Source organism: Paramormyrops kingsleyae, chromosome 21, assembly GCF_048594095.1.
Source record: "Paramormyrops kingsleyae isolate MSU_618 chromosome 21, PKINGS_0.4, whole genome shotgun sequence".
Taxonomy (NCBI): domain Eukaryota; kingdom Metazoa; phylum Chordata; class Actinopteri; order Osteoglossiformes; family Mormyridae; genus Paramormyrops; species Paramormyrops kingsleyae.
Genome location: NC_132817.1, coordinates 11,281,453 through 11,394,527, shown reverse-complemented (window position 1 = coordinate 11,394,527; position 113,075 = coordinate 11,281,453). Strand labels below are relative to the sequence as shown.

General features: G+C 44.3%; 7 protein-coding genes and 1 pseudogene across 16 annotated transcripts; 6 read left to right on the top strand and 2 right to left on the bottom strand.

Moving 5' to 3' along the window:
- Positions 1-36,340: 36,340 nt before the first annotated feature.
- LOC111847550 (transcription factor Jun-like) lies at positions 36,341-38,399 on the top strand. Its single transcript, XM_023818825.2, has 2 exons — positions 36,341-36,611; positions 36,719-38,399. The coding sequence occupies exon 2, from the start codon at positions 36,816-36,818 to the stop codon at positions 37,785-37,787; it is 972 nt and encodes a 323-aa protein (XP_023674593.1). The 5' UTR covers positions 36,341-36,611; positions 36,719-36,815; the 3' UTR covers positions 37,788-38,399.
- A 6,344-nt stretch (positions 38,400-44,743) lies between these two features.
- ipp (intracisternal A particle-promoted polypeptide) lies at positions 44,744-51,905 on the top strand. Of its 2 annotated transcripts, none has more exons than XM_023818734.2 (10): positions 44,744-44,841; positions 45,205-45,608; positions 45,721-45,932; positions 46,209-46,428; positions 47,207-47,362; positions 47,601-47,768; positions 48,034-48,171; positions 48,282-48,404; positions 48,503-48,723; positions 50,344-51,905. In XM_023818734.2, the coding sequence occupies exons 2-10, from the start codon at positions 45,278-45,280 to the stop codon at positions 50,566-50,568; spliced, it is 1,794 nt and encodes a 597-aa protein (XP_023674502.1). In that variant the 5' UTR covers positions 44,744-44,841; positions 45,205-45,277; the 3' UTR covers positions 50,569-51,905. The 2 variants fall into 2 exon arrangements, with proteins under 2 accessions (XP_023674502.1, XP_023674503.1); XM_023818735.2 differs by having other exon boundaries at positions 44,755-44,841; positions 45,233-45,608.
- Positions 51,906-52,075: 170 nt separating this feature from the next.
- On the bottom strand, positions 52,076-54,939 carry tmem69 (transmembrane protein 69). Of its 5 annotated transcripts, none has more exons than XM_023818747.2 (2): positions 54,701-54,939; positions 52,076-52,941 (listed from the first exon to the last, which is right to left on the bottom strand). In XM_023818747.2, exons 1-2 carry the CDS (start codon positions 54,722-54,724, stop codon positions 52,264-52,266), a joined length of 702 nt encoding a protein of 233 aa, XP_023674515.1. In that variant the 5' UTR covers positions 54,725-54,939; the 3' UTR covers positions 52,076-52,263. The 5 variants fall into 5 exon arrangements, with proteins under 5 accessions (XP_023674515.1, XP_023674514.1, XP_072560552.1 ...); XM_023818746.2 differs by having other exon boundaries at positions 52,076-52,959; positions 54,701-54,938; XM_072704451.1 differs by lacking the exon at positions 54,701-54,939 and adding an exon at positions 54,240-54,373.
- LOC111847508 (vasculin-like protein 1) lies at positions 53,882-64,079 on the top strand. 2 transcript variants are annotated; one of them, XM_072704450.1, is made up of 12 exons: positions 53,882-54,139; positions 56,615-57,668; positions 58,472-58,586; positions 59,427-59,556; positions 59,849-60,180; positions 60,934-61,009; positions 61,089-61,282; positions 61,636-61,776; positions 62,223-62,378; positions 62,460-62,590; positions 63,019-63,121; positions 63,466-64,079. In XM_072704450.1, the coding sequence occupies exons 3-12, from the start codon at positions 58,527-58,529 to the stop codon at positions 63,616-63,618; spliced, it is 1,476 nt and encodes a 491-aa protein (XP_072560551.1). In that variant the 5' UTR covers positions 53,882-54,139; positions 56,615-57,668; positions 58,472-58,526; the 3' UTR covers positions 63,619-64,079. The 2 variants fall into 2 exon arrangements, with proteins under 2 accessions (XP_072560551.1, XP_023674510.1); XM_023818742.2 differs by having other exon boundaries at positions 56,598-57,668.
- A 1,230-nt stretch (positions 64,080-65,309) lies between these two features.
- On the bottom strand, positions 65,310-71,605 carry LOC111847507 (histone-binding protein N1/N2-like). Of its 3 annotated transcripts, XM_023818736.2 has the most exons (16): positions 71,399-71,605; positions 70,607-70,648; positions 70,222-70,335; positions 69,936-70,016; positions 69,467-69,576; positions 69,057-69,083; positions 68,617-68,952; positions 67,472-67,536; positions 67,293-67,384; positions 67,108-67,181; positions 66,688-66,876; positions 66,282-66,454; positions 66,108-66,161; positions 65,918-65,983; positions 65,571-65,693; positions 65,310-65,497 (listed from the first exon to the last, which is right to left on the bottom strand). In XM_023818736.2, the coding sequence occupies exons 1-16, from the start codon at positions 71,434-71,436 to the stop codon at positions 65,459-65,461; spliced, it is 1,623 nt and encodes a 540-aa protein (XP_023674504.1). In that variant the 5' UTR covers positions 71,437-71,605; the 3' UTR covers positions 65,310-65,458. The 3 variants fall into 3 exon arrangements, with proteins under 3 accessions (XP_023674504.1, XP_023674505.1, XP_023674508.1); XM_023818737.2 differs by lacking the exon at positions 69,057-69,083; XM_023818740.2 differs by lacking the exons at positions 68,617-68,952; positions 69,057-69,083 and having other exon boundaries at positions 71,399-71,604.
- Positions 71,606-82,869: 11,264 nt separating this feature from the next.
- LOC111847679 (mitochondrial nicotinamide adenine dinucleotide transporter SLC25A51-like) lies at positions 82,870-83,727 on the top strand (annotated as a pseudogene).
- Positions 83,728-90,245: 6,518 nt separating this feature from the next.
- On the top strand, positions 90,246-93,037 carry LOC140581484 (mitochondrial nicotinamide adenine dinucleotide transporter SLC25A51-like). Of its 2 annotated transcripts, none has more exons than XM_072704316.1 (4): positions 90,246-90,344; positions 90,984-91,687; positions 92,064-92,197; positions 92,896-93,037. In XM_072704316.1, exons 2-3 carry the CDS (start codon positions 91,025-91,027, stop codon positions 92,109-92,111), a joined length of 711 nt encoding a protein of 236 aa, XP_072560417.1. In that variant the 5' UTR covers positions 90,246-90,344; positions 90,984-91,024; the 3' UTR covers positions 92,112-92,197; positions 92,896-93,037. The 2 variants fall into 2 exon arrangements, with proteins under 2 accessions (XP_072560417.1, XP_072560416.1); XM_072704315.1 differs by having other exon boundaries at positions 90,984-91,945.
- A 3,331-nt stretch (positions 93,038-96,368) lies between these two features.
- Positions 96,369-99,420, top strand: LOC111847675 (mitochondrial nicotinamide adenine dinucleotide transporter SLC25A51-like). Its single transcript, XM_072704338.1, has 4 exons — positions 96,369-96,507; positions 97,372-98,333; positions 98,452-98,585; positions 99,279-99,420. Exon 2 carries the CDS (start codon positions 97,413-97,415, stop codon positions 98,268-98,270), a length of 858 nt encoding a protein of 285 aa, XP_072560439.1. The 5' UTR covers positions 96,369-96,507; positions 97,372-97,412; the 3' UTR covers positions 98,271-98,333; positions 98,452-98,585; positions 99,279-99,420.
- The last annotated feature ends 13,655 nt before the right edge of the window (positions 99,421-113,075 follow it).

Below are 113,075 nucleotides of genomic sequence, written 5' to 3'. Positions count from 1 at the left end.
GCCTCCAATTTTAAATTACTCATTCAAGTATTAATCCACTGCTGCTTTTCATTAAGGAAAAAGCAAGGCGCTTACCATCTCTCATTACAATAATGTCATCCATTTCATTCAGGTCTGCAGCTGTTTGCATCAGCATCAAATGTACGTTTATAGATACACAAATACATATTATATATTATGTATTATAAATATGTAATCTTTGTAACACCCTTTAAAAAGCACCGAAAGTGCCTTAAGTATTAGTAAGTAGGTCAGTTTAACAAAGTAACAGTATTACATATACAGTATGTTTTGTATATATGTTTGTCTTGCTCTCTACTGGATGTAGTTAACTGCTTATACTGTATATACTGCATATATCCAGCTCTCCATCTTCTAACCATTTATCCTGGTCAGAGTCACCAGGGGGTGTGCAGACGTCACAAAGTGGTTGTACACCCTGCATGGGATACTAATTACTGGGCACCTACACACACAGGTAATTATAATTATATCCTTGTGGGGACTCTCCATTCATTTCTATGGGGATAACTCTAATCACAACATGACGACCTTAACCATAAGTACCTAACCATAAATATAATAGAGACTTTTGCCATCTTTAGATTTTTGATTGCATTCACAGAGCTTTTTGGAGATCTGATAAATGGTCCCCATTTTATTACATTGTGGGGAACATAATCCACACACATACACACACACACACCCTATGGGCCATTTAGAGCTGCCTTTTCACCTAATATTTGGAGGAACCGGAATTCATTGAGGAAAGCCACTTTACAGAGAGAGAGCCTGCAAACTTCAAAGGTGGGATTCAAACCCACACCCCTCCAGGTGTGAGTCAAAAGTCACCATGGCTTTTAATGTATTTTAATGAGCTAAATGAGATGAAAAACAAATACATGAACCTGGTGTTTAAAGGAAACAGATTTGACTGCAAAAAAAAAACAAGTTAATACCAAACACAAAATATATCAGTCCAACTTTTTGATCAAACTTTTATTTGAGGTATTTTTAATTGTTATCACATGAGATGTTTTGCTTCCAAAACAATGGTAATATATTACTATCCACTTTGGCAAACTGAAGGGAAGATCAGGGATATCAAGGCAAAGGGATTAGTTGTCATTGTTGACACACCATGCATAACAACAACAAAATGTGTCCTCTGTATTTAACCCATATATGACATTGTGACATAGCAGGGGCAGCTAATTCAGCACCCAGGGAGCAGTACCTCAGTGGTTCCTTGCTGGGTGGGGATTTAAACCAGCAATCTTTCAATGACAAGAGCACATCCCTAACCACTAGGTCACCACTGCCAAACAGAGAAAACTTGAACCACAATCTTAATACAATGTACATTTTGCATATCTGTAGTATATCTTATTTTACTGTTTCGCTGCTGAACAAAGGAAAAATGGTGAGATACATTTAAATGATAAAGTTTCAAAGTTGCAACAATTGAGAAATGAGATAAACATTAAGACGTTCATCAAAGCAAGTAAATATATTATCATACAGATTCAAATATGAATATATCTGTTCCCCACAATGTCGGGAACCTCTTTCAGGCACTTAAAAATGATGGATGGCAACCTTAACATCAAAAGTACCTTCAGGTACAACATTAAATCTTGTTAGGTAAGCCAGTTGATGGGGAGAAGAAGGACAATGTGTACACTATGCAGTTAATATTCCAAAGGCATTCCTCTGTATAGTAATGAATCAAATTCTTAATGTTACTGTCATTTATACCAGTACAGGACAATGAGAGTGGAAGTGCTGGTCCAGAGTACTGGCTGGGTTACTTGTTAGTGGAAGACTCAAGTTTCAAGAAGGACCGGTTACTGGCTTTTTTTTTTTAACTCCAGAAAAAATGTAATAATCGCACAATTATGAGAGATAAATATTGCAGCAAGAACATTCTGTTCCCAGAACCTCCCTGGTAACCCACGAGAGTCAGCTTTCACAAAGGTGTGCCCTGTGGTAACATCCAAGCCTTAAGTGCCAGTCCTGCCCAGGCAGACCGCGTGGCCAGGTATGCGGGTGGGGCCACATCTTAGGGAGCAGGAGCCCCCTAGCAGAGAGCTCAGTCTTGCTGGGCTTTCATACACACTTCTCCATCCCTTTCTTTCGTAGCTTTGAAGTGTACGACAGGGGTCCAGGCAGATCTACAGGCACCCCCCCCCCAACTGACATTTGTCAGTGCCCCTTCCCCACCCCTTACAGATCATCGTGGAGTCCATTCACACTTGGTGATGTGTATCTTTAAAAAGCAGATTCATCTTTCCCAGGGCAAGTGGGTTCCTGGGGAGTCCATCTTGACCTGTGAAGCCCAACAGAGCTTGTAGTGCTTCCTGATTATTTTTTGGTGTTTGCTCTCTAAACACTTCCCTCATAAATCACTCGAGTTCCTACTGAGCTCCATCCAACTCTACCCAAATCTCACGGCATTATTGGATAGCAAACGATGGCAGGTCTTCGCCTGCATGGATCCCGCACATAACTAAACAAACGGTTGGTTTCTTCCTTTCTCCTGCTACCGTGGCAAGGGTGTCTGGTCGCCTGTGTCTTTTGGACAGTTGTGCAGTTTGATTGCATTTGTTGAGGGATTTTGGAGTGCAGTCAAAAAAAAAAAAAAAAAAGTTCTGGATTTAGGTTTCCGAGCACGTAAAAGGTGCACCTGACCCCTCCGGTAGTATTTCCAGCCTCCCCCCACCCGTCCTTGGTTCGCTTCACCAATCGAGGGGATGGCTCAGCTGGCCACACCGCCGCCGGCTCCATTAGTTTAATGCGTCGTGCCCAAAATGATCCAAGCGGTGAAATTAAAGAGCAGATCCGTCTGACCCTCTGACAGCTCAGACGAACAAGGTCTTAATTGCGCCGTTCGGATGGCTGGCTGGAAGGTTTTTTTTTTTTTCTAACGTTCTGCCCCAGACATGATGGCCGGGCCCAGGGGCCGGTCCAGGACAGGTGCCCCCCCGCCTCTCCCCCCTCCCCACCACACCCTCAGAGCTTAATGTCCTCTCTGTTCCAGAAAATACACGTAGCTGTTGCGTTCGGCAGTTTATTTGCATAGCCTGTGATCCATTTACAGAGCCTGTATTCTACACGAGCAGTTCAGGAAAATCACAAGTACAGTCAGGAATTTTTTGATTCAGGTACCTGGAACCTACCATTAACACCTCAAAGTCCAAGACTGTTCCACGTTGACTGTTTCCCCAACAGCACCCGGGTTTGCGAGGGGTCCTGTCAAGCTTCTGCCTCATCGCCCAAGGTCAGAGCCATCCATCTGAAAGGCATTCTGGGCCAAGCACAGAAACGGGACTGGGCTTTCATTTTGCCTGGCTTCTCCCTCCTCTGCATTTCCAGGGAGATGGTGCCTGAGCAGTGAAAATGGCAAGCGTGGACAGGTTTACCATACTAATGACAGGGCTTTCGCTAAGCGCCTCCGGTTTCTGACTATCTGCCCCATTGCAGAAAGCGGAAACCACAGCTGAACTTCATGGAGAGAGTTTTTAGGACACAGCATGGCCACACAAATCACCTGTGATTATTCATCAGTGAGACTCTGAGGTCAGCATTTAGCCACGCGCTAATATTGCACAATTAGGAAACTCTTCCTGTTTCAAATGTGTGAGTACATGTGACCACCTCTAAAGGTAGGGTAAGGTGACAGCAATTATCTGGGTCAGCGCCCCCCACCTGCTCCTTGTTTACAGTGCATGTATAAATCGCCGTGCTCTGTTTTGTTTAGTCCCCCTGGTAACTTGGACCGAATTGTTGGCGCCCATCCCAAGACCTGGAGCCTCAACGTGTTCACCCCACCCCCGCGCCCCCCCGGCAAACGGCAACACATTTTTTCCGTTTATATCTTTCTTGTCAAACCAGCAAAATTATTTTGACCACCCCCACCTTTCGATACACGGTTGCTATCGTGCCACCCCCTACCCTGATCTGGTAAATTCCCTCAGCAATCTTCGGGTTTGTGGTCAAGCCACCGAGTCACATGGCTCTGTTCACTCTTGCACAAACAGACCTATTCGCCAACATGGGCCACCGCCACCGCATGCACCGTTGACGCACCTGTGCATGCCAAAGCAACTCATCGCACGACGGCTTCAACGGGAAACATCGCATCCCCCTGAATGTCCCTAGGCAATGCTTTCATATGGGTGTATTTCCTGCTGCTTCAGGTTTCTGGTCGTTGCGATCGCAGGTAAATAAAGCAGCCAAATGCCCAGCTAATACGAAGAGGGTTTGTCAACTGACTTTTCGTGTTTTAGACGCGGAAACAGGGAAAAAATGGGTCGGTAAGGAAAGACACCACAGGGTGCAGCGTGTTTAATACCATCACAAGCAGACCTTGTCATGCAGCATTAATCTAAATGAGGGTAAATAGATCACAGACCAGAGCACTCCCCTGAGGGTTCCAGAACGGTGAACTGGCGCTGGACCCAACCTCAACAAGAGGTCACATTGGCTTCTGAGAGCGGCACCCTTGGCCTGGAGGGGACTCACTGAGTGTGAATTCCCAGTGCCAAAGAGGCCAGTGAATTATTCATAGGGGAACGGTGTGGCTTTCTCAAGGCAGCTTCTACAGACCACTACCCCCTCCCAAGGTAAACATCACTGCAGGCCTCGGGCTCTGCTAGGCCCCCTCAACTGCCCTGATGCCATGGACGACTTTCTTCTGAAGCCGAATATAGCCAAACACGGTCGACAAACACACCCCTTTACCTCTTAGACGGACACAGCTTCCCCATTCTCTGTCCCAACGACAGATGGCTTCACATACAGAGACTTTTGAGTCTGGACAAACTGCCAAACTAGCCTTATAATAACACTGTTATAATGGCTAACTTGTTAGCATGCCACTAGCTCATCACTCTGACGTGACAGCTGCGACTATGAGTACATTACGTTAAAACCTTTCAAAGAGCAGCGAGTAATTTTGGATTCGTGGAAGATAAAACAAGAAGTGAGTAACTGAAAGGGAGCAGACGGCTGACATGGAGGAAAACACCAAGCCTCCCTTACTGCCCTAAAAGGCGACCAACACCAGTGCCTGCCATCAAGAAAATAGTCAACGCTCAAAACGACAGACTTGTGCTCATCGATGTGCTGGTTATACACGGTGGGAAACAGGTTTGGTAATTTGGTTCTGTAAGAAACGCTTTAAACAGGAAGTGAACTGTAAAAGTTCGTTTACGTTTTAGTGATAGGCTGTAAAAACAGACCCTGCTCTAGGGTGTGTTTGGAACAAGCTACCGGTACATGGGGGCACTTCTCATCAGTCATGTGACCCCAGTCCAGTCCCCCAGGATCTCCCCAGGGCCATGCAACCTTGCATCGATTCAGGGCCCTTGAAGGGACTGCATGTGTGTGTGGTTTGAGGGTGGGGGGGGGGGGTCTTTTTTTCCCCCACAGCTGTTCATTTATCAACCCCCCCAAGGGTGCTATTTCCCTTGCTGGTACCCATTAATTGCAAGTAGAGTCAATAGCCCAGGGTGCCTCATTTGGGAGGTGGTAATCTCAATTGCTTGAGCTGAGTAGTTACAACAAGTCAAAGACGTGCTGACCTTTGACCTCACTGCTTTTGATCATCAGAGGGCAATTCCAGTAAAAGCCCTTTCTTATCATTGTGAGTGTTGTTCCAGAGCAGGCCTGTCCGTGTCCCCCCCCCCCCCTCGCCTAGACCCCTCCATTATCGTGTTGCTCGCTCATGGCTGAAGGCTTGTTCTTACGCCAACTTGCAACAAGTTTCTCTCTGTGCTGGGGGGCATTATGCCAAGCAGTTAAGGAGGCAATTCTAGTTTATGGATCAAATAAAAGGAGTGCAGACTTTTCAGCTGCATGACTCTTAGTATATTAATCTGCAGCCAGTCATTAGAGGAGGTGATGCCCGTACAATCTACACTCTTTTTCAGTTGGGAGGCAGCACTGCTGCAGAAAAAGCTTCCAAGCTGGGTGTCTGAATGCTGTCCTGCTTCTTTATAGAGGCTGCATGCTGTGCCGGTTTGTAGAAGCTTCTTCCCACAGACCAAAAACATGTGTTTAGGTGTTTCCGAAATGGCCTTGGCTAATGACCGTGAGTAGGTCTACCCTCCGACCACCATCCCAGCCAAGCTGTCTCGGGCTCCTGGATCACGGTGGCCCTATACTTGGTGGACGAAGGTTGTGACCAGTGGGGTGCTGCGGACGCATTTCTGACACTGTCTGTTAAAGCGGTACCAACCCGCCACGTCACATCCTTCCCGCCAGTGCTGCCATCTGAGCCAGAGATGAATTTTAATTAATTCAATTCACTGGTCCAAGTTTTTGCTCCCTCCCAACTCCCAGTAGGAGAGCAAAATACATGGACCCTCTGGGGTCCCTGAGGCCTGGGTTGGAAAACCCTGTTTTACTGGACTCAAGCGAGCCGCTGAGAAACAACCTTAGGGGCTCACAGGGATGCCACCAATGGCTGGGCTGGGGATCGCCACATCCCTCAGCCACACATGAACAGCTATTTCTGTCAGCATGCTGGACCGAGGCTAGCTGGGGGGTGCCGCCTCTCCTCCCCCCCCCCCCCCCCCCCGAACATTTTTGTTTAATAGTACTGGCTAACATATCAATGCGCCTGCCACTTGCCACTAAAAGCTTCAAGGTTCTGGAAGGACTCTCTGGTCGGCGGTTCGAGAGTGCACGGCCCATGCAGCCTCGCCCCTCATTGGCGGCGAGCGGCTCACGTGTCCTGCTTGGGACGTCACGCGAGGCCTGGGAGCAGGGGAAAAACCCACATGCTTTCTGAAAATGCTGAATGAGTAAGCAGCTCTGCTGGGAGCCAGCAACCGAAACTTAAAAAAAAAAAAAAACTTTATTAAAATAGCATATTAGTTTATGAATAATGTTTACAGTATATGACTTGTCAATAATTATTCATCTTCCTCCTTAGAGCTCAGAAGGTTACTTAAGAATGATGCAGCAGTATTAAATTCAATTAGTTTTGAAATTATTACCTGTAACTGCTATAACACAATATCCTCCGTTAAGGTGTGTCCCTGCAGTCATTTAAACTACTTAAGCCATTACTATGGAATTCTGAGCAATACTTTGTGACATTCTCTGCATTCTTGCTGTTTATTATCGTCTAAATGTATTGTGGTGCGATTTCCTTCAGGATTAATAAAGTCAATCTGTCTGTCTATATGTATGTCTGATCAATCAAACAGTCTTCATAGACGTAGGACTGTCATTTGCTGTGTATTTCTTCGTGGTGACAATCACGGATTTGAAAAAAGGTGACATAAGGAAGGATCACTAGGAAATGAAAACAAAAGCTGAAAAAACCAAGTTAACTAATCTAGAGGCCATATATCGCAGGATGATGGCTAAACTAAAATAAAAGAGAAATTGGGACCTTGGAACGAGAGGAAAAGCTATTGCAGACAGGCCATACAGGCTGCTGCCTGAAACATAGCGTGATGGGGTGACAGAAGGCTCCCGCAGGCCGGCCTGAGCCGTAATGATATTTACTCTCAGGATAAGACAAATTGTTCTCAGTGAAAATCTGAAAAGGTTTAACTTCGTCTAGGGTGTCCCTGGGACTGGTTCCAGGTTCACCACGATCCTACACTTAGGGAAGATGGATGAATAGAGGAGCCCAGCTCAGCACATGGGGCAGTGAACAGTTTCCTTATTGACCTCATAGCTGACATCAGATATTTCTGTACAGCAGCTCTATAGACACTTATCTAATACTGAACACATTCTTCTTGTGTTTGCTGAAAGATGCTGTCAAATAGTGGTTATAGGTTACAGGTATGCCCTTGGGCTCTGGCGAGGGGAGATTCCAGTTCGCCTCGGCAAAACCCTGAAAGAGAGGCCTGGCGCACCACTTTCAGTCCGCTACAGATCAACAAACATGACGGGAAGGGTCAGCCACATTCTCACACGTCAAGTGACACAGGCAATTCCTCTCCCTAGTGCCATTCTTAAGATGAATACTTCCAGCAGATTAACAGTATCGTGGAAGTTTTGTGGTGCTCTTTTGCTTAGGAAAATCATCTTTAAAGATGGCGTTTTTTAAGATCAACTGACCGCTGGTCCAGGGTGTGCCTGCCTTGTGTCCTGTGATTCCTGAGTTAGGCTCAAGAGGTGCTTTCACACTGAAGTTCTGGAACCTGGTCCCAGTTTACAACTCCCTGGACTCTCGACCTGGAACTTTTGTAGCTCCTGGGCACTTTTGTGTGTCGCTATCACACCACTGGGACCTTTATGCTAAATAAGCACGGGAGACGCAAAACGTTCATAGGTTAAACGTCACACATAATTTCATGGCACCGTTGATGTTAGTGATCAAATTTTCTGATACAGAAATATGAAGACGCAAGCAAAAAATGTATTAATTGATGCATTAAATGTAATTGGGGTACAATTATTTGTTACATTTTTGCTGTGTTTTTCTGCACTTCTGCTTGAAAGTTAGCACTGGTGTTTGTGGTCAACCAGTTAGCAAGCTATCGCTGTAAGCGCCTCCCCAGTAATTTGTGTTTGAACAAGAAGTACCTGGTCTGGCGTAGAGACTAAAAAAATGTTCTGGAACTGCCTCTGAGGAACTACAATTAGGGTGCGAGATAAGTCCCTGGTTCCGAAAAAATGTTCTGGTTCCGGCAGTGTAAAAGCACCTAAGAGTCGCCCTAACCCTGTGCTGGATAAGCACTTTGAAGATGAGTGCATTTTTGTGGCATGGTGAACCAGTGGTGAGCGCTGCAGGGCCCTGGGTTCAACTCTTGGCTTCGGTTCTGTGAGCGTGGAGTTTGTATCGTCTCTCTATGTCCACGTGGGTTTCCTCCTATAGTGGAAAGACATATGGTTTAGATGAACTGTGGATGCACATGTCTGCATTACTTCTCCGAACTTCCTACAATATAGAAACTGCTGTCCTGAAAATCACATTTGTCTCATTGTGAGCAGGAAATTCAATTATAACTTATTTATTTAGCAGATGCTTTTCACCAATGTTGATGGTCCCTGGAGCAATTGGGATCATGGGCCTTGCTCAAGGGCGCAAATAGTGAAATTATCTAATACTTTGAACTGGTGACCTTCTGATCACAGGCACTGTGTCCTGACCTGCTGAGCTAGACGTGGCCCCCTTCAACTTTACTTGAACTAGCCCAACTTGTTTGATCTTAGCTCCTCCCCAAGTGCCCAGCAGAGACACCAGATTTATACTCATGTGCTGTTTGTATATATACATTTGTGGGATGTCAGCTTTCTAACAGCTGACTGACGGAAAGCCTGGGGAGCAATTCTGGAACCTATTGTCACAACGTGGCATTGACTCTGGTTTGGTCTTAAAGAGACCTGCATCAGCATCCCTGGTCTGGAGGGACTCAACAAAGAGACAAGAGACAGTCAACAGTGCAACTGTGGACTCGGTATCGGGAGCAGAAGTGAGCAATGGAGCTGGAATTAACGCTAACATTTTTTTGGGGGGAGGGGCTAAATGCATCAACATATCCAGCTGGGCCCGCATGATCCCGTGGGGGCCTCACAGCTGTGACACCCACTAAACATGCATCCTGTAACAAAAGAAACGAGTCACTTAAATACCCCCCTTTCACCAAAAATTGTTTATAATGTGGATTTTGTCACACCCTTACTATGAAAACATCTATACAGTCGTTTCAATAATCAGATATAATCCATGGTCCCCTCAAAGCACTGGGCGTAGAGTAGGACACGCCCTGGACTGGCACCAGGCCATCACACCACCACAACATCAATGACAGGAATTTAAGTATGCATTACACAGATTAAAATTAATTTCGAGGCAGAATGAAAGCAGTAACAGTCCATACAGGTGTCATAACACATCATAATAGTACTGCTGTAGGCTCTGCGCATAATTTACCGTGTGACTGTAATTACGTGCCGTGATGTGAAATTCCGGTCCTCGCGGACGTGCCTGAGAACCCGTCTCTGAACGGGTCGGGGCAGCACCGCCCCATTGCTCGGGGGGGTTGGGGGACCCGCACCCTGATGGGTGTGGAACCAGCTTCTAGGTCAGAGCGTTGGGTTACAGGGTGGCCCCCGGGGGCCAGCGGACGTGCGGGCGCGCCGTGTTCGGCCTTCAGCCGAAGCTGCAGACCGTGAAGCTGCGCTCCCCGTCGGCACCTCCACCAAGACCAAGCCCAAGCTGCTTCACTCCCCCACCGGACCCTGGGAGCAAAGAAATCAAACCAACCCCCAAGAAAGTTACATGGAGATCTGCAGCTTAAGGAGGCTTTGCCATCATCTTCTCCCTTCCAGGGATCAATCTTCAGATGTTGGGCACCTCTGCCTGCACAAGGCTCATGTCTGGATGAATTACAAAGCACTTATTAGTTTTTGACTAATTTCATAAGCGCTGACAGCTCCCTCATTTGTCCTTCTGTGCACAGACATACCACGGCGGGGGGTGGAGGGTGAGGGGGAGAAATTCCGACATCCCGAAATGCGTCGGCGTCCCCCCAGTATCCCAGCTCCCCAGTGGCCAGATAAACGGGGCATGGTGGAGGCTGATTCTACCTATAAATAACACGGCGGTGGCTGAGAGGAGCCCCTCACACCCGGCTGTGCGCTCGGCACAGGACGCATCCCCCTTATGCCAGGGTGGCATGGGCAGGGGGGGACACCGCTGGGAAAAGGGGGGATACGGAAACCTCATGTATACCGTATGTATGAGGCCGCAGTTAATCACCTCTGCGAGTACGGTGAGATTGCCATGTCGTCTGGCACTGGGCCAGCAATGCAAACTGCCACTTTATTGTTAAGGGAGGGAGCTGGGGGTTAATTGCAAAGGTCATGGATTCACAGGGGGCGTGATTCTGTTTGTTTTGACTGGGAGACAAAGCCAGGCTCAATGTACGACTGCGAAAGCCACAGATGGAGGCTTGCCTACTTAATCAAAGTCATAGTTTGCTACCTGCATTGGGATAAACTATTAGACCTTACAAACAGCCACCCACCAGGTCAATCTGGGGGTCAAAAAGTTGAGTTTCTTTTAAAGCCGAGCATGTAAATTATTAATCTGTGGGACGGGAATCTGGCCCAGGCCTCCGATTTTGGCGCCCGATGGCCGAATGCCGAGAGACTGCTCAGCTCCCAAGTGCTGCAGACGTGGGTGCGGCCCTCGGGACCGGAGACGACCGGACTTGTTTTCAAACCCGTTCCAGGCAGCCGGAGCACTCAGAGGCCGACATGGACGCCGGCTGTTTCCAGTTTAACAGAAACCGACTCCGTTTGCCCGCTGGTGATTTATAAGCCTCGTGTTATGATTTTTGGAAATCATTTACCTCTTTATCTGCTCCACTTTATCTTGCCTTGCAAAAAAAGAAAAATATATTGACTCATGTCAGAAAGGAGACCGTCTCGGTCAGCCCAGATGTGCTTGCCACAGTGAGCTTGAAGCGGTCGTAATTCATGCACAGCTAATTGCGTTGATTATATCTTTAAGGATTTTGCTTGTTTTTCTCCCCCGTCTCTTTCTCATCAGACATCGAGAGGCAGAATGTTTTCACACACAGACAAACTTCTGTCTTATTATGCTACACGTTCCTCGTTTCTTGGATGAAAGGCTCACACATTCCATAGGTCCATTATCGATCGCAGCTGCAAATCTGCATACAAAAAACAGCCAAACAGAAACACGGACCTCATCCCCTTGCTACAGCGACACCAATGCCAAAGACCGGAGAGTTCATTCCTTAGTTAGCAGGATTCAGAACATTTGAAGTAAAGTCTACATTGCTAATATCTATACAGTGTGGCAGATCTATAGTAGGTAACCACTGACATTATGCATTGGCATAACTTTGAGTTAGTCTGTGGATCTATGTGAGGGAGATATACAACTAATTTGTAAATGTGCTAAATGTATAACTAATGTAGTAAAACTATTGTCATTTAGGATGTGGCAGCCTGTATTTCCCTCCCAACGTGGAGAAGCTTGTGGAGCTCCTTCTATGTGTGAATGACTCCTGGGACAGGCAGGGGCCAGTACAGTGTTTGGTCTGACCTCTCTAAGCACTGAACCCGGAGCGTTCCTGGATCCGGGCGTGCCCGCAGGTCCCAACAGGTCCGCGTGTTGGATCGATCGAGCCACAATTTCCATTCAGAGGAATTTCAAAATTGCAATCTGGGATTAACCAAAACTTTTTCTCAACCCGATGTTGTTTCCCTCGGTTGTTTACTAGGAAAAAAAATCCTTCAGTCAGTTAGTCCATAGTTTCTTTTGTTATTGCGTTGCTAGGCAACAGAGCTGTTTCTGCTTACCCCTCTGCCCCCCACCCCCACCCGCTCCACAGCCACCCTCAGGCAGTTTCAACACTTTTGTGTTCCTCAGTGGGTTACCCTCACACATCTGCTACAGATTGTGGAGTGCAAGCGCAAGGCCTGTCTCCCTCGTAAGGCGCGGGGGGGGGGGGGTGCAATGGAAAGAAAACAAAACGCCACAGAAGCGTTTTTTCAGCACCGCGGAGCCGCGCTAAGAGCGCCGTGCGTGTGGCAGACATGTGTCTGCCTTTTTTTTTTTTAAAACTGAAACGAAGAAAAGACGCACATTCTGTCGTTTTACGGCTCAGAAACAAACGCCCTCGCGACTTTTCTTGTTTTTAATGGTGCGGGTTCCTCAGCTGCTACAGGCCCCCGGCCAGCGAAGACCCCGCAGGACTGAGCGAGATCTAGCCCTTCCCAGAGTTCAGCGGGTTTGCCAGGCCTGCTCTGCAGCTGTAGGGTGACGGCTCTTTAATACCCATTTTAATGCTCCCTCCACAGCGCTCATTACAAACGTTTGTTTTCAGTTACTATCTCACTGGAAACCCTTTCGTTTCTACTTTTTTCATTCAAAGCACATTCTGTCTTCCTCTAATGGATGAAAATGACCGAGAGTGCTGGATGAAAATGATTCACCAGTTGTTTATCTTTTGTTTTACAGTTGTTAGTTTTAGCTATCTATTTACAAACCACAACTGCTTAAGCACGATAGCTTAGGTATAATAATGATCTCATTGTGTGCATAGCCAGGCGTGTAGAGAACTACTACGGAAATGTTACGTGGATAAATTAATAAAGATGTCTTTATTTCCAACAGTACAGCTACCCGAGAAAGTGATGAACATTTAACTAAAAATGAGGTTTGTTGTTGTGCTTAATTCTTTGAAAGATCAAGGCCTGGTGTAGAAAAGATTGCATGCAATGAATTTATTTTTTTTGCTCCTGCTAGTTTTTATAAGCCTTCATTCTCCCATAGCCATGATTTTAGGGAGATTCCTGAGTGGAGACCCAGGTTGTGGCACTGGTGCAGCAGGAGTTATGCAGGACACTTCCTAAGGCTCACTCCACATACAGTCAGATGAAGATGTACTATCCAAAACTGGAGCATCTGAAGTGGTTTCAGTGTTTGCGGACAGCCGTGCCTGTACCCACAGTCGAGCGTGCCCCGTGCATTTGCGGACAGCCGTGCCTGTACCCGCAGTCGAGCGTGCCCCGTGCATTTGCGGACAGCCGTGCCTGTACCCGCAGTCGAGCGCGCCCCGTGCATTTGCGGACAGCCGTGCCTGTACCCGCTGTCGAGCGCGCCCCGTGCATTTGCGGACAGCCGTGCCTGTACCCGCTGTCGAGCGCGCCCCGTGCATTTGCGGACAGCCGTGCCTGTACCCGCAGTCGAGCGCGCCCCGTGCATTTGCGGACAGCCGTGCCTGTACCCGCAGTCGAGCGCGCCCCGTGCATTTGCGGACAGCCGTGCCTGTACCCGCAGTCGAGCGCGCCCCGTGCATTTGCGGACAGCCGTGCCTGTACCCGCTGTCGAGCGCGCCCCGTGCATTTGCGGACAGCCGTGCCTGTACCCGCTGTCGAGCGCGCCCCGTGCATTTGCGGACAGCCGTGCCTGTACCCGCTGTCGAGCGCGCCCCGTGCATTTGCGGACAGCCGTGCCTGTACCCGCTGTCGAGCGCGCCCCGTGCATTTGCGGACAGCCGTGCCTGTACCCGCTGTCGAGCGCGCCCCGTGCATTTGTGGACAGCCGTAGCTGTACCCGCAGTCGAGCGTGCCCCTTTGCGCTTGCAGGTGGCCGTACCTCTACCCACTGTCATGTATGCCCTGGGTGTTTGCAGATGGTTGTGCATCTACCCACCATCAACCCCAACCGTGTGTGAATGGAGATGATGGCACCTTCATGAACACAAGCGTTGGCCCATAGTGCCAGAAACGAACCCTGCCAATCAGCTCATGCTCCAAAGGTCAAGGAAGGGGCATGGGCTAAAACGGCACTTCATTCAGGTGTGAAACAGATGTGAAAAGCCTGACAGTTATATATTTATCTCTCACACACACAAACCAAATGTAGAGACATGCATATATTTAAACTGTACAGAGTTTCCATGGTCAGTAAGAAAAAAGAATTGGCTGAATGTTTATATGGGAATGCTTCGCGGTGTCGTCGAGCCCCCCCCCCCCCCCAAAGTACCTGCGGCTGTTAGTTCAGCTGATAATTGTTCTGTCAATATCACTCTACATTGCCGTGTCTTAACTATATAAACATCCCATGCTACAGAAACACACATACAGCTCAAGCTACTTTTACCTATTAACCCAGAGCGGCACCCCTCAGCTCAGACTCGGGGGGGGGGGGGTTAATGTGGGCTCCAGAAAGTCATCTCCATTCAGCCCACCTACTGCAGTCCACAGTCACTCACACAGGCCATCATGCAGGAGAGATCTGTGCTGGAGACCACTAGCTCTGCATCACTGTGGGGATTAAACCGGAGCCCTGTGAGAATTTCACTGGATCGACGATGCCTATCTGGCTCTATTTAAGTGAAAGGAGCTTTTTAAAAGCCAGCTGGGCCACAGTTTTCATTCCTGTCAGTTTATTTTGTATGTAACTCTAGGTGAATGATTTCTTTCATTTTTTAGCTGTGCTAGTTTTACATGTGACAAAGACAGGAACGTGACATCACGTGTGTCTCGACGATTTGTCAATTTGTCCATCTAACATGACGGCCACAGCGGGCAAAGTCAGGAGAAGGAGTCCCAATTGGGATTACTTACAACATGACTGTGTACTGCACACATGCATGCATATACAAATACACCGACTGACACATCTTTTATAGTTGTTTTTTGTGGATGGTTGTTCATCTGTCCTAAGTAAATACATTTTTGAAAATAGTTTTGTTGAGTTTTTATTACACAATACTTTTTCTGACCTATTTGAATCGTGCCTCTGACAAAAACTTCGCATTACAAAAAACTAATACTAAAACTAATAAAAACTAAAGTTGAAAACAAAAAATGAAACACAAATATAAATTAATGAAAAATGCAAAACTATTATAACCTTGATGAACAAATCCCTAACAATCTTTAGACCATGTGAACTCATGTGACACTAGGTATGACATTTGGGTTATTTACTAAATACATTTATGATGCAACAAAAAATACATGTTTCACATACTTGGAAATTTAATGAATCAGTGACCCAAGTCCCATGATCTACTACAGCTTGTAGGTCCCGCCTTTGCTATCCAATGTCCTTATTCTGTGACTCCTGGCTGCTCCAACTTGCAAACAGGTTCTGTCAAAATAAAATCTGAGCAACCGTGACCCTACACCTTGTTTTCCAACACCTCCACAACAACACTGCTTAAGAGCCAAAACAAATACTTTTGCTCCCGCGTTACGTCCTGTGCGTACCCCACAGCCTCCACCTGCGCAGGCTGAGATTTGGTCACCTTTGCATTATTGGCTCATCCTTCATGTGAACACAGCTAGTTAATAATAGTGTCTGCCTCTTCCTGGGTCTGGGTGACCATGCAGGACGATGCTGACATCACACTCCCAAAGTCCTGTGACTCCCACCTGATCTGCTCCTCCTGAACAGCAATGTTCATCTTGTGCCTGAGACTGCCAGTCATCACTGCCGGGCCTGAAAGGAGCACATGGCTGCCCTCGCAGCAACCGGCCAATGCATCATGAATGGCCGGGATCAGAGAAACCAGGTTGCCAAGTGCTGGGTATGTTATTTATTGGGGCTGTCCAGGTCACGAGAGGACAGAGATACTGGCAAGGCGTCAGGCAGGGCAGGGAACGGGGTGCAGGGGACACGAGCAGCATTTAAACACGCCCCCCCCCCCCCCCAAAGTTCTGTGGCCGGCAGGCACATAATCCTCACTTGACGACCGCGTAAACACTGGCTCCCAATGGAGCCGGTCGCCATGGTGACGGGGCCCGAGCATTGCAGACAGGAGCCAATACAGGGGGTATTGTCACAGAGAGTCGCAGAAAACGAAGGCATCCTTGGACCGCTAGGCCATGCCTCCGGGGGAGAGGGGGGGAGGGGGGGCAGCTTACTGGAATCTGGCTCTTTCACAGCTCGCCGCTACATACTGGTGTCTAGACCCGGGTATCACCCAGGTTACCATCCCTAACTGCCTGCCGTCTTTTCCGGCATATTTGTTGAATTCTCCCAAGCCCTGGTGGCCATGATCAGTCCACGCACGAGTACAAACAACCATTTATGTGAGCGTGCCTTGGTGGCATGGGCACAAAGCCAGCAGCACAATCAAAACAGACTGGAGGAGTTGCCTGATCCCACGATTACACTTCTTACAGTAACACCGCTTGTGATTCATGCCCACTGTGACCACTGAATTTCTCCGTTCAGCTATTTGATCTCGATAAAACGAAGCAGCAGCGCCGTTCTTAAAACCCAGGCCGGGTAATTCCTGGAACAAAACCGTAAGTTTAGACAAATACTTCCCCCGTCGGCACATTGCAGTCCCAGCTCAGGATCTCCTACCTACATAAGAGACAGTAGAAAGTACAAACGGCTGTTCTCACCCAAAAACACTGGTGCTTTCAGTTAATGCCATGCCATGCCATGCCATTCTTAGGTTTATTTTCTCTAACTTATCCCCCATTTGCTGAGTAACAATAAATAGGTTATGGAAGTGAAGGATCACAGTGATATGGGCAGAGTGTTAGTATGCAGACGAGGAGTTCTCAAACTTTTTGATTAAAGGTCCACATCAGAGTCAGAGGTCCATGAACATAGTAATAATAATAATAATAATAATAATCAATACTTTATTGATCCGCATGGGGAAATTGTCTTTACGCCTCCCTCAACTTGCTCTTTGTAGAGTAATTTGTCCAGGAAGGGCAGCCACCTGTAGTGGTGCCCAGGGAGCTGGGAGTTAAGGGTTAGAGTAACTTTCTATATAGACATCAATATATAACAAAAAATGGGACCTTTTTAATGCTCGCTGATCGGTTTGACTCGCTGTCATTCATTGATTCATAAGGTGCGAGATCGTTTGCGTCAGGATTAACTTTGAGAACCCTTGATATAGACCCTATGTTGCAGTCTGGGAAAAGCAGCTGATTAAAACTGTGTTAAAGAAATACATTTAAAATCAAAGGGAAAGACGACTTTGACCTGTGGGAACACAGCACTATGTCCCATCCCGGGCTTCATGAGTGCAGACCCAGGTCAGGTTAGGGCAGGGACTGAAGGCTCCTCCGCTCCAGCACCACAGGTCCTTCTGCTTTTTACTCCACCTTAATCCTTAATTACAATGACCAAAGTTAACTCATCTGGTCATTCAGGTAGTTATTAAAGTTTTTAACTCAGGAAGTAATTAAAATACATTCTGAAACTCATTGTACTACATTTTTTCTGATACTCAAATATTGTGCTATAGTTTTGTTTTCAATAAGCTTGTTTTTGCACTTAGCGGGCAATTTAGAAAAAGAGTAATGCACAGCCTTTCTTTCTTCTGGATGTCTCGCGGAGGCTGCCCAACTCCCAACCCCCACCCCAGAAGCAGATGGGGCAGCTCTGGGACCCCCCCCCCCTTTTGAAACGGTGTAATGTACACTGCAATGAGCTGGTACCCAGTACCCCACTACGCACACTGGCTAAGGCAAAGGGAGAATCCCAGCACATCTACAGACGCAGACATAGCATTCGACATCGCAGTTCCTCTCAAAAACTTAAATTCGCAACCTGGCTCCACATGGCTGACATTCTGTTGAAACCCTAATGCCCGGATTTCTTCTCTCCAGCTGGGGGTTGACTGAAGATGGAAACGTCTTCCTTCCATAAGTAAAAGGCTGTTTTCTAATACGCTGTCAGAACAAAGGGTACAGCCCTGTACAGTTTTGTTCTCCAAGGTACAATAATGTTCCTCAATAATGTTCCTTAAAAGGTACATTTACCTGCAGCTAGGGTACAATCGAGAGAGCCTTGGGGATACAGCCCCAGTGATAAGTAACTGTATCCTCAAAGGTACTTTTTTTCTGACAGTGTATTGATACAGCAACCTCAAGAGCATCACCCATAGTACCCAAACTTTCACCTATATAGATGTAGGATGCCATCGTTGCCTCGAGGTGACGGCATCGTTCTCTTTTTCACTAATCCCCAAACTACTGTCATTCGTGGTCTCAGTGACACACCTTTGCCCACCATGAAATTACAGGTGAAACCAGCAACTGGACCCACGTCTCTTTCAAGGTTGGGGAGGAACATTGGAACGTCACTTTAGAATGTACACTACCCCCCCCCCCCCCCCCCCACTGACGTCTGAAAGTGGGGTAGTGGGCGCGTCGCGGAGAGAAGACCATGCGTCAGAACCGCAATCCGAAACCCAACATGAGCACATTGCAACCTTCACAAAGTGTCTTCAATTAAGACTAACAAAATGACAGCTAACAGCAAAGCACTTTCATTTGAAGATGTAACAGAATGTCCACATTCCTGGCACCCGAACAGTCGGGCGGTTAGCTTAAATCTAACTGACAGCATTGCTACACTCTCCAACTGGGGCGTGTGCCCCAAATTTATGATTATAATTGTTCGCTACAAATTCCGTGTGATTTATTGTGGGGATTTCAAAACCATGGGATCCTCCCAGCAAGAAGGACCGGCCCGTGTTAGATTTCCGAGCCTCAGGACTTCCTCTTCGAATGACCCGTCTTCAGATGGAACCAGTGTCTCCCAATAAACTCCACATGCTGCGATCAGGATTAACAGCGGCAGATCTTATACCGCTGGCCTGGCTAGGCGGAAACGAGTACTAACGCCTCTCTGACTTCATTGGGGGGGGGGGGGGGATTGTTTGGGAATCACTTTACTAAATCTTCCACATTACAAAGAAAAAAAATATCATGAAGTTGGAATGAGGCTGTAAATGATGACATCCAGTGCATCAGGAGCGGTTGCCAGGTTATTGCATTAAATGCCCCACTGGCGTGACAGATTTCCCAGCAGCAGCATAGTGTGTAAAAGCGTTTGCAAAGACCAAAGCGTAAACCATATCTTTGTTAAACATCTCCAAACCATAAACCCATGTGCTCTCGTTTCTGGTATCTCAGGTGCCCCACTGCAGGAGAACAGGGGAGTTACTGTCATGTTACAGCCCACTTTCTGCCAGTCAGGGTTGCAGACACAAACAGGGGACCTTCAGAGCACCGCTCGTCCGCGAGCCTCACCCCCAGCCGGAAGCCAGAGATCACGCAGGGTGTTTCGCCTTCCCACTACCAGACACCATCCTTCCTGTACTGAAAAACACCGAGGACAAGGAGGCTGGTATCTCGCCTCCACAGGGAGATTCGCGGAAAGGTGCAGAGAGCGGAGTTTGGGGTTTGGGTTGTGGGTTGTGGCTGGTGTCACGCGAGACAGTAAGCCGCCTGGAGCGCGATGATTTACTGAGGACGGTACGATGGTGACCGTGAGGTGACGAATGCCAGCGCTTCTGGGCTCTGGTAGAGATGCGGCTCTGGGTGCCCCAGACGTAGCCCGTGAGCTCTCTAGGAGATCACGCTGGTTTCATTTCTCCCCACAGCCGAGCGCAGGCCCCGCCCACTCCATGAGAGCGTCGGTGTTCTGACGGCTGCATGCCGGAATGCCTGGCCCCTGTGACGGCATTGATGACGGGCTGCATGTCCGTGGGCCACCTTGCCCTGTCTCTGACGTCTACCTCCCTGCTCCGAAAGCCTCCGCGCTCACCCTGAGGAACAGCCTGAAGATGTCTCCCCCTCACTCAAAAAGAAACCCAACAGAGCTGATCACCAAGAGAGTGGGGGTCAGTCGAGGGAGGGGGTTGATTTCCTCTACTGCTTGTGTCAGCCTGAAATTTCCCTCCTAAGTGAAATTTGCTCAACCCTTACAGCCAGTCTGTGCTTGGAACGGCTTGAAAATGCCTATGTTTACCATAATCGCCTCCACAGAAACATTGCTGACAGACAGCCCAACTCTCACAGTGTCCCTGGTGTCACACGGTAATTCATCACCTCAAACCAAACCCTTGGGGACCTATACAAACACACCTGTGCATTTTAATGATACAGATTAAATCCATCTCACAGTGACCCGATTGGCTCATATCCCATAATGATTTTATTTGTATAAATTTTAAATATACAGTGGAACCTGCTTATAGTGATCATGGTTATAGTGATCAACCGCCTATATTGATCAAATACCAGGGACAGAATCATTCCTATACAAATACTGTTTAAATAATTTGCTTATAGTAATCAAATAGTCTGCTTACAGTGTTCATTTAAGGTCATATTATACATAACAACATACGGAAAAATTAAAACTACGCTAGTTCCTATTTTATTATTATTTTACTTTGATCGGCCTACTATTCCTTGCGGTAATTTGTCTGCTTCTGGCTACCTACCTGAGGCTAATGCTGTGTGCACAGAGAACATGACGAGAAAATAAAGTTATTTTCTCTCAAAGACAAATATAGATTCATGGAAGCTTATGACAAACCACCAAAAACTAGCCACCGAGATGCAACGGCAAAACTACAATAAGCTGTATTTTATGTACAATGTTGTACTGTATTGAAGCACCGAGCAGACCGAGGAATCGCAACAGTGTCAAATGAAAACGACGAGAGGCGGACTGACACAAAGTTGTTCTTTTTTGTTATTCCTTAAAGGGACCGCACAACGAGCAACAATAACATGAAAGCCATGAATGAGAGGGAAACACGGGGAAGTTAATTACACTAAGGATGGTAATAAGGCACGCATGCGGCAGGTAATTACACAATGCCTAAGACTGACGAGAATCAGGCAAGAACTCAGCACAACCACAGTTAAAGGCACACACGACAACCTAACAGCACAAGAAGAACCTAGACTAAAAATAAAAATAGGCTATAAACAAGACATACACGGGGCTATATACACAGAGCTATATACACGCACTCGCAAGGCATGCTGGGACATGCAGATCCTGCCGGCGCTACAGTATTATAGTGTATTTGAGTTATATATAGTTCAGTAATTTAATTTGTACAGTACTCTAATTTGAAAAGTGTTTTAAACAGCTGTACTGTCATGTAATAAATACACAAATGTGAATTAGATGATAATGTTATTGGTTATAATGAACATTTGCTTATAGTGATCAATTTCACCCAGACAGATGTGATCACTATATGCAGATTCCACTGTACCTGCAAATAAGGTGGCAGCCACGCCGGTCTTCTGGTTTTTTTAAAGCCCCACACTGTTACATTTACATATCTTAAATATTAAGTCCAGAAACTTCCCAAAAGACAAGTTGTAAATTTGAAATTACAGTGGTATATGATCCCAAGATCCCAATTAACAAATTTGCTGAATTCATTTTCCCCTTTATCTCTCGCAGGTCCAGTTAACTGAAAACTAATATCAATGTCTGCACTGTAAATCCATCAGTTTTGCACACTTCACATGTAAAGCATTACAAGCATTCCGAGTGTGTTTGTTTAATTTCATCCATGACCAGAGAAATTCCAGGTTCCTTCTTGTTAGTCTTAACCTGCTTGACGTTTGACTTTTTCAGAGGAGCTGGTTTTTGTTTTTCTTTAAAGGAAATAAGGTCAACTTGGATCGACAGCGGAGCTTTAGCAAGTCTCACGATAAGCAGAAACATGATATGGAGTTAGGGTCAGCACACGGTAAAACGGTTTGACTGAGCCAGACTATCAGATCATCCTGCGACTATCTCTGCATCTGCATGGACTTAATGACTTCATGTTTATGACCTGTGGGGATTTCCTCACATGGGGCTTACAGTAATATAGTTTGGAGGTGGAGTGACAGCCACAAAAGACAAACACCGGTCGTGAATCCCCCACGCCCCCCCCGACACACATAGTGTTGTCAAGCAGCCAAAAACCCAGTATTCCCACACACCCAGTAAACCAGAACTGAAAGGCCAGGTGTCAAGCAGCATGTCTGTCCCTAGTGCATTGTAGGTACGTTTCAAAGACATTCGTTCTGCCCTCAGAAACATATGTGTGAAGAAATCTAGAATAACTATAAGTAAATTTCATACTGGCATTAGGGCCTAAAGCCAACCATTAAACTCTCTATCAGATACGAAACATACCACATTTACGAAATTGCCATACTTTAGCCCCACAATCAATTTTGAGTGACTTCTCAACAGAGGAAGAATGCTTATTAATCATATTGCCACCAAAATATTTTGAAATTGTTTGACTGATCACCTTCCCTAATATACACGTCAAATCAAATCGTCAGCTTCAATAAATACGTTACACTCCCAGGGTGGAATTTTGCCACAATTAACTAAAATATTTTTCTTGTAACCAAGAGGAGGCTGGTTTCCAAGGCAACGTCTTGTGTTTCAGCAAAGATTTATAGTCTGAACCACTTACGTTAAAAAGTGTTCTGGTCACATGACAAGACAATGAGTAGAGGAGCAGGCTGTTCTGGTCACTGAACCTGTTTGCCAAGGTGTTATATTAAGGACAATTAAGAAAGGCGGGTATTCTTCTGAACTGTGAGAGGAAACCAGACCATTGCCTTTGAGTTCTGCCTGCAGGGCAAAAGCTCCCCATTAAGTATGTAATGTAACTAATCTCAGCAAAATGAATCCAGAGGTGCTTAGAGTTAGCAGAATACACACGACACAAACAGCACACCTGCAAAATACCACACAAGCATAGAATGCTACTACATTCCGCCCCCTCAAATTGCGAATGGTCACAACCCCGCCTATTCTGTGACATCACGTTTACCTTGCTCTCTCTGATTGGTCAATTACATACACTCCCTCACCTTGTATCCAAATGAGTTTTTGTCCACTGTAAGATAAAGAAGTATTGCCTATTTATAAATAACATATTTACTGCATAATTTAAAAAGGAGAAATACTTTCAGGCCCAAACCTCAGCCTGAATGAAATCTCCTCCATGAAAAGAGGTAGTTATATGTAAGACTGCGCAAATAAAAATCTGAAAACAGTTCTAATGAATAGAAAGAAATACATTTGCTCTGCATTTCCAGATGACATCAACAGCAGAAAGACATGAGAAGTATGGAAAGGAATAACTAATAGGCTTGTTGGTTATGGGAAGAGTTCAGTTAATGAGTTTTTGCAAAGTCACTGAGAAGAAATTCGAAACAACAAAAGTAAATAGATCAGGAAAGTAGATCAGCCAACCCCAGCTAACCTTAGGTGGGCTAAAGCTGGTGATGCTTCCTTCCTCCAGACCACACACCCAGAAGATGCACAATGAAGCTGAAAAAAGCTGACACTTGGTTCTGGTGCCCCGAACTCTGGATAAGCGATTATGAAAGGAGGACCTGATGGAGCAGCTGAAGGGACTCTTTGTGAGTGCATAAAAACCCACAATTCCCAGCAAAGGGATTTGGGCTTTAGTTTAAGCTAATCTCTTACACCTACAGTCCAGGGCTTGTTTACACAAATAAGTCTTTAGCATCTTGTATCGGAACAACACTTGTTTAAATTAAAAACGCAAAGGGTTCACTTATATAATTACCCAGACCCTACCCTGCTGATCACCAGCTATCAAAATCATATTGTGGAATACTTCAAAGCTTTAATGGGACCCTGAACCAGCAGGAAACATGCTTGAACGCAGCCAGGAAACACATACCAGTACAGCCAACTGGTCTGCCATCTACTTTTCCAGTAACAATATTTAATTAACAGATTACCCTGGAAATATCAGTGCAGTTCTCTACTGAATATGAGGTGTATGACTACAACTGCCAGCTCCTGTCAGACACGTTTATTGCCATTATAAACTGTCAGGACACATTCATTTATCAATGACCAGACTGGCGAGCATCAGCTCATTCTCCTGGGGCGAATCGTGCAGCGGAATGGCTCCGTCTCATTGGGCTTCCTCATAAACGGACATAAACATCGCCCGCAGGCACGAATGGCGTGTGCCCTTGTAGTGACCCGAGGCCGCCACTCACAGATGTGCGCACAGACACACGCACAGAGCACAGGAAGTGGTGTCTCTCTATTTCTGTCTTTTTCCCTTCGTTGTGTGTTTGTAAGCATGGGGGGGAGGGGGGGGGCGGGAGGAAACTGTAGCATAATGACTGAAAATTTTCACCATACCGTCAAGTTTTCTTAGGAAACCTGGAATGACCTTAATAATACTGTCCACAGAGTAACTCGGATTGCCAGAACATGGGCGAGTGGAATGCAATATTTTAACGATAAGGGGGAAATCCCTCGTGCAGTCTCTTTTCCGGAGGGTGTTGTAAAGCATTTTTAATAGCAAATAAGGCATAAACAAGCACCAGTGTGTCCGGATAAAAAAATCTGCATAAGCAAATGTCACCCGTGTACAGTAAATAATATAACACAGAGAAGTTTATCATGCTGCTTACAATCCAATTCTCATTGGCTGTTCTCACTGCTCAATAGCCTGGATACTGTTTCAGGAGCCATATTTATTCTGCAACAGCATACAAACAGAGGTCACAGGGACAGTTACCCTCAACAAAATACCAGGAAAAAGTTTGATGACCAGTGTGAGCAACAGAGCACTCCATCCATCCATCCATCCATCCATCCATCCATATCACTGAGTCTCCGGAAATGTCTCTGCGAGTTTCAGAACTGAACAGCGACGCCACAACTTACCTGTGGGAGGCACAGTGGTCCCCTCTCGCTTCCGAAATAGGAGCTGTAAACAAGCGACACAAATCTCCCCCGGGTAGAAATACAAGGCGCTGACCTGGAAAGCAGGGAACAGGCCACCGGCACTCAATTATTTACCATCCTTACGCTGCCTGCCTTACTCAAGCCGCCTGGGCTATGGACAACACAATGGGGGGGGGACGTGTAGCGATTTTATGGGGCCAAAAGGCCTAAAAACAGGAGAGAGAAAATGTGAACAACATGACCATCCAATCTGGAGGTAAGAGTGTCTAAGGATGCTGATAATCTCCAACTGACAACGCAGGAGAAGCAAGATCCACATGGAGCTCCGTTAGAACATTTAGCCCATCAAACAGAGTCTACTTAATATGAGCTGCCAGATGTTTCATGGAACTACATTTTTTCACCAAACAGAGTTTTTTTTTTAATTGCTGGCTATTGATCCTCGGCTAAATTGAATTGGGCAGGATGTGTAATACGTTAATGTGCTGGGAGCTCGGCACATGAGTTATTGTCCATTAATCAGGAGGTTATTTCAAGATTAAGCAGCTGGTCAGTGCAGGAACAGCAACGGATGGAGGCCAGCCGTTCAGATAAATTGTTACAGCGATCAAGTCTAAGAGCTTCACTTATCAATCAACGGAGACTGGACACAGAACCTTCACCTACCCAAATGATCATTTTAGTGAACTCATCTTGGGGGGTGGATTAAGGGAGTGGCTCAAGGTTCAGAGTGGGACTCTGGGGTGCAACCCGATCGCAAATCAATGTGTGGCGCTTTGGGACAGCCAAATCCTGGTGCTGAAAGCTGATTCACTCAGAGTCTCTGAGCAAGGATTGGCTGACATCCGAACGCAGTCCAGCTGAGGATAGAAGCCAAGCATTTGCTGCTTGCTGTGCTCCATCATGGTGTGTCATTCGCCGAAATTTCCTCACAGGCACAATTTACCAGGCAAACACACACACACACACACACGCTCATCAAGTTGTGATATTTTTTTTTTTATAACCACAAGTACATGGGTATTCATTGGTTTTCACATATCCCATCATGCCTTTCCATGAGACACAGACAGTCCAGGGTCACTGTTATATCCCCTTGAGCAGAATCCAGGGGTTTGGTGTCATGATCAATGACGCCATACTGATGTGATCATGGCCACAGGATTCAAACCGGCTAAAAAGAGATTTGCCAAACATTCGTTAATTGTATGTGTTCGAACGCGCATGACGCATAGGGTCAGTCCCCATCTGAGAATGACACGTAAGGTCAATGTCTATCTGGGAATGACGCGAAAGGTCAGTGTCTATCTAGGAATGACACGTAAGGTCAGTGTCTATCTGGGAATGACACGTAAGGTCAGTGTCTATCTGGGAATGACACGTAAGGTCAGTGTCTATCTGGGAATGACACGTAAGGTCAGTGTCTATCTGGGAATGACACGTAAAGTCAGTGTCTATCTGGGAATGACACGTAAAGTCAGTGTCTATCTGGGAATGACACGTAAGGTCAGTGTCTATCTGGGAATGACACGTAAGGTCAGTGTCTGTCTGGGAATGACACGTAAGGTCAGTGTCTGTCTGGGAATGACACGTAAGGTCAGTGTCTGTCTGGGAATGACACGTAAGGTATCTGCCTGTCTGGGAATGACACGTAAGGTCAGTGTCTATCTGGGAATGACACGTAAGGTCAGTGTCTGTCTGGGAATGACACGTAAGGTCAGTGTCTATCTGGGAATGACACGTAAGGTATCTGCCTGTCTGGGAATGACACGTAAGGTCAGTGTCTGTCTGGGAATGACACGTAAGGTCAGTGCCTATCTGGGAATGACACGTAAGGTCAGTGTCTATCTGGGAATGACACGTAAGGTCAGTGCCTATCTGGGAATGACACGTAAGGTCAGTGTCTATCTGGGAATGACACGTAAGGTCAGTGCCTATCTGGGAATGACACGTAAGGTCAGTGCCTATCTGGGAATGACACGTAAGGTATCTGCCTGTCTGGGAATGACACGTAAGGTATCTGCCTGTCTGGGAATGACACGTAAGGTCAGTGTCTGTCTGGGAATGACACGTAAGGTCAGTGTCTATCTGGGAATGACACGTAAGGTCAGTGCCTATCTGGGAATGACACGTAAGGTCAGTGTCTATCTGGGAATGACACGTAAGGTCAGTGCCTATCTGGGAATGACACGTAAGGTATCTGCCTGTCTGGGAGAGCCTTTCAAGATCATGCCTGTACCAGCCAACCCCACGTAGCAGCTGGGTCCCACATGAAGCGTGTAGTACACCAAAGAGCGGTCTTAAGTCACTCAATATTGGCAGTGTGAAGTGGTAGCAAAGTCAGGGCGATGCATTAAAGACCCCCACTTCCAATCCGCCCACCCACACACACACAGATAAACAGCACAATCTCACCCGTTGAGCTAATGGCTAGTGAACACTAACATTCAGGTCGGTGTTCCCAGTTGAACCTGAGAGACACACACTAACGTGTCTCACTGCCACCGAGAGAGCCTGCGGCCTAACCACTGAAACTAAAACCGAAAAGGCGGCAGCCACAGGGCTTTCGGGGGGGTGCCCTGGGACCGCCGGCAGCATGCTAGGGCTGCAAACACAACGCAGCCGAGCACCTGCGCAAACAGGGGGGCGCACCGAGGGCCCAGAGGAGTGAGGAGTACCCCCCACACACACAGAGCCTGGGGGAGATCGAAACCAGTTCCAAAGCAAGAGCCTGATTCAGTCTTTATAATAGTGTGTCTGGGAGCCTTGGGGGTGGGGGGGCTCCAGCTTTTCCAAGCTCGAGCACCTCCTCCACATTGGAAAGGCATGCCTTGCTGGTGGGGGGAGGTGCTAAAGAGGAGTTTCCAGGTTAGAATCTTGCATAGAATCTCCCTCAGCCTAACCCACCTGCCACTGCAAGCCCACCCTTGTCTGAACGGCTCTTACTTTCACTTTTAGAATAAATCGCTAGGATGCTTTTCCACACTTCACCCAAAGCAGGCCCGGCCTTAATCTGCAACAAAAGTGACTCAAAGTGCTGCTTTTGCATGCTTGATAAGTGTAGTTTCTGTACATCAGGACAGCACCCTAGCTTGGCAACGGGTGAAAACACAAACAGAGATGAAAACTATTTAGTTTCCCTTTTTTACTTTCCCATGAACTGAGTCATTTCAGAAGCAGAATTATCATATTCTGAGTAGCTACAATAAAAATTTAAATGTTACCGCCGAAACGACGCCGATACTCCGTAGGCGACCTTTAAACCTGCGAGGCCACTGGGGCATCCATACATCTCCAGAGTTACCAAAACACAGAAATGGTGCATGTTAGTTAAATATACACTCAGTGACAAAAAAAAAAAGGTTAAGCACCCAGATGTAATGGTTCAATTTTGATGTAATTTGGTACACGTGCAGACCAGGGATGGGTATGTAAATGATTCAATCTACAAGGAGCTGGTATGTTTAGTCACCAGACACAGAGTAAGCTTCGTAGATGCATTAGACAGTATTACCAGCACTTGAAGGAGTTTGATAGGGGTTCGCATTGTGGGTTTGCATTAGGCCATGTGGTTGTATCGTGTAACTGCCCGGCATGTGGGGCATGCAGTTGTCACAGTCGCCCAACGTTGGAACCAATGAGTATGTGAGGGCACCCACACACGTCGTGAAGGTTCCAATCACTCCGAGCATTACTCCTGACCTCATGTTGTGGGGAGCCATAGGGTATGACTTCAGGTTATTTCTGGTAGTGAATCGGGGTACCCTGAGGGCACAGCGCTACGTCAGTGACATCCTGGGTCCGCATGTCTTACCCCTCCTTGACAGCAGCCTGGTACAGTCTTTCAACAAGATAACGGCCTTCCACACATGGCACATGTGTCTATGGCAGAGGTCTCCAACTCCGGTCCTGGAGAGCTACTATCCAGTAGGTTTTCTATCCTACTCGGCTTCTGATGAGCCACACCTGTTCCTGGTACTTACCTGAGAACAGGTGTGGCCCATCAGAAGCCAGGTAGGATAGAAAACCTACTGGATAGTAGCTCTCCAGGACCGGAGTTGGAGACCCTTGGTCTATGGACTGCCTGTGTCATGTTGAGGTCCTCCCGTGGCCAGCCAGGTTCCCCAATCTTTCCTCAGTAAAACATGTGTGGGATCAGCTCGGACGACAGACCCAGTGCCAATTTGCAGGATCTTGAGGACCAGTAACAACAGCTATGGGCTAACATGCCGCAACGGGTGTACGACTTCTGCACTGTATCACCGCATGGATCCAAGCCCGGAGGATGGGGGGGTGCCAAACCCTACTGACATGGGACCAGCAGTGTGCCCATACTGCCAACTCTGTTGTCCATTTGAACTGATACTATAATCATCACATGACCTTTCACCATGTGCAGATTCCTTTCATTTCCACCACTCAGACTGGGTGCTTAACTTTTTTTGTCAGTGAGTATATATTCCCTGATTGATCAATACAGATTCCTACATGAAATAACTCCAATCCAGCGGGAGAATTCTGCCAAATTCCTGAGAGCCTCCATCCTTGATTTGAGGGTAAAGGGGGTAACATCAGACACTCCACCTCTCCCAAAAGGTCCTGTAGAGTCATGCAAATTGAAGACAGCTCCCCGACACCCACAAATGATGCACAATGTCCTGGAAATCTGCCCCTACCCCCCCGTTAACAACGTGTAAAATCGACAACCCGCCCCCAGTCAACAGCTTTGATCGTCACCAGACCCACCCCCTCCCCCGATCGACAACTTTCACGGTTGTCACCGCCACCACCTCCAGGGTGGGACGCCTGTAATACGAATGATTTTAGTCAGAAAAAAGCTTTTTCAGTTCTGACATTTTTGTTCAACTCAATTGTTAAATGGTACTTTAAAGTTTTGTATACCTCCAGCTATTCTCAAGTGATTCAAAATGTTCTAATGTAACCCAGACCTGTAAGCCATGCAGGACAATGCGTGAATCCCCAACAAATTTACAGACACTGCCTCTGTATTTTAACGCATGTCGTGGGCAAAAGCCACTGCCATAACTTGAGGCACGGTCTGACCAGTGACAAGCCAGGCGGCAATATCGATCCGTCCAAAGGTTTCCAGTGTGATGTCATGCTGCCCGTTTTAAAGTAAATTAGGGTGCACAGAAGGTCAGAGTCAAACACGAGGTTTTTTTAATCTCTGTGGAATAAATTTCAAACAAATAAATCTTGGTCGTCAGTAATAATGGCAGTCAACGGCACAAATAAAGACCGAGAAGACGACATCAGCTGTGAGAAATTACGCTGCATTTAATGGTTAAATTCATCATAAGGGCTTTTTAAGAACCAACATATCACAATGTAGAGATGGGTGTCAGATGAGAGCACCTCAGAGGTGAGGTCCATTTCATAACTATGGCAACATTAAGCTTTCAGACAACGGAAGCAGATTTTAAATTAACCATCTGTCTGTAAAATAAAAAGTTTCTTGAAAGGTTAGATGCTCGTTGTCGTTAAATCAAGAACTTGGCCAGTGACTCATAGATAAATGATTCTGACGAATCACTGTAGATTACCATCCAATTACGGAGGGGCGTGCTAATTTACGCGTCGACACCGTGACTCACGTCTAGAGCGGGCACCTAACAAATGCTGCACCAGGACGTGCTGATGAAGATTATTGGGGATACGAGAGGACGCCTTGGCTCACTCAAGGTTTCCGACGTGCGCTGGCAGAAAGCTCAGCCAGAAAACAATATATAAAAAGGGCTCTTTTCCCGCCCGCAACCTCCCCCCAAACAGCTGAAACAACAAGTGGCCCGAGGGGAGAGGGCGTTTGTGTAACTGGTGAGATTTCTGACACCAAGCCAAAGAAAAGACCCAGGGCTGTGTGTCATGAGCTCACAGCTTTTCAAACACACATGATGGCTGCTTTTCTTTATCATTTATCTGTGTGTGCGCCCCCCCCCCTCCCCACACCGCCTCTCCTGTTCAGCAGACTGCATATAATGTCACAACCTGTGGGCACGGGGGCCATTAGAAGGGGAAAATGCCACATTTCTTGACTATAGAACCGTGATGAAATACCAGAGGTCAGGGAGACGCAGTGCGAATGCCACGTGTGATTCCATGATGATCGGGGCTCATGTCGCCCTACTGGGTGCAGGATGTGTCCCCCCACCGCTGGCATGGCCACCCGCGGCTGCATGCTATTCTGGATGCAAAGTCGGCTTTAGATGGAGTTTTGGGGGGCAAACAGATGAAGGACACCAGACCTCTGTTTTTCTGTGAGGTGGTCGGGAAGGGTGGGGGGCAGGTGGGCCCCTGTCCCCAGCCTGGGACAAGAAACAGCCACAACGTGGCATAAATGCGAACATAGACGCCAGCTGAAGCAAGGTGAGATGGCGGGGGAATTGGGGCACAGGAGAGAGGCATCAGACACTCGGATCCCCACTATGACCAACATGAGGCGCTGCACAGCGAACAGGAAAGAAGGTGGGGGCTGGGGGAGTAGGGTGGAGACATCCCGACTGCAAAATAAGCCCCGTGCCTGTTCACCAGGCTGCAGGCCGCTCAGGCCACTATGTGGGCGATATCCACGTGTTCCTGACAGCACCACAGTGGAAGCATGGGCGGATTGGACCCCATCCAAAGAGATACTGAAGTCTCATGCACCTGGCTCTACATGAAGTGAAGCAGGAACATCAGCAGCTTCCTGTATCAGTGCAGATATAACAGGCAGGAGCCTCGTTCAGCGCGCACAGGTACACTAGCACGCGAATGTTGAGAGACATGAACCTAAAACACTGGTGCATCTGCATGACAAGAGAGCAGACCTGCATTCCCAGGAGGTCTGAAAATGTGGTAAAACAAATGAAGACCACAAAGCATTCTGTCAAGTTCCCAGGAGATACCTGACATTTTTTTAATCATTGCCGATTTTTGGCACAATTGCACTAGGAGCTTAATTTAAACATATTACATCACCTGAATGGCAGAGTTAAATACCCAGCTGCATGCATAAACATGCAAGAGACGAGGAAGAAGAGTAGGAAGAAGAGGAGCTATGTGACCAATTAGGTCTCATTTTATTTTGCATGGTAGTACTGCAGGGTTTTGTTTTCCAGTGAGGAAAACGTACTGGCCATATACTGGCCAGAATTGTGTCAGCTGAGAGACAAAAACGACAATGGCCATATGAAATGCTCCCAAATTCCTTAGAGACACCTCCTCTCTGTGGCTCCGCTCAGACCCCCAAACACAGGGGCAGGGGATCGACCTTGTGGCCCCTGCAACCAGCGCGTTTCTCGCTTGTGGGAGTTTTACTTATACAAAAATGCTCTTTTTGGACAGATTGAAAAATGACTGATTCAGAGAGATAACCAACCCAGTGGATCAGGTGGATTCAAGCAACTAGAGGAGGCGGGACAAAGACATCTGATTGGTTGGTCCCACCTCCTCTAGGTGCTTGGATCCACCTCTATGATTGGTTATCTGTCCAAACCAATCATTTTTTTGTTCTGCCCTCAGAACATTTTTGTGTAAGTAAAACTTCCATGAAAGCCATTCTCATGGCTGTGTATATGGCAAGATGTGTTCATTTCTCACCAAGTCATCAGGGAGAAAATGAAAGTGTCTCACATCAAGCTAGGCCATGAAAAATCCAGCCATCCATTGTGCCATAACCGCTCATCCAATGAAATATTATGGAGAACCTGTAGGAAGTCCAGGACAATGAAGCCATTGAAACCGTATATGGAATTCCAGTTCATAACAGAGCAACCCTATGAAGTACGATTAATATCTTTAGCATTAGCATGCATTGTGGGTCAAAACAAACTCACAGAAGGCCTACCTGAACACATGATGGCTCAAATCTCAGGTGGGAATATGCTTCAGCAATTACTCCAGTACAATATCCACCTGAATAAACCACACAGAAGTACAAGCAAAGAATCCAGTAACAAAAATTATTTGCTTTAATAATTAAGTGTGCTGGGTTATTTTGAAATAGCAGATCAAACAATACAAAAAGCACATGCAAAAGCATAAGAACATGTCATAGTGAAAACATAAAACAGCCTTCTTAAATGTTTATTGGCCCAAAGGGCCATAGGAAGAGCTAACTTTTAAGTCTCTTTCACCACAACAAAACCAAAATGCTAACAGTAAACAGAAGCAGATTTAAATACTGCCAGCAGGGTTAGAGAAAGTGGGTATCATGAGCGCACAAACCATCTGGCAAAGGTTATACACTGTTCAGGAGTTTAATCAGATTAATCATGAAACTTAAAGAAAAAAGAAAAACCTGTCATTTTCTTATGAGCACACATCTGTATTTTAAATGCCGGTCACTCGCCCCCAGTTGAGCTCAGGGACAGATTTACACATCAGGGGCCAAGGATGGTTATAAACATGTGCAAAGCTTTTCGAACCTCAACAGTATGGTGAAACATAACCATAAGTCAGGAGATTATTCCCCACCCCTACCAGCAGATTCCTAGTGGGATGTTGGACATTAATGAGCCACACTGTTAATCACAAACACTCAGAGCACACTGTTACCAAACTGGGTATTTAGATTCCACAGTACTCTGACTTGGACAGAGAAAAACAAACACCTCAGCAACCTTTCAGATACTAAAAAACTGACATCAATCACTTGATTAGTACTAAAAGAAATCGATTGTCTCATGCTCAAACCAATTTCTGTGGCCTTTATATCTGGTAAATATCTACTTAGCTAAATATGTTTAAAAAGAGCATAATTATCTGCACTAAAACAAAATGTCTGACTATATACAATAAATGCAGAAAACATCTGATATGCATTAAAACTGAGAACACAAACAACACAAACTGTTGTGCTCTCAGGGTCCAAAAACCATAAAGTATACAAAAGTCTACTTAGGAGTTAATAAAAAAAACAACACTGCTTGCATAAAATCACATTAGGACATCCTGTTTTTACCATTTTAGACCCATGGTGATGGGACGATGGCCTCAATAAATGGTGTTATTGGAAACATTTTCCACCAGACCCACCGCAGTTGGGGATCGCCAAGGGTACAATTCCTGCTTTTTTGAGTCATCTTGAAAGAGGCAGGCTAAACAGCCCACAGAAAGATGCTTTGGAGACTCGGGAAGAGGATATCCTGACAGCAGTACCATAAACAGGCTGCCCCAGTCACACCGCCCTACGTGCCTCACCTTTCCATTCAATCCACATAAGCTCTGAGACTATCAGACAGTTTTCTATATGTATTCAGCCTGTACTACGAGAATCAGTGCAAAGGATCCCCAAGGAAATTAAATCAGCCTGGGCACCAACCTTACAAATAGCTCAAAATAAAACACTGAAGTTTTTCTTAACAAATTAAGAAATCCACAGAGATGTAACTCATTTAGCTAAGTTTGGCATTTTTTCAAACCCATCCTTGAAAGTGAACACTTCCCTGACCAGCTGTCTTATAAGATCACAACACACCTGAGGGACAAGATCGCTAGGATGTCAATCTTACCTACAGACTGACACCTGTTAATCCGCCATCTCTTCAAGGCACGAAGGCAAGTTTCCTATAATTGTTCTTTTTTTTCACTGGTGGGAAAAACCCTTTTGTAGGGTGATCAGGAGGGAAGGAATCCAGGCAGCTCATCCTGTTTAATTTTTCCTTTCAGACACAGGCTGGTTCAAGTTAACTTACTGGGGAAATTCAAACATTATAAAGGTATATAACATTCTAATCTCAGACATAATGAGATTTAAAATCTATTACTTCTTCCAATAATTCTGTACACAGTTTACCAATAATAATAATAAATAATAATAATAATAATGAGACGCTTTGTAAAAGGCTAGACCTCGGTTCTTGAGATTATGATTTTTGTCATCAATGAGAATGCTACAGACCTTCAGCAATTGTGAACAATACATCCTTTTAAATTCCATTAATAACTGTATTATCTGAGCCCTGTTCTAAACAGCTATTATTAAACAAATTGTTTTAACTATAGAAACCCTGAATATTATTTTATAAGTAACTAATAAATTCTCTTAAACGTGTAATTCATGCATTAAAGACGTCATGATTGTCCTTGACAATACGGCGGCGGGAGGCCGCCTCGTTTCCCAGCAATCCTGTCACATTAGTGTCCTTCTATTAGCGGACGGCGCTTGGTGTCCCACTCGGGTTTCATGTGGCTCTCTGCGCAGCCCCCTCTCGTCTCCCCCTTCCCCATAAATGGACAACAAGCCGGCTCGCCGCCTTTCTGACAAACAGCCACCCACCCCAGTGACAGTTACTCTTGCTGCATATTACACGAGCCCCTAGTCTGTTAATACGCACACGGTGGCATATGGGGGGAACTTTCCAATATACAAGCAGGGGGGAGTAAAGGAGGAGAGAAATTAAAAATAAAAGACCAAACATTAATGATCAACCTAATATGCACATCGAAAGGTCTAAGCACCTTTTTCAAGCATAGCATTATACTAGTTTCAAATACTGTAGTAGGGAAACGAACCTTAAGTGTGTGACGTTTGGTTCGTGCACCAGACCTCATGCCTGAATACGGATGATCCCCCCCCCCCCCCCAAGTTTTCGGGGAGTTTGCAGTAACAGTATCTCACATAGCCCCGGTGAACTGATCTAACATGCCGAACAGTGGACGTGCAGCGGCCGGGCAATCCTACAATTTACATAACCCGAAAAAAATCATAAGTACCATTCTACTACAATACTATCCTGACTGTACGCTTAATTTTTTTTTGCGTACACTGTACGTAATATTGGACCCATATCGATTATCGCAAAACAAATATTTATGGTCTATTTAGAACCAGGGATCAGTTTATCGGTCAGTTACAATAAATCCAGATATGACGACTGACCGGGATTATCGACCAAACTACGTATGGACGCTAGGAAGGTTTTCATTCGATTATTTTACGCTGGAACGTAACATGAAACAAAACACAGTAGAGATTTCTATTTTAATAGCTGTTTCGCGTCTACATTATGTCATCCTGCCATCGACTACAACTGAAATAAAACAAATATCCTCCGACTAGCATATACACCGGTCGACGAGCTAAGCGGGTAACCAGATATTCAAAAACAATACGTAATCCCACAAGCCACCGCTCTTCAATTTATAGCATTACCTCATCCCATGAGCCACTGCGAGAAGAAGAATCTTCTGGTTGGTCGTCCGGGCAACGCAGGCGTAATCGAACGTAATGAAACGCCCAGCATATCGCTTTTAGCCAATAAGCGACTTCGAATATGACATCATCGCTATTTTTGGGGCGGCAGCAGCAGATAAGGTTTGCTTCCACGGTGTAAGACTTCACAGTATACCGATCATAGCAAAGTAAAAGGTTTATGAGAGTGGTGGGGAGAACAAGACTCACATTTAGCACTTACCGAGTATCTTAAGAAGACTGGTCGAAAGCTCTATCTGACACTGACTACAGGCGTGTTTTAAGTCTTCCTGAAGAAGTAACCGAGACAGCCAACTTTTGTTAACATTGCCGATGACAACTTTGTTGCTGGACTTTTCTAGAGTTGAATCAGCGTCCTGAAGTTTGAAGATCCTCGTGACGGAAGGATACGCACAGGTATCCCAATAAAACAAATGATTAAATATATAAGGTTGATGTCTTCACAAAACTTATTTCTGTAGTTGATGTGTGTTTTTAACTTAGTCCGAACTTTTTCCCCCCAGAATCTGTCGACCAGACTCTACAGACTGAAAACGCAATAGGGGGAAACAACCCCATCCACGTACAACAGACATTTTAAATATTTTTGGTTGCTGTTCTATGTCTACTAAAATGGAAACAACTTTCTACGACGACTCGATGAATGCTGCCTTTTCTCAGCATGACACTGTCGGCTACGGATACAACCGCAAAGCCTTGAAGCAGAACATGACTCTCAACCTCACCGACCCCACTGGGAGTCTAAAGCCTCACCTGCGGGCAAAGGCAAACGAAATCCTCACATCACCGGACGTGGGGCTTCTCAAGCTGGCCTCTCCCGAACTAGAGAGACTCATCATCCAGTCCAGCAATGGTCTGATCACCACAACGCCGACCCCCACTCAGTTCCTCTGCCCTAAGAACGTCACAGATGAACAGGAGGGTTTCGCCGAGGGTTTTGTCAGGGCACTTGCGGAGCTGCATCATCAGCACATGCCGAATGGAGTCAGTGCCACTTCTGCCCCGCAAACAAGCGTGCCCAGCGATATGGCAGCAATATCATCAATGGCGGGGAGCACGCCGTACAGTTGCCCCATTCGCGCCGATCCGCCGGAGTACACAGACCTCAGTACATTCAATCAGGGCATCACTGCCGGGACGGCAGCCACCTACAGTAACGGGAACCCGACTCTGGGCAGCTACGCCGCTGCTCAGCCCCAGCACCATATGAACACACAGCTATCCATTCAGCACCCACGATTACAAGCACTTAAAGAAGAGCCGCAGACTGTCCCAGAAATGCCAGGCGAGACCCCTCCTCTGTCCCCTATCGATATGGAGAGCCAGGAGCGGATCAAAGCCGAGAGGAAGCGCATGAGGAACAGGGTGGCCGCCTCCAAGTGCCGCAAGAGGAAACTGGAGAGGATTTCCAGACTGGAAGATAAAGTGAAAAATCTGAAGTCGCAGAACTCCGAACTGGCATCTACCGCGAACATGCTGCGGGAGCAGGTCGCCCAGCTCAAGCAGAAGGTCATGAATCACGTCAATAGCGGCTGCCAGCTTATGCTGACACAACAGCTGCAGACTTTCTGAAAAGCGAGGCAAATACAGATTATTAGCCTGGAAAAAGACTAAAAGTAAGCTGAAAGTGGGCTGCCAGAAATGCAGTACATGAGTGGCGTGAGCGACCACCTAAAGGCCTGTCTGCCCCTCCCGTGTTCACGGGAGTTTCCGTCTTGCCCGAAGGGGGCGGGGGACATTTAAGGATAGGGTGCGCCGGTGTCAAAAGGGACGAAAAAAAACTTTAGGTTTTGTTTCGCGTTCTTACGATAAGACTTTTGAACATAAGTTTTGCATGGACCTTATTAACTTTGATCTTTCAGTATTACACGAAATAGGCTACGTGCACCGTTGTTGCACCATGAAATGGTCTATGAGGAGAGAATATACTGGTGGGAGGAACTTGCTCGATATCCTCATTTTTTTTGTAAAAATGTATATACACTGTAGTTGTATTGCATTTGTTGTATACGTTACAAAGCTACGCCTTTTTCTAATCGTTCAATGAGGTTTAACTCATTTGTAAATAAGGACCCTGGAGTACTTATGTCTACCATTTGTAATAAAATATTTTTTATGTTTGTTTTCTGAGCACTTCAGAAGTTAATTATATTTAAATTGCAAATAAAACGTCAACAAGCAAAATCGCGCAAGGTTTATTTTCATTTTTGCTCTCTGGGTAGTCCTATGCTAAGGTCTGCATTAGTATATGAAACTGAGCATGTGATATTATTCTGAGACCTACACTGCGTCCCTTGGAAGTATTTCTGTGGGGTGTAAGCCAAGAGCAGCCCTTTATGTTTCTAGGTTGTTATATATAGCCAATTAAATGTGTCGAATTAAATAAAACACAGAACATTAGTTAGGCTCTTCAATTTCAGCAACACGATGCACGCTACAGAACTCAACGTCCAATAAATAAAGACGTTTGTGTTCAGTCGAGTCCTGCGACGGCTATGTTTTTTAAAGTATTAAAGCTTAGTAGCCAATCATTCGTAAACTAATATACAACATCGTATACTGAGATGTACAGAAAAGTTCAGATGAATGCTATTCAAGCGGGACAGTTTATTTTTTTGCCAGAAGAGGGCGTAATCTCTCTTCATGTCACCTAACTCCAAAGCCACGGTTAAAAACACAAGCTGCATTACAGACGAGGTCTCACTTAAAATACGTAGGCTATGAGTATAAAATTAAGAAACGAAAAAAAAGAAATTTCAAATTTGGGCATATTAATAACCGAGTCGGACATGTACTTATAATTTTATTTCGGACCTGATTTGAAGATAAATATTTACACCTGAATAGAAATTGAAGTGTCCAAATAAATCCATAAATAATTCCATAACAATAAATGTATATAGGCCACTCACACGCTTGTACAAATATTTTTAAAAATAGGCCTACATATTTGTATATTTCAGTATACATCCATTTTTTGTTAATTCAATCATAAAATTCAGTTATTAACTTGGACGCACCGATTTAATTACTTAATACAGTATTGCCACAAAGAAGAATTACATCATACCGGAAAATGAGCACCTAACCATATATGGCAAGTGTCGGAAATGTCTTGTCATCCCGCCAGAAAATGGGCGTGTAGAACGGGAAATAGGATCATGCACTTAGGATATATACGGAAAGTTACAATCCCGTTTTCAAGAAAGTTGGGACGCTGTGCAAAATGTCAATAAAAACAGAATGCAATGATTTGCAAACCATATAAACCCGTAAATCGTTGAAAATAGAACAAAGACAACATATAAAATGCTGAAACTGAAAGGTTTGTTTTTTGACAAATATATGCTCAATTTGAAATTGATTCCAGTAACACGTTTCAAAAAGGTTGGGACAAGGGCAACAAAAGACTGGAAAAGTTGTGTAATGCTAAAACACCTGGTTAAATATCTCAAAGCTAATTAGGTTAATTGGTAACAGGTCAGTAAGATGATCAGGTATAAAAAGAGCCTCAGAGAGAGGCAGAGTCTCTGTGCAGTGAAGATGGGGAGAGGTTCATCACTCTGTGAAAGATTGCATGGGCAAATGGTGTGACGATTTAAGAATAATGTTCCTCAATCTAATATTGCAAAGAATTTGGGAATTTCATCTATGGTTCATAATATTATTAGAAGATTCAATGAATCTGAAGAAATCTCTGTAGCAAGGGACAAGGCCGAAGACCAAAATTGGATAGCCGTGACCTTTGGGTCCTCAGCTGGTACTGCATGAAAAACAGACACATTTCTTTAATGGAAATCACTGCATGGCCTCAGGAAGACTTCCTAAAACCATTGTCCGTAAACAGTCCATCACCGCATCCACAATGCAGGATGAAACTCTACATGCATAGAAGAAACCTTATCTAAACTTTATACAGAAATGGCTCAGAGATGGACTGAGGCAAAATTGAAAATGTCCTGTGGTCTGATGAATCAAAACTCGAAATCATGGATGCCGCATCCCTCAGGCTAAAGAGCAAAGGGACCATCCAGCTTGTTATCAGCGGATAGTTCAAAACCAGCATCTGTGATGGTATGAGGGTGCATTAGTGCCCATGGCTTGGGTAGCTTGCACATCAGGGAAGGCACCGTTAATGCTGAATGATATATACAGGTTTTGGAGCAACATATGCTGTCATCCAGACAATGTCTTTTTCAGGGAAGGCCTTGTATATTTTGGTAAGACAACACCAAACCACATTCAATGCATATTAGAACAGCATGGCTCCATATTAGAACAATCCAGGTGCTAGATTGGCCTGTTTGCAGTCCAGACCTGCCACCCACTGGAAACATTTGGTGCATCATGAAACGAAAAATACAATAAAGGAGACCCTGAACTGTTGGGCAGTTGAAATCCTGTATCAGGGGAAAATGGGACAACATTTCACTTTCAAAGCTCTAGCAACTGGTCTCCTCAGTTCCCAAAAGTTTACAGAGTGCTGTTAAAAGAGACAATGCCACACAGTGGTAAACATGCCCTCTTCCAGACTTTTTAAAAAGGTGCTGAGGATATCAAGTTAGAGTTGAGTATCCAGTTTCTGACTACAGGGTCGCAGGGGGTCCTGAGCCTATCCTGGAGTCTATGGGCACAAGGCAGGGAAATAACCCAGAATGGAGTGCCAACCCATTGCAGGGCACACCAAACTGGGCATATATTTGTCATAAAACAATAACATTTCTTGAACATTTCTAACATATGTTCTATTTCTAATTAAATATAGGTTTATATGATTTGTAAATCATTGCATTCTGTTTATATGTACATTTTGCACAGCGTCCCAACTTTTTTGGAAATGGGGTTGTAAATATGGTAACTGCACATAAAATACTATTTAGACTGAATATAAATCAGTAATATTTACAAATAACATCTAAAAGAGTCAATATCTATGGTATCAAAACATATAATAATGAATGATAAACATGTTTCTCTATACTGTTTGTATTGTTTACAGTATGTTTAAGAATAATAAATATTTATGTATAGGCATATATCTACGAACACAATTAATTTGCATTCGAAATATAACACTAGAAGTACATGGTTAAAAATAAAACGCACAAATCAAAACCTTTTAAAAACTTACATTTTAATACAACGAACCCAGTTATATGTGGGAAACACGGGCGTCGTTAGGTCCGATCATTCGGGGCTACAGGCCCATGTATTTTAAGCCTATAGCCCCAAATATTTTAGCCCCGATGCCAATCTCCCTTCGATAATAATAATAATAATAATAATAATAATAATAATAATAATAGCTAGAAACTCCCCTGGTAGGAACACAGTGATAATAATGCTGTTACATTGTTTATAAATATCTTTAGCATATTACCAACCAACCAACCAAAAAAAAAAACATCCATCACTGTGTTCAGAACACAAATACAACAATAACGTTGCTATAAGCACAATCACTTAAAATATTTTCGCAAAGTGCAATGACATTATGGTTTAGAAAAGCGGCATAGAGAGGGGGAGGTGTGTTGATAATGTAATAAAAGTACATGTTTGCCTGTTTCTGTTATGAAGGAAGGAAAGAGCTTCATATCAAATATCGGTGTCTCATTGCCCGACAGAAGATATACTACACTGTCAGGACACACATTCACAGGTGTCGTATTACTCATGAAAACGCCCCCCTTAAAATATTTGATTATTTTGCACTCGTTAGCTTATTAATCTTTGCTGCCCTTTATACGGTTTTGAAGGGCATCAATTTCTTCATAAACATATATTAGTAGTCTCTTGAAAATTACACAAACATCAGCCCAAGTTCTACATTTATTTATATTAATGTAATGTATACAGTAGATAATGAAAATATCAAGCTGCTTCTCTAAATGACATATAGGCCTATTTTTAAAGCAAGAAAGACAATATGAATACTGCAGATTGCAACTTGTTAACGCCGACTTAACACAATAAAGTTTAAATGCCCGCCATTCATAACGTTTCATAAATTGCTGGTAACACAGTTTCATGTTCCGTTTGAAATGTTTCCTAACGATCTTTAATAATTGTTTGAAAAGAGGTATTGTGCGTAATTATCTTATCAGTTTCTTTATCCCAAATATAATTGCGCTAAACTCCGCTGAAGAGACCTTCGAAATATACGTTACAACATTACAGTAGCTCACTAGCCTACCAAGCCATGTAGATTTTTTAAAAACTTGGTGTATGGCTCCATGTCGTGGCCACTGAGCAGAATTAGTTCTTTGTTTCAGACGTCACGATCTTACAATCGCGTGCGCCTTCCGAGGGACTGGCATCCAGTCAGGGGTTATTGGCTGCTTTTACTTTATGTTACCTGAGATAGCTGTCTAGAAGATGAATATGGTTTCATGTGTTTGCCTACATTTTAGTAGGAGAGGACCCAGGTGGAAGCAGTTTGTGATGTATCGAGATACTGATCTATACTGATATGGGTAATCCGCTATACAGGGGTGGTTCTAGGGTTTGACCCTTAGGGGGGTTCAATGCCCTGAAGAAATACGAGAGCCCCCCCCAATTTGCCACTTGGAGGGGAGATGCCCACGGTAAAGTTTGCCTAGCCGCGGGTACAAAATGATTACAAAAATCCAGGACAGATCGCTAAATGGTTTTAGAAAACAGTTTTTTTAGTGGAGCCAAGGACGTAACTTTGGCTGGAACATTGGGGGGGGGTCGAGGTCTCCACCCATTACAGGGGAAACATGATTATTGGGGGGGTTATATTGGCTGGATCTGATTATTGGGGGGTCATGACCCCCCTAACCCCCCTGGAAATTACGCCCATGAGTGGAGCTGACACAAAACATATGGTCTAGAACAATGGTTCTTGACCTTTTTTGCACTGGGACCCAATTTTTACCATGTCAGCTCACTCGCGACCCTATATCAAGTCTAGGTTTAAATTAACACTATGATCAAGCACACAGTACACTCTGCAATTTACATCAATCAATGCCCTTCTTACAAATCTGATTGGATGTGCCAGTGAATTTTAAATTAAGAATATGTGGTTTAGCTTTTTAGATTGGTTGAGTTTTCATTAGTTTTGCGCATTTGCAGACCTGTTTATACAGGTTAATTCCAGGAGTGGGGCTGGGAGACAACCAGAAACAAATAACTTCAACTAACCAACTAACTTGGAGGGAGCAGTGGGTAGGTATATCGCTTCAACCAGGCCTCTTTACCAAATCCAAACCTAACTTTAAATTTAAACCAGTCATAAATTCAAATCTAAGTGTTTTCACAGCTCTCATCTTGTTATGTAGTGTCTGGGAGGAACTTGAGCTTGAGTGGGGTCTTAAGTGCCCAAGGAAGTTCTGGTTAAGTTTGGGGTCATGGATCCACATCAGTGGCACATACACTGCCGTTTCTGTCCTTTTGCTCAATTATTTTTTGTGATTTTGTGAGCCCACTGTTTACGCTTCACCATCACCAGGTGTGACTGGTGAATTAGCCCTAACATGAACTGACCCATAGAGGGAGGGACTATGCATAGCCCTTTGTAGCTGATCTCAGGAGGAGTAAGACATGCGGACACAGGATGTCACTGACTTAGCGCTGTGCCCTCAGGGTCCCACGGATCACTATCAGAGATGACCTGAAGTCATACCCTATGGCTCCCCACACCATGATGCCAGGAGTAACACCGGTGTGTCTCTACGCAACATTGGCAGGATTGACCCTCTCTCCTTGGTGTTGCCATAAGTGCGCACGATGGTCATCTGTGGTAATACAGAACTGAGATTCATCGCTGAACATAGTACAACACCACTCGTCATCAGTCCATGCTTCCCGGTTACTGCACCACTCTAAATGCAGCCGTCTCTGCGAAGGTGTTAACGGCAGCCCAGTGAGTGTATGGCAGTTTCTACCCCAACTGCCAGCAGCAATAAACTGGTGATAAAAAGGTTAAAAAAAAATAGAGAATTATTTTTAAAACCCTGCAATACAGTATTTTCAAACTCAGGGTATCGTAAGTGACATAGTTGATGTATCACATCATTGTACTGAGATTTTTAACAGACGTATGACACTGGCAAAATAGATCGCTGTCAGTATGGCACAACATGCATCCGGGACCTGAGGACACAGAGATGTTATGGAAAACAAAAGAAATTTTTATAGGATTTTAATATTATTTTCACTATTACAGTTGTCTTTCGCCACCATGTGGTCATATAAGTGAGTACTACTGGGTGTTATTTTTCAGAATTTACATTTCCAGTTTTGTTTTCTTTCTTTAACTATCACTTCATCCCAAGACTTGATCTTCTTTTCAACTACTCAGTTGTGTGAGGTAAAAGTAAAATCGATTTACCACTAACTGCTTTGTCTATAAATAGTAAGTTACAACTATACACATAAACCCATTTGATATTATATGGAAATGTGTTTTCCAGGTCCAGATAATTCTGTTTAGTACTTATTTGCATATGATGCCATTAATATCAGCCAGCCTGAATGCCAACTCTGTGACCGTTTGGTTATGCCTTATTACGATGGCAAGGCGTACGGTAGATACACGAGGAAATCGATGGATTCTACATCCTGATACCCCGGTTGTTAAGAAGCTGGGCTAGTGATGCGGGTTAGTGTTTTATTTTATTTGTTAAATCATGTAAAATACAAACTAGTTAGCGCGATATCTGGCAAAATTGTTTAAGTCCAGGCACATTTATCGAGATTAGGTGACAAGTCTGTACAACATATCGGGAATGATGTGGCGTGACGGTCAGTAGGACCTGTATTCATTTTAACTTCACTAATATTTGAACATGCCGCACGATAGTTTAAATAGATTTGAACAAACCTACATTTACAGCCATTTAAGCATGTAATTATGAATAATCCGCGCACAAACAGCAAAGCGGCGGCTTAGAATAACGGTAACCATACAGTAAGTGCAAAACTGGGTAGTGAATTCTGATCGGTGTGTAATGGTGGCGTTCAGCATGCGACGCACCCCCTCTGTGTCCCAGGTTTTCACCATGACTGATGACCGGCCTGACTGTTGCTGAGCCGGTATGGCGTCGGCGGGACAATCCAAGTCCGCCTCGATCACCGGCGCGGCAGCCGCGAGTCCGTCCACCGAGCAGACGCACTACACGTCCGACCGGTATGCACGTCTTATCCTCGCCCAGATTAACAAGATGCGCGTCCGGGCGGATTTCTGCGACGTGCAGCTGCAAGTCGGGGGCCGCCTGTTCAGCGTCCACAGGCTGGTGCTTGCGGCCAGCAGCCCCTACTTCGCGGCGCTCTTCGCCGGGGGCATGAGCGAGGTCGACAAGAAGGAAGTGCGCATCCTGGGAGTGGAAGCGGACGTCTTCGAAATACTGCTTGATTTCATATATACGGGTAAACCGACCAGAGACAGTGAAATTGGCTCTTCATACATGCTTTTGATTAGAACGTGCTTGAAGCATGCTGAGGGTATAGGCGTCTTAAGGTTGCTTTGGACCTCCCACAGGTATGATCGACTTAAACGTGGACAGTGTACAGGAGCTGATTGTGGCTGCGGACATGCTGCAGCTCAGTGAGGTGGTGTCCATCTGCTGCGAGTTCCTCAAGGCCCAAATGGACCCTTCCAACTGCATAGGAATATATCAGTTCCTGGAGCAGATTGCATGTCTGGACATGCTGGAATTCACAGAGAACTACATCTGTGTGCACTTCCTGGAGGTGAGGTCCTACTGCAGGAGCGCAGAGTCCACTCTCCTTACATTTTCTGTATATTTACCTGGCTGATGCTTTCCTCCAGCTATGTGACGATTTAAGCAAGACTATTCAGGATATGCAGCGAAAAATCTCATCAAAATCACTGATCGCAGTCAGAGATATTCTGTTCATTTTAGACCTTGACCTCCCAGATCATACTTAATATGGCTTGTAGATATAATGAGTCTGTGCCTCATCAGAACATCTGAAGATCATCAGAGTGACCCCCTCCCTCAACAGGTCTGTGTGTTGGAGGAGTTTCTGGGCCTGACAAAGGACCAGCTGGTGAAGTTGCTCCGCAGTGAAGAGCTCCGCATCGAGGACGAGTACCAGGTGTTCACGGCTGCCATGGACTGGGTGCTGCAGGACGTGACCAAAAGGAAGAAACACGTGGTTGAGGTTCTGGACCCTGTGCGTTTCCCGCTCCTGTCCCCACAACGTCTCTTCAAGTACATAGAGGGTACGAGGCAGTCCGTCCATTTCAGTCACACATGCAGACCTTCCTGTGACTAACAATTGCTGACTCTGCATCCTTCCCAGAATTTGGCTTCAGTGCTGAACAAAGCTGGGTGTGAATATTATGAGTAGATTAGAAGTCAGACCTAATAACATCAACACTGGACAGTTTAAAAATTCTGAAGGCAACAGGCAGGGCAACAAACATCCTAAGATGGAAGTTTACCCCGCAGCGTTCAGGCAGGGCTGGCTGTCTGGCATCTCTGGACCATGCTTTGTATACAAGAATCACAAAGCTTGAAAGCTTTTGTTATTCAAGGCTATTAGAATTAAATGTTTTGTTTGTAATTACTACTCGGATATTTGATGTAAAACTGCATGATGACCCAGCAGGAGACTTTGTGTTAGGATTTTTCTCCAGAGTCTGCATTTCTCAAGCGCTTGGATGCCGTGGTATCCATGTTATGTAGTTACGTATCTGAGTGTTTGCCCTGTGATGGACTGGCATCCCATCTCGACCGTCACCCTGCCTTGTGCCCTGAGCTCCTGGGATGGGCTTCAGGTTCACCTTTTCTCTGTACTGGATAAGCTGTTGTAAGATCGATGGATGATTATAGAAACATCCGCATCTGTTTAACAGATTATAAAAATAACGATAGGCTTCTCAGACACAGTACCAACAAAACAATTAACAAAACCTTGTTTAAATAATATTTAAGAGAATATTTGTTTATATAAAAAAAACCTTTTGAGGACATTCCTTGTTTATGATTTTACAAAAGGCATTTCTGACTTCAGTCTGCGGGTGGCGCTGCAGACACTGCTCAAAGAGTACACTGAAGTCAGCAAGTCGGTCAAGGAGAGCAAGCTGATTGGCTTGCTGCAGCCTGTCAAAACACGGCCCAGGAGGAAGGCAAGGAAGTATCTCTACGCTATAGGTAACGGCCTCTGCTTGGCTCACAGGTTCGAGAAACTGACCTCTTGTGTAGAATATTCACCTTCAATGTGTGTCATTATTTTAGCAGACCCTGGTTAAGTTTTTTGGTGGCCATCTTGTTAATCCTCTTTTGTTTTATATTTTGTTCTGTGTGTTTCGTAGTGGCCTATGTTGAAGTGATCTGTAGGCTTCCTTGTGTGATCCTTCCATGTCGCCCCCCCCTTTTTTTTTTTTCAAAGGGGGCTACACCCGGCTGCAGGGGGGGCGCTGGAGCGACAGTCGGGCCCTGAGCTGCGTGGAGCGCTTTGACTCTTTTAGCCAGTACTGGACCACTGTGTCGTCCCTGCACCAGGCTCGCAGCGGACTGGGGGTGGCCGTGCTGGAGGGGATGATCTACGTGGTGGGAGGTCCGTCCATCTCTGTGTCCTCAGGTCCCGGAAAACAGATGTCACAGAGATGCTGTAGCAGAACTAATAGCTGTTTGCCCAAAAATACTAAAGTAATAGAACATTGCTTATCAGATAGAACTTTGTGTTGGTGATCATTGAAGTGTTTAGATGTGAGAGTCACTGGATTCTTTGAGAAAGACGCAGCCATGTCAGTCATCGTGAAGGGCGGCGTGTTGCTCTGTAGAGGAGCGCCTGTATGTAATGTCCTCATGCTTTTCCCCAGGTGAGAAAGACTCCATGATTTTCGACTGCACAGAGCGCTACGACCCCGTGACCAAGCAGTGGGCCGCTGTGGCCTCTCTGAATTTCCCGCGTTGTGGGGTGGGCGTGTGTTCCTGCCATGGGGCACTCTACGCCCTGGGTACGCTCTCACCAGGGTGCCTCTCGTTGTGTTTTGCTCAAGAGCGGGCAGAATACTCTGTGACCTTTATGTTTTTGGGTTTTTTTCATGCTTTGCAATTGTGCTGGCAGGAGGTTGGATTGGCTCTGAGATTGGGAAGACGATGGAGCGGTACGACCCCGCCGAAAATAAGTGGGAGATCATCGGAAGCATGTCCGTTCCTCGCTACTACTTTGGATGCTGTGAGCTGCAAGGTGCAGTCTGGAGTTTTGGTGGTAGGAGCGCTATGCTAGTTTTAGCGATAATGTTAGCATTAGCTTTAGCATCGTCCTTCTTGTCTCGCTCCCAATAGGGTTTATCTACGTCATTGGGGGAATCAGTGACGAAGGTATGGAGCTGCGCTCGGCGGAGGTATACGATCCCATCTCCCGCCGATGGAGAGCCCTGCCTGTCATGGTGACACGTCGAGCCTATGTGGGCGTGGCCAGCCTCAACAACTGCATCTATGCTGTTGGGGGCTGGAATGAGGCTCTGGGCTCCTTGGAAACAGTGGAGAAGTACTGTCCAGAAGAGGTGAGGCATCTTTGCCTGCGCTCCACATCTGCCTTCATATTCCAGGTTCCTTCTGCAGCTGTGAAACCTGCCATGCAGCAGAATACACAGCCTCCTCCTCAGAAAAAATTGAGACCACGGCACAAATTTTTGTTTCACTCATATTAGGGGTGCAACGGTACAGGTATCCCACGGTATGGTCCGTACCTCGGTTTTTGGGCCATGGTTTCGGTTCGGTTTCAGTATATGTTTTGTGCGTAAAGAAAACAATGTTTTTTCTCCCAAAATTATACCTTTGTTTTGCTTATCAGAAAAAACTGCATTTCACAGTGAACAAATTCCAGTATCACTGATGTACTGAATAATACAACGTGGGTCGAGCGTTTTAATTAAGTGGCGAAACCCCACATCTTCGACAACAGAAAAGGGCTGCAAATCTTTAGCGATGAACGCTCCCTATTTTCTTGTTTATCTGAAGTGGCACAGTTCAAAATCATTTTCGAAAGACAGTTGTTTTGCTGCGGTTATCTTGTGCTGGCCATGCCTGTTTGTTTTCCTTCTTCCGCGTCTGTGTTGCGAGCTGCACTTCGACCTCAGCTCCAGTTATAACAGCGTGAGAGGGGGTGAGTGGGTGGAGGCACAACAGTGATTGGACATCAACTCGCGTGAAGGGCTTTCGCCTATTGGCGCTTATTGCTTAACAGCAGCCTGTTAAGCAGTCAACACGAATTTCAAAATGAAATGCAAAACTGAAATCCCGCGGTCCATAAGGGCCTATTAGACTGTGCAGGGTGGACTGAACGGTTCAGTATTTTACTGAGTCCCGTTGCATCCCTAACTCATATCTTATTTTTTGGGTGTGTATCTGTGAATAATATATATTTTTTAAACTGTAGCCTGGTTTTTCTGTGTTTCTCATTGATGAAGGGCTTCTTCCTTGTTTTATGGGTCTTCAGTCCTGCTTCTAGGAGCCTGTTATGAATTGTCCTAGCAGTGCAATTCACACCTGCACTTAATGTTTCCTGTTCTTTTTGAAGGTCACTTGATGTCATCCTCCGATTCATGAGAAATTCTCAAAGTTAACAGTCATCTCTGGCATTTAGAAAGTCGCTTCTGCCCTCTACCTGGCTGGCTTTTGGTTACTACCAGTGTCTCCTGCTTCGCCTTGTTCTTGTGTACTACTGTCTTAGAAATTTTGAGCCTGGAAGCAGCCTGCTGCTCAGCATAGCCTTCTGTCAGCAGAACCAGGATTTAAAAATGCAGATTTGTTTAAAAATATAGTGGTCTCATTTTTTTTCTACACCTGTGTATTAGGCAACCATCCATAATTGTAACCTTAATTTTTATTACACATAAATTTTTAAAAAGGAGAATAAACTGTTTGCAAATATTGAGGAAAACTGAAAGAAATGGCTGAAAGATTTGGTTTTAGGGTCAACTCCATTACTCCCCTTTACCGAATCTGGCCCACGAGACAGAAATGTATAATGTTCTGTTTGGACTGATGTGCCACTATCTTTCTTCGGCTTCCTGGCCTAGACTCAGGATCAGCTGGACCCCAGCTTGATTTAAGTTAGCGAGGGTGTCAACTTGACACTCAGACACCCTCTGACCGCCTTATACACCTCCCTCTCTACACAGGAGAAGTGGGTGGAGGTGGCCCCCATGACTGTGGCACGGGCTGGGGTGTCCGTGTCCGCCGTCAACGGACTTCTTTACGCGGTGGGGGGGCGGGCCTCCAGCAGAGACTTCTCCGCCCCTGTGACTGTGGATTCTGTGGAGATCTATGACCCCGATTCGGACACCTGGACTGAAATCGGCAACATGATCACCAGCCGCTGTGATGGGGGCGTGGCTGTGCTGTGAGAGCTGATGGCCCCCCCTGAAGAGGCTCAGATGTTAACCACTCCATCCCCCCCCCCCAAGGCAGTCATGCTGCCATTCACCCACTAGTTAGCTGAGTGCTCAGTCATTACAGATCTTGAGTGACCATATCCACATCTGCACCCAGCATTCTCAGCCACTCGTGGAACACAATACAGATACGACATGGGGGAATGTATCCCGATGCAGAGGATTACATTCTGTCAGCCCTGAATAACACAATTATACATTGATACCAATGGCAAATGTATTGAGTGTGGAAACTGCTATTGCAATGTAATTGATGTATGGCTTGATTTTGAACAAGGAAGCTAATGATTTAATGTTAGATCCGTTGTTTACTTGATACTTTGTATTTCTATACATTGTTTTAATTTCCCCAGCTTGCAGCTGAAAAGGGGAAGTGCTTGTGATGCAACTTTCCTTCAACTGGATCCCTAAGTCTGTTTGCGCCTTAGTTGTGGAGGGTCTGTTTTTTTTTTGGTTTTTTTTAGGAAAATATCTTTCTCTTTTGAAAGAGTTATTTTAGTTGTATATGTGATATTGGATAATGATTGACCACAGTCAGAGGGATGGGTTGGGTCCAGCTAGTATGTGGTCCAGTTATTCTTGTTAATCACACTGTGTTTTTGGTTTGCTGAAAAAAAGTCTCTTTACGCTAATATTTTATGTGAAGTCCGATATGGATGCAGGATGCTTTATGATTGATTTTTCTGGTCTGCTGTTTAGGCGGTATGATAATGTTTGTCACGTAAAATGTTACAGCAAACAGTACATATCCCGTGAATCATTTATGAATGCCAAATTTTTTTAAATAGTCAAAGGAGATAAAATACCATATCAACTGCCTTATGTACAGTTGTATAGATGCACTGTTACAGTGGTTAGAGAATTATGTATTTTGCTACTGGAGGTAACAGTTACTAATTTGCATTTTGATATCTCAAAATGGACAAACCTAAAAATAGATCTAAAACGCCCTCATCTAAAAATTCTTGGGTACAGTGGAACACATACACAACAATTCGAGGACCCGTAATATGAAATGTAAGTGTTTATAAATTATTTTAACCTGCAGCCAATGATTGCAAGGAGTAATTCGGGAGGACTGTAGAGGGGTATAAATCAATGGATACAAATGAGTATTTTTTTACCATAGAGGAGCACTGTAAACTGTGGGATAAGAGCAGTAGGACTTTAGAATGCACGCTGGAACATAAGACAATTGAAGAGAACAGTAAATGTCATCCTACCTGTTTCGTAATTAATATGTTAACCAACGCTGCATTTGAAAATTAAACATCTTGGAAAAGGACCGACTTATTTTCCATTGCCTGAGTTCATTCATCTGCAATACAAAACATTTCATGTAACATCCACCCCGATGCGTTACACATTTCAAGACAAAATTCTTTTGGAGAGTATGCAACCAAAAAAATACAGTTGCACAGAAATAATATGTTTTAAGAACCGACTCACTGCAAGACAGTTTTGCATGTTTTGTTTTATTTTCTCCAGAAAAATATCTGAGGCAGTGTGGAATCCACGGTGTTTCCTCGGACTGTATTGTAGATTGTTCAGTGTTAAGTAACTACACACGTTGTAAGGAAATACCACCACCTCGTAATAACACAGATTCCCTCTGTCTTTTATTACTGAGAATTTTCACGCTGAACACTATTTGTCTGCGAAGAGTTTTCTTTCTGGGTATACTCCTTTCAGGAACAGGGTCGCAACAAGGGAGAAAGTGGCCACGACCGTGATGACTGTCCGCAGGGCTTTGAACCAGCTGGGATAGGTGGGCAGCAGCGCTAGATCATAATGCAGCGAGATCCCTAAGCCCATGATGACCACGAGGCTCGCCTCCGTGATGCTGTCTCTGAACAGGAGAGCGATCCACGCCAGTATGGACGGTACCACAGCGTTTGTCAGGTTCATCCAGTCCGGCTTAGCAGGGCTGCTGTCCGGTAGGGCAAATCCCCAGCGTGCCCCACCCAGGAAAGAAACTATAGAAGCCCCGTATGCAACCTGAGCGTATGCGATCTCTGGAACGTATAGCTCCGACATCGCCATGACTAGAGGAGGGAAAATGAAGGGGATGAGGCCAGAGAAGCCCAAATACAGAGCAGGCTTGGGTGCTTTCATCAGGTCTTTCATGTCATAGCGCACCAGGTCCAGTTCACGCGGCTCAGGATCCTCCGGTTTGCGTCGCCTATGCTGGAGCCATGACGCAGAGGAGTGCAGCGGTCGAACTCCTAACAGGGAACTGCCCATCTGCCTAGGGGGGAGACGCCAAAACAGCCTGGGAGTCCAGGAGGAAGTGGGAATCGGTGGTACCCTGTATATCTGGAAAGACTGCAGTGATGCATAAACCTAGATGTCAGAAAAGTGTATTCAGTTAGTACCGACACTGCAAATGCTATAATCTTCGGTATTTCCTGTTCAGGCTCTTGAGTTCCTGTTAACAGTGATATGCATAAAATTCCTAAGATCAAAATTCACAACCGGTCAGAAAAAAAGTTTAGAAATGCTGGAGCCTTACCTTGCAGACGCACATGAAATTTCGTTTAACGATAAAGGACATCATTTTTAAAACCATAAAAGAATGACAGCAAAAAAACCGTTATCGGATAGATTTCAATACCAATTAGCAAAACGAGATGTATGTACAAGCCGCTACTTATATAACCTCTCCCTGTTATTTTACACAGATCATATTAAATGGCTGGGGGACAAAGTCTCCAACACATATTGTCATAGACCATGTCTAACTCATAATCAGAAAAAGGATCTACACGAGATTCCCACTTCACGCCGTTAAGGTCATCACCATGATGGTGCGCCGTTGTATTCGTTCCGGTGACATATTCAGGCGTTGTAAATATATACAGTTCCGGCAAAGCTCTTTCTTGTTTCGTTAGTGTGAAATTAACGAAAAAAGTCCTATATTTTCTTTACTTTAATTTATTCCATGAAATTTATATAAACTAAAACAAATGTAATTAATTGTATGGCTACAGATGTTTGTAAAGCTTTAAGAATCTCTTTTTAAATTTCATTATAAAATGCACATTGTTACATATAATGACAAGCTTTACATTTTCCATTATGATTAGCCTCTTCAGAATTTTTATTATAAAATTGATTAGTTTATTCCCCACTAATATAATAGATTCCGGATGTGCGGCGATGTTGATTCTTGTTGTAACGCCGACTGCCGGTGCGATTGCCGAGTTGCAAGTCTGGAGGCGACTGCGACGGGAGAACCACGTGACCGGGCTGTTATGACGCCTCGATCGACCAGCTCGGCGATCGACTGACACGTCCTGCGGAGCGGCAGTCAGGAACAGGGCAGATAAGCTGGCCGAGAGCGTCTAGAGCGAACGCGTTTCGGGAAGGGAAAAAAAAAAAAAACAACAACAACAACAACACGCCGAGGCAGAGACACACCACAGACACAGACGGTCCGATCGTCTCACGGTCCCTCTGCAAGGACTTGCTGCTCCTCGGCGAACTGCGTGAGCATACTCCGCATTCGCTTCCGAAAGCGGAGGTATGTGTGTTTCTATGTATTTATCCCCGTGTGGGCTGGGGTGGCCATTTTGGAGTCGTGTGTTGTTTCAGAACTGCTAGCTACCAAAAGGTCTGTTTACCTCTGATCGTCCCGGCCTGTAAACGGGCCACCCCGACGTGGTGTCGCAGTTGCCCCGCTTGTTTGCACTTATATTCTGTACTCTCGGCGCCGTGTCTGCTTCTTTTGCGCCTCTGCTCGTCATTTACGGTAAGATGGCAGAATTATTGCTGTCTGTAATGGGGGCGTATTTTATATCTAGGTGGCTGTTTGTATAAATATGGAGTGGTCTGCGTGGGCCTTGGGTGAACTAACTTTGTTAGCCTTAATATCTGCGGCGGGGGATGCCGGATTGACCGTCCGGGGGCGGGATATCGGGTGGGCGCCGGGCTGGCGTGGCCAGTCGCCCGTCTGCTTGGGCGTCCAACCTGCCGGCCGCCTGCTGGATCGCACTACCGCACTTTGTGAATGAAAGGGTAAAACTGACTCTGTGAGCCGAATCAGATACCATTCAAAGTTAGGCGGGATGCGCTGACCACTTACTGCGTTGGAGGCGGAACGCTCCATATATTTCCATGCCTTCCCGGTGCAGGTCTGTCTACTTGTTTATCCCCTCCTCCCGATACTGCAAAGCTGACCGACAGGTGAACATCATGCTTTCATTGATGATTGACCCCCTTTCCCTGTATTCTCTGTGGGGCTGGCGTGGGATCCGAGCTTGATTGTATAATACCCCGGCGGAACGGGGAGAGCGTGAACTTCACTTCATCGCACGTGTGAGTTTGTCTGTGAATTTATGAAATGCATGACGAACAGAGGTGCTTGCTATGTGTCAGATTGTTGTTTTTAGTCTATTGCATTTACCCATGGGATACGTGCACGCTTTTACGTGACAGACACGCACAGCTCCATTCGGATCGCATCCCCGCCTCTGCCCGCTTTCCTGCTCCATCCGTTTCGCTGTCATTTCACTTCAGATTCTTTTTGCTTTCGGAACAAGTCAGATCGTGTCGTTGAGAGTGAATTACGGCGCCAGTATCAAGATCAGCCTATCCCTGTTAATTATTAACCTGTTTAATATGGTTTTTGACGGTTGTGATGGCCAAAAAAATAAAAATAAAATGTATTATTTATGCCTTTCTGCTATGCTTCTACATTGCCCGCACTGAATAGGAATATAGTTTATCAAACCTGTTGCATTAACCTTGCGAAAACAAGCTGTTGGTTTAATTGACGAGAAGTGCAGTCATCACCACAGAAAAACCTGTAATGGGGCACTTGTTTTTATTTTTATGATTATTTATTTATGTTTGATTTTTAAAGCCTCTAGTTCCTATGAAGGGTATATTAGTGTATTAATTTTGGTAACAATATCTAGGGAAAACCTTTTGTAGGATTTCAAAAACCCATTTATATCAAGTTGCTTTGAAGCTCAATTCAAGTGCTCCAGTTCTGTCATTTTGCCAGACATCAGATACTGTTTGACAGTAATAAATCTATATGTTTATGCATTTCATAAATGAGAACCGCAGAAGCGGGTATCAGTTAGTGCTGCAGTACTCTGGTGAGAGATGTGCGGGACTGCATTCATCATCAGAGGGTAGGGGTTTTGGTGTGAAGCAGACCCAGGATGGTATCCTGTTGGGCCTGTTGGTAAACCTCGGTCCTGTGATGTTAGTCCAGTCCAGCTCATCCCTTCATCCAGGGTGCACCAAACAAAGCTTCTTTTTAGTGTTCGCGCATTTTTATTTTGTGTTCATGGTACAATGAAATGATCACTTGCTTGTTTCCTGTAAACCTTAGTTCGAGATAAATTTAAGACAATAAATAAAGGGCAAAATACAAGTGCAGTGACCGAGATAAAAAACCTCAAACACTGAGCGGCAACAAAATGAAAGCAAATTTTTTCAGTTCCTTATTGTGTGTGTGTGACTCCATTCCTAATAGTATTAATTAAACGCTTAAGTTCTCTTCAAACAAGTCGGCACAGTACAGAAAAGCAGAATTCTGTAGCTTTCATAGCAGTATACATTTGTCATGTTTACTGTGAAAGTTTTAGTTTTATATCTGCCGTTTGACACACCTGTCATTTGAATATATAATTGGTCCTAAACGGATCATTCCAGCATCACCTTTCTGTAACTGGATTGGCGTCAGGTGCAGTTGCCCTGTCTTTTGTCAGGAAAAACGTTTATTCAAAGTTTACTACTTCAGTTGACGCCCAGGTGTAGGTAAGTGTTAATTGTTTAATGTGTACTGGTTGCACACTGGTGTGAGAGCTGGTAGAATTTGGTCATTGGCATTGAACCTTTTCTGTGTGCATGTAGTAAGGATTTTGTGTGAGTGTGTGTGTGTGTGTGTGTGGGGGGGGGTGTCCTGCTATGTCTGTTGTATGCATTTTTCCCCCTTATCTCACTTTTTTTTTTTTTTTCCCTCCCAGATTTTTTTTTTTGTCAGAGGAAGGGGTGAATATTTCTCGAGTGAGCCTGGCGGTTCTGATGACCTCTGGATTTGCGGCACTAAGCTTTCCCCTCAGGACGAAGTTCGCACAGTTGCACTGGTGCTGGGAGCCCCCCCAAGCCGGCCACAGCGTACCTGGACGCGTGCTTCGGCTTCCGGGCACCCGGCGTGAAGCTCCCCTCCTGCCCAGTGACACGTTCGCTCCCTGTCGCCACTGAGACGCCGTTTGATTTCCTCCTGGTGACACTCTGCCGGTCGCTGCCTTGCCCTACTTTTTGCCGGATGGAAATAAATGGAAAAGCAAGTTGAGGATTAAGCCTGCGGGTTCCCGTCAAACGCTCTTGGTATTTTTAGGGTTTCGCGAGAATCGTCTGCTATGCTGTAACGTGCGAACTGGCTAAGAGGATGGTGATGTCTGTGCCGTGAGCTCAGACGCGGCTTGAGAATGAAACCAGCCCCCTGTTTTTAGGAGTCTGTAGCTGAAATGCTTTTTAAATGAGGTGAGCGGTAATTTCCGGCACTTTCTGCGAGGCGGCCGCCCGGTCGGTTTTTCTCCATCATACAGGCGTTATGCGAAAAGCGAAAATGTCTTGGTGAAGTCAAGACGAGAGTCATTTGGCACACTGTGCTTCTCCCAAACCCCCGTCCGAAGAGGAGCTGGGACCCTCCTGTATAAGGCAGGACCTGTCTGTCTTGCCGCCCGTCCCCACCCCCCCTCCCCCCCCCGTCCTGGGGGTTCCAGTGCCCCTCGAGACTGAGGCACGTCTGAGTGCTGCTGGAGCTCCCCCTGGGAGCAGCTCGCCCAATAAGGCCCCCCCATAACCACGACAACCCCCAGACTCGTCACACGTGCCCAGGCCAGACCATCCTCACTTCTGCTACCCCCACCCCCAAACACCACCCACTAAAGGCTCCATCCTGGAAGGACAGAGACCACCTGCTGTGGGGACCGTGCTGTCCTGTGGCCTGCTTGGAGAGGCGAACCTTGCCGTGCCGCGGGGAAGGCTGGCCGGCCGAGGGAGCCGCTCGACTTCGGGGCCCGCCACTCCGGGTGAGGCTCCCGCTCCCGCTCCTCCATGGGGCTGTAATGCCCCTCCCCCCAAAAAGCTCTCCTGGGCCCCAGACTGGCTGAAGGGATTTATCTGCAGTCTGTGGTTCATTTTCAATTCACACTCTGCTGAAGGTCCCAGTTATTGCTTAAAGAGGAGTTTAATTAATCAAAGGGTGCCTAGGGCACATCCCAGGAATTACGGGTGACGGGGGGACACTGAAGGAATGCCAGTTCATTGCAGGGCACATGCTTACAAGCACTCGCACAGTAGGGGGCAGTGCATCACTGTCAGCCTCCTCAAAATTCTACAGCCAATCATTTAATGTTTGTCATGCTCAGGGAATCAGATACTTTATTTTTGTAACTTTTATTGTACGTTTTCATATTTCCTCACAAATTTCTATCTCAGGGTCGAGGGCAGTGCTGGCGATTCGAGGTCACGTCAGTACTTCTCTACTCGATTCATCAGTACAATAACAGATTTCTTGGAGAACCAAGAATGAACAACTTTATTTTTTTTAAATAACTTATTGGCCAACTTCCTCTTTTAGAGATCCTCCTTGTGTTGCTTTAGCTCCTTAATTACAGAAGCATAATTAAAATATTTGTATGGGTGGATATTAATAATAATTTTATGCTTAGCCATTTGAGCTGCTATGAGTAATTTTAATTATCTTGCTGTAAGATAAACCCCTTTTAGTCTTCATATTGCAGCTGCTGGGTCAGCATCTATCTGCCATTACCCATCGTTGTCCTGTCTTACCAGTCTGTGTTAAAGCTCCCCCCCCCCCCCCCTCTGTCAGACCCCGGCCATGAGGTTTGATGCCTCGATCCTTTGACTGGAGACACTGGACCTAAATGGCGCAGCATGACTTTGTCCCAGCCTGGCTTAACTTCTCCACGCCTCAGCCCACCAAGGTGAGACGCGGTCGTGTCAAACTGAAGGGGAAAGGATGATGCCCACATACTTGCAGAGGCTGGTAGACATATTCTCTCACTGCTTTAGAAATATCGTCCTACTTATGCAATTCTTAAAAAAAAACAATGTAATAAGTTTTGCATTGTCCGTGGATTTCCTTTTATTGAATTTAGGTGGTTAGAGCATTTCATGACTGTAGGTACAGTAAAAAGCAGTTATAACACACTTCAAGGGACCTGGCAAAACAGTCCATTATATCCAGAGTTGCTGTAAGCCCAGGACACAACTACAGGACACCATTTACTCATGCCACACCCCAGCAGACACACTTGTGGTATAGATTATTATATTGTACATGTAGTAATCCAGCTTTACCTGACCAGAGGCGTCACTATTAATAATCCTGACTACATATCTGCGCTGCATATCATCGGCACGCCACTTGCCTTGTAGGCAGAGCTGCTTGTCCGTTATAGCCGAACAAAACTACAGCTAAAAGCGGCCCTGGGGACCAAATTGTTTGTCCGATATAAGCAAAATTCCGTTATATGTGAGTCCACTATATCCAATGCTTTTTCTGCATGTTCTTAAAGGCGCACTGCCGGGACCAATGGACCTCGTCTGTTATAGACGATATTCCGTTATAAGCGAGTCCACTATAACGGAATTTTACTGTATAATGAGATCTTAGGTGCATTCCTCTTGTTGACCACATGGGGTCAGTCATGAGTCACTTCATGGCTGGAAATGAGCTGCTGTTAGCCTGTGTGAGTGAGGCAGTGAACAGAGGCCGCTGGTTCAGGCATGTGACCTCCATCCCCCGTTCCTCAAACCTTTAGTCCCCTGCAGCTGGTTTTGAGAGGCCCGGAGAGCACCTCCCCCGTGGCTCAGGCCGACCCGGCGTGAGCAGGAGGCGCCACAACTCATCTGATGGCTTCTTCAACAACGGGCCGCTCCGAGCCCCGACAGGTGACCTCGATTTCCAATCCCTGCTCATCTGACTGCTAAACATGCTTTCTAGCTGCCAGGATGTAGCATGGCCATTATCCCATGTAAAGATCTTTTCATCTTAGAAGAGGAATGTTGTACCACTATCCTGAACTTAATTCCAGAAATATCCGGCATTATAAGTATTTAAAAAATCGCCTAAAAGGGGAGCACTTGAGTTACTTCAGTGATTGTGAGCACATCTTGTGATTCTGCAGTTTAAGTATATAGCTCTGAGATAATAGCCGTGTCTGCGGTTTGTCGCCCCCTCCAGGCGAAGCATGGCAGCAGCCATCGCTGCTGCGGCACGATTCGGTGGACTCGGGCGTGTCCAAGGGGAGTCAGAGCGGGCTGGCAGGCGGGGGCCCTGGCTGGAAGGAGACTCCCAGCTGGCACTCGGCACCGCGTGCAGGCGAGGCGCCACACCCCCACCCCCACCCCCACCACCGTCAGAAGCGGGGGGAGCGGGAGCGGGAGCGCCAGGGCCATCGGCAGCGTGGTGGTACTGTCCACCCGAGGAAGGCTGCCCCCTTCCAGGACAAGTTCTCCGGAGAGGAGCGCAGGGATGGCAAGGAGGAGAAGCTGAAATTTGTGGACGAAGATTTTGTGAGTGATGCAGGATTCCACCCCCCCCCCCCCCCCTGCCTCCCCTGTAATATTTAACACACTGCTGTAAACCCTGCTTCATCATGCACTGGGAGAGCTGAGAGCTGGGGAACCTTGCCTGTATCTTAGGCTGAGGCAGCAGGCACTCTTGCCACAATATGTTCATTAATTTATTTTACGTCATTTTAATAAAGATGACGGCTCTTTCAGGATGCAAGTTGCTTTCTTCGTTAACAGCCTCTATTGGTGTAAAGCTAGCAGTGGCACAGATATAGAAGCGAAGAATCTCACTTAGACACGGTCACACACTAACGAGAAACAAGCATTCCATGGTTATAACATTTACTATTAAAAGATGCCCAAATACACATATTTACACTATTTAAAGTGTGGTGCAGTGCAAAGCACGCTGGTAATTCCACAATTAGTCCTGCTGACCAACCCCACAGCATCTCGTTATTCGTCAGCCAATCCCAGACAGCGGGTGGGACACACAAAAAAGTTTGTTTCTGGAATCCTGCACAGGCAGTGTGCCGAAACAGTGATCACTGCGGAGATTATAGCTCTACGCTGTATTGCCGAAATAGCTTTGATTCCGTCTATTTTGTCCATGGTATATGGAGGTATATGGTCACCTTGAAGGACTGCAGATTAAGTATCCTGGATTGTAAAAAAAAAAAAAAAACATGGGGTTTTGATAGTATGAATGCTAAGTGATGACATGTTGACGCATTGATTGTTTCTCTACAACAGCCCTCTCTTAACTCAGAAGCTAGCGGAAAGCCTGCAGGTCAGACGCGAGTCTTGGCACCCCCTGCTGGAGTGTGGGGTGAGTGCAGTCTCCTTTTTTTAATGCAAAGTTATATACAAGTTCAAAAAGGGTGAGCCACCTCACTGCATCTCTGCAGAAAACCCCCCCAGCACCAAGCAACCCGTCTCCAAGATGCTCGTCATTAAGAAAGTCTCTAAGGAGGACTCGGGTGCTGTGTTCTCCGCTGGCTTCGCCAGCACCGGTTTCCTGCCCACCAATGGCAACAAAGTCCCCATCTCCGGCCCGAGCATTTACAAAAACCTGGTGCCCAAGTCCACTGCCGCCACAAAGGTACCACCCCCATAAGTCCTCATTTACACGAATAAAATGGTTAGAGGTAGCTGTCACCTCATGTTTCAGTCCATACTGCTCCTTTCCTTTGTACTGATTCAGTGGAGTCATTTTTTGTGTTTCGGGGTGAAAACTGCTTGATTTAACTTTGATTCCGAAACCTGTTGAAGTTAAGCTCTCCCAAACTGGTGCCTCAGAACGCGACCTCTGGTATCATTTATTATGCTTGGATGACCGTTTATTATAGAACAGCCAATAAGGTTAGGTGTTTATGTGTGGAAGGCTGTTGGTTGGTTGAGATGTTGATGGTGTTTGGCGGTAGCTGATTTGCTGTGTGGGCTGGGGCTGTGCAGACAGGCCCTTGGAAAGCCAATGGAAGGGAGGCTAAACCAGCCCTGCACCTCTCCGGCCAAGACTCCGCCTTTGTCAGCCCTGTCTCTGCACCCAAACCCCAGGCCTCCGTCAGCACCCCTTCCCAAGCTGTCCCCAGGGAGGTGGGTCGTTGTTCCATCACATTTCAGGTTCCGGGTAACGGATATTAACTTCCAGCTCGACTGTTGTCTATGTAGCTTTGAGGAAACACTCAATCACATGTTTGGCTGCAGCTGGAAGCCAGGCTCTCTACACCTATACTGCAGTATTGTTTATTTTGGCGAAATGCAGATTTTGGGCTAGCTGATGCTTCTGAAAGGGCCCCCTTTCCCTTTGGATGTGTCTTGCTGCTTCTCTGTTGAGAGATCAGGTGAGGGGCATAGGAGTAGCGTGTTTGGGTGGGGGGCAGGTTCTACAGATGGTCCAACCTTTTTTTTTTTGACGTTTTTCAGGCCTTATTTTGCTGGTTCAGTCCATGCCAAAGTATCTGTGCCCATTTACATTTAGTGTTTCTTTAAGAGGGGGGGCCCTTTTGATACCTACGTAATTCCCACTGTTCTCCCTTTAGCTCCCCTCCAGCACCACCCCGCCCATTGACATCACGCCACCGCGGCTCAAACTGATGCGGCGCGGCCCTGACCGCAAGAGTGACTTCCTGAGGGCCCTGAAGGACGAGCGCAATGGCGAGCGGAGTTCCAGTGGCAGTCCTGGGACCTTGGGAGAGGTGTGTGGAGAATGGGGGCATGTGAGCATGGCCTAACCCGTCACTGGTAGATCTGAGCATGCACCGTGTCTCACCCTGCAGGGCGAGGGCAGCACTCCGGACGCCAAGGGGTACGGCGAAGGCGTCTGCCACAAAAATGGCATCGCCCATTCCCTCAGCGACTCGGACAACGAGCCCCAGTTCCTCTCCAGCTCCCTCGAGGCTGAGCACAGGTAAGCAGCAGCAGGTTTCCTTCCGCGTGCAGCTGACTGGGAGCTCGCTCGCAGAGAACTTTCCTACAACGATCAGAATGGTGCTAATTTGGTGTGCAGCTCAGCTAGTTAGTGATCAGTGTCCATGTCTGGAAGGTTGTGGGTTCAAATCCTGTGGCTGGTCATGTTACCCCTGAGCCCTCTGACTAGGCCCTTAACCTCGACTGCTTCAGGGATCCTGGTTGACACTGATCACTGATCCTCCCCTAAATGTCACATTGGAGAAAACCATCTGCTGAATGAATGGATCTAAATATTTGTTTTGGGTTATTTATCAAAAGTGAATTTAGAAGCTTTATTCACTTTGGAGGTTTATACTGATGCCTGGTTTACCATGCAAACCAGGGGAAAGTGCAGCCGGTGTAGTGAAATGCGTCTGCCTTCTCCAGGTTGCTGAAGGCGATGGGTTGGCAGGAACATCCGGAGAATGACGAGAGCTTCCAACCCCTGACAGAAGACGAGCTGAAGGAATTTCAGACGAAAACTGAACAGGTCAGAATTTCTGTTACTATTAATTTATTCCCACCATGATCCCTTACCTGGTCTCCTGCATATCCTGAATGTTCTTTTTGCACCTTTCCTTGATGAATTAGCCCTCCTATTGTATTCCTCGTTGTATTTGTATACTGTGTAGCTCTTACTTCAGTGCTAAATTGTACTTGTTACTATTCGTTTATTGGAATTTCAACAACGGCTGTACCTACTTCATTCTTTGACAGTGATGATGCTTATGATGTATTATCTGTTTCACTTGAATGTTGCTTTGGACAAAAGTGCCTGCTACATTAATATAAATGTAAGTGTCACTGAGACTCCCCCCCCCCCCCCCCCCCCAGCTGAAGAAGAACAGCTTTGGGAGGAATGGCCTGCTTCTGAAGACAAGGGGCGTCACCCTGCAGTACGCCCCCTGGAGGCACACCGTGGACCTGGATGTGGACGAGAGCTCCGAAACAAGCAGTAGCCAGACCTCGGACGACGAGAATACCTAAGAGATTCCTCTCTCTCTTTCCGAAGTTTTTTTTTTTTCTTTTCTTGCACAAGGGAAACAATCATATCCCATCGAAGAAGGAAATGTCAGCTTCTGTAGCAGTTTTTCTTCCGGCTCCCTGTCGTCTCCATCTCCCTGCTTTATGGGACTGTGTTTGGCAGAAGGAAGGGTGATGCACATGAGATTTTGCTTTAAATGAAAAAACGGAGGGAAAAAAAAGACTAACTTATAATGATGAAGAGATTAACAATAAAAAGGTTGAGTTCCTAATGAAGTGATACACCTTCGGGCAGAACTGGCTGTGAGGGGCTTGGGGGGGGGGGGGGGGGGGGGGGGTGTGCGTGTGACAAGGACATGGAAAGCCTAGAACAATCCGTGTAATAAATGAGTAAATGAGTGAAGCCAGTTTTGTCTGGAACCATGATCAGCTCCACTTCAAATAAAGTGCTGTTTGTCAGGGTAGATTTGTGCACTAGTCACTAAAGCACTAGTCAGTGATTTACCATGATCAGGTCTTACCTGTATTCCTACCACTATCAAAGCATGTGGGGTCTCCTCTCTCTACCCCTTATTTGGACACCTTTGTTTCCAAAATCAGTCATACCCCTCTGCCTCATTCTTGAAAATTTTTCATAATCAGCCTGGTGAATATTGCAAAAATAGTGATGGTGCCATTGTTGACGGCCAGGCTCACACCGTCTTCTACACAGATACTGCTTCAGTGACCAATATTTGTGTAACTCCATGGCATGTAAGAGGATGGTTTTATTTTGACTCAAAACAGGCAGTAAATGATAGCTGGTGTACAAATTACTAAAAAATTATGAAATTCCTTCTAATTAATCTCATTAGTGAAATGGTAAATTTTCTTTGTCCAGTTTGAATTGCAGACGGAGATTTTGGGCAGCTTTTAAAGGTAATAAGCTGTAAGCGTCCCTGATGGTGTTAAAATACTTCCTTGAGTTTGTGCACCTGATCCTACAGTTCAAAAAGTGACATCAGTGTCCATGATTGTACTCTAAACCCAAGTGCCTGTTGCTAAAAGTTTGTATACATCCCAAAATGGATAATGTACAGCTGGTAAGAATTTCCATATATATTTTTCCAGGTTTCTGCCCTGACATTTTAAAATGAGCTTTTAAAATCTGGAAGATCAGTTGCTGTGTTCCATACTTGGACAGTGTGTTAGTCTTTTGGTTGTTGCCAATTTTCAGTTGAATTCCTTAGAACATCTTGGCCCTTACCCTGTTCCACGGCTCTTAAAGCGCCAATGTTTTGCATACGTTTTTACCAAATGTACTAAAAGCTGCACTATTTCTGGTCAAACACCTACACAAATCTCCTTCAGCACAGCCCATTCCAAAGGACAATGGGAAAACAAGCAGACCCCAAGTCATTAACTAGCTGGTTAACAGGAAGGTCATGAAACCAGTTAAACACGTGCCGCATGACAGATTAAAAAAAGGCTGGCCACATCTGAATGTACATTTCTAAATAGTCGCATGATCCCTCTTAAATGGGTAAATGGCAAATCACTGCAAACTAAAGAGGCCAACTAATGTTGACAGGTAAACAAGCAGCTCATTGTCTCGCAGGTGCTGTTCAAGGTAATTTGAATTCCTTGCACCTGTATTTTCCCCCCGCCCCCAAATCAATCAACCAGGATGTCACAGGAAATTCAGAGTTGACAAATTAGGTTTTGCAAATAATCTTTAATGAAATACAACAGTTTTACAAAAAAAGGAACAGTTACAAAAAAAAAAATGAAGGTTTTATTTACAACACAGAGGAATCAAATGGAAGAGGAGTCGTGCTGGTAAGGGATGTCCGAGACAAAGGGCTCATGCAGAGGTCTGCAAAGGGTTTACTGGCTCTGCAGGCTGAAGGGGTGGAATAAGGAAAGTTAAAAATCAAGATCAGTTAGATTTAGATCGCCCTAAAACCAGTCACTACCTTGTCCTCCACCTCCTGTGTACTGCTGCCATTATGGACGTTGTCACCACTGCCGTTAACAGACGCCTCCTGCTTGGCCTTCTTTGAGTCACCATTCTTCACAAGGCTCTCTTCTGGTTTTCGCTGGGTGAAAAGATTTTGGATTCACCAGAACGCAGAGGTGGAAACCTCACATGACTGGACTTTGAAGCAAGACTGCTACAGGTTTGTTGACGGAGGGCTCATGTCATAAATGGCAAAAAAAAAAAACCACGTGCTGCATTCAAGACAAAAGCCTACCAACATCTTGTCAGATTATTCACAGAGGCTGTGTACACTCCAGAGGCAGTACTGACGGACTAACCAACCTTCCTGACCAGGTGGGAGATATCAGAAACAGCCTTTGATGTAGACGCGCCATCAGAGACAGGAACCTGGTGGGGACAACCAACGCACATGGGATTAACAGTATACCAGCTATGAATGATGTTCCACTGTGCAAGGTGAACTTCCCATAATGTGCAGCATTCCTCAAGGCTCAGCTGCATGGCATCTCACCTCAGATGAACTTCCACCATTTTCTGCTGAGAAGCCAGAAGATGAACCCCCTGCCTGGAGGAAAGAAGCACCACTTAGTTGAACAGGAGCCAAAATGAATGATGTCTGCGTTTAGGAAGGTAACAAGACACCACATTGCCCATACCAGCCCAAATAGCCAGAACATGAGCATACCAAAGTCTGTTGGATGGCCTCTGATGCCACCACACCAGTCTTCTGGCTCTCCTTGGCATCCTCCACTTTCTCCCTAATATCAGGTAGCAGCTGCCTCAGCTCCTCCATCTCCTTATGTTCCTCAGCAGCTCCCTCTTCTCCCCCTGCTTTGTCCAGGGTCTCCTGGAGCATTTCTGAAAAGGTCAAGGTATCAAGAAGTCTAGGCTTGCAGTCTGGCACAGATGTTTATATTATGAACCCAGAGATTCTGATTTCCCCCCCCCCTCATCATTTTCAATTAACTTGAGCTTAATTAGTAACAAAAGCCCAAGAAATCTGCAAAGATTCAGAACCAATATTACTGAGGAAGGTTGATCCTTCATCGGTCAAATGAAATTCAGCAGTCACACACAAGGCAGGTACTTACCAAGACGACTTTCGATGACCTGGATGGAGCTGTTGAAGTGCTGGATAGCCTTGCTGTACTGGCTGGTATAGCCATAAGTCAAGCCTAGTTGGTAGTGAGTTTCAGCCAAAAGGCGGCTATGGGAAGCTAAGTGCTTCAGCTGGATGGAAAGGCACTCCTGGAAATCTTCGAGGGCCTGGCTATAATTCCCTGGAAGGTACAACAAAGACTGACCATAGGCTCACCATCTCACTGACCAACCAAGGACAGTATTCAAATGTTCTTGAGTACAATAGTGCTCATCCCTTTGATCATCTTCAGATAGGCCATCATCTCAAAATATGCATCTTGCCTTACAGAATACAGCTCCTAGGATTACTTAAAGCCAGCAACCTGGACAGCATACTAAAGCAAATCTTAAGTTAGGCCAGCATCACAAACCAGATTCAGTGCCAACTTCTCCTAACTTGAGGTGTGCTTGTGCTGCCAGCAGCTGATCCTCTTTGCTTTCTTTCCTTGGAGAAATAAGTTGCATACCTTTTAGGCAAATGCATGCATGAGTAACATTTCACCTAACAATTGACTGTAGTAATGTTCCAGAAACATGCAGGTGCCCCATGTCCTACCTTTTGTAAATGACCTTGGCAACCTCCAACATCTCCCAAGCCAGCTGGAGATTGCCCACCTCTTCTTCTTCCCCCTCTTCATCATCACTTTCCTGTTTTGGTGATGGGATAAGAATTCAATTACACACATTTTCCTTAAGGGTGAACAGAAATTATGGATTTGGGGCAGTGGTTCTTGCCTTTCCCTCCGCAGCCTGTTCCTCCTCCTCCTCCTCTTCATCATCATCATCATCACCACCATCGTCTGAAATTAGATGACAGTCCGAGACATTTAGATGACTTTTCCAGTGTGGCAAGTCACTATTACTGCTAGCTCAAGCTTCCCAGGATGAGATAGATGAGAATATAAGGCCAGCAACCCACAAGTGTCAAAGTGCTCATTCGGTATGATACTGTGGTACAGCCATCGGTTTGCGACATCTTTGTAGGATGGAGCAGGGGGTGTGTTGAAAGGTGGGTGTGTGCAATAGAGCAGACATGCCAAACATTTATATTGGCCGAATAGTTGATCCATTTCAAGAAATGGCCAGGTATTTATCAGACATAGGTCAGGTAATAACTATGATTAACAGACCTCCATAATTAAGTGACCATTTCATATATCTTCATATAGCAAAAGACATTTTCTATGCTCATTACTTAGTGGCATACTTCCAGAAAGCAAAGGAGATGACATGCATGGGTCCACACACCTCACCACACTTGTGTTGACACACCCACCAACCATCCTTTCAAAACACCCACTACTCCAGCCCGCAGAGACCTGCGCTTGGTCTTTTTAACTAAATCATTCAAAGGGCTGCTCCTTTGAGAGCAGGCAGTAGGAAAAGTGGCCAGCATAGGATCCATGAATGGGGGCTTCAGTTTGAAGAAGTAGAAGCATTACTCTATGATTAGCTTTAAAATTGAGAAATTCTTGCCTGGGACAAAACCAAGTTGGTTCTACAGCCAGAGGACCAATCCAAGGTTAGAGCTCTTGGAGGTCCATCAATTGGAAGTGCCTCCTATGTGGGGTACAATCCCTCCAATCCCAATGCGTGACAAAAACCTCAGAGGCTTGTGTTTTATCTATAGTGAGCCAGACAATGTTTCCATTCAAGTGCAGTTGCTCAGGTAACACCAGTCCACGTTAGTGACTAGCAATATTTTAGGTTATGATTATAGCTATCTTTTAATGGACAAACTGCAAGAGGGATTGTAATTGGCTATACAGCATTCAGCCAGTCTAGTATACACAGAAACTACCAGTGCAGCCAAGACACTAAAACACCGATCCCAGTGAGTGCTTTTCCAGTATAAATGTGCACCCAGCCACCCAGTTTACCTCCAGCTTCCTCTGTATTCTCTACTTCCTCCGCCATATTGCCTCCATCGGTGGCTTTCGTACCCATAACCCCCACCTTTGACTCCTCCCCCTCCCCTACTTCTGAAGTCTTCTCATTGCCTTCTTCCATTGCCACATCATTATTCTCAGAGGAACACTGATCCTCTACAGGGGGTGTGCCAGATTCTTTGGCAGAAGAGGCCACAGCTGCTCCATCCTGTTCCTGAGCCACCTCTGCTTCAGTCTCCCCTTTATCTCCCTCTGCCTTCCCTTTCTCAACCTCCTTTTCTGACATGGCATCATAAACTTGCACTCGGAGCTCATCTCTGGTTTCCTCTGAAGTTATGACAAAGCAGAGCCTAGAGTGAGATGCTGCACCACAGTGCAGGACTGTGGTCCACCACTAAAACCATTAACCCCACAAGGAAACAAGTTCATACCTGTAGGAGTAAAAGTGAAGAGGCCAGCTAAAAAGCAGAAGTTTCTACAATAGGGTTAACCTGATCCACTCTTGATACAAATGCTGAATGGATCAAATAAGGTATCTGCTGATTCAAAGTCTCAATCCTGTTATTTAAAATGTACACACACACACACACACACACACACACACACACACTTACTGCAGTGTGTAAGAGAACCTTAGTCAGTGCAACCGATGTAAATTTGGCAAATTATAGATTTAGCTTTGATACCCAGAAAACTGCCTGGATCACCCCCACTTACAATCAAATTTCAACTTGTGACATCACTGTTCTGAGACACCTCACAGTCAGAAGCATGTGTTCAACACCAGGCTCACAGCAATTAGCCCAACAAATGGGTTGTAGAGGCAAAAAGCACCACCAACCATCCAAGTTGTCTGCACTCTCGATCTTTGAATCATCTTGTTTTGCCGCTTCATCAGACTCTTCCTCGGGGACGCCATCCAGGGCATTTCCCAGTACAGTGTTCTCCATTCTTGAACCACAGAAAGGCATTAGTTACATTAAACATAAAATTCCCATTCATCTGAAAAATAACTGCAGACAAGAACATGCCTCTTACTAGAGGTCCAGGACAGCAAATTAACCTTGCTTTAGTCATTTCCTGAACACTACTATTTGCAAGTTTTTGTCCAATTATACTGGTATTCAAAGTATAGCATTTAATACTCATGTGAAGGTAAGTAGACCTTGGATTCCAAGACTAGCATGCATATGAGCAAGCCATTTTATCTAGTCAATTCTGCATATGGACTGTGGTACTCCATTTAGGGTAGTGCACATCCATATGCACACAAACTGTGTACAAAAGGGTCATCACAGGCACAGCCTTACCTTGCCAGATCGAGCAGAGCCTTTCCACACAGAAAGAAAGCTTCGCCACATTCATCAGCTGTATCCCCATATTTCTTGGCTCTGAACAGAAAAAATTGCAAATCTCTTTCCACCCTCAGACAATACTTGTCCCGCAGTTGTTCTGCATGCCATCCAGAATTTAATACTTAAGAAATACCCATCACTACAAGCATCCATTTCAAACAAGGTGCACCACTGCATACTATAACAAAGACCAATTCCATGCGTACAGGGCAGGTTCAAAGCTGGACCCTCGCCTACTCACAGCATGCTACAGGCGTCTTGGAAGACGGCGACAGCTGATACCACGTCGCCCATAACCATGTGGCGGTTTCCTGTCCCGATCAACTTCTTTGCTTCTTCCATAACAGCCCTGGGGCTAGTGAAGCAGTCATTTTAAGTCAAATTTTAAAGAACCGTGCGCTATAACGTTTAAAGCTAATTATAAATTAATAAAAGTGCTTTTCCCGCAGATAATTAGGTAACGCATCACAGAGCAAAACTTTCGCATTGAAGTCGAAATCAATCACGTGACCAACCCCATAGCATTACGTCATACCACATGCAAGGTCTCATTACCAAACACAATAATTAAAACTTTCTGGAAAGAGTAGCTGCATCACACACGGCTGTTTTGAGTGGAAACTCACCTTTCGGTGGTGCTCGACGAAGAACAAGGCTTTTCATCCATGCTTTTTTATATTTAAAAAAATAAAATAAAAAATAAAATTAAAAAAAAGTACATTAAAAGCAAATCAGCGAAAACATGGGCAAATTATTCCTGGCTTAAATATATCGCGGAATATGGGTGGAATCAACACGCCACTACGTTTCTGAAATTGTGAAAGATTTACACTAGTCAGTTTTCAGAAGCGCGCTTGCACTGTTGTTTGCTTTGCTCAGACATGCGTCATGAAGTCCCACCCCCGGCCATGCAAGCGTGTCCGCGATCAGCCACACACTAAAAAAAAAATAAACTGCAATAGCGCGTCTCCGCAGCTCCAATGCTAGTCTTCAATATTTTTACTGGAATTAGCATTGGAGGTGAAACAGTAGTTTGTACACAGGCAGTAACTTCGGCTGACAGCCTGACACATTAGCGCCTTCTTCACAAAAGAAGCCCGCTAACGTGCTACAACAAGCCGCTTTAGAAGAGTCCCCCCCCCCACAACGCCATTAAAAAAGGAACTTAAATAAGTTCAAAGGCAACAACGGGCTGGAAAGAGGGAGGAAGAACGGCACGACGAAACGGAAACTAAGCGAGCACCCTGATCCAGGCAGCAGGGCATACACTTGGGCACCTGGCTGCGGAGTCGTGCCGAGCAGACCCACCGTCCAGCACTTGCACAGTAACTCGTTTCGCCTCGCGGTCCGAGAAAAAGCCTGGCGCGCCAATTCTAACCAACTTCAACTAGCCCGCGTCGCCCCCCCACATGCCTCACCTGTCTGCGTTTAAGGGGGCGGCCGACTCCTCTGGCATGTCCGCTTAAAAAACAAACACGAGGCGTGCTTTCCTATGGCACTCTTAAAACCTTAAAAACACACGGCTGCGCCCCGCTACCTCCTTACACGGGAAGAAAAGATGGCAGAGAAGCTTCTCTATCCCTTCACCCGTTCAGTTGGCGCCTTTAAATACAGAACGCGCGCTCACTTCCGCTGAACTTTGAACCCAGAATAAGTTGGGGGGGGGGATACGCGCGAGACAAATTTAAAGAGACAGTAAATGGAGACGACAGTCAATGTCCACCTATCGAACGAAACAATTACATGTGTATTTTCTATTTCAACGCTTTAATTATTAAGACAATGAGCCAGTAATTACGAAAAGTAACTTCTGACCAACACTGTAAATCAATTTACTTTCCCGCAGTAAAAATCGTAACCAAGCATATATGTTTTAGATTACATTTTAAATAAAATATTTCGTATTGCTCTGAATAAAAATAAGGAACTGATAGGGTTTTATTCATTTCATGCACTGAATAAAATGACAAAGTTATATATATATATATCTTTCAATGGTACGCTACTTTAACTCGAGATATATTTTAAATGATACGATTCATGATTTTTCTACATTTTTTGATAGTGAGAAAAAAAATGTGAATGTGTGTATCTTCTAAATGTTCCAGTAGATGGCGTTAACATTACTCTTTAAACGTTCAAATAACCATCACTTGAGAAGAGCAGCACGGTGGGTCATTGGGTAATACTCACACAAGGGTGGGACTGGGATTAGATTTCGGCCCTGGATTTTTGGTCTCTGATGGCCCCAGACATCTGGCATTGCCAGACCTTTTATAGGGCTTTTATGTTTTACCGAACGTACCTCCTTCATGCCTTCATAGTTGTGCGAAAAACAAATGAACTTTACAAAGCCTGAGGGATAAACTTATTTCCACAGTGCTTTGATTAATAGATGCATACATAGATAATTAAAAGCAGAAGTGTTTTTTTCTATTGTTTTTCCTTTAAAATACACTGTATGGACAGAAGTGTTGGGACATCTGGCCATTACACCCACAGGAACTTTTATGACATCCCATTCTAAATACATGGGAATCAATATGGAGTTTGTTGCAGGTGCAGCATGTGGCTCAGTAGGCTAAGCCTCTGTGCTTGTGATCAGAAGGTTGCTGGTTTGAGCTAGCCCTGCCATGTCACTGTGTCACTGTGTCACTGTGACCTTGAACAAGGCCCTTAAAGCCCAGCAACAGCCCTTTGCAGCCATCTTGCTCTCACCAAAAGAGAGCAAGTTGGGGGGACCATAAAAAGAATTTCCACTTGGGGATCAATAACATATCTATTATTATTATTATTATTATTATTATTATAACAGCTGACAGTCTTCTGGGAAGGCTTTCCATAAGATTATGGAGTGCTTCTGTGGGAATTTTTGCCCATTCATCAAGAAGAGCTTATCTGAGATCGGGTACTGATGTTGGACATGAAGGCCTCACTCACAATCTCTGTTCTAGTTCAATCCAAAGGTGTTCAGTGGGGCACAGTCATGCCGGAACAGAAAAGGGCCTTAAGAACACAAGAAACTTACAAACGAGAGGAGGCCATTCAGCCCATCAAGCTCATTTGGGGAGAACTCAACTAATAGCTCAGAGTTGTTAAAATTTTATCTAGCTCTGATTTAAAGGAACCCAGGGTTTTAGCTTGTGCTACACTAACAGGAAGACTATTCCATACTCTAACTACACACTGTGTAAAGAAGTGCTTTCTCAAATCCATTTTAAAATGTTCTCCGTCTAATTTCCACCTATGGCCACGAGTTCTAGTATTTAACCTAATATTGAAGTAGCCATTTGGCTGAGCAGCATCTAGACCTGTTAGACTCTTACATACTGTACCTGGATCATGTCCCCCCTTAGTCTCGTTTGCTCGAGGCTGAACAGATTCAGCTCAGCTAACCTCTCCTCATAAGACATTCCTCTAAGACCGGGAATCATTCTCGTAGCCCTACGTTACACCTTTTCCAAGGCAGCAATGTCCCTTTTTTTTGCAATTATATTTTTATTGATTTTTCGTTTAATCCCCCAAAAAATAAAAATAAAAAAATAAATACTAAAGTAACAGCAATAGTAACAATAAATAAAAATTCAAATTAAATCATAATAACAATCACTGATTAAAAAAAAACACATGGTAGAGGTCAAAATGTATATATAGACATATAGACAAATTAAGGAGGATTATAACAGATCTACAAAGGGCCATATTTTAACAAATAACTCTGTTTTTCCCTGTAGGCTGTATGTCAATCGATCCAAGGAAATGATCTCTTAACAGTTGGGTGAACAAGTCAAATGTTGGAGGTTGTCACTTTTTCCATTTTAACAGAATATACACTTCTTTGGAGATCAGTCCAATTCTTTTAGAAGAAATGGGGTCCATCTTGCCATCCGTGTCTGTTCCGAAAAGGTATCTCACAGGTGTCTTGTCATGTCCAATATCATTTCTGAAAAGACATGCATCATATTCCAGAACTGTTGCAAACTAGCACAGCCCCAAAATATATACATCATCTATCCCCTGTAAGCTTTACATCTGAGACATAGTGGTGATACATTGGAGTATATTGTATGTAGTCGAACTGGGGTTAGGTAAGTTCGTTGAATAAATGTATAGTTTTGCTACACAATTTTATTACACAAAAATGATGGATATGCAGCATTATATATATGATCCCATTGAACCTCTTCTAAGACTTGGTCAATGTCTCATTGGCAGACTGCTTTAAGTGAAGGTAAAGAAGAGCTAACATGATCCTGTGATGCCCAGTAATATACTGGGAGGTCTAACCCACCCTTCTTAGGTTTAATCAGTTTGCTAAATGCTAATCTTGGGGGCTGATTCTTCCAAATAAACCAGTTAATGCACCTGTTTATAGGTTTAAAAAATGAAGTGCTTAAATAACAAGGTAAAGACTGAAATATATAATTATATCTTGGTAGAATATCAGTTTTAATTAAATTTATCCTACCAAGGAGAGGAAGAGGCAACAGATTCCATCTATCAATGACCTTATGAAAAAGTGTAGAGTAATTTATATCTAGCAAATCTGCAAGATCGGGGGATATGTTTACCCCTAGATACTTAAAACCTTTCTGTGCCCAATCAAAAGGAGAGATAGTCTGGAGTTCCCTAGGTATTGGTCAACTCACAAGACAAGCAGTAACAAGTAATAACTTTGTGAAATTGATTCTATATCCAGAAATTTCCCCAGTTTTTGAAATAATATCTATTACAGCAGGTAGAGAAAACTCTGGTTCTGAAAGATAAAGTAAGATGTCATCTGCATATAGTGAGATTTTATTTTGTATACTTCTAATATCAGCTCTTCAGACAGCCTGACTGGTACATATGGCTTCTGCCAGAGGCTCTATGGCTCAATCAAATAAAAGAGGGGACAGAGGGCAACCCTGTCAACAGCCTCTAGACAATTTAAACCTCTCTGAAAGGATACCATGACCCACTAGGATAACACCCACTTCAAGGGCATTTCCTCTTTGGCATAAGGCAACATGACCTCTTCAAGTATTTTGAGGTATTCAAACTGATCCATGATCCCTGGTATGTGATAAATAGGCTCTCGACCATAATATGAGAAACATCCCCATATCATGATGCTTGCACCACCATGCTTCACTGTCTTCACAGTGTACTGTGGCTTGAATTCAGTGTTTGGGGGTCATCTGACAAACTGTCTGACCAAAAAAGAACAATCTTGCTTCCATCAGTCCACAAAATGTTGCAGCGTTTCTCTTTAGACTAGTCAGTGTGTTCTTTGGCAAATTGTAACCTCTTCAGCACGTGTCTTTTTTTCAGCAATGGGATTTTGTGGGGGCTTTTTGCAGATAGCTTGGCTTCACATAGGCGTCATCTGATTGTAACAGTACTCACAAGTAACTTTAGACCTTCTTTGATCTTCCTGGAGCTGATCATTGGCTGAGTCTTTGCCATTTTGGCTGTTCTTCGATCCATTCGATTGGTAGTTTTTTGTTTTCGTCCACGTCTTTTAGGTTTTGGTTGCCATTTTAAAGCATTTGCGATCATTTTAGCTGAGCAGCCTATCATTTTCTGTTGCTCCTGAGCTTTGCTCGGTCGCCATTCGGGGCCGGGAGGACATTTTCCACTTTTTTCCCGCTCCGGCAGTAGCCTGCTGTGAGTGGGTTTTTGTGGTTTTTCGACCTCCCAAGAGCAACTTCAATTTCGCTTTGTTTTTAGTTCATACTTGGTTCAGGCAGAAGTTCTTCTGGTAAGTAGTAGTAAATTTATCAGGTTTAAAATTTTTAATAAAAATAATAATTAAGTTCCGTTTTGACACAAGTAATAACTTGTTATTTTAGTGTACTCGGCACTTTACTGCATTTATCGTTACGCAAATTAATCTTTATAGTTAAATACACTATATAAATTTACTGGGCTGGGAGTATGTGGTCATAGTGAGTTAGTTAATTATGGGGCCGGCTCAGTGTTGCGTTTGCAAGATGTTTGCCCGTCTGGACGTTAGTGTCCAGTCGGACTTCATCTGCGAGCGATGTAAGCTAGTGGACTCACTCATGGTCAAGGTTCGCGACCTTGAGGAGCAACTGGCTCTCATCCAAGGCAACAGTGAGTTAGAGGAGCTAGTTAATACACCGTTTAGGGAGATGGTGTGTACGGCACTAGCGGGGAGGAGGGAGAATGAAGAGCAGAGAGGTCGAGAGAGCTGGGTGACCATAGGTCGTAGACACAGGAAAAGGCGTACACACGTTACAGAGGCTGCATCACCTGAGGTGTCTGTGTCTAACAGGTTTCAGGTGCTTCCAGCTTTAGAGCCGGAAGGGACTGGGGAGGCAGGTGGGTCCTTGGGCACTGAGGAGCCCCCTCCCCCCAGGAAGAGGGAGGTTGTGGTAGTGGGGGATTCAATTATTAGGGGAGTAGACAGTTATGTGTGCATGCGTGATAGAGGGTCCCATACGGTGTCTTGCCTGCCTGGTGCCCAGGTAGGAGACCTTCCAGATCGTGTGGACAGGCTTTTGGCCCCAGCTGGGGTGGATCCAGTTGTCGTGGTGCATGTTGGCACCAACGACATAGGCAAGGGTAGGAGGGCTGTTCTGCAGGATAAATTTATAGAAGTCACCAATAAGCTTAGAAGCAGAACGTCCATGGTGGTATTCTCTGAAATACTCCCCGTGCCACGCGCAAGTCAGGCTAAATTAGCCGAGATAAGGAGATTAAATGCGTGGCTACAAGGATGGTGTAGGAAAGATGGGTTTAGGTTTATGGGGCACTGGAGGACCTTCTGGAACAGGTGGGACCTGTTCAAGCCGGATGGGTTGCATCTGAACCGGAGGGGAACCAGTGTACTCGGAAGGCATATGTGTAGAGTAGTTGAGGAATGTTTAAACTAGGGACTGGGGGGGCAGGGAGGTTAGTTAAGTATGTAAGTGGTGAGAAACGGAAAGGCCCAAAAAATCATATTATAAGTGGGCACCGTAATAGATCTACCCTTTGTTGTTTTTATTTAAACGCCAGGAGTATTAGGAATAAAATTCATGATTTAGAGGTTTTTATCTCATCGGACTCTTATGATATTATAGGAATAACTGAAACGTGGTTGAGAGAAAAGGATGGACAAGAATATAATATGGATGGTTACACGTTGTTCCGTAAAGACCGTATAGGTAAGAAGGGAGGTGGTGTGGCAGTATATGAAAAGGAAAACTTGCAGGCAAGGGAGCTTACTGATATAAGTAAAAGTACGGAAGCTACTGTATATGGGTAAAATTAGATGCTAAAAACTCAAATAGCCTTATTGTCGGTGTTTGTTACAGAGCACCCAATGTAGCTGCTGAGGAAAGCAGATTGTTATACAGTAATATTAGGATTATAAGCAATAAAAATGATGTGGTAGTTATGGGTGATTTTAATCTACCGGGGATGCAGTGGGACATTGTCGCTGGCTCTTCTGAAAATGAACTGGAGATGGTGGAATTAGTACAGGATTGTTTTTTTACTCAGTTTGTTAATACCCCTACCAGGGGAGATGCCATTCTTGATCTTGTTTTCTCTAATAACCGGGACAGGATTGGTAAATTAGACATTTTAGAACCACTTGACAGTAGCAATCATAACATGGTTAAATTTGAGTTTAAGTGTAGTGCCCGAAGAGCAAAGTCCAAATCAAAAATATATAATGTTAGGAAGGCTACTATTGCAAGTGCAAGAGGACTTCATACCTGTTTCCAGCAAGAATAAATCTAGGAAATTGCAACTTAGGTGGTTTACTAGGGAAATAAGGTATAAAGTAAGGAGGAAAGGGGCTTTGTTCCAGAAATGGAAAATAACTGATGATGACAGAATAAAGCAAGAGTATCTAAATCTACAGGCTGAGTTAAAAAATGACATTAGACGAGCTAAAAGGAATGTTGAAAGGAAGATTGCATTGGAGGCTAAGGATGACGTTAAAAGTTTCTACCAGTATTTTAACTCTAAAAGAGCTCTAAAAGCTGAAATTACTAATCTGCAGGATAGTAAGAGTCTTATAATTGAAAACGACATTGATATAGTAAATGAGTTCAATGATAGTTTTGCACGGATATTCACTGTTGAGGACACTAGTAACTTACCAGTTCTTATTACTAATCCAGCATCGTCTATAACTAATATATTTATAACTGAAGCTGATGTTTTGCAAAGCCTAGCTAAGCTCAAAATAAATAAATCACAGGGCCCTGATGGCATCTTACCTATAGTGTTAAAAGAGATGAGAGATATTATTTGCCAACCCTTAACTTAACTGTTTCAAAAATCCTTATCTGAAGGTGTGGTACCTTCTGATTGGAAGCATACCAACATTATGCCCATTTTCAAAACGGGGATAGAAATAATTTGTCAAACTATAGGCCAATCAGTCTAACTTGTATAACTGGTAAAGTTATGGAGGCTATAATCAAAGAGAAAATGGTAGATTACCTGGACTCAAATAACATTTTGAGGTATAGCCAGCATGGATTTAGGAGAGGTAGATCCTGTTTAACAAATCTGTTGGAGTTTTTTGAGGAAGCTACTCAGGAAGTTGATGATAAGAAGGCCTACTGTATGATGTCATCTACTTAGATTTCCAAAAGGCTTTTGATGTTGTTCCCCACAAGAGGCTCTTACTTAAACTCAAAGCGACAGGTATTTTAGGAACTGTAGCGACCTGGATTGATAACTGGTTAACGGATAGGAAGTTATAAGAGGCACAATGTCACAGTGGGTCTGTGTTCATAGTGGGGTACCGCAGGGTTCAATTTTAGGACCACTATTGTTCCTAATTTACATAAATGACATAGACATCAATATATACAGTAAACTGGTGAAATTTGCAGATGACACCAAGGTGGGTGGTGTAGCAGATACTGAACTAGCGGCTCAGCAGCTACAGCGGGATCTTGATTTAATTAGTGACTGGGCCGATACCTGGCAGATGAAATTTAACATAGACAAATGTAAGGTACTCCATGTAGGGAGCAGAAATATAAAGTACAGGTATTTTATGGGACCTACTGAAATAAAGGTAGCTGATTATGAGAAAGACCTTGGTGTGTATGTTGATGCTTCCATGTCTCATTCTCGCCAGTGCGGGGAAGCAATAAAAAAGGCCAATAGGATGTTGGGGTATATCTCCAGGTGTGTGGAGTTTAAGTCAAGGGAGGTAATGCTAAGATTATACAATTCGTTGGTGAGACCTTACCTAGAATATTGTGTGCAGGTTTGGTCACCATATCTTAAAAAGGACATTGCGGCCTTAGAAAAGGTGCAGCGTAGGGCCACAAGAATGATTCCTGGTCTTAGAGGAATGTCATACGAGGAAAGGTTAGTTGAGCTAAATCTGTTCAGCCTCAAGCAAAGGAGACTGAGGGGGGACATGATCCAGGTCTATAAGATTCTAACAGGTTTGGATGCTATTCAACCGAATAGTTACTTCAGCATTAGTTCAAATACAAGAACTCGTGGGCATAGGTGGAAATTAGCGGGAGAACATTTCAAACTGGATTTAAGGAAGCACTTCTTTACACAGCGTGTAGTCAGAGTATGGAATAGTCTTCCTGATAACGTAGTGCAAGCTGAATCTTTGGGTTCCTTTAAATCAGAGCTAGATAAGATTTTAACAACTCTGAGCTATTAGTTAAGTTCTCCCCAAGCGAGCTCGATGGGCCGAATGGCCTCCTCTCATTTTTGTATAGTTCTTATGTTCTTATTTCTATGGGTCTGTAGTGTTTACAAAGCTCGACCTGCATCAGGGCTACCTACAGGTGCCCCTTCACCCGGCAAGCAGGGATCTCATCGCATTTGTGACACACGCCGGGGTGTTCCGTTACACGCGGATGCCATTTGGGTTGAGCTCCGCACCCAGCTGCTTCCAGAAGGTGATGAGTACCATTTTGGCTGGCATCCCTAGGGTGGCAGTTTTCTTGGACGACATTGTCGTGCACACCCCGGACATGGAAATGCATAACGTACGGATGCACCAGGTGGCCCAGGCCCTACTCAAGAACAATTTGACACTTAATGGTGACAAGTGTTGTTTTGCAGCCCCAGCAATAGACTTCGTAGGCTTTCGCCTGTCGGCCAGGGGAATCTCTCCGCTACAGTCAAACATCGACGCCATCCACCAGATCCCGGAACCCACTTCTGCTTCTCAGGTGGCCTCGTTTCTTGGCATGACTGCCTACTATCTCCATTTCCTACCCAATTATTCTCACACCACGGCACCACTCCGCTGGCTGCTGAGGAAGGCGGTGCCGTGGGACTGGACTGCGGCCTGCTCGGAGGCGGTGCGGACGCTGAAGATCCAATAATCCTAATTGTCCAACCTTCCTTACCTGTGATGTCTCGGCCTTACCTGTGATGGTTCTGTCACAGGAGCAGGACGGGGTGGAGCGGCCTGTTATTTTCGCCTCCAGGGCCCTGATGCCAACGGGACAACGGTATTCTGTGGGCGAGCGCAAGGCGCTCGCCTGCGTTTAGGCTGCTGAGAGGTGGCATCTTTACCTCTACGGCCGGCGTTTCCTCCTCCGCACGGATCATCAGACATTGACCACCCTGTTGTCAGCATCAGGCCCCGGCCACAAGCCCCTGCGTCTGCACAGATGGGGCGAACGCCTGCGCCAGTATGACTACGAACTGAAATTCACCCCGGGGAGGGACAACGTGGTCGCCGATCTCCTTTCGCGTTCGATAGATGCACCCTTACCAGCAGCCCCGCGGGGTGGGGAAGAAGCCGAGCATGAGCTCATCCAGATGCTCTACACACCCCTGCGGCCGGCTGTGTCCCTAGAGGAGCTAAAACAGGAATCAGAGCGAGACCCAGTCCTCACCACACTCCGCACATACATACGGTCAGGATGGCCAGTGAAGGTACCCGAGGAGCTCGCGCCGTTTGCCCAGGTACGTGACGAACTCTCCTCTTGGGGTGGTGCGTGTGTCTCCAGGGGTCTCCGCACGGTGGTGCCCGCTGGCCTCCGCGCACATGTGCTGGCAATGGCGCATGAGGGGCACCTGGGCATAATTAAACTCAAGCAACGGTGCAGGGACCTTGTTTGGTGGCCAGGAATCGACCGTGACAGAGAAACACTCGTGAAGGACTGTGCACCGTGCCTCCTTAGCGGTAAAACCGGCCCCCCGCATCCGACTCCGCTGCATGGGAACATCTCCAGCTCGATGTTTGTGGTGAGCTCCATGGTCGTGGGATTCCCCACCATCAGTGCTTCCTGGTGGTGCTGTATGACCTCCACTCCAAGTGGCCGGAGGTAGTTCCAGTGGGGACTGTCACCACCCGGGCAATTGCCGAAGTTCTAGAGGCCCTGTTTGCCCAATGGGGCATGCCTCGCGCCATCACGACGGACAATGGGCCCCAGTTTTTCTCTGCAGACTTCTCCAGATTCCTCAGGGACAGAGGGATCAATCACATCCGCACGGCCTACTACAACCCCCAAGCTAACGGTGGGGTTGAAAGGTTCAATCAGACCTTGAAGAACTCAAGACTCAAGACTTTTTATTGTCATTGTACAGTTGCCTGGACAACGAAATTAGCTGAATTACGGCATTAGGGCGCACCTGGCCCACGGCTGCCTGTTCCAGACCGCGCTGAACCAGACCCTGATGCACTACAGGGCCAGCCGTCAGGCCACAACCGGGGCCTCTCAGGCATCCCTCATCCTGGGACGGGAAATGGAACTGCCACTCGACAGACTGAAGGCCCAGGGCTCAGCAATGCCTGCAGTGAGCCGCACCCGGGCACAGGCTAAGGCCTCTATACTCCAGCATCAGGGCCAAATGAAGCGTCACTTTGACCAGAAACACAGAGCTATGGACGCCGCTATCCAGGTATGGGACTGGGTTCGCGTCTGTAGGCCTCACCGGAGCGGTAAGATGGCGTCTTACTGGTCCCAGCCCCTACAGGTCCAGCGGCGACTGGGGCCAGCCACCTTCATGCTCTGCGACGGCTCTCGCTGGCCTGCTAAGAGGCTGAGGAAGGTGGGCCATTCTACTCCGCCAACAGTGGCAGCTCCACCGGCAACACTCGACCCGGTGCGGCTAGCAGCACCGCCGCACCTACAACCAGCGCCCGACCCTCGCTCTCCTCCTGGTCCCCAGCCGGATGTAGGGCAGGACTATTTCCCAGGCCCTGCTGTGGGTTTGCCCTTGCCCATTCCGGGGGGGCCACAGCCAAGAGTCGAGGAGGGTCGGCCGGTGCGGGTTAGGACTCGGCCCTCACACTTGAGGGACTTTGACACTGAGTTTGTGGTTTAGGTTCCTTGTTCATAAGTTGTTGTTCTGTGGTTACGTGGGGAGCCTGCTTCTGCCAGGAAGCTTTTGGGGGGGGGGGGAAATGTTACGTATGCGGACATACGGGGTTTTGTGGGGGTTCTTCCGGGGGTGCACGGATGTGCGTTTTGTTGTTGTATGAAGGAAAAAGTAAAGCGACTGGCTGTTAAACCTCTCCCGGCGTGAGGCTACGTTTGTACCGTCTAACCGACATAATAGAGGGCTCGGTGCTTTGAGCTGGTGAAGTGGCTTACTTTACAAAGAACTTAAAGTTTGTACGAAACGAGCGACTTCACGCATGCAAACGCCGCTGTGCCCCCACCCCCAGCTCGTGTCAGGAATAGGTGTGCGCATTTCAGCGCTGGCAGCAAGGACCCTGCTTAGCAGAAAGGTTCTTTTCTAGGACAATTGTGTAATCGGTCAACACAGCATGACAGTAGGGGCACCCCTACTCCATATGGTTCATCTTTTGCACCTTTATTAGTGTATTTGGTTTTCTTTTAACTAGTACAGTATGAGAGTACACATAAAACCCTAATTCTTATGAATTGCATCCTTTACAGTATCCAAGCATTGCGAATTTGCCTCCTTGGAATAAAGTACGATGGCAGACAATCAGCAAGGCAGCTCTGAGTGTGAGGCACCAACTGGGCGTGCAAAGCACTACATCTGCGGTGAGTGTGCTGGTATTGCAAGCACCATGATTGTCTACCCGATAAAATAGGTCGTCTTCCGGCAGCAGCTGTTTGGTGTGCGCACGACTGAGGCCATCCGGCAGCTGCAGAGGGATGGCATGCGGACACTATACCGTGGCTTGCTGCCCCCCCTGCTGGAGAAGACCACCTCGGCAGCCATCATGTTTGGCTTTTATGAGGATATGTCGCGGTGGCTGCCCCAACCCGCTGGCAGCCCGGGGCTGCTGACTAACAGCATGGCGGCTGTACTGGCGGGCACTGCTGAGGCGACTCTGACCCCCTTCAACAGGGTCCAGACGTTGCTGCAGGACCAGCGGAACCATAGTCGCTTCAACAACACCTTCCATACGTTCCAGACCCTGGTGCGGGACTATGGCGTGCGGGAGTTGTACCGCCGCATGGGGCCCATCCTGCTGCAAAACGGGCCCTACAACGTGCTCTTCTTTGGCCTCCGCGGGCCCATGAAGAGGAGCCTGCCTGTGGCCGAGACCCACGTTGGCCACCTGGTCAGCGACTTCATCTGCGGCGGCATTTTGGGAGCATCTCTGAACTTCCTTTTCTACCCACTAAAGGTACTGAAGGCTCGCAAGCAGACGCAGGTGGGTGGCGAGTTCCAGTCTTCGTGGCAGGTACTGCGCACCATCTGGAGCGAGCAGGGTGGAAAATTGAGCCACCTCTACTGAGGGGCATTCCTCAATTACCACCGCTCCCTCCTGTCCTGGGGCATCCCCAACGCTGCCTACGAGTTTTTAAGGAAGGTTATGTAAACCGACCTCAAACCTCTGGAAAGGCTCTGGAATGGCCCTGGAACCTCTACCACCCCCTGCTCAAGACTGCTGCTCCGTGCATGAATAGTAAGTGAAAGCTGTAGTAATATACTGTTTGTTGGCACTTCTCTCGTATTTGTGTCTCATTCAAGTGATTTCATACACAGTACTGTCCAACTTTTATCTGTTGCATATGTTGCTTCAGTGTTTGTATGTGCAAAATACTGGATATTTAGTTCTTATCTACTGGACAGCACTGGTATTGCTAACAATGGATGAGATCATCTAAAGAGGGACATATTTTGGGTGGATTAGTCTAAAACACTGGTAAAGGATTTTCAAATTAGTTGTGGTTATAGCATTACTTTGGTTGTTAGAAACCTATTTATGTGGAAAATCTTTTGAAATACAGTGGTACCTCAGTTCTCAAACTCATTATTACTCGGATTTCTTAAAAGTCGAACCAACCAGTTCGAAAAAAAAATGACCTAGAATTCGATCTGAATCTCAGAAGTCAAACCGTGAAGGCCGACCTAAGATAACTTGTACGCGCAGGGAAATGAGAGCACGTCTCTCAGCGGAAACAAAGGTTAAAGCTTCAGTCTCAGCCTCGCATTCGCTGTGATAGCACCGTGAATGTTTACACTAACTGAATACATATATTTAGACAGTAAAAATACATTTAGACAGTGATAGACAGTAATAGTAATTATTATTATATAATAAAATACATTTAAAAATAAAGATTTCTTATTCATTATTTTAATATTAATAATAAACCATTAATACATTTAATTATAATAATATTGTCGTGCCGAGCGGGAACGGAGACAAAGGCGCAGATGTCAGGGTATCGGGGAATATGGGGTTTAATTACAGGAAAGACAGGCAAAACGCAGACGGACAATACAATGACCGGACTGGGGAAACAAACTGAAATACAGACGAAATACAGAGGGCTAATGAAAACAACAGAAACAGCTGATCACACCGGGTTAACGAGGGGGCGTGGCACACGGAAGATGCGGACGATCGAGGCAGGACACATTGTTTGGATACATTTGTTTTTTACTTTACAAATTACTGTTTTGATAAATGTGCTTAGATGTGTTTAGTACAGTATATGCTCTTCTTGTTTTATCCGGTTAATTTTGTGTTTAAATGCTAAAAAAAACATGTTTAGGTGAATTTTTGGGGGGCTGGGAGCCAGTTAATTGGTTTTCCATTATTTCTTCTGTTCATGTTGCCGAGTATGACAGCCTTTCACACAGCACGAATGTCCCACCTTAGCAAAGATAATGCCGCCCGCAAATGCTCACTCTTGCGTTGTATACAACCAAAATGGCGAGTTGACCCACAATACACTGCGGCTATAGCGAGTGTGACGTCAGCTGACAAAGACCGATTGAGTGTACCTGCTGGCTGGGCTTTTAAAGGATGAGGAGCAAATAGACACAGCTGTACAGTGTCTGAATGATTTTGCAGAGGTGTCAGGCCGGAGAGTGAACAAGAACAAGTCTATACTGTTCCCTCTTAAAAATTGTGTTCTGTCGGAATTAGGGGGTATACCAATTAAAAATGTGGTTACATACTTGGGAGTTGTAATCTGTAAGGAGTCTCATCAAAGAGAAGAATTCAATTTTAAACCTATTTTGGAAAAGATAAAAAAGAAATTTAATGCATGGCTAATGAGAGATCTGTCTTTATTTGCCCGTGTTTTACTATCAAAAGCAGAGGGTGATTTCTAGGGCTGTATATGTTTCAATGTCTCTGTGTGTTCCAGACAATATTCTTAAAGAAATGGATAGAATGCTATTTGATTTCATATGGAGAAAAAAAGCGCATTATTTAAGGAAAGAAGTAATATGTAATAAAAAAGAACATGGTGGTCTCGAGGTGTTGACCTTCAGGGAGCTCAATAATACATTTAAAGTAAAATGGATAACTGATTTTATGTTAAATAAGGATAGTTTATGGAATATTTTCCCTAATTATTTTTTAAGTTCTTTAGGTGGTGTATGTTTCTTTTTACAATGTAACTATTCAATAGAAAAAATTCCAGTTAAATTAGCAGATTTTCATAAGCAGGCGTTTAAGACATGGAGCCCTACTGTTCTACAGTCACAACTTTTCACCACATCGATACTTTATTTGGAACAATAAAGACATTCTTTATAAAAATAGGAGTATTTTTTACCGGTCTTGGTTTGATAATGGGATTATCAAAGTCAGTCAATTATTAAATGGACAAGGGTTATTACTTTCTTATACAGAATTCCTTGACAAATTCAAAATTCCGGTGAAACCCAAAGAATATGCTATTGTGTTTGATGCGGTGCCCAGAAAGATTGTCCTATTACTACAAAATTGTGGTGAAATAAACACTGAAGTTTGGGTGGACAAAATTTTGGTTAAAGGAATTGATATATTAGAAAAAATTGCAATAATAAGTTTATCAGAAGTATATTCAAGGAACGTTATATTCCAAATTCAACAGTTTTTTGGTCCTCCTTATTTGACTGTATTGATTGGAAAAGAGCATGGACTAATATTAATAAATATTTTGTTTGTAATAAAACCAAAGAAGTATCATTTAAAATTTTGCACAGAATTTATCCGGTAAAACAGGTTCTTGAGAGATTTAATTTAAACATAGAGGACACCTGTCAGTTTTGTAATTTATCAAAGGAGACCATTGTTCATGTTTTCTTCCATTGTTTATACTCTAGATTATTTTGGATAGACGTGTCTAATTTCTTGATGAGAGCTTTTGAAATGTTGATTAAAATAGATTTATATGATATAATGCTTTATTTTACAAGGGATACTTTGAACAGAAATGTATGTTTTATAATACAGCTCTTTCTTATACTTGGAAAATTCCATATCCATAAAAGAAAATGGTCTAGTGCTAAGCCAAATTTTTTTCTTTTTATTAAGGACTTTAAACAATACAGCACCACTTTAAGTTATATTAAAAACAAAAAAGCTATGAGATCATACGAATTACTTTGTTTTTATAAACTTGCGTAATTACCCCTGACGCATTCTTATTTGTTAGACGTGGCTGTTATATATTGTATTCTGTATGTCTGGTATTTGAAATGATTGTACATTGTCTGTTTTATGTATTTACAGTTCTTGTAAAAAATAAAAAACCAAAAAAAAAAAAAAACAGCACGCTAGTACAAAAAATATCAAAAACAAAAAACCTGCTGGCTGGGTCAAAAACACAAGGATGGACCACTTGGACGTTACATGACATCAGAAAGCAATACCCTGTGTAAATAGTTTTAATGGGATGGATGTGTAATCAATGTAAAGTAATTTGATTTAAAAAATTAAGTTGTGATGTTAATATAAACATAGATGTGCTTCAAATTACATGTTTAAAATTAACTTAAGCTTTTGTGTCAAGAAGTGTTACATAAATGTTTAAGTGAAGCAAATAAGCTATGTTAACATTCATTGTTCTTATATATTAACCCCTTACGTTTAAGTGAAAGAAATAGCTTACTCAGTAACACCACATTCATTACTAATGAGTTACAGTGTGTTTCACTTTATAATACTGTTCTTGATCTTTAGTAACTCATTTTGAAGAAGTCAGTAACGCCACAATCATTACTAATGAGTTACAATTAGTTTTATTTAGGTCATTATTAAGACTTCATTCCTTATTTAAAATACATACATTAATTTCTTAATGTTAAAAAAGATCAACAATATGTGGTGGAACACATCATGTGGTAAAACAGGAGTCTGATTGACCATCCCTTCAGTTGGACTTCAAAGTACAGTTTGAAGAACAGTCACACAGACTGAAGTGAGGTAAACAATTAAAATGTAGGTACTGTATACATATTTTACAGAATAAGTTGTATGTCATACAAACAAGTATAGGAAGAAACAAGCCTGTTTTTGAATGCCAAAAACCATTGAGAACAGTAGCATATACGTCCCAGTTAGTGCAAAATAAGCACTGTTCATTTGACGAGTAATGAACTAGTAGTTATTAGAAATAATGCATAGTTAGTAGATAATTCCCAATGAGACCTACAATACTCAATACTTCCTAATGAAGTACTAGCGAACTACTATAATAATTAGTTCGCTATTACCTATTGAGTAATTAAGCATAACTCCTTAGTAGTGAATAGTACTAATTTAGGTGTTAATGAAGCACTACTCATTTGTTGCTGCTTAGTTTCTGCATATTTACCTCTTAACTACGGAACTATTATAAAGTGTTACCGCAGTACGTTTCAGTGATTGATAAACACGTTTGTGATGGTTTTTAACAGTTACACATCTATACATAAATTTACAGTACTTCAAAAGTTAATAACATAAATTATATTAAGTAATTAAAGTCCTATTTAAGTATTATATTCGCCATTCACACATAATGGCAACTGCGTATTGTTTGTTTACAGTACAAGCAAAGTCCATCGCCATACAACGCATGGCATCACAAAATGTACATGAAAATTTTAGGCATATGAAAATAATATATAGTATTAAAAAACACACATTTTCGAAATTACTGTAATGTTTTTGACTGTTAGTCATTTAATGTTAATTGTTTAGTTTATTTGGGAGGATATTTTTTGGTCCTTTTCCGTGTTTTGGCGTCTTTCGAACGACAAGCTCGCCAACAAGCGTATCGTAAGTTTAACGGTTTTATTTAATTTATCATTTCTTGTGTATAATTAAGGTATACTTTTAATAATATATATTAAGGTATAATTTTAATTTAAGTCTATATTCTTGGTCACAGAAAAACATAGAAAATTGAAAAAAAATATCAGTGTTTCTGAGGTTTGAAGGAATTATTTGTAGCCTATTTACCTTATTTTAAATTGGAAAAACTGATTCAGGTCGAACCATTATTATTATTGTTGTTGCTGTTGACGATCCTATTTAAAATTCATTCATTTTCTAAGGAATTGAGTCTTTCTGTCTTCGTCTTGTGGTAGTCACGTGAATACAGATTCTTTTTATTGAGCCATATCATTAGGCTCAGCTCGGTAATATATGGACCTGCAATTTCGGCTCCCAAACGGCTGTCCATTTAGTACTACTTCTGGCTATAATATTCAGCCAAATTTACTATGTGGGGCCGATATGATTGATAAGTTTGTGCGTACATCATTTAAATTATTCAAAGTAATTATACAAAACCTTTTAATTTCCAGAATGCTGTTATTTTACGTTATGTTTGGTATAAAACATTCATGAAAACAGTATTTTAAAACTGTATGGAACGTTTAATTAATATTGAACGTTGTAAATTAGGGTGTCACAACAAACATTAAACACACTGCATCTGGTCTTGGTGCATAAATACAAGTCACAGATCTCTAATGCTACTGTTATGTCCATGTTACGCAAGATAAAATAATAAAACACGTAACTAAATTATCATTGTCTGTCATTAGACGTGATTTATCGCACAGCACGCACATCAACACACTACTCATTCGGTGCTTGGAGTGCCCGTGGTCGAAACGTGTGGCGAAAAGATCATCCTATTGCCGTGCTGTGTTAATAGCGAAGAGAGAAAAAAAAACAGAATAAAAAAAATAATCGGCTCTCAGACAGGAGGCGGATCCCATCGTTCACGGAAAGGGGCCGACTCGTTCATGAAGGACACATCACTACCTTGTATAATGGAATTAAAGTGTTTTTTGTCGATTTTTATTTATATTATATATATTTCTGTGGAGACCCGCCCTTGTACCTGTCCTACATAAGCGACTGCCACATTTTTTCATTTATCCTGTAGGAGCTGAGTTTGGGGAGAAAAATGTCAGCTTTCCCTTCCAGATGTTCCAATCAGTGTTATCATACTTTTGCTTATTTAATTAAGTTTTGTTGTTGTTGTTTAATAAGGATTCTTTAAAATTATTTTCAATTTTCATTTGAAATCAAGATTAGTTTTAGTTACGTCTGTGGCTTCATTAGTTTGTAATCGTTCTCATTTTAAAGACACTTTTCTATTTAATCTGCGATGGGTCGGTGCCCTGTCTTGGGTTATTCCCCGCCTTGCGGCCGTAGGTTCCGGACCTCCGCGACACAAGCGGTTACAGAAAATGGATGAATGGATGGATGAATATCCATGGTCCCTTCCCTCTTGTTGCAGCAAGTGTATATGTATAAAATAGACAAACGCAACATTATTAGCTATTGCATTGTTTATTTCACAAAGCAGAGTAATTTTACACTAGTGAGCAGGGGTCTGATCACGGAGGGTGAAGCTCACAGGTGACCCTAAAGCTTCCCTGAATATAACACGCTGCTGTTCAGCTATATCGCTCATCTCCAGCAAGAGTCCGTCGGAGTCACGCTCGAGGCTTAGATGATTCTAAGCGTCAACCAGTTAGAACACTCAGTCTAGTTTACGTAATATCGTACGTCGATTTGTTGTCAATTAAAAAAAAACAAAAACAAAAAAACGTAGTTCTGGAACTGTGACGTAAAAATCACAACCGTGCCACTATTAATACTGAGCGCAACCAACCACTGTCGTCATTTAAGCACAGGCGATAATTCAGGGCGCATCTGAAAAAATTACCTGAGCTAACGAAGGTGAAACATCTACGACCAGTTTCTAGGTAAGGCAGTTTGCTAACTATTAAATGGAGTGGTTTATAAAGTTTCGCTCTAACTCTTTTTAGGGAACTTGCTCTGATGGCAATGACGCTATGTCAAAATAATGGAAAGAATACTGTCTCGGGAGATGATCGCTTCTGGGTTCAATTCTCTCCAGATTGACTCCTTGACAATATCGCTAGACGCAGTTTATTAGATCATTTTAAATTGTAAACTTCCCAGTTGACCGACGTGTAGGACGAGGGCTCGGTGCTTTGAGCTTGCCCGATAAAACGTGATATTTGCAGCAGGATGGGCACCGATAAAACGTGAAAGAGAAGGCCGTTCTTTAAAAATGTGCTCTGAGGCTTGGAGGTCACTTAAAGTTCGTACGAAACGAGCGACTTCACGCGTGCAAATGCCGCTGTGCCCCCACCCCCAGCTCGTGTCAGGAATAGGTGTGGCAGCAAGGCCCCTGCTAAACAGAAAGGTTCTTTTCTAGGACAATTGTGTAATCGGTCAACACAGCATGACAGTAGGGGCACCCCTACTCCATATGGTTTATCTTTTGCACCTTTATTAGTGTATTTGGTTTTCTTTTAACTAGTACAGTATGAGAGTACACATAAAACCCTTATTCTTATGAATTGCATCCTTTACAGTATCCAAGCATTGCGAATTTGCCTCCTCGGAATAAAGTACGATGGCAGACAATCAGCAAGGCAGCTCTGAGTGTGAGGCACCAACTGGGCGTGCAAAGCACTACATCAGCGGTGGGTGTGCTGGTATCGCGAGCACCATGATCGTCTTCCCCATAAAAAAGACCGTCTTCCGGCAGCAGGTGTTTGGCGTGCGCACGAGTGAGGCCATCCGGCAGCTGCAGAGGGATGGCATGCGGACACTATACCGTGGCTTGCTGCCCCCCCTGCTGGAGAAGACCACCTCGGCAGCCATCATGTTTGGCTTTTATGAGGATATGTCGCGGTGGCTGCCCCAACCCGCTGGCAGCCCGGGGCTGCTGACTAACAGCATGGCGGCTGTACTGGCGGGCACTGCTGAGGCGACTATGACCCCCTTCAACAGGGTCCAGGCATTGCTGCAGGACCAGCGGAACCATAGTCGCTTCAACAACACCTTCCATACGTTCCGGACCCTGGTGCGGGACTATGGCGTGCGGGAGTTGTACCGCGGCATGGGGCCAATCCTGCTGCAAAACGGGCCCTACAATGTGCTCTTCTTTGGCCTCCGCGGGCCCATGAAGAGGAGCCTGCCTGTGGCCGAGACCCACGTTGGCCACCTGGTCAACGACTTCATCTGCGGCGGCATTTTGGGAGCATCTCTGAACTTCCTTTTCTACCCACTAAAGGTACTGAAGGCTCGCAAGCAGACGCAGGTGGGTGGCAAGTTCCAGTCTTCGTGGCAGGTGCTCCGCACCATCTGGAGTGAGCGGGGCGGAAAGTTGAGCCACCTCTACCGTGGGGCGTTCCTCAATTATAACCGCTCCCTCCTGTCCTGGGGCATCACTAACGCTGCCTATGAGTTTTTAAAGAAGGTCACGTAAACCGACCTGGAACCTCTACCACCCCCTGCTCAGAATTCAGGATTGCTACTCCGTGCATCAATAGTAAGTGAAAGCTGTAGTAATATACTGTTTGTTGGCACTTCTCTCTAATTTGTGTCTCATTCAAATGATTGCATACACAGTATTGTCCAACTTTTATCTGTTGCTTATGTTGCTTCAGTGTTTGTATGTGCAAAATACTGGATATTTTGCTCTTATCAACTGGTGACTGCTGACAATGGCTAAGAATGGACCTGGGTAGAGCCTCTACCGCCCAGACCTCAGAATTCAAGATTGTTGCTCCGCACGTCAATTGTAAGTGAAAGCTGTTGTAATATACTGCTCATTGGCACTTATCTCTTATCTATCTCATTAAATCAGTTGTACACACAGTACTTTCCAACCTCTATCTGTGGATATGTCGTTACCGTGTTTGTATGTGCAAAATACTGGGTATTTAGTTCTTATCTACTGGATGGCACTGGTATTGCTAACAATGGCTGAGATCATATAAAGAGGGAAATATATTGGGTAGATTAGTCTAAAACACTGGTAAAGGTTTGTCAAATTAGTGTTGGTTTTAGCATTACTTTGGTCGTTAGCTATTTATGTGGAAAATGTTTTGAAATAGTATACAATTAATCTGTAACCAACTTTTGAACATGGAGAAGTACTATGTTATTCCAAAATATTGTTTTTAGATGAATATATATACATAATGTAAATCCAAGAGCTCTATCAAACTATGAAGCTGTGATGTTAATAGTGTGTTAAATCTGTTCCGCCCGCTCCGCTCCTCGCTCACGCTCCGCTCCGCTCACATGCTCTGGTTAGAAATAATAATTATCATCATAATAAAAATAGCAATAATGTTAATAATGTTGTGCATGCTAAGGTTTTACTACTCCTGGAACAGAAGGGTGTTTGAAGAGTTTAAGCTCTTCTTTGCTAATTATGACGATGTGCCTTGCTGTGTTTGCTGTACAGTCATGCTTTCTGCTGCTCTTTTACAGATGATGCGTGCAAAACACGTGTTATTCGACAGGAAGTGCAGGTGCAGCAGTAACCAGAAGCCGAGAAAGAAGGCTCATGACAGTGTGCTGTGACATACGAAATAACACTGTGCTGTTACTCAATTAAAGATGTACTTATCCAGATGCTTGTCATGGTTGTTTTTCATGTGGTCTTGTGCCTGAGTGACAGTGGTTACCCCCCCCCCCCCAAAAAAAAAAAACAAAAAACATTTATTATGCCCCCAAATAAATGTGGATTTATTGGGTTAAGTCATAAATAGCTTTTTATATTACATGCAATATTATCATATACAGTACATGTTGTAATCAATCCAAACGTAACATCGCTTCTCGAAATTCCCGTTGCTGGTTATATTTAGCACCCGGGGGAACGGGGTGCACTAAACCAGTATTTCATTTGGTTACCAAAAAGTGAAGGGCTTTAATAAAATAAACATTTTGAAGTATTTATGAAATAGAGAAGCTGGACAAATCGTCTCAGACAGGAGGAGCAGCCTCAGCACTTCAAAAGTGCAACAGCTAGTATTTTAAATGCTAACCTATAAAACAAATTCCATAGTATGTATATAGTTATTTCTTTCCCTGCAATACTTCTATATTGACTATAGACATGTGTTTTTCTTAGTTTTCAGTTGCACATGTTGCTTGTTTACTCCAATTGGCGTTTTAATATTTAACATTTCATTTTTAGCCGATATGCTCAGCAATTTGCACATTTTGCATTTTTCTTCCATTTGCTGTTGTTCTTATATTTAACACATTTGTTAGATTAATAATAATTAGCACATTTTGCATATGCGTTATTTTAGAATTTTATTCTTGGCCAACTTCTGATTTGCACAGTTAGCTGTTTTTCTCCATTTGGTTAGTGTTTTTATATTTAACATTTAAAATTTTTGCCTTTTGGCTATAAGCAATTAGTACATTTTGCATTTTTCTTTCATTTGCTGCTTTTATTTGACATATAATTCTTATCGAATCTGGCTGAACTGCCTTCCTTTGTTAATGTTACATTAGAAAAAAACATAATTTCCCTATTACTATATTTATCTAACTTAGCCCACTGCAAAATATGTCTACTAAGTTTAGCTTATATTTAATCAGGGGGCTGAGCTCCCTAATTTAGAAATCGTAGAATCGCCCTTAGTACGGAATATGGATTTAAATATTAATTTCTAGTAGGTGATTTGTATTATGGATGGGCACTAATTAAAGCAGAATTACTAATCGAATTTTTTCCAGTAGGTATTAGAATAATACTCAATTTAGCCTTGTTCTCAACCCACAAGTACACGGAGAAACGTGTATAGATATGGATCGAAATATTTCTTTCTTTCTATGGAAAATTAGATATTACTCTTTGCTTCAAACGGAGAACGTAAAACATTCAAAATGGCGCGAATACATTAATCTGGAATTTGAAATAGGTGAAGTGCATTAGCATATGCTGCATTTACAGGCTGAATTTCACGTTTTTAGTGATTATTATTATCGTTATTATTATTGTTGCTGTTGGCGATATTATTTAAAATAAATGCATTTTCTAAGGAATTGAGTCTTTCTGTCTTCGACGGCATGCGGACCCTGTACCGTGGCATGCTGCCCCCGCTGGTACAGAGGACCACCTCAATGACCTTCATGTTCGGCTGCGCAATGGACCCTTTTTTATTAAAATTTATTAAGGTGAGCCCTTAGCCCACTGCAAAATTTGTCTACTAAGTTTAGCTTATATTTATTCAGGGGGCTGAGCTCCCTAATTTAGAAATCGTAGAATCGCCCTTAGTACGGAATATGGATTTAAATATTAATTTCTAGTAGGTGATTTGTATTATGGATGGGCACTAATTAAAGCAGAATTACTAATCGAATTTTTTCCAGTAGGCATTAGAATAATACTCAATTTAGCCTTGTTCTCAACCCACACGTACACGGAGAAACGTGTATAGATATGGATCAAAATATTTCTTTCTTTCTATGGAAAATTAGATATTACTCTTTGCTTCAAACGGAGAACGTAAAACATTAAAAATGGCGCGAATACATTAATCTGGAATTTGAAATAGGTGAAGTGCATTAGCATATGCTGCATTTACAGGCTGAATTTCACGTTTTTAGTGATTATTATTATCGTTATTATTATTGTTGCTGTTGGCGATATTATTTAAAATAAATGCATTTTCTAAGGAATTGAGTCTTTCTGTCTTCGTCTTGTGGTAGTCACGTGAATTCTGATTCTTTTTATTGAGCCAGATCATTAGGCTCAGCTCGACAATAAGAACCTGCTCTTTCGGCTCCGAAACAGCTGTTCATTTAGTACCACTTCTGGCTATTAATATTCAGCCAAATTTAACAATGTTGGGCCCAAGATTGGTAGCCTATGTATGTGCGTACATCACTTAAATTATTCAAAGTAATTATAGTAAACCTTTTAATTTCGAGAATGCTGTTATTTTACATTATGATTGAATGCCCGTGGCCAAAACGTATGGCGAAAAGATCATCCTATTGCTGTCTTGTTGTAATTAAAAAGAGAGAAAAAAACACAAATAAAAAAATAATCGGCTCTCAGACAGGAGGCGGATCCCATCGTTCACGGAAAGGGGCCGACTCGTTCATGAAGGACACATCACTACCTTGTATAATGGAATTAAAGTGTTTTTTGTCGATTTTTATTTATATTATATATATTTCTGTGGAGACCCGCCCTTGTACCTGTCCTACATAAGCGACTGCCACATTTTTTCATTTATCCTGTAGGAGCTGAGTTTGGGGAGAAAAATGTCAGTTTTCCCTTCCAGATGTTCCAATCAGTGTTATCATACTTTTGCTTATTTAATTAAGTTTTGTTGTTGTTGTTGTTTAATAAGGATTCTTTAAAATTATTTTCAATTTTCATTTGAAATCAAGATTAGTTTTAGTTACGTCTGTGGCTTCATTAGTTTGTAATCGTTCTCATTTTAAAGACACTTTTCTATTTAATCTGCGATGGGTCGATGTCCTGTCTTGGGTTATTCCCCGCCTTGCGGCCGTAGGTTCCGGACCTCCGCGACACAAGCGGTTACAGAAAATGGATGAATGGATGGATGAATATCCATGGTCCCTTCCCTCTTGTTGCAGCAAGTGTATATGTATAAAATAGACAAACGCAACATTATTAGCTATTGCATTGTTTATTTCACAAAGCAGAGTAATTTTACACTAGTGAGCAGGGGTCTGATCACGGAGGGTGAAGCTCACAGGTGACCCTAAAGCTTCCCTGAATATAACACGCTGCTGTTCAGCTATATCGCTCATCTCCAGCAATAGAGTCCGTCGGAGTCACGCTCGAGGCTTAGATGATTCTAAGCGTCAACCAGTTAGAACACTCAGTCTAGTTTACGTAATATCGTACGTCGATTTGTTGTCAATTAAAAAAAAACAAAAACAAAAAAACGTAGTTCTGGAACTGTGACGTAAAAATCACAACCGTGCCACTATTAATACTGAGCGCAACCAACCACTGTCGTCATTTAAGCACAGGCGATAATTCAGGGCGCATCTGAAAAAATTACCTGAGCTAACGAAGGTGAAATATCTACGACCAGCTTCTAGGTAAGGCAGTTTGCTACGGAAGAGGATTAGGGCCACCATGAAAATATTATTTGAATTCTGACTTTAATCTCAGAATTCTGACTTTAATTTCAGAATTCTTACTTTTTTTTCTAAACTCAGAATTCTGAGATTAAAGTCAGAATTCTGAGATTAAAGTCAGAATTCTGAAATTAAAGTCAGAATTCTGAGATTAAAGTCAGAATTCAAATAATATTTTCATGGTGGCCCTAATCCTCTTCCGTAGTACGCTAACAATTAAATGGAGTGGTTTTATAAGGTTTCGCTCTAACTCTTTTGAGGGAACTCGCTTTGTTGCAACGGCGCTATGTCAAAATAATGGGAAGAATAAATACTGTCTCAGGAGATGATCGCTTCTGGGTACAATTCTGATTGATTCCTTGACAATATCGTCAAACGCAGGATATTAGATCATTTTAAATTGTAAATTTCCCAGTTGACCGATGTGTAGGACGAGAGCTCCGTGCTCGGAGCTGGCCCGACAAAACGTGAAAGAGAAGGCTGTTCTTTAAGGTGGTGGGATGGCCAGCGGCGAAAATGTGCTCTGAGGCCTGGAGGTCACTTACAGTTCGCAGGAAGCGAGCGACCTTACGCGTGCAAACGCTGCTGTTCCCCCACAGTTCGTATCAGGAATAGATGTGCGCATTTCTGCGCTGGCAGCAAGGACCCTGCTAAACAGAAAACTTATTTTCTAGGATGATCATGTATAGGTGTAGGACAGCCTGACAATAGGGGCACCTCATAATCCATATGGGTTGTTTTTTGTACCTCTATTGGTGTATTTTAACTAGTACAGCATGAAAGTACACATGAATGCCTAATTCTTTTTAATTCTCTCCTTTACAGTATTTTACCATTGAAAATTTGCCTCCCTTCACTTCAGTAAGATGGCAGAGAATCAACAAGGGAGCCCTGAGTTTGAGGCACCAACCAGGCCTGGAAAGCACTATATCTGCGGTGGTTGTGCTGGCATGGCGAACATTATGATGACCTTCCCAGTAAAGAAGGTCATCTTTCGGCAGCAGGTTTTTGACGTGCCCACGACCGAGGCCATCCGGCAGCTGCAAAGGGACGGCATGCGGACCCTGTACCGTGGCATGCTGCCCCCGCTGCTACAGAGGACCACCTCAATGGCCTTCATGTTCGGCTTTTACAACGACTTATCTCGGCTGCTGCCACGACCTGCCGGCACCCCGGGGCTGCTGACCAGCAGCATGGCGGCTATTCTCGCGGGCACTATGGGGGCAACTCTGACCCCCTTTGAGAGGATCCAGGCGCTGCTGCAGGACCATCGGCACCACGGCCGTTTCAATAACACTTTTCATGTGTTCCGGACGCTGGTGCAGGACTACGGGGTGCGTGAATTGTACCGTGGCATGGGGCCCATCCTGCTGCGCAATGGGCCCTACAACATGCTCTTCTTCGGGCTCCGTGGGCCCATCAAGAACAGCCTGCCTGAGGCTGAATCCCATGCCGGCCACCTGGTCAGTGATTTTGTCTGCGGCGGCCTTCTGGGAGCCACTCTGGGCTTACTTTTCTACCCACTAAATGTACTGAAGGCTTGCAAGCAGACGCAGGTGGGTGGCAAGTTCCAGTCCTCGTGGCAGGTGCTGCGTACCATCTGGAGTGAGCGGGGTGGTAAATTGAGCCACCTCTACCGAGGGGCTCACCTTAATTACCACCGCTCCCTCCTGTCCTGGGGCATCACCAATGCCGTGTACGAGTTTCTAAGGAAGGTCATGTAGACCGACCTGGAACCTCTGCCACCCCCTGCTCAGAATTCAGGATTGCTACTCCGTGCATCAATAGTAAGTGAAAGCTGTAGTAATATACTGTTTGTTGGCACTTCTCTCTAATTTGTGTCTCATTCAAATGATTGCATACACAGTATTGTCCAACTTTTATCTGTTGCTTATGTTGCTTCAGTGTTTGTATGTGCAAAATACTGGATATTTTGCTCTTATCAACTGGTGACTGCTGACAATGGCTAAGAATGGACCTGGGTAGAGCCTCTACCGCCCAGACCTCAGAATTCAAGATTGTTGCTCCGCACATCAATTGTAAGTGAAAGCTGTTGTAATATACTGCTCATTGGCACTTATCTCTTATCTATCTCATTAAATCAGTTGTACACACAGTACTTTCCAACCTCTATCTGTGGATATGTCGTTACCGTGTTTGTATGTGCAAAATACTAGGTATTTAGTTCTTATCTACTGGACAGCACTGGTATTGCTAACAATGGCTGAGATCATATAAAGAGGGAAATATATTGGGTAGATTAGTCTAAAAGACTGGTAAAGGTTTGTCAAATTAGTGTTGGTTTTAGCATTACTTTGGTCGTTAGCTATTTATGTGGAAAATGTTTTGAAATAGTATACAATTAATCTGTGACTAACTTTTGAACATGGAGAAGTACTATGTTATTCCAAAATATTGTTTTTAGATGAATATATATACATAATGTAAATCCAAGAGCTCTATCAAACTATGAAGCTGTGATGTTAATAGTGTGTTAAATCTGTTCCGCCCGCTCCGCTCCTCGCTCACACTCCGCTCACATGCTCTGGTTAGAAATAATAATTATCATCATAATAAAAATAGCAATAATGTTAATAATGTTGTGCATGCTAAGCTTTTACTACTCCTGGAACAGAAGGGTGTTTGAAGAGTTTAAGCTCTTCTTTGCTAATTATGACGATGTGCCTTGCTGTGTTTGCTGTACAGTCATGCTTTCTGCTGCTCTTTTACAGATGATGCGTGCAAAACACGTGTTATTCGACAGGAAGTGCAGGTGCAGCAGTAACCAGAAGCCGAGAAAGAAGGCTCATGACAGTGTGCTGTGACATACGAAATAACACTGTGCTGTTACTCAATTAAAGATGTACTTATCCAGATGCTTGTCATGGTTGTTTTTCATGTGGTCTTGTGCCTGAGTGACAGTGGTTACCCCCCCCCCCCCAAAAAAAAAAAACCAAAAACATTTATTATGCCCCCAAATAAATGTGGATTTATTGGGTTAAGTCATAAATAGCTTTTTATATTACATGCAATATTATCATATACAGTACATGCTGTAATCAATCCAAACGTAACATCGCTTCTCGAAATTCCCGTTGCTGGTTATATTTAGCACCCGGGGGAACGGGGTGCACTAAACCAGTATTTCATTTGGTTACCAAAAAGTGAAGGGCTTTAGTATTCGGCACAGGATGCAGCGGGACCTGTGAAAGGTGAATGAAGGTATATATCGAGACAACTTTTTATCCAAAGTGGGAAATTTATGAAGATATACAAAACCTGATAATTCGAAAAAGAAAATGATATAGCTAGTTGAAAACTATTAGAAAGATTTAAGGGATCGCCTACTGATATACTTTCGTTTCTTGTGTTACATTTAATGTCCCAGTGATCACAAGTGCATAAACTTACAATTACATTGTACAATTAACATTTTGAGTTCCACAATAATCCTGTTTTAATGTGTTTTATGTATATGTGTTACTCAATTAATTGTTTTGTTACTGGGAACAAGCTTAACCAAGTTTAAAAACACCGCACTAGTCTCCAATTATGTTCAATACAGCTTTGAATTATTTGACTGTTGCTGCCTCTTTATGTACACTAAAATGTTACATATAATATTCCTAAAAAAGGAAAAAAAAATTAAAACAGGCATTACATGTACATTTGTATATTTTATTATGATCCACCGGCAAACAAACAAATACAGTAATCGAGTACAGGCTACACACTCAATATAGTTTTATTCGCCTGTTGCTGTGCTTTTTTGCAAACAAATCTACAAAGTCATCAAGATTTATGGCCCTAGCCCTTCTTGACTCCACACTTAGCACCCCCAAATTACTCAATCGTTCATCAGTCATAATACTTCTCAAGGGATGTTTTGATCAATTTTAGCACAGAAAAACTGCACTCACATGATGCAGTGTTCACTGGTAATGCAAGTGCAATTTTACACAGTTTAAACATCTGATGGAAGACCTCACTATATGGCTACAGGAAGACGGTGAGATCTATTAAACTGTTTGGTGTTTCCAGACCATTAGTTCGCTTCCTCTCAAGAATTTGCTTAAGCTGGGGGATCTTGTATTGTAGATCTTCAGTGCTGCAGTTGTACTGTGAGGCGAATGGAAACACTCCATCAATCTCACAAAACTGCAGGGACTGCAGGGATTTAAGGCTTGTATCCCTTGCAATGTGACACAATTTTCTTTAGAAAATCTTCTCTTCACCTCAGACAGAAGCATATCAATAATTGGAATGAATAACCCTGCCCGAAAAGACTGTGTTGACCCGTCTTTGAACTATCGGGGTGGATATGTAATGCCTTTCAAGCCTAGAGCTTGGTGTGACCTGACAGCCTGGAGGTGTAGCACTGATGTTGCATTGCTTGGCAAGGGTCAGTTTTGTCCCAAATGTCATTAAAGACAGGGCCCTCTCTGTAACTGTCCAATATCTCAACAAGAGAGTCAACAAGTGTAACAGCTGTGCCCAAATTGAGTTGTGGGGACTGTAGAATACCTGAGAGATATTTTATCTCACCAAAAACACCGGTGAATGTTGCAAGGAGACCAACAAACTTGAGATCTATTTGGGCTAATAAACATCTTGCCTCTACAGCTCTGTCACCATTGGGCTCTTCTGATATTTCTTTTAGTAGACGTATGATGGCGGGCAGTCTGTCCCTCACTGTCATGCAAGCATTGTACCTACATGCCCACCTTGTCTCTATCAGCCTTTGTAACTCCCTTGGGGCTCCCTGAAACATCTCCCTCTGTACCTCAAGCCATTTTTGGTGCACATATGACCATGACACAAAGACATACAGTTTCTGCAAAAGAGAGAAGAAGCAATAGGCTCCAGGGATGCATTTCACACTGTCAACTAAAACTAAATTTAAACAATGTGCATTGCAGTGAACATAAAAAGCTAATGGTGCCTCTGCTTTAAAGCGTGCTTGCACACCTGTGTTCTTTCCACTCATGACTGAGGCACCATCATATGCTTGCCCTACAAGGTGGTTTTTGTAGTCAAGACCATATTTCTGCAATATTTGCACAATTTTCTGTGAAAGTGCTGCAGCGTCCAGGCGCTCTGCTGCTTCAAAGGCAAGGAAGCTTTCACATACTGACCCATTGTAGTAGTACCTAATTACAAAGGACATCTGTTCCTTCTTACTAAGGTCTTTAGTCTCCATCCATCCATCCATCCATTGTCCAAACCGCTTATCCTACTGGGTCTCGTCAACCAAAATGCTGAAAGCTTCACTTTGCACAACCTCACTAATTATTGAGGTGCGGACCATTTCGGCAAGACAATCAATGATTTCGTTTTGTGTAGCATGCCCAAGGTATGTTGCATTTCTTTGGCTTGTCATTTTCCTTTTGACAATGGGATCATGCTTAGCAAGGAGTTCCATAATACAAAGAAAATTTCCTTTATTGTCACTTTCTGACTCTCTGTGTGCTCTCTGGGCAATGTTTTGTGTAGCTGTGAAAAGCAGGATTTCTGCAACAGTTTTAATGTAATGTCTATTTTACCTCACTAATTTGTCATACTCTGCATTTAAGGAGGCTGAGAGAGAGGATGTGGTTGCAGTTGACTTCTCATACTCTGCCCAAGCTAACATTGCATTTGTATGAACTTCAGATTTTGCATGCCCTATAAGTCCCCCATCTTTGTAGGTCGCCTTCTTCCAATTTTTAAACCCCTCTTCAGATGTAAATACCGAATCACCTGAGGAGGGGAGACTGAACTGTCGGCAGGCATAACAGTAGGCAGAGTCTTTACTCTGAGAGTATTCCAGCCATTTATGTGTGTTATACCAGTCTTTAGAGAAGCACCGTCTTCTGTCCCCTTGATAGGTTCGAGGGAAGCTCTTGAGTTGTGGCTGCTTGGGCTGCTCTGCTCTTGACTTGGAGATATATGTGATGAAACAAGAGGCAAAATCAATCATTATGATATAAATAATCACAATAATAAGTTGGTCCCCCTTCATAGTAATTATCAATTATAGCTGTAATAACAGCCTATACACAAATCTAATAAAACTCAACTACTAATAAATAAATCAGAAGGCAGAAGTGATTGTCATGACTTGTAACTTAATGGAAACACACTCTAGCCATACATATACCCAAATGATGTTACAGAGGACACTGATATCTGGCCTAGTGATCCATTTCATTACAGTCATCACTTCACCTGTTGGTCCAGGAACAGGTCGAACACCTGCTTTTGCTAAATCCTGCCTCGCCTCTCTAACCATAGTTGCTGCCTGTTCCTGATCTGCTGTCTGATATTCTTCATCTTCATCTCTTACTGATGCTGTCTGTGCCTGTCTATCTTTATCATGCTCTGCCTCTGCTTCTTCCTCTGCATCCTCCACTTCACGAAGAGCAGGATGCTCCCCTCTTGGCTCTCTCTCTCTCCTGAACTAACTTTCTTCTTAAAATAAGAAGAGATGTCTGCAGACGTTCTCTTCATTGTCTGCAAACTGACATAACATATATACCAGCACCAGCTAACATTAGTTAAGTAATTAAATTTATCATGCCAAAAAGCAAGTTAAATAGTATATAGCATCAGCTAACGTTAAAGTAGATACATTTATCATGCCAAAAAGCAAGTTAAATAGCATGTAGCACCAGCTAACGTTAGTTAAGTAATTAAATATATCATGCCAAAAACAAGTTAAATAGCATGTAGCACCAGCTAACGTTAGTTAAGTAATTAAATATATCATGCCAAAAAGCAAGTTAAATAGCATATAGCACCAGCTAACGTTAGTTAAGTAGATAAATTTATCATGCCAAAAAGCAAGTTAAATAGCATGTAGCACCAGCTAACGATAGCAAGGTAATTAAATTTGGCACTAAAAAAACGTCACTACAGCCTCCAAAGTTTACTGAATAAATAGTTTCCACTCTTCTTTTTAGAAATTATGACTTATACTCAGTCACCGGTAGTCTTCTTCCTTAACTCCGCGCACAACACCTGTTTTTGTTGAAGATGACCAGAGACGTGCTGAGCTGCTGCTTCCTGTGAGCACCCCCACCCCCCGTGTGACTGGAGAGCGCTTTGCTGACCGTGCATTTGTTGAAACGCATAATTAAACATAGAAGCATATCTGGCATATGCGACCGATGAGGGGGGGGGGGCGACAAATTTATCAGGGGGGGCCATGCCCCCCCCCCCCTGGCCACCGCATGTTGGCGCCACTGCCAATAATATGAGCTTCTCTTGTTACTTCAGGATGTGCAAAACTATCCTTTGAAAAATTACTTTGAAAAATAAGCAAAATTTTACCGAAATAATACAAATGATTTTAATCAAAATAGTAATCATTCTATGCCTACAAGACTAAAAGGATGCATTTACTAATTTCAGCAGCTAAATGAATGGAAGGTTTTATACCTCTCTAAATATTGTTTTTCCATTCAAAAAGAATGAGATTATGGCCTATCCGAAACCCATAAACAATTTAATAAACATATGCATTTTAAAACATTCACATGAACTTTTAAAACCCAACGATCACACAGGTTCCGTGGTGAATTTTACCGTTGAATTTTACCTCAGACTACCTCCCTCACTGTAATTTGCAATGTATCTTTTTGTTGCTGGAAAGATCGAATCTGGCAGAATTGCCTTCCTTTGTTAATGTACATTAGAAAAAACATATGTCTACTAGGAATAGGTGTTAATATCCCTTGATGATCAGTAAGAACATAAGAACTATACAAACGAGAGGAGGCCATTCGGCCCATCGAGCTCGCTTGGGGAGAACTTAACTAATAGCTCAGAGTTGTTAAAATCTTATCTAGCTCTGATTTAAAGGAACCCAAGGATTCAGCTTGCACTATGTTATCAGGAAGACTATTCCATACTCTGACTACACGCTGTGTAAAGAAGTGCTTCCTTAAATCCAGTTTGAAATGTTCTCCCGCTAATTTCCACGTATGGCCACGAGTTCTTGTATTTGAACTAATGCTGAAGTAACTATTTGGTTGAACAGCATCCAAACCTGTTAGAATCTTATAGACCTGGATCATGTCCCCCCTCAGTCTCCTTTGCTTGAGGCTGAACAGATTTAGCTCAACTAACCTTTCCTCGTATGACATTCCTCTAAGACCAGGAATCATTCTTGTGGCCCTACGCTGTACCTTTTCTAAGGCCGCAATGTCCTTTTTAAGATGTGGTGACCAAACCTGCACACAATATTCTAGGTGAGGTCTCACCAAGGAATTGTATAATCTTAGCATTACCTCCCTTGACTTAAACTCCACACACCTGGAGATATACCCCAACATCCTATTGGCCTTTTTTATTGCTTCCCCGCACTGGTGAGAATGAGACATGGAAGCATCAACATATACAACAAGGTCTTTCTCATAATCAGCTACCTTTATTTCAGTAGGTCCCATAAAATACCTGTACTTTATATTTCTGCTCCCTACATGGAGTACCTTACATTTGTCTATATTAAATTTCATCTGCCAGGTATCGGCCCAGTCACTAATTAAATCAAGATCCCGCTGTAGCTGCTGAGCTGCTAGTTCAGTATCTGCTACACCACCCACCTTGGTGTCATCTGCAAATTTCACCAGTTTACTGTATATATTGGTGTCTATATCGTTTATGTAAATTAGGAACAATAGTGGTCCTAAAATTGAACCCTGCGGTACCCCACTATGAATGCAGGCCCACTGTGACATTGTGCCTCTTATAACTACTCGCTGCTTCCTATCTGTTAACCAGTTATCAATCCAGGTCGCTACAGTTCCTAAAATACCTGTCGCTTTGAGTTTAAGTAAGAGACTCTTCGTAGATGACATCATAGGCCTTCTTATCATCAACTTCCTGAGTAGCTTCCTCAAAAAACTCCAACAGATTTGTTAAACAGGATCTACCTCTCCTAAATCCATGCTGGCTATCCCTCAAAATGTTATTTGAGTCCAGGTAATCTACCATTTTCTCTTTGATTATAGCCTCCATAACTTTACCAGTTATACAAGTCAGACTGATTGGCCTATAGTTTGACAAATTACTTCTATCCTCTTTTTTGAAAATGGGCGTTATGTTGGCATGCTTCCAACCTTTGAAGTTGGAGAAATTCATTCGTGTGGTTTACAGTAATTTTCCAAAAAACATATTGAATTACTGTAAACTCATGGTTGGATATTTCTGAGAAATTCCACCTGTAGTAAGTCAGTCATCCCCTCTGGCAACTACTACAACCTTTGAAATTGGAGAAATTCATTCGTGTAGTTTACAGTAATTTTCCAAAAAACATATTGAATTACTGTAAACTCATGGTTGGATATTTCTGAGAAATTCCACCTGTAGTAAGTCAGTCATCCCCTCTGGCAACTACTACAACCTTTGAAGTGGGAGAAATTCATTTGTGTCGTTTACAGTAATTTTCCAAAAAACATATTCAATTACTGTAAACTCATGGTTGGATATTTCTGAGAAATTCCACCTGTAGTAAGTCAGGGAGCACCTCTGGCAACTACTACAACCTTTGAAGTGGGAGAAATCCATTCGTGTGGTTTACAGTAATTTTCCAAAAAACATATTGAATTACTGTAAATTTATGCTTGGATATTTCTGTAAAAGTCTACCTGTAGTAAGTCAGGGGGCACCTCTGGCAACTACTACAACCTTTGAAATGGGAGAAATTCATTCATGTGGTTTACAGTAATTTTCAAAAAAACATATTGAATTACTGTAAACTCATGGTTGGATATTTCTGAGAAATTCCACCTGTAGTAAGTCAGTCATCCCCTCTGGCAACTACTACAACCTTTGAAGTGGTAGAAATTCATTTGTGTGGTTTACAGTAATTTTCCAAAAAACATATTCAATTACTGTAAACTCATGGTTGGATATTTCTGAGAAATTCCACCTGTAGTAAGTCAGGGAGCACCTCTGGCAACTACTACAACCTTTGAAGTGGGAGAAATCCATTCGTGTGGTTTACAGTAATTTTCCAAAAAACATATTGAATTACTGTAAATTCATGCTTGGATATTTCTGTAAAAGTCCACCTGTAGTAAGTCAGGGGGCACCTCTGGCAACTACTACAACCTTTGAAGTGGGAGAAATTCATTTGTGTGGTTTACAGTAATTTTCCAAAAAACATATTGAATTACTGTAAATTCATGCTTGGATTTTTCTGTAAAAGTCCACCTGTAGTAAGTCAGGGGGCACCTCTGGCAACTACTACAACCTTTGAAGTGGGAGAAATTCATTTGTGTGGTTTACAGTAATTTTCCAAAAAACTTATTGAATTACTGTGCGATTGTGGTTGGATACTTCTGAGAAATTCCACCTGTAGTAAGTCAGTCATCCCCTCTGGCAACTACTACAACCTTTGAAATGGGAGAAATACATTTTTGTGGTTTACAGTAATTTTCCAAAAAACATATTGAATTACTGTAAACTCATGCTTGGATATTTCTGTAAAAGTCCACCTGTAGTAAGTCAGTCATCCCCTCTGGCAACTACTACAGCCTTTGAAATGGGAGAAATCGATTCGTGTGGTTTACAGTAATTTTCCAAAAAACTTATTGAATTACTGTGCGATTGTGGTTGGATATTTCTGAGAAAATCCACCTGTAGTAAGTCAGGGGGCACCTCTGGCAACTACTACAACCTTTGAAGTGGGAGAAATTCATTTGTGTAGTTTACAGTAATTTTCCAAAAAAACATATTGAATTACTGTAAACTAATGATTGGATATTTCTGAGAAATTGATCGCGATTCTCCAGCGCGCCAAAATATCTGCCGTGTTTTGTTTACAATGAATTTCCTTGTGGTTTTATTTGCGTCTACTACCGCCTAACTGGTTAAACGTGTGCAAACTCTTCTAAGTCGATATAATCGCAAACTCAAATTATCTATAACTGTTGTCAGAGAGTGACAGGCTACATACTGCAATATACATCAGTAAAATAATTTTATTAACGTTGCTTAGATTTATATGAAGCAGTTGCCTCCGCTTGGGCTTACGTGTGTTACGCTCCAGTCTAGGGTTGGAGCCTAACAAAGTGAAAGGGAAGGAGGGATTGGGAAAGACAAGACAACCAGGAGTAGGAGAAGGGAACACGGGACACAAAGGGAGTCTTTTTATAGTTTTTTTTATAGTTTTTCACAGACACTGTACAAACACTAGGTGTAACGAATGTCAGGAGTGACAAAGGCCAAAGAAACAAACAAAAACACATCTACCGAAAACAACCACAAGCTAAATTAACCCTAAGTGAGCACAACAAAATGGTGAAACGAAACAACAATGCCTAAGTCTATCTCCATACCCAAACAAACAGTAATCCCCACGTTGACGAAGAAACAAAAAGGCAGACACTCCTTACACACACCTAGTGGAACACGAAACACACAGTCGAAGCAAAGGTATCCAGAGGGGAAATCCAAGAGGCAAAGTCAGAGTACAAGCGAAACTTCAAAACCAAGCAGACAGTCAAAACCAGGGCGAAGGTACAATAAGGGATGAGGCGAAAATCGGAAGTGAAGAACAAAACAGTCATACACAAGCATTCAAACCAAAGGCAAAGCGAACGAAGAGCGAGCTAGTAGGCGAGAAGCAAGTAGCGGGCAGACGAAGGGACGAAGCGGCAATCTCTTCAGCCGACGAACCGGAAACTGCTCCGAAGGCAAGGGAGGCGGGGTCAGGTCCAGAGGGTGGAGTCGAGGGAGCAGTTGACCAATTGGCCAGTGGGCAGGATGTCCAAAGAACCTGCAGGCATCCTCCTGAACTTACGGCACGTAACACTTACAACACGTACCCGAAACTTACGGCACATATCCCTTACGGCACGTAACACCCCCCCACACATGAGTGAACCCACAGGGTTCACTAACATACACAGACCGCAAATCAAAACCCACATAATAAACACAAGAAAACAAACAGAGCACGTCACATAACCACAGTAGTCAGGATCTCGAGAGGGCATCGGCTACTAGATTGCTGGCACTTTTCTTATGTCTGATTTCTAAATTGAAAGCTAGTACAATCAGTACCCAACACATGAGGCGCTGGTTCGTGTTACACATACGGGACAGGAAAACTAAAGGATTATGATCGGTGTATACGACCATCGGATTAGCACAATCTCCCACATAAACCTCAAAATGTTGTAAGGCCAAGAGAAGAGCTAGGGCCTCCTTTTCAATTGTGCTATATGCTAGCTGGTGTTTCACAAACTTTTTTGAAAAGTAACATACAGGATAGTCCAAACCGTGATTGTCTTCTTGGAGGAGAACCACACTGGCACCTAAACCGCTAGCATCCACCTCCAGTTTGAATGGCCGAGTGAAATCTGGAGCAACTAGGACAGGGGAGCTACTGAGCAACATCTTAACGGAGTCAAAGGCAGCTTGACACGCTGGGGACCATACAAACGGTACGCCCTTTCGAAGCAACTGGGTCAGAGGAATTACAACATCAGAGAAATTATGACAGAAACATCGATAATATCTGGCCATCCCCAAGAACCGTTTTAACTCACGTGGCGTTTGCGGGACGGGGAATGAAGTGATAGCCTGGACCTTTATGTCCAGGGGCTTAACTACTCCATGCCTAAATAACTTACGCCCACCTGTCCGAACTCACATTTCTCCAAGTTGAGGACGAGCGAAGCGGTCTGCAAACGGATAAAAACTTGTTCTAATGAACATATATGCTGCTCCCAGGAATCCGAATAGATGACAACATCGTCTAGATAGGTTTCACAATTTCTAACATCGCCGAGAACCCGATGCATGAGCCTCTGAAAAGTTGCCGGGGCATTACGTAAACCGAAAGACATCACTGTATACTGGAGGAACTCGTCAGGGATGGCAAAAGCAGAGATCTCAGAGGCACGGGGAGATAGCGGAACTTGCCAGTATCCCTTCAACAATTCTAACTTAGTCACGTATTTAGCAGAGCCAATACGATCCACACAGTCCTCCATACGCGGCAGCGGGTAAGCATCTGGTTTGGTTATGGCATTAACTTTTCGATAATCCGTACAAAAACGAAACGTTCCGTCAGGCTTGGGAACCAGTAGGCAAGGCGAACACCAGGGACTGCTACTAGGGACCGCGAGACCTGTGTCTAACAGATAAGCGGTTTCGCGAGCTAGTTGAGATCGTTTCTGAGGGTTAACCCGATACGGGTGCTGCTTAATGGGAGGGTGAGCACCAACATCTATGTCGTGCTCAGCAGCAGGGGTGCGCGATGGAGTGTCCGAAAATAGGGACTGGAAACGACTAACCAGGGACGACAGGTTGGCTTGGGCAGACTGGGGCAGATGTTTGAGACGGGTCGAAAGGTTCTGCAGGGCCTCGGAGTTAGGAAGGCAAGCACAGGGTAAACAATTCCTACCGAGATGTAAGTCATCAGTCTCTGGCAAATAATTGGTGACAGATGCAATGCCAACAGGAGTGGGTGGCTGAGCAGAAATGAGCGAGGGGTGAGGTACCGAACATTCGAGGTAGGGTTTTAACATGTTCACATGACACAGGCGAGTCTTTCTTCTACGGTTTGGGGTTGCCAACACATAATTTGTAGGATTAAGCTTTTCCTGGATCACATAAGGACCAGAAAAACGGGCGCGAAGGGTGGAACCTGGCAGCGGCAGAAGGACGAGTACCTGATCACCAACTTGAAATGATCGGGGTTGTGCTGACTTATTAAACCGTTTCTTCATCCTATCCTGTGAGGCGCCCAGAGACCTCTTAGCTAATTCCCTGACTGCTGACATATTTACACACATCTTGGTAAGGGGGGGATACACAGGGAGACAGCCATTGTTCCTGTAACACTTTTAGAGGGCCTCACACAGCATGGCCAAACACTAATTCGGCCGGACTAAACCCGGTTGATTACTGCACAGTATCACGAATAGCAAAAAGGAGGAGAGGTACCCCCTCATCCCATTCCTTTCCTGCATCCAGACAGAAGGTACGCAGCATATTTTTAAAGGTTTGATGAAACCTCTCCAGCGCCCCCTGACTCTCTGGGTGGTAGGCACTGGATATGGAGTGACGGACCCCCAATTCACGAATCACCTGGGCGAATATTTTGGACGTGAAATTGGAACCTTGATCCGACTGTACATACTTAGGAAGCCCGAACGTGGTGAAGAATTTAATTAGGCTCTTCACAATCACAGGAGTCCGAAGACTACGTATGGGGATAGCTTCCGGGTAGCGAGTTGCAGCACACATCAAGGTGAATAAATAACAATTACCCGAGCGAGTCTTCGGCAACGGGCCGACACAGTCAATAATGACATGTTCAAAGGGTTCTCCAACTGCAGGAATGGGATGTATCGGGGCAGGTGCAATTATCTGATTGGGCTTACCCACAGCCTGGCAGACATGACAAGTTTTACAATAGTTTTTCACATCTGAATTAACTCCCGGCCAATAGAAATACTGCAAAACGCGGGACAATGTTTTCCAGATACCGAGGTGACCCGAACACGGGTGATCATGAGCTAAGGACAACACATATTCACGGTACAATCTCGGGACTACCACCTGGAACACCGTAGCCCACTCAAAAGGCGAGTCTGGTGGGGACCACTGTCGTATTAAGCCCCGATCACGGAAGAAGTATGCTGTGGGATGCTCCTTCACGTCAGGCTTGTCCATAGCAGAGGCACGACAGGGCTCCAAGGAAGGGTCCTTTTTCTGAGCTGAGATCAGTGCATCCGTAGTGGAGGGAACTTCAGGGGAGGTAACAGTGTTATCGGGAACCGGGGTCACAGACTCAATTTTCAAAGGTTTGTCTAACACTGGCACGGACATGAACGTGTCCTCAAGGTCAATATCGGCGAGCTGGCACCGCTGTGCCCGCGTAAACACACAAGCAGGAAACACTTGGGGCAAATCCAACGCAACATCGCTATCAGATATCACATGGTCCAAAACCACTTCGGGTAAGGGAACAATTCTCTTTCCTGCTATATCATTCCCAAGGATAAATGTAATACCCAGGACAGGTAACTGGGATTGGACAGCAACCCGCACATATCCCGAGAAATCGGAAGTACACAAATAAACGGTGTGCAGGGGAACTCCAGCCACACATAAATCAATTCCCTGTACCAACAAGTCCATATCACAGTGCGTCTTGTTACACAGGGGAATAACCCCTTCCACCAAGATGGACTGAGCGGCTCCCGTATCCAGCAGGATAGTAACAGGGTGTCGGGCGTCAGTCTCCCTGAGCGAAACAGAACCAGTAAATACAAAAGGTTCAAAAGCAGCGTCAATACGAGAGGACAAGGGTGAAGAACTGTCGGGGCAGGCAGCAACATTCACTTTTCTGGTTGCTGCATGAGCTTCCTTGCACTTTAACGCAGTACAAACAGATATAATATGGCCCACTTCATGACAATAGAAGCACTCGCGTTTCTCCGTGGGCGGGGGAGACGGTGTTGACGAGGGAGAAGCCACAACTGGATGAGGGTGAGTTTTACTAGGCAAAGGAGTCGGGGTAAACACAGTTTTATGGTTCAAAATGAACTCGTCAGCGAGGGTGGCAGCTTCGGTCAAAGAAGCGACGTTTTGTTCGTTTAAATAAACTACCACCCGATCAGGAACACAGTTTTTAAATTCCTCCAGCAATACCAGTTCCTTAAGCTGGTCGAAATTAAACACCCCGCTGGCGCTGCACCACTTATCAAAGAGAACTGCTTTCTCGCGTGCAAAGTCCACGTATGTTTGGCTGGCGGATTTCTGAAGCTTCCTAAAGTTTTGTCGATAGGCTTCTGGCACTAATTCGTAAGCCCTAAGCACAGTAGCCTTCACAATATCGTAATCGAGACTCTGCTCTAACGTGAGAGCCGAACAAACCTCCTGTGCCTTACCTACAGGCTTGCATTGCAATAACAATGACCAGAGATGTTTGGGCCAGTTCAACATCATGGCAATGCGTTCAAAAATGGAAAAGTAGGCGTCTACCTCATTTTCCCGAAACACAGGAACAAGAGTCGTACCTGGTGTGGGTACCTTACGCGGAAGAGGCACCGGTTTTTGGTCACCCACAAACCGCCGTAACTCCAGCTCTTTGTCAGCCTCAATCTCCACTGCCCGGACACGGAGTAGCTGAGCCTGGTACTCCTGTCTCTTGATCTCGAGTTCGAGCTCCCTTAGCTTAATCATAAGCAACAGGTCCTCCCTGGTTGAGCGGGGATCTCCAACATCCATGCGGTGTCCAACCCCTAGATCGTCGCTGCTGGCCTCCGCTGCAGCAGACAACCGAACCGGGGTGGCAGCAACACTCGGGGACCCACCCAACTCAGGCAGAATACCTTGCCGAATTAATTTGTCGAGCAGGGTTTTCTTAACAACCTGCTTGGAAGCCTCAGCGGGAACCAAAACATTAAAGAAATCTGCAATTTGCAGCAGATCATCGTTACGGCACTCATCGAATTGTTCAAGTGTGGGGTAAAGGGTAAAAGCAACGAGGTTGACCCGGCCATCACTATTATTGCAACCACCAC

Excerpts from the sequence above, each read along its gene's own strand:
- LOC111847550 (XM_023818825.2), top strand. The coding sequence starts at position 36,816 with ATGTCTACTAAAATGGAAACAACTTTCTACGACGACTCGATGAATGCT.
- LOC111847675 (XM_072704338.1), top strand. The coding sequence starts at position 97,413 with ATGGCAGAGAATCAACAAGGGAGCCCTGAGTTTGAGGCACCAACCAGG.
- ipp (XM_023818734.2), top strand. The coding sequence starts at position 45,278 with ATGGCGTCGGCGGGACAATCCAAGTCCGCCTCGATCACCGGCGCGGCA. Across the intron at positions 48,172-48,281 it reads TGGGGCACTCTACGCCCTGG|GAGGTTGGATTGGCTCTGAG; the intron begins GTACGCTCTCAC and ends TTGTGCTGGCAG. Across the intron at positions 48,724-50,343 it reads AGAAGTACTGTCCAGAAGAG|GAGAAGTGGGTGGAGGTGGC; the intron begins GTGAGGCATCTT and ends CTCTCTACACAG.
- LOC111847508 (XM_072704450.1), top strand. The coding sequence starts at position 58,527 with ATGGCGCAGCATGACTTTGTCCCAGCCTGGCTTAACTTCTCCACGCCT. Across the intron at positions 60,181-60,933 it reads AATTTGTGGACGAAGATTTT|CCCTCTCTTAACTCAGAAGC; the intron begins GTGAGTGATGCA and ends TCTCTACAACAG. Across the intron at positions 61,010-61,088 it reads ACCCCCTGCTGGAGTGTGGG|AAAACCCCCCCAGCACCAAG; the intron begins GTGAGTGCAGTC and ends GCATCTCTGCAG.
- tmem69 (XM_072704451.1), bottom strand. The coding sequence starts at position 54,362 with ATGACGAGCAGAGGCGCAAAAGAAGCAGACACGGCGCCGAGAGTACAG. Across the intron at positions 52,942-54,239 it reads ACAGGCCGGGACGATCAGAG|TCTTTCCAGATATACAGGGT; the intron begins GTAAACAGACCT and ends GCATCACTGCAG.
- LOC111847507 (XM_023818736.2), bottom strand. The coding sequence starts at position 71,436 with ATGCCAGAGGAGTCGGCCGCCCCCTTAAACGCAGACAG. Across the intron at positions 66,877-67,107 it reads AGAAGTTGGCACTGAATCTG|GGAATTATAGCCAGGCCCTC; the intron begins GTTTGTGATGCT and ends TGTACCTTCCAG. Across the intron at positions 66,455-66,687 it reads GGTCATCGAAAGTCGTCTTG|AAATGCTCCAGGAGACCCTG; the intron begins GTAAGTACCTGC and ends TGACCTTTTCAG.
- LOC140581484 (XM_072704315.1), top strand. The coding sequence starts at position 91,025 with ATGGCAGACAATCAGCAAGGCAGCTCTGAGTGTGAGGCACCAACTGGG.